At 42.0% G+C, this 121,896-nt stretch overlaps 2 protein-coding genes, 1 long non-coding RNA gene and 2 other non-coding genes across 17 annotated transcripts; 2 read left to right on the plus strand and 3 right to left on the minus strand.

The window, feature by feature from the left end:
* The first annotated feature begins 6,127 nt into the window (after positions 1-6,127).
* TRNAG-GCC (transfer RNA glycine (anticodon GCC)) lies at positions 6,128-6,200 on the plus strand. Its single transcript has one exon. It is a non-coding gene; the product is annotated as a tRNA-Gly (tRNA).
* A 10,372-nt stretch (positions 6,201-16,572) lies between these two features.
* TRNAE-UUC (transfer RNA glutamic acid (anticodon UUC)) lies at positions 16,573-16,644 on the minus strand. The gene has a single exon. It is a non-coding gene; the product is annotated as a tRNA-Glu (tRNA).
* Positions 16,645-36,866: 20,222 nt separating this feature from the next.
* On the minus strand, positions 36,867-75,835 carry NUFIP1 (nuclear FMR1 interacting protein 1). Of its 4 annotated transcripts, none has more exons than XM_086328892.1 (11): positions 75,394-75,835; positions 74,311-74,393; positions 72,626-72,724; positions 71,980-72,042; positions 71,251-71,327; positions 55,451-55,543; positions 48,726-48,919; positions 41,801-41,917; positions 39,661-39,764; positions 38,494-38,726; positions 36,867-37,163 (listed from the first exon to the last, which is right to left on the minus strand). In XM_086328892.1, the coding sequence occupies exons 1-11, from the start codon at positions 75,794-75,796 to the stop codon at positions 37,157-37,159; spliced, it is 1,473 nt and encodes a 490-aa protein (XP_086185018.1). In that variant the 5' UTR covers positions 75,797-75,835; the 3' UTR covers positions 36,867-37,156. The 4 variants fall into 4 exon arrangements, with proteins under 4 accessions (XP_086185018.1, XP_086185016.1, XP_086185017.1 ...); XM_086328890.1 differs by having other exon boundaries at positions 71,251-71,342; XM_086328891.1 differs by lacking the exon at positions 39,661-39,764.
* A 63-nt stretch (positions 75,836-75,898) lies between these two features.
* GPALPP1 (GPALPP motifs containing 1) lies at positions 75,899-119,702 on the plus strand. 9 transcript variants are annotated; one of them, XR_015137866.1, is made up of 10 exons: positions 75,899-76,106; positions 83,139-83,271; positions 84,500-84,607; positions 87,972-88,077; positions 91,731-91,865; positions 92,777-92,941; positions 97,333-97,431; positions 104,161-104,379; positions 109,914-110,000; positions 119,172-119,702. XR_015137866.1 is itself a non-coding variant. In XM_086328893.1 (9 exons), exons 1-8 carry the CDS (start codon positions 75,899-75,901, stop codon positions 104,377-104,379), a joined length of 1,173 nt encoding a protein of 390 aa, XP_086185019.1. In that variant the 3' UTR covers positions 105,003-109,035. The 9 variants fall into 9 exon arrangements, 5 of the variants coding, with proteins under 5 accessions (XP_086185019.1, XP_086185020.1, XP_086185021.1 ...); XR_015137868.1 differs by having other exon boundaries at positions 91,734-91,865; XR_015137864.1 differs by lacking the exon at positions 119,172-119,702 and adding an exon at positions 114,964-116,732.
* Positions 87,682-99,781, minus strand: LOC147361406 (uncharacterized). Of its 2 annotated transcripts, none has more exons than XR_015137870.1 (3): positions 99,642-99,781; positions 88,237-88,329; positions 87,682-87,819 (listed from the first exon to the last, which is right to left on the minus strand). It is a non-coding gene; the product is annotated as an uncharacterized LOC147361406 (long non-coding RNA). The 2 variants fall into 2 exon arrangements; XR_015137871.1 differs by lacking the exon at positions 99,642-99,781 and adding an exon at positions 89,002-89,139.
* Positions 119,703-121,896: the final 2,194 nt, after the last annotated feature.

Consider the following 121,896-nt stretch of genomic DNA (forward strand, 5'->3'; position numbering starts at 1 on the left):
GAAGGAGGCGGGGACAGGGCACGGTCCTGGGGTGGGATGGGGCGGGGCACCCACCAGGACTTCCGGGCTCTGGGTGGGCGGGGACCTGCTTAGCTGCGGGCCCCCTGAAGCAGGTCTCCTGCCGAGACCACCTCACTCTTAGGACGCAAACACACCCATCAGAGCAGGTCCTACAGGAGCTCAGGTCCCCAGGTCACAGCCAAGCGTTTTGTGAGTTACCATTTAATGCCCCCATCTTGCACCAGCGGGCCTAATTCCATCAGCCCTTTCTAGGTGCCAATACAGTTCGGGTACTGACTTCCCAGGTGGCGCCAGTGGTAAAGAATTTACCTGCCAGTACAGGCGATGCCAGAGATGTGGGTTCCATCCCTGGGGGGGGGAAGATCCGCTGGAGAAGGAAATGGCAACCCACTCTAGTATTCTTGCCTGGGGAATCCCATGGACAGAGGAACCTGGTGGGTTACAGTCTATGGAGTCGTGAAGATCTAACACGACTGAGAATGTGTGCAAATGGCAAACGACAAATCAGATAAACACTCAAACCCAAGTAAAGAGTTGTGCTCACTGAGCACCTCCTTGCTTTCTGCTACCTGGGCACTAAACTGGAGCTCACACAGCTCTCCCTGCAGCTGAACCAATAAAGTCTCGGCCTTGCTGAATGCCCTTGGTCAGCCAGCGGTGCCTCGTCTCCAGATAGAGAGTTCATCAGAGCAAACACCAAAGCGGAAAGAATTCAAACCCCAAATGCATGAATTTTAACCCAGAACACAATGGAGCCCTCCCTAGGAAGTTTTCAGATGCCTGAATCTAAGGAAGGGGAGGAGACTGTAGAAAGGGTCAGGGGAGGCAGGGTGGGCATCGCAGGGACCAGTGATCCGACTCTGTCCCTGTAATGGAAACAAGGACAGACTTTATTTTCTTGGGCTCCAAAGTCACTGTGGATGGTGACTGCAACTGCGAAATTAAAAGACTCTTGCTTCTTGGAAGAAAAGCTGTGACAAACCTAGACAGCATATTAAAAAGCAGAGACATCACTTTGCTGACATACATCTGTATAGTCAAAGCTATAGTTTTCCAGTAGGCATGTAGGGATATGAGAGTTGGACCATAAAGAAGACTGAGCACTAAAGAATTGATGCTTTTGAACTGTGGTGTTGGAGAAGACTCTTGAGAGTCCCTGGGACAGCAAGGAGATCAAACCAGTCAATCCTAAAGAAAATCAATCCTGGATATTCTTTGGAAGGACTGATGCTGAAGCTGAAGTTCCAATACTTTGGCCACCTAATGGGAAGAACCAACTCACTGGAAAAGACTCTGATGCTGGGAAAGATTGAGAGCAAGAGGAGAAGGGGGTGACAGTGGATGAGATGGTTGGATGCCATCACCAACTCAATGGACATGAGTTTTAGCAAACTCCAGGAGATGGTGAAGGACAGGGAAACCTGGTGTGCTGCAGATCACGGAGTCACAAAGAGTCGGACATAACTTAGTGACTGAATAACAACTCCCCCCTGGGTCTCCCAGTAAAGGAGAAAGGCCATCCCCAAGGATTAAATTGCAAGAAACTTCTGAGGAAAGACAGGACCAGTCAGGTACTTCTGTAGCAGCTTGGGGGTTTTATCTATTTTCTATGCCTGGCTTCTACATACATATACATTTAAATGCTTTTAAAGTTCCAGACATGGGAACCCCCTGGCAGTCCAGTGGTTAGGACTTCACATGCCCGCTGCAGGGGCCACAGGTTCCATCCTGGTTGGGTAACTAAGATCCTGCATGCAGCGCAGGGAAGCCAAAAAAAAAAAAAAAGGAAGTTCCAGACATTAAACTAGTTTGAAAATTACCACTCTAGAGATGGAAAAAGGGGATGGAGAGCAGGAGAGAAGGTAGGAGGAAGATTTTGGAGTGCTTAGTGGGTGCCTTTGTATTCGTTTATTTGCTTATTCTTTCACTGACCTTATCACACAGGCACTGCATTTTCTATCGGTTTTCAGATAAAGAATTGTAAGTTGAAGAAAATACAGAATTTCCCCCAGATATCACACATTGGCAATAAAATCAGTTCCAAGTCTATGTCAAGTTGAAGCTGTGCACCAGGGCTGTTTGATTCGCTGCCCAGCTTTACTCCTCTATAAAACTAGCTGTTTGCCTATGATTACAGATGACAAAATAAAGAAAGCTTATGCAGTTGCCCAAGCCTTGAGAAGAAATTTGAAATATCCGTGCCCCAAATTGAAGCAATCACTGTGACCAAACCTTCAGTGCCAGATTTATTCTACATTCTAAAAGCTCTCTGCTGAGCGGCAGGGGGGACTCTGTTGCTTGTCATCGGGGCCCCAGGTACTTTCTGTTTTCGATCCCAGCGCTTTGGGAAAGTTTAGGCTGCTCCATGTTTACCATCACAGAGCGGGAGCCTTGTGGAATTGCTAGGGAGCGGAGCCAGCTCTCTGGGTACAGGCAGTCGTGCAGGGCATCCTTGCCAGAAAAGGAATGCGAGCTCCGGCTGCCAGTGGGAAGGACTGGGGAAGAGCTCCATTCAGAGCTGTGTGCTGGGCAACCGCTAAGTGCATGGAACCAGTTTCTGTGCTGAAAAAGTGTCATGGAAGCAGCCAAGGTTCTCTGACCAGACCTGCTGGCTTTTTAAAAATATAGGCCAGTTGGGGATCTTGCCAGAAAAGGTTGGGTCTAGCTTCAGCTTCCAGGGCGAACAGAACCAGTGAAGGAAGAGCACCCCGTGGGCACCACATCCAGTCACTGAGATCATTTTATCCACCAGTGGCTTGTGGCTCAAGCAGAAGTTGGAGAATGAATCCATGACACCAACTGAAAAAAGAATCTTACATTGGCTGCACACTTGATCCCTCAGAACATCTCCAGGAATTGTTGAACTTGTTTGACCTAACTCAGCCCTGGGTGGAACAAGCTAGCAGCTGGTGGTGAGAAAAGGACAGAAGACCTTGTGTGTCTACACTGGAATTCAACAGCAATGCCAGAGACGCGTGTCTGCACCCAGTCATCTAAATGTAAACAACCCAACCAAAACCAAACCAAACCCAAAACCCACACAACCAACTCTAGCATTACCCCTCCCCCCAAAACACTCACATACCCCCCTCCCATAATATTCCATCCCATAATACCAGGGCTTCCCTGGTAGCTCAGATGGTAAAGAAACTGCCCTTAATGAAGAAGGCCCAGGTTCCATCCCTGGGTCGGGAAGGTTCCTTGGAGAAGGAAATGGCAAACCACTCCAATATTCTTACCTAGAGAATCCCATGGACAGAGAAGCCTGGATGGCTACAGTCCATGGGGTCGCAGAGAGTCAGATATGACTAGAGACTAACACTTTTCCCAAAATTTTCACAGAAATTCAACTCCTGCCCCTCTGTCCTGTAGTGGTGGTGGAACAGTGGGACCCTAACTCGTTTCTTCTAGTCTCCCTGCATCCTGTGTACCCCTTACTCCCAAGCCAGTTACCCTCCACTTACCAGCATCTAACTTTACCTTTATGTCATATTCCTAGGGATGGTGGCAAAAGTTACTATAATGAAGCTACACTCCTTAGGCTTCTAATGTTTCTCGTTCTCACTTAATTTTTTTTAACTTTCTATTTTGAAATAATTGCATACACACAGGAAGCTGCAGAACATTTGAATGTTAACAGTTGTTTACCTGAGATGAGAGCTATAGTCACACGCGCTACGTTCCCCTTCCTCTAGGTCTCTGCTCTTTGGGGTCTCAGCCTGAGGACAAGAGTCCTTGGAGACTGGAGAGTTACGAACTTTTGGGGTCTAACTTTCTTGGAAGCCGAATGACTTTCTACATATACATGTCAATGTTTTGTTCCCTCAAAAGATCATGTTTAAGGGACTTCCCTGGTGATCCAGTAGCTAAGACTCTAAGCTACCAGTACAGGGGGCCTGGGTTCTATCCCTGGTTGGGGAACTAGAACGCACAGGCCACAGCTAAGAGTTCGCCTGCCGCAATGAAAGATCCTGCGTGCCACAACAAAGACGGAAGATCCAGAGCGGGAATCACGGCTTAGATCCACAACTAACGCCTGGCACAACTGAATAAATAATTTTTTTTTAATCCATTAAAAAAAAAGAGCATGTTTAAAAGATAGAGAGCTCACTCTAAATATCCAAGTTATTATGCTTTCGTGATTATTGAGCCTAATAGAAATGAATTCAATTTTCTCTTTTTGCTATTTTAATTTGTTCTATCTGACATTGGCCTCTCCCTACCTTGTGAAATTACCCATTTTTTTCTGCTAACCCTCAAATAAGAATTCCAATTTTTGCGATTCTTGATATAGAATTTCATTTTGATAAGTATCTCAGGGATTTCTACACGCAATGGATCAAAAATCCACCTGAAAATAATTTTTTTTAAGCCACTCTGATTTTCATTTGCAAAAGAGCAGTAAGGAAAGGGAGCACTCTGTCAGGAGGAAAGTTACCAGATGGAGAAGACTAATGAGATCTAGGTTTGTGCTTTAAAATCTTTCAGTGCTTGCAAAAAGCTGTCAGTGAATGGTTCAATCCTGGTTTCCTAAAAGAATGTCAAGTGCGACCCCATGGACGTATCCTGCCAAGTTCCTCTGTCCAAGGAATTTTCCAGGCAAGAAAACTGGAGTGGATTGCCATTTCCTACTTCAGGGGATCTTCCCCACCCACAGAGCGAACCCTTCCCCACCCACAGAACTCTTGCATCGCCTGCTTGGCAGGCCCAGGGAAGGCACTTGCAGCTAAAATGGCATTTCCCGCATAAGACCCTGGGCATTCAGATTTCGTTTTCTGATGAGAAGGTGGACCACCCACGTCAGCCTGGATGAGAGCCCGAAGGGGTCCTTAGTGGGCTTGAAGCCTTGTCCCTCAATGCCAGCATTGCCCACTGCAGGGGCAGCCCAGGACCCCCGTCTAAAGGGTAAGAGCACCAAGTAGAGACCCACAAAGTGTTGGATGGCTCTGAAATGCCCTTGTGCTGGGGGTTGGTGAGAGCTTACCATGGGGTATCTCATGGCACTCAACCCAGACTCCCAAACTGTATGGTATTACTTTGGGGAAAAGCTCCTGACTACGAAAGCAATCATATATGCATTTCAAAAACAATTTGGGGAATTGAAATAAATAAAAGGAAAAAAATTAAATGTAACTGTGCCATCCAGAAATAGCCTCTGTTAATGTTTGGTATTTCCTTCCTGTTTTTAGGTATGTGTGTATTGCCTTCTAGACAAAGTTGGACTCAAAGTATACATAGAGTTTGGGATTCTGCTTCTTTCCATGTCATTAGATAATATTGGCTGTAAATAATCAGCTGTACAATATTGCACCAGATGGGCATACCATTTGTTCATTCATTCTATTACAGGACTTTTTTTTATTGTTTCAAGTATTTTTTTTAATGATAGATGATGCTATAAGGAAAAAAAAAGCATCCTTGTTCACCAGTCTGTATCTTTGCTCTTCTCTGATTCTTCCCTGGATGTAGATTTCTAAAAGTATGAAAGTGAAAAGTGAAAGTGAAAGTGAAGTCATGTCCAACTCTTTGCGACCCCATAGACTGTAGCCTACCAGGCTCCTCCCTCCATGGGATTCTCCAGGTAAGAGTACTGGAGTGCGTTGCCATTTCCTTCTCCAGGGGATCTTCTAAAAGTATAATAAGCAGATAAAAGGAAGAAACATATTTATGACTCTTGATGTGTATTGCATGCTAAAAAGTTTTCCATGAAATCTGTACCAACTCAACTTTCCAGCATGTCCCACAATCACACACAAAACATGTACAAGAAACACCATGCCAACATTACAGTGCCCACTTTATAAAATAGTAGTTCAGGGTCTTTGATTCTTCACATCATGTAACAAGATCAGAAGGGATTAGAAATTCTGCAGGCTTTATTTATTTTAATTTAAAAAGGCTTCCCACATGGCACCAGTGGTAAAGAATCTGCCTGCCAATGCAGGCAATGCAAGAGACATGGGTTCAATCTCTGGGTGAGGAAGATCCCCTGGAGAAGGAAGTGGCAACCCACTCCAGGATTCTTGCCTAGAGAATCCCATGGATGGAGGAGCCTGATGGGCTACAGTCCATGGGGTCACAAAGAATAAAAAAGGGTGGGGGGACTTCCCTGGTGGTCGAGTGGTTAAGACTCTGTGCTGCCAACGCAGGGGGCATGGGTTTGAACCCTGGTCAGGGAACAAAGATCCCACAAGCCACTTGGTGCAGTCAGAAAAAAAGAAGGCTGACAAACACCCCAGAGCCCCTGGAAGCATACATAGTACCTTTGCTCAAATTGGAAAATTCACACCTTTCTCAAGACCCTTTACTGCCATCTGCCAGAAAGCTACCAGAGTTTACGATGACTGCAGTGGGACTGGAGGCCCTGTGAGCTGTGCGGGGCTCCCTTGGTGCTCTTGAGCAATGTGTCCCTGCAGGCTAGAGGTTGATGTACAAAAGTGTACATATCTCCAGATACACGACAGCATCTCTCACTTCTTCCCCAGCACACACACACACGCTCCACCACACCGCTGCTTGCAACAGCCAGGCACCATTCATTAGAAAGCCTCCTAGCCTCCTGTTTGCCTGACCACGATAATTGCCCCCCGAGGTGTCTGCTTTCATAGGTGTTCCAACCTGACTTGCCTGAGCTGTTTCTTCCATTCAGACGTCCCCGCAGTGCCTCAAATTTGTGAGAGGAGACAAATCTCATTCTCTCTGCCCCACTTCTCGGTCTCTCCTGGGATGCTTATCATCTTAGGGTTGTCAGCAAATCACCCCTGCCCTTCACACCTCACCGCTGAGCTGTTGCCAAATTCTGATTATTCCTGCTTCACTCCCCTTAATGCGCCACTCTCTTCAATGCCCCTGAATCCATTAACTCCAATCCCAGGACATTAATGAGCCCCGGTGATGGAAAATTACTCCAGCTTCTGATAACTGGCAGCTTCACTGTGCCCACCTCAGACTCAATGAACACACTGATGCTTATGAAATCTCCTGCCTTCCTCTGAACCCTCCCTGCAGCCCCAAACTTCTGTACTGAGCCTAGAATGGAAAACAGCACCGAACAGAGTTACCCAGAGGCAAGAAATAAATGATGGAGCTCTCTGCCTTTGGCAAATAGACGTTCGAAGTGTCAACTTAAAAAAAAAAAAATAGTCACAACCCGGAAGCTGACAGTTATGTTCTTTTCGGTGAGAATTTTTAGGACTTCAAGCCTGGGAGACAGCATCTCAAGTGATCCTGGGAGAACTAGTCTGGGGATGGGGTTGGGGGTGGGAGGAGTCAGATTATACACAAGTTTGCAGCCAGGGGCAGGTAGTCTGAACATCGGAAGATTATTATTAATGAAGGAAAACCAGATATCTCAAGGAATTTAGCGCTTTTCTGTGTATGGGACGGCACAAAAATCTTGGCTTACTGCAATCATCCTGCAATTTGATTTTTCACATCCTTACTTCATCGCTCATGGTAGGGAGTGGCAGCAGTGCAGTGGCTGCCAGATAACAGACATTGTTCTTCCTAGGCTCAGAAATCCACATTTGGAGGGCCGGTATCCCTAATGACTGTGACATCCTTGTTTATTGATATGGCAGGAAATACTCCATTTCACTTAAGTTTATACGTGAGTGAGTCAGGGTCAAAGGCAATGATGCCACCAGACTGCTCTAGGTGTTGGGCAAACATAGCTCAAACCCACTGAAGGGAGGGGGTGGGGTCCCTTGATAATAGCCAGGTGAGCACCCCAGCTCCACTGTCAGACACTGCAGGCTCCAGACAGAACCCTAACAGACCTCCATTTTCTGCACGAGAATGCAGTTTTGCTTTTGAGCTTCCAGTGGAAATTCTAATGCAGGTGACACCCCTCAGACTCACTGTGGTTCTGATGAGACAGAAACGCCCAGCATCAGACACTCCCCAAGGGGGCATTGTTTTCATTTTAAGATCAGAGCATGAGGTGAGGCGGCCAGACAAACAATGTATGCCTCAGAGAAAACCTGCTACTCCCCAAAGCCCCTCCTCACCTCTTGGTGTGGAATTTCCCCTCATGTTAGTTGCTCAGTCGTGTCCAACTCTGCAACCCTGTGGACTGCAGCCCACCAGGCTCCTCTGTCCATGGAATTCTCCAGCCAAGAATACTGGAGTGGGTTGCCATGCCCTTTCTTCTCCGGGGGATCTTCCCAACCCAGGGATTGAACCCAGGTCTTCCACATTGCAGGCAGTTTCTTTACCTTCTGAGCATAGGAAAATTACCCTTAGGAAATTGTGAAAAAAGATAGAGAAAGCAGAGTTATCATGAGCTGGTGCCCTGATCACTTACCTACATTTTGGCAAACAGTTTATGGCCATAACCAATCCTGTCTCCTCCATTTCCATTGAGGAGAAAACTAGGAAAAAAATGGTTCATAGTAAAGAATTTGGCCTTGCCCAAAGAGATTTCTGAAAGGAAATCAGCCCTGAATATTCATGGCAGGAGTGATGCTGAAGCTCCAATACTTTGGCCACCTGATTCGAAGAGTCAAACTCACTGGAAAAGACCCTGATGCTAGGAAAGATTGACTCAGTGGACATGAGTTTGAGCAAACTCCAGGACATAGTGAAGGACAGGGAAGCCTGGAGTGCCACAGTCCATGGGGTTGCCAAGAGTTGGACCCAACTGAACGACTGAATAACAACAAAAGAGATACCTGACCTTTGCCCTTGACTTCTGGAAAGCAATCTTTGTCTCGAGGTGGAGCTAGTGGTAAAGAAGCTGCCTGCCACTGCAGGAGATGTAAAAGATGCGTGTTCAATCCCAGAGGTTGGAAGATCCCCTGGAGAAAGAAATGGCAATCCACTCCAGCATTCTTGCCTTGAGAATCCCATGGACAGAGGAGCCTGGCAGGCTACAGTCCATAGAGTCGCAAAGAGTCGGACATGACTGAAGCGACTTAGGACGGAGGGACCTGATAAGAGGGTCTTTGTTTAGGGCAAGGGCGGGCCACACCTGATGGCTTTAGGGAGTTGGCCGAGCCAGAAAGCCCAACCATGGGATTTAGGACGGGGGCTTTGGGTCACATGTTATCAAGGAGCCTAGAGAGTGAGTTTAACCACATGGGAGATCAACCCATCCATCATGTCTATATAATGAAGCCCCAACAAAAACTGAGGTGAGCACCCCTGATTGGCAATATTCCATGCATAGAGTCACACATCAGTACTTGGGGGAGGACGCAGTCCATCCTGACTCCATGGGGAGAGAGGACACCAGAAAGCTGGCCCAGACTGCCCTGTCTCTCCCGTTGGCTGATTTCAGTCTGTCCCCTTTTCCTGTAACACAGCACAACTGTGAGTGCTGCAGCTTTCCCTGAGTTCCGTGGGTCCTTCTAGCACATCATCAAACCTGAGAGTGGTTTTGGCAAGGCCCCAAACCTGACGACAGTGTCCACAGTGAGGGTAGTCTTGACGACTGTGCCTCCAAACTTTGCAGTTTGGCTCACAGGCAAATGGGCTGAAAACAAAGTATAATGCGATCCAGGTTGGTCCACAAGGACACTTTATGACAAAGTTGCCCGGTTCTGAAAATGAGGTGATATAAGCCATTTCAAAGACCTGTTAAACATTTCTCATCTTTCCATAAAGGTATGGTTGATGTTGACCACAAACAGAGAAACTGGCCAGAAGATTCTCGAAGCCCCTCAAATCCAGAAAGTCTCATCCTGGGGGGTGGAACCCACTCTGTGTGTAAGCCTCCAGAAGTTTCCCATCACATTTAGAATTAAACCCAGACTTCTAACCCTGTTCATGTGTTTGTGTGTTTGGAAGCTTCCACAACTAACATGTAAATCTAAATGGGTGCTGGGCCATAATTAGTTCAGTCGCTCAGTCTTGTCTGACTCTTTGCAACCCCATGAATTGCAGCACGCCAGGCCTCCCTGTCCATCACCAACTCCCGGAGTTCATTCAAACTCACATCCATCAAGTCGGTGATGCCATCCAGCCATCTCATCCTCTGTCGTCCCCTTTTCCTCCTGCCCCCAATCCTTCCCAGCATCAGAGTCTTTTCCAATGAGTCAACTCTTTGCATGAGGTGGCCAAAGTACTGGGCCATAATAGATGCCCACAAATATTTGCTGAATAAATGAGTAGCTCAAGTAAAAGGAATTAAAAGTGCTCATTTTGCCAACAGAATTTTATCTCTGGCTTAATTCTTTTCTGTTTTCTTCTTTAATTGATATATAATTCATATACCATAAAAACCAGCCTTTACATTTGTGGGTTTTAGTGTATCCACAAAGTTATACAGCCATCACCAGTGTTTAATTTCTCTGGCTTAATTTTTTATCGTAGCTTTGTCTCTGTCTCTTTTTTTAATTAACTCATTTTTGGCCATGTGGCAGGTGGTATCCTAACTCCCTGAGCAGGGATCGAACCCATGTCTCCTGCGTTGGAAGTACAGAATCTTAACCACTGGACCGCCAGGAAAGTCCCTCTCTGGCTTAATTTTAGTCCCTGTTTGTCCTTCCTCTCCACCATGTGGTTCTAATGAAAGTGTTCGTCACTCAGTCGTGTCCTAATCTTTGCGACCCTGTGGACTAGGCCATCAGGCTCCTCCGTCATGGCAAGGATACTGGAGTGGATAGCCATTCCCTTCTCCAGGGGATCTTCCCGATCCAGGGATCGAACCAGAATCTTCTGCATTTCAGGCAGATTCTTTACCCTTTGAGCCACCTGGGAAGGCTGCCAATCACAATACCCTATGCACATCAATCATCAGGAGGATACACAGCCCAGGGAAGGCCACACTCCTCCCCAGCACTTTCCAACAAAAACTAAGAAAACCAAGAGCTTCCCTCTTAGTTGGAGGAGCTGTGAGAAATGAATATGGAGCTGGTGGTGCCCAGATCCCTGCCATGTGGAAATAGCTGGTCCCTAATAGGTGGAATAAATCTGACACCCAGAGAGACAGAGAGAGGGAACACTGGTTCTTGTTGTCCCTGAGGCCAACCACACCACCCCACTTCCCACAGTTTGGTTACATAACCCAATCATTCTCTCTTCGGCCAGTGGTATTCTGTAACTTGGAACCTAAGATGTTCCTTGAGACAATACAGTTCTTGTCTGGCTCACACATTCCCTCTACACATGTTTATTAAGTATTTACTGCTTGCAGGGCACTGGTCTTGGAGCATGCGCTCTAGAGGGGTGCGTGGCCAGGGCTTTGAGAGATAAACATGCAGAGCAAAGCATCTCCCCCACTGCCAGTGAAGCAGCAGAGACTTAGGGAAAAAATGACATCTAAGCTAAGACCTGAAGTCAGAAAGGAATTAATATCAGAAGAGAGATACATAAGATGCTAAGGGGAATGAGAACACATTCCCATCAGGAGTCTCCCAGCAGGAGAGGTAAGGGGTGCTCCGCAAGGGGCAGGACATTAGAATTAAGCCTTAAAGGATGGATAAGATGCAGATATTTAGGGAAAAGGCACAAGAACATCTCAGCAGAGGAAATGTTGAGCAAAAGCCAGATACAGTGTTCACTGAGAAGTTAACTGGAAACTGGGATGCACGGAGAGAAGTGGTAGGATTTAGGTTGTAAAGGTAGGTTGGGAGCACACAGCAGGTCAAAGCCCCAATGTGCAGAGGAGCAGCACCCTCAGCACTGTGCTGCAATGCACAGTAGGATGTGAGATAGAAAAGTTGGATGAGATAGGGGGTCAAAGAAACCAACTTGGTGCTTATTTAACAGCGCAGGGAACAAGACGATCTGCCCAGCACAGTGGCAGGAGAAATAGATAAGAACATACCTTGGCATCACTGAAGAGGTAGAAAAGATGAGACTTAACATTGTGATTAGAAGTAGAGAAAGAGGAACTAAACACGATAACGATGACTGATGATGGTGGTGATGGTAACCAGTGGTCATTGGCCCCAAACTGGACCGAGCCCTTTATATGCATTATCTCGTCTAATCTTCACAACCCTATAAAATAGATCTGATTATTACCCCCAATTTTACCATCTAGGAAACTGAGGAACAGAGAGATGATGTCATTTGCACAGAAAATCTGAATTAACACTTTTTTTTTTTTTTTAATGGAATCCAGGCAGAAAAGATTCAGGAAGGAGGATAGAGTCATTGCTGCATAGAATGAGGGTAAGCTGCCTATATAGATGAAGCTGAGCCCCAAACTTCAGCTTGAATGTGTCCCTGCCAGACAGCAGTAGTTTTACCTACATTTTCTTCATGAGTACAACACAGTACAACATGCCAAGGTTTCTTAAATCAGGATAGATTATCTTGACTGCTCCTCCGTCCACCATGCCTGTCACTCTGTGACAAGAGGAAATTAGATTCATCTGATCAGCTTTGTTTTTCACAAAACTGTGCGGGATGATTACCCAGTTCCCTGTGGTCTTCTAGGTGTTTGCAAATTGATTTTTTGATCATTTGTTCCGGTGATTTTCCAAGTATTCAGTGTTTTTCCAATTTTACAACGTGGGTAAGTTAAAATTCACATTTGCCTTCCTTTTCCTGCATTAATATGAAGTGTTAATGTTGCAATCCGTTAGGACATTTGTTATGTGTAACATATATTTCTGAGGGAACATTCATACAAATCTATGTGACTCTATGTGACTCTATGTATGTGAGTAGGCATAAAGTGATATCTGTGCAGACTCCCCCCAAATTTATGACCATATACTGAGAACCTACAACTAATTCAAATGTCCCAAAGATCATCACTCTCTAGAAATGTTTATATGGTGAATTGAAAAAATTTAATAACTCAAAACTTCAAACAGAAAGATGTTACAACTGTGTTGTTGCAGCTGTACCAAAAGCAAGATACAACCAAATTCTTCAAATTTATCTTCTCTGCACCCAGTGGTGCAAGAGGGAGTGGTGTCTGTCTAGGACACCATGAAAGATTCAATTTAGGGAGATACATAATCTAAAAATCCAAACTCAGGACTTCCCTGCTGGAGCAGGGGTTAAGAATCTGCCTGCCAATGCAGAGGACATAGGTTCGATCCACAGTCAGGGAATATCCCACATGCCAGTGCCGGGAGCCGGCATATTGCATATTGAGTGCAGCACTTTCCACAGCATCATCTTTCAGGATCTGGAATAGCTCAACTAGAATTCTATCACTGCTCAACTAGAATTCTATCACTGCCGGGAGCCAGCTTGAGGAGCTCCACCCATGACAAAGGTCATGAGGAAGGAGGCTCGGCATACGCAAAGGCGGGATCGAGCCTCAGAAGTCCCCCTGGAAATTCTCGAGCATCTACCCCCAAAACCAGAGTCTGCCTACTTTCTGCTTTGTGCTTTCACCTACACCTCTGACTTTACGGGGGGCTGTCCCCCAATACCTCTCTCTGAAAAAAGAGTTAGCTTACAGCTCCAGTTAATAATTCCTGGGTGTGACAGTGTTTCAACCTACAAACTCCTTTGGAAATCCTCTAGCCTGCCTGAATAGGTTTTTCCGGCCACATGTGATTGCTCAGAGCCTCCCAACTGTGAGAGGCATGAGAGGTTCTAAACTGTCTAAATACAGAGTCCTTTGAGCAGTTAAAAGATTGATTAGAAATTGTATTGGTGAAGGGTTTTTCACTTGTTGGGCCAATATTTGCTGCTAAGTCTCCATATCCCTTACCTGCTGTGTCCCTGGCAGTGTATTGATTAATATAATTGGTGTAAGTAGTAGCTTTAATGTTTGTAACCTTGGACCCTTGAGTTAATTCTTTTCTTGATTGAGCCCACCACACCTTTGCCCTATAGGAATGCAACTTTATCTAATGCTTTTGGAGGGTGGCTCCTGACTTTGGAATAATCACCTTTAGAGAAAAATAAGTTTCTTAAAAAGTTAACAGGCCTCCTGGCCAGAAGATGATGTAAATCACCTGAACTTTTGCATATGATAAGTTTGACAGTCTGGCTTCGATTAGGATCAGGAACTGCTGTCCTTGCATGACTCTACCCCTTCCCCCATTATCCTCTATGCTTAACTTAAGGTATAAAAACTACTTTGGAAAATAAAGTGCGAGCCTTGTTCACCGAAACTTGGTCTCCCCATGTCGCGCTCTCTCTTACTCTGGCTGAGTCTCCATCTGGAGCGCGGAACCCACCATGCTTACTAATTATGCCTGGGCTTCTAAGATACGACCGGGGAGGCCTCAGTGTCTCCTCTCCTTCGGGAGAACGGAAGGATGCCTGCAGCCTACCTAAGTGGTGCAAACTTCTTGTCTTGAAGTTTTATTGGTCTCCCGTGTAAACCAAGCTACTCAGCCTCTTTTCTCCACTGAATTTTCCTACTGAGCTATCCTCATTCTATTACTCTTTATATCCTTAATTAACGTTTAATTAAGCAGTTGTTTCCTGATCCTCGCCTACGCCGTCTCTCCTTCAAATACCCTGGATCAGCCGGGGCGGACCCTGGCATACCAGGAAACAACTGAGCCCCTGCGCCGCAAATATCTGAGCCCATGAGCCACAACTTCTGAGCCCTCACGCTGCACCTACTGAAGCCCGCACATGTAGAGCCCCTTCTCTGCGACAAGAGAAGCTATTGCAATGAGAAGTCCGCCCACCTCAACTGGAGAAACCTTGTGCGCGTCAGGGAAGACCCAGTGCAGCCATAAGTAAATAAATATTTTGTTTTTTAATCAATAAATATTTTAAAGATAAATTAAAAACCAAACCTGGGGAATTCGAAGCATAAGATCCAGGACCCAGTGCTTCATGGGTAAAATGAAAGGCTCCATTAAATGATTGCAAAGGGCATTTGTAGCTCACAATAGTCTATGAATATAAAGACTAATAAGGAAGATGATTAATGAAAACTATGGCAAAATATTTTGCAAAAAATACAAAGTTATAAAAATGGCAAATAAAACTCAAGCAAATATTTCCCCACAAAGTTAAGCTGTTTTCATTTAATTAAGTACATGTTTATAGAGGCATCTACTATGCTCTGTGTCTCTTAAGTATCATATTCATCCAAAGGATGCTTTTGTCAAATCTGTGAGGCCACAGATCTATTTTATGGAAAATGAATGATTCATGGGATGAGTGGATTTAACAGTCTTCATGTGAATGGAATTCACTTGCCATAAGAAAGCAAGTTTTAAGACAAACAGAAACCACAGCTCCTCCTTGGCAGCCATCCTCCCTCCCCTTGCTCATTTTAGATTGAGGAGCCCTGGAGACGGCATTATTCCTTGTTGCTTTTCTAGAACCTCAACAAAACATTAGTCCCTTTATTAAACTCTGTTAAGAATGTCATCAGTTTCCTACTGGGCCCCTGGTTGATACAGACATAATAATATTATCTGATAACAAAATAAGGATTAAATTGAAAAAAGTATATAAAACATTTATCCAAGTTCATGGAACGTGCTCAATAAATAGTTGTTACTGTTACAGGGTTTTATATTTTCCTATCTGTTCTGTCCTACTCGATTTAATAAATGCAGCTCACCTGCTGATGATCAATTTCTCCTCCAGGCTTTTTATTAGAAATTTTGAATAAGCATATATTTAGCCTAGTATGTTTCTCATTGAAAGTGGTATTTTTGTGTCCCCTTAAAATCCCAAAGGACTTTAAAAAGAGAGCAAATCTCAAACAAAGTTATGTGGATGCCAAGTCTTTTTCACAGTCGTTTCTCAGGGTTAATGGTAGTCTAAGAACAAATTGGGGAAGCTTCAAAGAGTTCAACACCAGTGGGACAGAAGTGTGGCTTCTAAATGCCTGGAGGTTTTTCCTAGCAGCAAATGTTTGGAGAAGCAAGCAAGATAAACGATTACAGCAGAAGATGCACTTATTTGGGTAACAGTTGGAAACTGTCTTGTCACACATCAGTACTAACATTTCTAACTCTAGAGAGCTTATTGAGTGTATCATGAATTCCTGAAGTTTTTTACAACAGAATGTGTCAAACAGGGCGTGAGAAGAAAGTGTTATTTTTTGCCATTGCCTCACTCCTCAATATGTGTAATAATATAATTTTCTATTTTCCTTCCTCCCCTTCTCCCCCCCACGATAACTGCTTCAGTGAGCTTTTGAATCACAAAACACAGTAGACTGTACTCTGAACTACTGTGCCCTCAATAATGTGACTTTTCTGAAAATCCTGCTGTCCTTCTCAAAGGAATGGCTTTAGGCAACTTAAAAGCCTATAATGTCTTACAATGTGTCTTGTCTTTTTTTTTTTCCAAAGAAGAGCACTTTTTGATCATGTGTTCCATATTCACGGTACAAGGAGAAATTACGCAGGAAAACCAACTGAAAGATCTATCTTAGCATAGGACCGGCTGACTCCCTGCTCCTCGGATTTAAAGACTTATTTCAAAAGCAAACTTGGCACTCTTTCGAGTTACTTCCTTTCCGTTTGCTCCTGCCGGTCGACCGGCTTTGAGTGGGCTGTACGACCATTCACTCTAGGGTAGACCTCGATTCTCTTCAGCTTCAATTTCCTCTGGGTGGTCTGAAATGGGGTTATAGCTCTTTCTAAAAACACCAGTGTTCCCCTAGGTTAGGGGTGTTTGAATTATTTTCGTTTTCTGTCCAAAAAGGTGGTGGCGTTCCCACACCGGGAGTCGAACCCGGGCCGCCTGGGTGAAAACCAGGAATCCTAACCGCTAGACCATGTGGGAGACGACGAGTATTGGTGCAAACCTAGACAAATTGAGTCTTCAGTCTCAGCTTCCTCCCGCCCCGCCCCTTCCGACATCCGCTGGCAGATCTGTTTCTGCGCATGCGGAGCTGCTTTACGGCCGGCGCCCCAGCCCTCGGCGCTCGGATCTCTTCTGTGCACGTTCGCGTCCTTTATGATCTCATCCGGTCTCCTGATTCTAGACACCGCGTCTTCGCCTGTGTAGATTCTAGATTGATGAGTCATTATTCATAATTCCTCAGGAGAAGCCGGCAGAGTACCAGAAGGCTGGCACTGCTTTGGGTGAAGACGTAAAATCGCTTCCACAGAGGCCGGCGTGTGCTGGACGCCGGGGCCCCTGCGAGGCAGCCGTCCGGAGCGCCGCCGACGCGCCTTGGTGCCGCCCGCCCTCTGGCCCTGCTCGCCGAGCTCCGGGCATGCCCGCGCGCCCGGGGAAGCGCCGGAGCTGCGTCCCCTGGCCCGCCGAGCCCGAGTGTCCCCGGCACCCGGGGGTCTGCCCTTCTCCCCTCCGCGCCGTGCAGGGCCGCACTCAGGCCCCATCCCGTCCCAGAAATTTCCCCTCTCAAGATACAGGACACGGGGCTGCCTGGAACATTCCAGGTCTATTTGTGCCGTTGAAAGTGCAAGGTGGTGGCTTGTGAACGTAGTTTTTAAAACCGGAGAAAGTCCCTCGTTGCAAGCAGGCATGAAGGATGGAGGGTCCCCGCGGTCTCCCCGCCGGGTCTCGGCAGCATCTCGCCGTGTGCAGTTTTTCTTCCTCCATCAGCCTCGGGATGAGGAAGCCCGCGTGGGAGAGCTGCGGTCCTGGTGTTCTCGAGGCGGCTTCAACTACCCAGAAGTTGTTTGCACGAGCGCCCGACACTTTTGGAGCCCAACTTAAAGCTGGTTCTGGTTCTCATTTACTTCCTCCTCATCCCCCACCTGCCAAAGGGTCTTAGAAGGTTTTCGCTCTCCCCTTCATTGAGGCTGCCCAAGGCTTCCCTTGTGACATTCGTCAGAGGGGAAATAGAAATGATTCTTAGATTTATTAACACGGAGGATGCTCCCTCAGAGGGAGTCAACATCCAACACCACGGAAATGCAATGAGGCGCCGAAGGAAAGTCACAACCTACTGGCTGCAAACCTACTGTGTGTGTTCAGTTCAGTTCAGTTCAGTCGCTCAGTCGTGTCCGACTCTTTGCACGTTCAAGTCTGTTTGCTCGTTCATAGTATTCCTATGTGGCAGGTCTCGTGCACGTCTTGGGGGTTCTTCCTGTACCATTTTTTGTATCTTTGAACAATTTCACTTGTTTGTTTTGCAATCAGTGAGACAGCTGCCTTCCTCTGGCGGACATCTGTTTCGGAACAGTAAAGAAAAATCTCCAAAACAAACCTCATCAACTACCGAACATCCCGCATCTGTGGTTCTCAATCTGAGGTTTGAGAGTTCACATGTACCTTTCAATTTTGTATTTCCACGTGGTAATTCTTTTGGAAAAGTATCTTACCAGTTTTAAAGATAAAAGTTCCCCTAGTAATCCATAAGACAGTCACCATCCTTAGGATATAACCAAACCGTAAATTTCTCTGGCCTCTTAAACTATCCTCAATCTGAAATTTGTTCAGTTTTCCCCTAGTCATTGGATGAGAACTTGAGTAGTTACCAAAATCCCTATGGTCACTTTATTTTTATTTACTATTTTTATATTTATTTATATGTCTGTCTCCCACATGTGAGATCTAGTTCCCTGACCAGGGAGCCAACCTTGGCCCTGGCTGGGGTAGAGCAGCAATCTTAGCCCTGGACTAACAGGGAGGTTCCCCTATGGTCACTTTAAACAATAAAGCACAGTTCAGGACAATATACTATTTAGCAACTCTCCTCATTCTAGATAGTTCTTTCCCACCACCCCAGCTTGGGCAGGACTTCAGGTTAGGAACAGTGATGAACTGGATTAGGCTCCTGCCAGCTCACAAGATCTTATTTTAGCTTCTCTTTCTAACCCTGTATTCCTGACATCACATTGGTAGATGGCCATGGTGGTGGAGAATATTTACACCAAAGAAATAGGTGGATGCTCCAAGGCAGGGCTTATTACCTTGGAGAGCTGCTGTACTGATTTAAGAATAGTGAGCTGGTTAAATGGACTCTGGGCTTAGGATCTGTTTGTCCAGGAAAGAGGGTGTGTTCTGTTTCTCATTTCTTTCTTCGGCCTTCCCCCCATCAGTGCTTCAAGGCCCTCCAAGATTGGAGTGTGTAGAGAGCATGAGAAAGGGAGATTGAAACTTCCTACTGGCCTGCTGCCACCAAAAGTCAGCTTCTTGCTTTCTGGGCCTGAACTCTTTTTCGCTCTTTTAGGGCTCTTAGGGCTCTTTAGGTTTTAGGGCTCTTTTCTCAGTGGTTCTCTATGAGTTCACCGGAGGCTTCCTTGCGTGGACGCCTAGGACGGTGTCTCCCAGAAGGCTGGCAGTGGCCGCCCAGTGTAGGTCTTACACCTGTGACACCAGGAGCACCACTGCCTTTGTTTAACTGCAGATTCCCGACCCCACCCAGAACTCCCGAATGAGAGCTTCTAGGAGCAGGGCCTGGGAGTCTGAATTTTAACAAGCACACCACCCCCGCTCCTCCCAAATGACTCAGATGCCACTAGAGCTTGAGAAACCCTTACATGACCTCAAGTTCCCTTCAACCTCTAAAAGGCCATGACCTCTGAAGCACAATTTCCATCATTTCCTTTTCCTGCTGAAAAACCTGGGGGGAGAAAAAATGACCCCTAGTTGTCATTTTTGTTGTTTAGTTGCTAAGTCATGTCCAACTGTTTGGGACCCTATGGACTGTAACCTGCCAGGCTGCTCTGTCCATGGGATTTCTCAGGCAGGAACACTGGAGTGGGTTGTCGTTTGTCTTCAGGAGATCTTCCCAGCCTTGGGGTCGAACTCGAGTCTCCTGCATTGGCAGGCAGATTCTTTACCACTCAACCACCAGGGAAGGCCCAGTCCCCTGTTGAGTAAAATCTATAAATTCCCTGCCCAAACCTTCCCAGCTTTCTATAACCCAGCCCTCACATAACCTGCTAATATTATCCTCTCATGCCTGCTCTTCAGCAATCACGTGCCGGTCACCCTGCTTTCTCTGTCCCACTTGCCCCTCGTGATGTCCTGCCCTGATCTCTTTGTTCCATTTCACTCTGCACCTTCCCTACTCGTCTTCCCACATCTGACCCCAACTCCAAGGCCAGCTCAACCCCCATAAAGCCACCTCAGGGCTGTGGGTTCATTTCCTCTGAATCTCAAAGCACAGGCCTCTAAAAACTGGTGACATAGGCTTATGCCTAGCCACCCTTATTATTTAAGTTATTTAATAGGAAAGCCCATGAATAAAAATCAGATTCCATAATCCCCCTGGGAACCCAGTCCCGCAGTTCCTCCTTTTGCCAAGAGTCCTTCCTTTTATCTAACTTAAATACTTCCTGCTGTACTTCTGTGTGAAAGCTGCCTCCTTTTAACCAACAGTATGAACAAAATGTTCCTGGGAGAAGGGAAAAAACACACATTTTTGAAGTTTAGCCAGACCAGTAAGTGAGCTGAATTTCTTTAGTTCCACACACACACACACACACACAAAAAAAAGCCTCCTTGTTGACAGAAGGAACCGCTATTCCTGTTCCCATGCATCTAAGGCTGACTCTCACTGGGCAGCTCTCCCATTTCATCCACCATTTGATACATTTGATCCTGGAAAAAAGCCCCAAATACATTCTACTTGCCGGGCATCTAGATTAACCAAAGCAGAGAGTGCAATTCAGGTCCCCTGCCTGCCAGTCATTTAGGAGCTCAGATGGTTTCCATTTCAGCGGGCCCAGGAGTCACCCTTTATAAGGGCATCGAAAATAAATGCCAATTAAGTTCCACTCTCCCAAGGAGAGCTCTGGCGGGCACAGACCCAGCCTAGGGCATTAAGTTAACCTCAAAGCTCTTTTGGGTAACAGCACCTGCCCATGCTGACCAATTGGGGTGAGTTAATCTTCATGGCCTAACACTTGGTTCAGTTTCTAAAAGTGGACTTGAACTCAGGAGGCCACTGGGATAACAGAGCTTCCTCGGGGCTTTTTTTAGGTTATATAACCCTGCCCTTCACCTCCACCCCAAGTCTAGTTATCTCCTACTCATGCTAGGACTCAGGACAAGTACCCTTGAGCCCCCGAAACTGGGTTAGGTCTTGTTCTGTGGGCCCACCCCCTCAGTCTGTGGGCTGGATGAATTTCCCCGCCTCTCTCTCCAGGGCAGATGTTAAGCTCCTGATGGCACAGTCTGGGTCTCACTCTGTTGTCTCCCCAGATTCTTGGCACAGCGCTTGGCAAGAAGAAGCTCCCTCAGACAGGTAAATACCTGTAATACAGGTATTTACAGGTAATACAGGTAAATACCTCCACAGCGTGGTATCCTTCCTGCCACATCAGCCACACTCAGCAAATGTTTAAGTGGTCACCTACCTGATTCATTCATTCATTTAGTAATCAACCCATCACTCAATCCCAGGGGAATAGTCTTGGTTTCAACCCAGCACCCAAGGGGCAAAGCAACTGACTACAAGTTCTGCTGTGCTATGCTAAGTCGCTTCAGTCATATCTAACTCTTTGCAACCCCTGGCCGGCTATGAACTGTAGCCCACCAGGCTCCTCTGTCCATGGAATTCTCCAGGCAAGAATACTGGAGTGGGCTGCCATGCCCTCCTCCAGGAGATCTTCCCAACTCAGGGATCGAACCTGCGTCTCTTACATATCCTGCATTGGCCAGCGGGTTCTTTACCACTAGCACCATCTGGGAAACCCAAAGTTATTTTTTATATATATATTTATTTATTTATTCAGATACCGATTAAATTCTCACTTATGATAACTACTAATCTAAAGGTCACATGGCAATGATTAGAATGAAATAAGCCTTCCACATTCACAATCCAAACAAAATATACTGGTTAAGTATAATAAAGGCTGGTGTAACAGCATCTCGTATGACAGTACTCCTTACCTAGATCTAGATTGACTCCTGGAACACCTTAAAACTTAGTTATCTACCATGCAAGATTGGTATGCTATGAGCTTTTATCCAGTTCATGGTACCAAACTATAAATAAATTCCATTCAATTAATATAAATGGATTCTGAAAAAAAAAAGTCTATTATTGGAAACTTCCAAATACATGGTCCAAGTCAGTCACTGCTGTTTTATTCTATTTTTATTTTATTTATTTATTTATTTATTTTGGCCACACTGCAGAGCAGGTGGGATCGTAGTTCCCCGATCCGGGATCCAACCCGAGCCCCTGAACTAGAAATGCAGATTCGTAACCACTGGAGCACTGTGGAGCCCCAGCCATGGCTGCTTTACAAGTGGCAATTCGTGGACCAGAGCTCTCTACTGAGATATTTACCCAACTTACCTGGATCCAAATTCTGGCTTCTAAAAGAACGGTCAGGGGGGCCATAATTTGTAAACACCAAATCTTAAAAGTATAAAACTGCTGTTAATTTTGTAAATTCGGAGCCTTTGCTCTTGATTCTCTCTATCTCCTCTGAAATCCTCCCTTGGGTACAAAAATTCATCACTTCTGTGGAACTCAGTTAAGGACCAGGAAGGATACAAATAATAAAACCACTTCTCATTTACATCATGCTTCACAGGTTATAAAATCAGCTCATAGACAATGAACTCATGTGGCTCACAAGTTAAGGGTGAGATATAATCAAACATCTGTGGTGTTCTAGCTTAAAAGATATCGGTCATTATCAGGGTGTGGGTCAGACATGGGAATTTACACAAGCTTGGTGACAAGGCCATAAAACCGTATATAATCTAATAAAGTTGCAATGGGTTTATCTGCTTGGATCATCTGAATATGTTTCCTCCTGCCTCCACCTAATGTACGCCGCAAAATAGGCCCATGCTGCCAAGTAATAATACAGGAGTTCCAAGTCAGCTGTCCTTGGCTGCTCCCTTCCCTGACCTAGAGAAAAATATTAAGTTCAAGGTAATGCTGGAGACTCCTGAGGCAACTGCCCAGATGTCCCCAGGAAATGAATCGTCCCCTCCTCCCCCCACCTAGCCACTAGTCAAACAGGCTTTTAAAATCCCTGTGCTAGTTCTCTCTCCTCCGCTCAAAACTCAGCATTCAGAAAACTAAGATCATGGCATCCGGTCCCATAACTTTATGGCAAATAGATGGGGAAACGATGGAAACAGTGACAGACTTTATTTTCTTGGGCTCCAAAATCACTACAGATGGTGACTGCAGCCATGAAATTAAAAGACGCTTGCTCCTTAGAAGAAAAGCTATGACCAACCTAGACAGCATATTAAAAAGCAGAGACATTACTTTGCTAACAAAGGTCTGTATAATCAAAGCTATGGTTTTTCCAGTAGTCATGTATGGATGTGAAAGTTGGACCATAAAGAAGGCCGAGTGCCAAATAATTGATGCTTTTGAACTGTGGTGTTGGAGAAGACCTTTCAAGAGTCCCCTTGGACTGCAAGGAGATCAAACCAGTCAATCCTAAAGGAAATCAATCCTGGATATTCATTGGAAGATTGATGCTGAAGCTGAAGCTCCAGTACTTTGGCCACCTGATACAAAGAGCTGACTCATTAGAAAAGACCCTGATGCTGTGAAAGACTGAAGGCAAGAGGAAAAAGGGATGACAGAGGATGAGAATGGTTGGTTGGCATCAATGACTCCAATGGACATCAGTTTGAGCAAGCTCCAGGAGATGGTGAAGGACGGGGAAGCCTGGTGTGATGCAGTCTATGGGGTTGCAGAGTTGAACACTACTGAGAGATTGAACAACAAAACCCCTCTGTGATGCTGGGGCATCACTCTGGAACCAGGCTACCCTCTCCAGCAGGCTCCCTGTTTGGCTCTGCCAATAGGGGGCGCTAGAGGGAGACTGCTTCCAGTTTCTGAGGGTGACCATGGAAGAAGTCAAAGTGTTAGTTGCTCAATGGTGTCCCACTCTCTCAACCCCATGGACTGTAGCCTACCAGGCTCCTCTGTCCATGGAATTTCCCAGGCAAGGATGGGTAGCCGATCTACTGGAGTGGGTTGCCATTCCCTTCTCCAGGGGATCCTCCCAACCCAGGGATGGAACCTGGGTCTCCCACACTGCAGGCAGATTCTTTACCGTCTGAGCCACCAGGTAAGCCCCATGACCACACTGTAATTCATCCTAGCAGCAACTGCTGGTTTCAGTAGCAGCAGTTGCTTCCAACATTTCCAGAACCAACACAACACCACCTCCCTTCCTCGCTCAGAGATACCAGCACTGATTGGCCAGCATGCCCTCAGCAGAGGTGGGAGTGTCAGGAATTTCCTATAATTCTTACCTCTACGGCACCTATGTCCTGTCTTTGCCTTTTTTCTTTCCTAATACCTGGCTAACCATTTTTTTTTTTATATTAAGTTTACTACTAAAGCTCAGACAGTAAAGCATCTGCCTGCAATGCGGGAGACCTGGGTTGGGAAGATCCCCTGGAGAAGGGAATGGCAACCCACTCCAGTAGAATGGCTATCCATCATTGCCTGGGAAATCTCATGGACAGAGGAGCCTGGTAGGCTACAATCCATGGGGTCGCAAAGAGTCAGACACGACTGAGAGACTTCACTTTCTTTCTCACTTTCACTACTAAAATACCTGCTGTGGTTTCTGTCTCCTGATGGACTCTGATGTGTGTGCTCAGTCACTTCAGTCATGTCCAACTCTTTGTGACCCCATGGACTGTAGCCCGCCAGGCTCCTCTGTCCATAGAACTTTGCAGGCAAGAATACTGGAGTAGGTCACCATTTCCTACTCCAGGGGATCTTCCCGAACCAGGGATCAAACCCACGTCTCTTGTATCTCTTGCACTGGCAGCAGATTCTTTACCACTGTGCCACTTGGGAAGCCTGGTGGACTCTGATACAGTCCAATAAAGGAACTCATTCAGTCTGATTTATGTCAACACTTCTTTAAGAACACAAATGCTGGTTGCTATCTTCCAAGAGGTCCTTATTTATCTGTTAATTCGTGCTCCTTCAAGGCCAGGGACTGGCCCTCAACTTGAAAGAATCAGAACTACGTCAGAAAATAAAAGCAAATCAGTTCCTTTTATCACTTCCATGGGGAAAAGGACCTCTGAGCCAGCATGACCACAAGTTAGCCTGGCCAGGTTTCATGGGTGCCGGAAGCCCCAAACTCCTGGGTTGGAGAGAAAGGGCTTTCTGCTCATGGCAACACTACAACCAAGTGTCAGCATTCCCATTATTTTTTCAAGCCCCAGTTCTCACGAGGCACTGACAACAGGACTAGGCAACGCCTGTACAAGCAGTGGGTTGAGTCAGAGGGACAATGAGTTTAGGGAACCTAGATATTTTTATAATGTGCAGTAAGCACGTCTGCCCCATGCTTTAGAGAAACATCTCTTTTCAAGGCTGGCTGCTATTGAAAGATCCTTGAAAAAGGAAGCACAAGAGGCCCTAGGAGAATGGTCTCCCAACATTTACTGAAGCTTGCATGTGAGCACAGAGCAAGGACAATCAGCTGGGTAACTGAACTGCTTATGTTTCCACACCAGTGATCTATCAGGACCTAGAATAGTCGAGTCTTTGGACCAGGGCTCCCCTTTCTTCTTTAGTGCCATTCAGCCTCTCTGAATCTAGATTTTTCTAAGTTGTTGCTATTCAGTTGCCCAATCATGTCCAACTCTTTGCCACCTCATGGACTACAGCACGCCAGGCCTCCCTGTCCCTAACTGTCTCCTGAAGTTTGCCCAAGTTCATGTCCATTGCATCAGTGATGCCATCCAGCCATCTCATCCTCTGACGCCCTCTTCTCCTGCCCTCAATTTTTCCCAGCATCAGGGACTTTTCCAGTGAGTCAGCTGGTCGCATCAGATGACCAAAAAACTGGAGTTTCAGCTTCTAAATTAAATTTTCTAAATTACAGGATATCAATCTCTTTTCTCATTAGCATGGAAGTAATTTGAATAAATGTTAGTCAAGTCTTTTCTGACCAGTAACTAAACCATCCTGTCCCTAGAAAGTGATTACACTGTCCAAATGTTACCCATTATATGATTTAACTATATAGAGGGGACAGTCATTATTTGTAAGTAAAGTAGCCCTCACTTATCCCTGGGGGTTATGTTCCAAGATCCCCAGTGGACACCAGAAAGCATGGATAGTACCCAACCTTATAAATACTGTTTTTTCCTATATACACATACCCATGATAAAGTTTAATTTATAAATTAGGGACAGTAAGAGATTAGCATCAGTAACTAAATAATAAAATATAACAATCTTAACAACATACTGTAATAAGTTACATGAACTTGGCCTCTCTCACAGTATCATATTGTCCTATACTTGCCCTCCTTCTTGTGGTGATGTGAGGGTCCTGTCCTAGGCAGGACAGAGTAGGACGGTGTGGGACTTCATGCTGCTCAGAGTAGCACACAACTTAAAACATATGAATTGTTTATTTCTAGAATTTTCATTTAATATTTTTGGACTGCAGTTGACCACAGGTAACCAAAACCACAGAAAGTGGAAAAGGAGGGACTACTGTAGCTGGAAACCACCCATCCTCAAAGACCACCTTAGAGATTTAGTTTGAGCATGAAGTTGCTTTCTGTTTCTGTTTCTGTTAAAAAATTCTGCTGTTTATCCTTAATATAGAGCTAAGGAAATCCATCTTCTGTCTATAGATATCTTTCCAGTACACTTTGGCTTTTAGAATCTTGTTGTTTAGTCGCTCAGTCATGTCCTACTCTTTTTGCGACCCCATAGACTGTAGCCCCCCAGGCTCCTTGGTCCATGGGATTCTCCAGGCAAGAATATTGGAGTGGTTGCCATTTCCTTAGAGGAAAGTAATGCCCTAGATAGTAATAGACTAAGATTCTTGACCTCCTAGATCAATGTCAAGTGTGAGATCATAGCTGATGCCTGACATATATAGGAAGCATTTGATAAATAGTAGTTGTACCGTCATGACTCTGGCAAGTATCAGAAACTCAGCACATTGTGCAAAATAAAGAATTTGTTAAAACAGGGTATCTTCTAGAAACCCAAGGCAGGAATGCAGCCTACCCTGGAATGCCCACCCTGCCTTTGCCTCTCTGTATAATGTAACCATTCATTGTCATTCATTCAGCTCCTACACACCACGCATAGTGTTTGCAGCTGGAACACAATAGGAAACACAAATGGATTTTTAAAAAATTTTTACAGTGTAAGTCCCAGAGCTTACAGTCTAGTGGAGAGGTACAAATCAATCACACAAGTAAATATAAAACCACAACCTTGGCAATGCTGAGAAAGGCAGGTACATGGTGTGAGTATGTGAAAAAGGAGGACTTGACCTACTTGGGGAGGCCAGGGAAGGCTTTCCTGAGGAAGTGAGGGCTGAGCAGAGATCCAAGTCAAAGCAAGCAATAATAAGATGATAGGAGAAAGGGAAGAACTTTCCAGGCATGGAGAGGAGTAAAGGCCTCCTGGCAGGAGGAAGCATGGCTGGAGAGCAGAGAGATCAGGTGCCGAAGGTCACAATAAAACCAAGGTCAAAAATGGGGAATTTAGCCCAGAGCTACACATTCCATTCTACTACCAAGCCATCCTAGCCAACAAACATCACCTTCTTTCCACTCAGAACTTTCCACAGAGGGAGTTCCCTGGCAGTTCAGTGGTTATGACTCTGTGCTTCCACTGCAGGGGGTGTGGGTTCGATCCCTGGTGGGGGAACTAAGATTCCACAGCCTGGCCAAAAACCAAACAAAAACCACAAAATTTTTCATGGAGACAAAGTTTCATCAGTTAATACTCACACAAAGGATAAAAATGACCAAGTAGAACACAAACTGAGAACCTTGCCATAGAACTCAATTTGTTGTTTCCTTGTTGAGTTTGACCAGTCGGGGACTGGGGAGCCCTGGGGAGTAGTCTGTCAGTGGTACTCAAAGTGTGGTCCCTGGGCCACTAGCAGCAGCAGCTCCTGGGAACTTATTAGAACTGCAAATCCTCAGGACCCACCAACGGGTTTCCCTGGTGGCTCAGATGGCAAAGAAACTGCCTGCAATGAGGGAGACCCGAGTCTGATCCCCAGGTTGGTATTATCCCTTGGAGAAGGGAATGGAAACCCACTCCGATATTCTTGCCTGGAGAATCCCATGGACAGAGGAGCCTGGCAGACTACAGTCCATGGGGTTGTAAAGAGTCGGACATGACTGAGCAACTCACGCACACACAGGACCCACCAAAGACCTGTGAGTCAGAAACTTGGGAGGTGGATCCAGCAATCTGTATTGGAACAAGCAAGACATCCTGCAGGGGCTTCTAAAACACAGAATGGTCTGCATGAGATATTTTCAAACCTGTCCAATCATCCAAATCATCTGAGGAACTTCTTAAAATATTCCTAGGCTACATTCCCATATCTACAAAACCCAAAATCTCAGGGTGGGAACCTGTATTCAGGTGATCAGCCTGATGTGGGAGCCACTGGTCGACATCAAAGTCATTCAGCATCTGACATGGTGAGCAATTAATCTTCATATGCCACTTTTCCTTGCTAGGTGATTAAGGGCAGTAAGTATCACAAACTCTACAAGCCAAACTCAGTACGTAATTTGATTCATATCTTCTATCTTCTCAGCTCTTTGATTTTAAAACAGTACCTTTCAGAGAGCTTCTTCTGATGCTTTTTGATGAATGTCTCCTTGTCTGTCTCATCATCATACCCACCAAAAACCACATGAGATCTAATAGGCGCTTACCAAATTCAAACATTGTTACCTTAGTTGTGGTCAAAAAACTATTTCTTGAAAACGTCCCCAACATTCCAAAATATTCAAAAGAAAAGTGCCCAGCCTAGTAACACAAGTATGGATCTAAATCAGTTTTTTCTTTTTCCTGCTTCTGTAAGGAAATAGATTTCTTTCACAGTGATTTGGCAGTGTTTTAAACATACAAATAAATAGGGGAAGAATTGAGACGATGTCTAAAAACAAAAACTAAAAAAAATATTTCCAGAGTTGAAACCATAAATGTAATCCTAGATTTATTTTCAAGCAACAGAATTTTTAAGAATTTTCCTATCTTTAAATTCTTCCATATCCTGGGATTTATGCAGTTCATCTGCCAATAACATTGACTGGTCTATTGTAGGTAATTTTACATGTCTCAGAAACTCTCAAACAAGATAATGATATATGACTTCAGTTCAGTTGCTCAGTCTTGTCCAACTCTTTGCGACCCCATGAATCGCAGCACGCCAGGCCTCCCTGTCCATCACCAACTCCCGGAGTTCACCCAAACTCATGTCCATCAAGTCAGTGATGCCATCCAGCCATCTCATCCTCTGTCATCTCCTCCTCCTCCTGCCCCCAATCCCTCCCAGCATCAGGGTCTTTTCCAGTGAGTCAACTCTTAACATGAGGTGACTTACTTCACTCAAGATATAAGGCCATAGGCCAGTGAAAAGGGACAAAAAAAAATGAGTGGTCACTAACGTTAAAAAAAAAAGGCCTCAATTATTAGTTATCTTCAGATAGTTTAATGGTTAGGGGAAGCAATCTTTGATTGTGTAAAACCAGAATTTGTGAAGTGGCTGCTGCTATCATTCCAATAAAACAAGGAAGTGGGACTTGCCCAGTCCAGTGGTTAAGACTCCATGCTTCCACTGCAAGGGGTGCAGGTTTGATCCCTGGTCAGGGAACTAAGATCCTGCATGCCATGCAGCCAAAGAAACCCCCCAAAAACAAGGAAAAATTTCAGTAGTTTTAAGAAATTGGAGAAAAGTGCATAGGAAGGAAAAAAAGGGAGCCTTGATTAAATAACTGTGCCTTTGAAGATATTATTTCAAATAAAGCCTGTAGTTTGGCTTTACAAATTAAAGCACAAAAATAAGCAGAAAAACATGCGGATACTGAACTGCAAATATTGAACCCAGGAAATGATGGTATTCCCTCCTAATAACCAGAAATCAAGTTGCCAGAAACTGGAATGTGGAAACCTTCATACAAGGGTTGCAAGATCCTGAAGCGAAGATGTCATAGTTTTTCCAGGATTTGTACAGACTTAGGTAAGTCAGCCGGATACAGAGGACCAATTGAAGAGACTTGCTTTTTTTTTATTATTATTTATTTCTGGCTGTGCTGGGTCTTCGTTGCTGCACAGGAATTCTCTAGTTGCGAGGAGTGGGACCTACTCTCTAGCTGTGGTGTGGAGGCTTCTCACTGTGGTGGCTTCTCTTGTTCCAGAGGACAAGCTCTAGGCGATCGGGCTTGAGTAGTTGCAACACACAGGCTCAGCAGTTGTGGCTCCCAGGCTCGAGAGCACAGGCTCAGTAGTTGGAGTGCAGGGGCTCAGTTACTCTGTGGCAGGTGGGGTCTTGCCAGACTAGAGATAGAACCCGTGTCCCCTGCACTGGCAGGCAGATTCGTATCCAGTGTACCACCAGGGAAGTCCCACTTGATCTCTTTATGAGATGACCCAGCAAGTGTCCCAAACATTAGCCACACCAGTGCGTGTTTCACAGGACACACTGCACTGCACACACAGTCTCTAGGCGTACAGCTCTAAAGAACAGAACTTCGAGTTGGGGTCTTTTGTCTGTGCATCAGAGTATCTGTCTTCTTTATTATTCCGTTTAACCATACTTACTGATTTTCCCCTCTTCCAATTTTGAGAAACAAAGAATCCTTCGTTTGCTAGGTCACTCCCAAGCTGCCTCCAGGTCTGCTAACAAGAGACTGTTCAGGAGCAAGTCCGCCCTCCAGAGCTCAGCCTCCATTAGAAGTGGCTTCTCTTCTGGCGATCTCTCGGTCCATTTCAGGCTTATACATCAAGCAGTCACCAGACAAAGGAAGTGAATAAGGCAACTTTCAAATGCTAATTCAGAGTGTGGGCTGTGAAAATTAGAAAACCCTCAGAAGAAAGACTGCCCTGGCCTGTCCATCAGTGGGGGTCTTGCCTCCCCTCTCCCTGAGGACTCACTGACCCTAGCACCCAGCAGTGGGGCAGAGCTCCACCATCTTCACACTTAAATTCAAACACACTGTCCTCCTCAGAATTTAATTCTCATTTTGTAATGGAAAAGAGGAAGGTGTTAGTAAATACAAGAAATAGGTTGAGCTTTTAAATACATCCAAAATATATTTTCCACTTCTCATACACAAAATGAGGCACAATATGAAATATACAGGATGATTTCAACTATGTTATCATAGCTTATCTGATTGTAAGGAGTTAATTTATAAATGATAGTTTTGTTTTTTTTTCAAATCCCTATCTTCTAGGGATGTATACTAAAATATACAGGGATAAAATAGTAAGATTCTTGAGCATAAGCTTCATATTAGCCTCCAGTGGGGTGGGGTGAGGTAAGGTGGGCTGGCATGGCTAAGGCGTAACTGAACATGACCGGCCACGGACAGATGAAGTGCTGACGCTGCAGGGCGGGTGGGAAGAAGGGCATCACTACATCACTCTCTTTCTATACGTCACATACTTTTACGTGTGCTTGAAATTTTCCAAAAGAAAATGCTTTTTAAAAAAGCCACAGGGACTTCCCTGGCTGTTCCATGGTTAAAACTCCATGCTTCCAATGCAGAGGGTGAGGGTTTGATCCTTGGTCCAGGAACTAAGATCCCACGTGCCACATGGTGAAACAAGTAAAAATTACTTAAAAAAAAAAAAACAAAGCCACAAAAAGGAGAGAGAGAAAAAAATAAAACAAAGATACTTACCCAAAAAACTGCAGAGTGAAAAAAGAGACTCAGGTAAAAGTCTTTATTAAAACAATCAACTACTCTCTCCCTATGTTCCAAATTCCTTGAAATGATCATTTTTAAAAACAACTGAATACTTACAACAGGGAAGAAATATAAGATAAAGGACGGCATCAGGAAACCAGTGGCTTGAGAAACTCCTAAATTCCTCAAAGTGGTTCTCAAAATGCACCCCCCTCCAAAAAAAAACTCACCAGCGCTACCTGAAACCTGCCATACGTGCAAATTCTCAGGCCACATCCCAGCTCTTCTTAATTATAACCTTTGGGGGCAGAGCCCTGCAATCTGGTTTTAACGAGGCCCCCAACTGATTCTGATGAACCAAAGTCTGAGAACCACTATAAAGCTGACCAGGAAACTTGGAAGGAAAGTTATGACCAACCTAGATAGCATATTCAAAAGCAGAGATATTACTTTGCCAACAAAGGTCCGTCTAGTCAAGGCTATGGTTTTTCCTGTGGTCATGTATGGATGTGAGAGTTGGACTGTGAGGAAAGCTGAGCGCTGAAGAATTGGTGCTTTTGAACTGTGGTGTTGGAGAAGACTCTTGAGAGTCCGTTGGACTGCAAGGAGATCCAACCAGTCCGTCCTAAAGGAGACCAGTCCTGGGTATTCATTGGAAGGACTATATTGAGGCTGAAACTCCAATACTTTGGCCACCTCATGCGAAGAGTTGACTCACTGGAAAAGACCCTGATGCTGGGAGGGATTGGGAGCAGGAGGAGAAGGGGACAACAGAGGACGAAATGGCTGGATGGCATCACCGACTCGATGCACGAGTTTGGCTAAACTCTGGGAGTTGGTGATGGATAAGGAGGCCTGGCATACTGCAATTCATGGGGTCACAAAGAGTCGGACACGACTGAGCGGCTGCACTGAACTGAATAAACCTGACCAGGTTGACAAGAAACAAAAGGAAGGCCTCCGCCCAAACCAGCCCCAGAGACAACCACAGGAAAGGTAAAGTTAGTCCAGAGGCACTCTAAGCCAAGTCAACAAACGACAGAAAGCCGGGGACTAGCTGCAACAGTTAAGTCCTAAACCTGCCCACCTCCAAAACCAAGCAGTTGGTGGGAGTGGCAGATAAGAGTTCTGCCCCGGAGAAAAGCTCCATCCTCAGATTAAAACTCTTGGTATTTTGGCAAAGAGGTAGGAGTGACGCCAAGAGCCTAGATTTTTTTGCCCACTCCCCCTCTATTCTAAAAAATCTGTGTGAACAAAGCTTCCTTTTCTCAGTCAAGGTAAACATCTTTTGGAGCAAAGAAGGCTTTATACAAATCTGGGAAAAATCCATGCCAACCCATTAATCAAGAGACTCTCTTTCATATGTAAAAGTGATTCTTTCAACAATTAGCAGTAAGATAATTGTTCAGTAAACTGAACAAACAGAACAACTGACAATCAGTGGGGAAGCAAATAATTCAAGGAATAGAAAATAACATGAAAATCCTCACTGGTATCCTTAGAAATATAAGGGTACTACACTTATGAAAAAAGCAACCAGAATAAGAAAGCAATCTTGAATATTTGAAAACAAATTACTAAATATTAAAAACTAAACAGAAAAGCTAAATGATTGTAGCATATCACAGCATATCATCAAGTAATTAAATGTTGAATCCTCATTTCAATTCAAAAAAATGAATTGGGAATTCCCTGAAGAGGGAATTAGTGATTTGGAAGATAACATTTGGGCGGGGGTGGGGGGGGGGGGGGCGCGGGCCACACCACGCACAGCATGCAGGCTCCCTGACCATGGAATGAATGAACCCTTGCCCCTGCGGTAGAAGCTTGGAGTCTTAACCACTGGACTACAGAGCAAGTCCTTGGAAGATAACATCTAGAGAAATCTTTCAGAATAGAACAAAAAGACCAAGACAAATTATATAAGTCCAGTGAAAAGATCAGGTCACGAAATTCCATATTCACTGGTTAAGTCCAGAAAAACAAAAGAAAAAATGGAAAGAAAATAAATCATTTTAGAAATTGTCCTTAGTCCAAGAATGGTACAATTCTTCAGAGTGAAAGGACCGTAAGGTAAGTAGAATGAATGACATATACTATATCCCACATACCTGGGCATTATTGGTGAAATTTTAGTACTCCAAGCATAAAAAGAAAACCCAAGGTTTTTCATGAAGGTGAAAAATAAGTTTTTGCCAATAAAGATAGAATCGGACTGCTGTCTGCCTTTTAAGAAGCAATACTGGATACTAGCGATCATGTGTTCAATTTTGAACCTAATACCCTAAACTCAGAGAAGGCGATGGCACCCCACTCCAGAACTCTCGCCTGGAAAATCCCATGGACGGAGGAGCCTGGTAGGCTGCAGTCCATGGAGTCACTAAGAGTCAGACACGACTGAGCGACTTCACTTTCACTTTTCACTTTCATGCATTGGAGAAGGAAATGGCAACCCATTCCAGTGTTCTTGCCTGGAGACTCCCAGGGACAGGGGAGCCTGGTGGGCTGCCGTCTATGGGATCACACAGAGTTGGACATGACTGAAGCGACTTAGCAATACCCTAAACTAGTTTTTTTTTTTTAATTGAAATGAGGATACAGCATTTAATTATTTGATGATATGCTGCAATAAACCAAAACAACTAACCCTGGGATAAAGGGAAAGGCAGTGAGAAGGAAACAGTGAACTAACAGTTTTCTAAGTAATGATACATAATGTCAAGACACAAACACATACACACAAAGATAACAGAGATGAATCTAAAAATACTCACAGGATTGCACCAGGAGGAGAGGATCCAGGTGGGGAAGTGAAAGAACGCTAAGGTAACTGACTTAATTAGGAGGTGAGTGCAAAACATGGCTGCTGGTTAATAAGTATAGAGAAAAAAGGTAACCCCTAAAGAAACAGCGATATGTTGAATTAATTTCAAAGCACTAGGAGAAAAAACAACAATCGATCAAGCCAATAAAATGGTGAAATAAAAACAGGCACAATATTCAGAAAATACAATGGCAGAAACAGTCCAAACATTTCAACTGTTTCAATTAATATGAATGGATTAAATTTCCCAGAGACTCTTAGATTGAACTCCCCTAAACCTGTTTTGAAAATAGAAGCCAATGGAGAAAGTATTAAGGACAAAAAAGAATATCTCATAGTTGTAAAAAGCACAACTCACCAAGAGTCACATAATGCTTTTACATCTCTGAAATCAATTCATTAAATGGACATCAAGAATGTAGAAGGTCTGACAATTAACAAGGTAAATCCAAAAAAGAACAGGCAAGGCACCCTTCTCCCCTCAAAACTCAAGAATATTTACAAATATTGACCATGCATTCCATAAAGCAGAAACCATACAGGTTACACTCTACCTGCTTGGGAATTGTAAACATACTTAAGCAATTCCTGGGTTAAATATAAAGTGAACTGAATCTGAAATTACCCCCTAGAAATAAACACAGCTTAACAGTCACCACAGCTTAACACTGTTGGACACAGCCAGGGCAGTACTCAGTGGGGCATTTTCAGTCTTTACCACATTTATTAGAAAACAAGAAAGACTGAAAATAAAACGTGGCACAATTTACCTTAGAGCAGTGATTGTCAAAGCCCCTGGAGACACGATGGTTCTTCGAAAATAGACTAGGAGTCTGTGAATTCATTTATATATTTGAAACCTATGGAAATTACATGCTAACCTGAGATAAAACTGCAGACTAGTCAAAATTTGAATATCAAATCAGTTTGTAATATTGGTTACTTCTCTGTCCTGTTGAGATGAACTGGGTTAAGAGTAACATCTTTGAATAATGCAAGGTTTTATTCATTTTTCTTTTACTCCATTAAAGTATTATATGAACTGAATTAATGAATGAACTAGTTGGTAATTTTCCAAAATACAGGGCTCTTTGGAGAAAGAGAGTAAAATAGAATAAAAAGGTCTGTATGGTTGTTACCAGAATGGGAAACATTGACGTCAATATGACTGTTAATCTCAGGTCTGTGATGTCACAGTGTTAGGTACCAGATGTTCCAGGATTCGGGATGGGATCTTATATACGTAGAGGAGCAAAAGGGGCAGAGGTCTGCGATCAGCTCTCTTGTCCTACTTCTTGAAGTCAAGATTCGTGGATTTCAATAATCATGATGTCAAATAAAATTAATTTTCCAACTACAAGACACTAAATTTTAAAAATCTAGCTCCTTTGGCTGAATGTCAAGAGAGGAGCTCTAAGGAATGCATTTGAGTCAGTTCTGATGAGATGGATGAACCCAGAGCCAATCATACAGAGAGAAATCAGCCATAAAGAGAAACACAGGTATCATGGATCAATGCATCTATGTGGAATCTAGAAAGGTGGTGCTGACGGACCTGCTTGCACGGCAGCACTGGACACAGACACAGCGAACAGACACGGACCCGGGTGGCAGAGGAGGGAGAGGCTGGGACGGACGGAGAGAGGAGCATGGAAACACACGCGACCACGTGCGAAACAGCCAGCCAGTGGGGATCTGCTGTTGTATGACTCGGGGAACTCAAACCCGGGCTCTGGGACAACCTGGAGGGGTGCGACGGGGTGGGAGGCGGGAGGGAGCCTTAGGAAAGAGGGGACATATGTGTACCTGTGACTAACTCATGTGGATAATAGGGCAGAAACCAACACAATATTGTGAAGGAATTATTCTTCAATTAAAAATAAATACATTAAAAAAAAGAGTAGAGCTCTAGCACTAGCTAGCACAAACGACTAGAACATAAAAGACTGGAACCTCTGGCATTACAGGAGATAAAAAAACCTTAGTAGCTGTTATTTATTTAAAACATATTTTAAGGTTCAATTATTACCTTTATAAGCAAATTTTAATTCTTTAAAACTCATGTGATATTTTACAAATTACTGTTTATGCTGTAAAAAATTAACTGAACCTCATCAAGTACTATACTTTACATACTTTTTCACAGGAAAAAAATTTTAAAACGTCCAATTCTGAACCATACCAAAAAGAAGTACTTCTACTGAACTGAACATAAACAGAAGCCATATCTGTAATATTTCAAATGATCAATACCTGAGCTGCCAATAGGTGAATGTCAACATGTCCTTTGAAATAAACAGCAGAAATTTAAATTTCAAGATGTTCTCATCGTATTAATTCGCTCTGGTTTATTTTAAAATACCCTCCTTTTGCAGGGGTTAAAGAATGACTTTCCTCTCCCATTTATTAAAAACAAAATGACTGTATTTCTCTCCTCAACCTACAGTTCTCCTCAGCTTAATTTAAAAAATTTTTAAGTTTTTTTCCTTACCAGTAAACCAGCATCTTCAATTCTTATCTGGCCCAAGAGTAGACTTCCTTATACAACAGCAATAAATACAAAGTAGAATTCTGCCAGCAAATATTACATATGATCCCAACAATACAGACAGTCTTAAAAATCAATTAGCTATTTATTTATATAGCGTCAAAGACTTGAAAATCCTACACAATAGCCCATGAGGCTTACCATTTAATTACTAAATCCAGTTGAAAAAAGAAGACTTTTCACCCACAAACTTGAGGTTGTTACTATCCTACATGCTTCAGATGTGTGTGCTAAAACACCGGGTACCTATTCATCTTTAGTGTTCACAGTAGTAGTATTAAGTCCAAAAAAGTCTTTTTTGATGATGTACCGAACACACTGCAAAATCACATTTCTTTCATGTCGAATGTCCGGAGCTAACAGCTAAAAAATAATAAAGAAAAAGATTAGCTTTTAAATAAAATACATACAAGAAACACCATCTAAGATATTCTATGTGCCTTCTCTATATGAAGAACACGGAATAATAAAGATTTGTATTATATTTACTGATTATTTCACTAAAAAACAATGTAAGAATATCTCCTTTTAACCAAAACTATCAAGATTTAAACACTAGTATCCAAGGTCCTCTCCAGGAGTATCAAGAAAGTGATGGGAAAACTAGGTTTAGAAGCTTACAATTCTTTACATCTAAAAACCGTGTTAAACAGGATCCTCCCAAACCCAAATCTATAAACAGTATAGAAACTGGTATGAAGCTATAGTAAATACAGTAACAATGAAACTAGCAGTAAATAATCCCAACATTCCTGGTCTTTCAGGACTTCCCACTTTTGTGCTTACTGTAATTGAAAGGAAACTGAAAATCCCTGGTATCTAGAATACATAACCAAGGAATCACATGTGATTTGCCAAAAAGAATAATGTAACTACTCATCTTATTTCTGATGTCAATGTAGTTCAGAAACACCCACAGAGGAACTTTCAGTAAACAGATGATTTAATATACCACTTACAAGGAAAACATTTTAAAAATGCAGTTTCCTTTACATAGCACCAAAATTTACGAAATAGTACATTTCAGATCGATTTTATTAAGAAGCAACTGTGCCTGTATGCACCATGCGGGTCTGCAGTCACAGAGCCCTCGAGCTGTAGCACAGGCGCCTCCCTAACCAGGCAGAAACCCAACTCTGCGCAGAGCGTCACCAGGCAGTTTCACAACCCCACTAGAGATTCCAGGGTATCTCCATCACTCTTAGACATGAAAGGCTCAGATCTTTGAACAGCTTAATGTCCATTACCCAGAATCAAAAGAGGCACTACTTCTTTATAATTTAAAGAAAAATTGTAAGCTTTTGAGCACATCACACTGAGAATAAAGTCAACAAAACACAAAACAAACACACAATACCCTTTTTCTCCCTTTTAGCCTGCACTGTATTTAGTTGTGCTTTCAATGAAAATTTGAAAAAAGGTCAGTACACTTCGATACACTTTACCAACTACCTAAGCCTGGGTTCCTTTATTTTAAGCAGTTTTGAAAACTGTAATTATTCCACATTTACTGAGTATCAGCTATATTCCAAAGGCAGTTTCAGAACTAAGATACATACATAACTCTTCGAGGAGCATATGTCTCTGGTAACCTTAAAACACACACGGATGGACACACACACACACACACACACACACACACACAAGCCCAGCAGCTCTATTCTCAGGACACGAGAACACAAAGACCACTTACCATTTCCAGGAGATATGGATGGTGTGTTCTTGGTTCAAATAATGTTCGATACTTGAGATCATTCTTTTTCCTCTTAGGATTTGTGTTTTTAAAACTTCTCTTTTGGCTCTCACACTTGGCTTCTGAGGAATTTTTAACAGTTGCTTTAACATCTTGACTTGGTTTCTTAGGAGTATTGCTATGAAGAACCTGGTCTTCTGCCAGAATGTCTGCTTCAGTCCTGATGGGAGCTTCTACATGTGATGAAAAATAAACACAAAAATAACGAATTAAAAAACAGGTAAAACTTCCAAAAATAACCAATAAAAATACCCCCCACAATAATCTTCCCCAGCCAAACAGTTACTTACTTAAAACTGAGCATGTACAGTGTATTACAAAATTTTTCAAATTGGGAACTATGACTGCCAATAACTGAGGAGATTACTGTGAAGAGCTATGGAAAATGATCCCTATGAAAGAAGTAATACCAGATGGAAACTTGGATCTACACATAGGAGTGAAGAGGGCCAGAGACAGTCAATATGTGGATAAATACAAACGACCTTTTTCATTTGAAAAAATTTTGTAAAGATAATTGACAACTGAAAGCAAAAATGCATAACAACAATGTCTGTGGGGCTTATCAGCATCTGCAGAACTAAAACCTGAGAGCACAGCACAAAGGGAGGGAAGAGGAAAACCTAAGCATACTGCTGTAAAATTCTTAAATTACAGCAACACCTCGTTTTACTGTGCTTTGATTTAATGGTCTTCAGAGACAAAGCATTTTGTACAAATTGAAGGTCTGTGGCAACACTGACCAAGTCTGTTAGCACCATTTCTCCAACACTGTTTGTTCATGTCTCTGCATCATATTCTGATGATTTTTGCTCAATGTCTCAAACTTTCACTGTTATTATATGTTATGGGCATATGTAATCTCTGATCTTTGATACTACTATTATAACTGTTTGGGGTCACCATGAACCATGTCCATATAAGATAGTCAACTTATCAATGTTATGTTCTGCCTGCTCCCCCTACCTGCCATGCTCCTCTCTCTCTCCTCCTCCTCAGGCCTCCCTATTCCCTGAGACATCATACTGAAAATAGTACACGGTTAATAACCATACTAATGGTTGATAACCACAGGCTTCCTCAGTGGGTCAGCTGTAAAGAATCCACCTGAAATGCAGGAGCTCCAGGAGACGTGGGTTCGATCCCTGGGTCAGGAGGATCCCCTTGAGTAGCAAATAGCAACCCACTCCAATTTTCTTGCCTGTGAGATCCTATGGAGAGAGAAGCCCAGCAGGCTATAGTCCATGGGGTCACAAAAGTAGGACGTGACTTAGAGACTAAAACAAAAACAACAGAGATGCTATTTCATGGTTCAGAGAAGGCTCACTTTATTCCCTTGTTTCACTTATTGCAAAGTCCTGCTGTGTCAATATCCTATCCCAATCTATAGCCCAGTAACACTGCAAGCTAGAAATCTGCGAGTGACCTGGATGGCTTAATAAAAGCAAATTCAAATTACATAAAATAATTCCTAAGGCTTAGGAATGTGAAGCAAGGACTTTTTCCTGAAGGCAAGACATTTTAGACAATCAGTCAAACTGAATTCATACAAAGTCAAAAGAATAGCTATGCACCACCTATTGCCACACAAAGAAAGATGTAACGGAAGGCAATACAGTTGGCTCCTTTAGACCTAAGCTTTACGTCAGCTTTGCCACATACTAGTTTTGCCAGTGTGTCCTCTTGAAGCTTCAGTGTCTATAAAATAAAGGGCTGAAAACTTGATCCCTTCCAGTTTCCTCTCTGCCTCCTCAAAGTGGCAGTCTCAAAATGAAGACATGAGTATAAAACTATTAAATATCTTATCTTAGGAATGAGAGAGGAAAGCATTTGTATGGCTTGTTTTTATGGGATTCAGTAATCTGGTAATAGTTTTCTTTGCTATCACCTGTCATAAATACACAAGATAAGCAGGAAACGTAATATGTGTTTAAAGAATAACTTCATCTTCATATCAGTGTACTAGAAACAAGAGTAAGGAACTAAATACTATTTTTCTTAAAATTCAAAAAAAAAAAAAAAGAAGAAGAGGCAACCATCTGTAAAGGACTCCTCTGATAAACCCAAAGCAGATTATATTTCAAAATTCAAGCAGCCTTTAACCAGTTAACATGGTAAAGCTTGGCCTTTCAAAAAGAGGAAAAAAAAAACCTGTATGTTATAGATACCCAGATCTAAACCTTAACTTTCATATTAAAGCCCAACTCTTTCTTCTTCAGCATTTTCCAACTACATAAACATTGATTTTCTCTAGCTTAGTCAACATTAAAAGTCCTGCCATCTTCATCCCATTACATTTAAACCTCCCTTTCATCCTACATTTTCACTTTGAAGACCCTCTATTCCTGTCTTCAGTAGAGCCCCTACTGTGATGACGCATGTGAGACACACACTCAGAATTCTCTCGTGGCTGGTGAAGCCCAGATGTAACAACCATGCAGAGCCAGGGTCAGAGGCGCGACAGGACACACAGTTATTCACCAAACAAACGCTGGGTTACTGGTGTGAACCTTGGCTCGAGTTGCCCATACTGCCAAGCCTACTCGTAGCCCTGTTAGGAGGCCCTAGAAGAGATGCCAGACGTTGAGTTGGTTTATCACCGTTGCTTTTTTGGGGGGGAGGGGGAGTTTGTCATCACCTTTTAAGGTTAAAACATGTATCCTGAATAACATTAACTTCTCAGAAACACTATCAAAAGGATTCCATGTCTCCCAACCTTTAAAATACACAGGCTAATGCAACACAAGCACATACGATTCCTGTGTTCTCCGAATGAGACAGCTTAGGTAAATGTGCTCTATAAGGAGCGATGCCCCATATACAGGTAAGGAATTTTACCATCCTCTTTGTCATAAAGGACCCCTCTCCAGCTTCAAAAGGTGCGAAACGTGTTAAGACAAGGGTTCTTGAGAGTGGGAAGGAGTATTAACTTCCTTTGCTTTATCTTTTAGAATTTTCTCTGATTTCACTAGTGGATATCTCTTCCCCTTCCTCTTCTTTCATTATGTTATTTTTCCCCCTTTCTCCTAGAGGAGCAACACAGTTCTCCATCTCTCCCACGTCCCTTCATCCCATGTTAACTTCGGAATCAAATGAGAAAGGAATTTGAGGCTCAACTTAAGAATGTGCATGACACATCTCGTCCTCAGATACATACACGTGAAAGGATGCTACTGATGCACAGTGTACATCAGAGGCAACAGTGGAGTGATCCACACCCACTGTTACCACCCGGAGCCAGGCTCACCTTCCGGCTCACTCTCTGACCCCGAGAGGCCGCCGTAGCTGCTCATCAGGGAGCACAGCGCTGGGGTCACTTCCTTGGGTATGACAGCACTCTGCGGTTTCTCCTCTTTGTCAGACTCTGAAACAGGAAGCACTGAGAATGAAACTGTACATCAAAAATATCTACCAGCATAAAAATGAAAGCTGACAGCCCCCCACCCCCTCATGTTAGTGAAAAGAAAGCACTTTCTGATCATGTCCTCAATCTTCCTGAAAACGAAACCCAGGAGACTTGAAAATTTTCCCCTTGGTTTAAATCTTCACAGTCAGAGAAGCTATCTGCCCCAAAGAGAAAACAGAGGGGCAAATGGAAGCTACATGCAACTCAAGTCTCTTACCATGCTTCACTGGTTATGGAACTTGAGTCTTCTCTAAACGAATTACACAGTCTTTGTTATTATTTTATCTCATGATATTAATTCATTTTATTACAGTACCAGGAAAGCCATAAATGTATTTTTAACATCACTGGACTAGGATCATAGACTCTGAAAATTAGATTTGGAGTAAATAAAATATAAATGGCCACTCTTTTCAAGACTGGTTTAGAGGGTACAAGTAGTATTTCAACCTTTCTACAGTTAAAGGCATAAACATAACGCCTCACTGAATCTGCCCTAAATTTTTATTGTTGAGAACTTCTAAGAACTTAAGTAAACAAGCCAAGCACAAGAATTTAGCGAGTACTAAGAGCCTGCCAAAGGTGAAGTGTTTGATCAGAGCCCAGCAAGTTTAGTTGTAGCCCCAGGACACCACCTATTGCGTTTATTTTTGGCACCTCTGAAAGTGTATTACATTTATTCTGAACAAGTCAGTAGTGCCTGACGGAAGAATGAAGACAATAACTTGCTTGTGTAATGAACCAGCTCAACCCCACAACCAATAGAAAATGTTTCAAGACAGTACTGAACATTCACCAAGTCGGTCCAAGGGAAACCGAAGCACGCCCGCAGGAAAAAGGAAGTGAGCATGGAACGACCACCTTCCGGTCGATGAAGTGAGAGCCCCTCTCCACCAATCCACACTGCCCAGCACCCACTCCAAAAACTGCTCCTCGTCAATTCTGAGCTAACTTCTTATCTTTTCTCCTGAATTAATAAAGGGGAATTGAAAATACGCAGTTTTATTTATAAATGACTAGTGGATAAAACAGAATCTGCAACAATATTAGTGTGGAGACTGTTCATCTCATTGTTTAAATGATGATATGCCAAAATGCAGACGCACCAGAAAGTACAATACAGATGACTAAATAACGCTCTTTAAAAGCATGAGCTCATTTCACGCTTTTGAAGTGTCACCTTCATTATTAATTACAGGTGGTAATACCAAAATTCAAGAGAATCTGAACTGGATGATCCCTCAGGTAACAGAACAATACAACAGCCAGGTCAAATTTAAATCCTGGCTACCTGACTCTAAATCCCAAGTATTAACTACTGGGCTAGAATATCTCCTACAGATATATAAAGTCCTCTGAAAATTAAGTCATCCTACCAAACTCTCTCTACGGTCAAGAATAATGCCAAGAAATGTCTTTCAGCTACAGCCCATTTCTCTGTTCCCTTTCACAGCAAAACCCCAACTATTTATATAATTCACCAGGGAAGTCGCTTGGGCCTGAAATTTCCTACAGCTATCTGACCCTCTAGAATCTACTTCAATCTGTCTTTCAGGCCCACCACACCAGTGAACTTTTTCTTCCAAGGTCACCGGATTCTTCTGTGTTGCCACGTCTAAAGGTCAGTTGCTGGTGTTCATCTTACTTAACCTAGTGACAACATCTGACAGTGCGACCGACCCTTGAACAACGCAGGCTTGAAGCTCACAGGTCCACTTACACACAGCTATTTTTCAATACGAAATACTACTGAAACCAACCTGCAATTAGCTGAATCCATGGATTCAGGGCTGTGGATGCAGAAGAACCACATTACACGAAAGGCAAACTACAGGTTAGACCCGAGTTTTCAAGCACGTGGGGGGCTGGCGCTCCTAACCCCTGAAATTGTTCAAGGTCGACGGGAGACCTTCATGTGACTTCCAGAACCCTTTCACTTGGCTCTCCTTTCCCAGAATTTAGTCTCCCTACTAAATTCTCTTCATTGACCAACTTCAAAATTCTTGAGTTGTCCCTGGGTCCAATCCTCAGCAAGCTTTCCCTCTGTGCCTCTTTCTCCTCTTATGATTTCACTTTATCTCAAATCTTAAAGTACTATTTGGAGGCCAATAAATCACAACTGTATACCTTCAGTTTTCCCCTAAAGCCCAGAATAAACTAACTGTTCAACATCTCTACTTAGGTATCAAACAGGCATCTCAAAGGTTAGCATGCCCCAAAACAAAACAAAAAACACTTGATTTCTCCTCCAAACATGCCTACCAGTTGGCCTCCATCTCAGTAAATGCCAGCTCTTTTCAATGGTTACAGCAAAACCTAGCAATCACCCTGACTCTTCACTTTCTCACATACCATATCCAATCCAGCAACAAATACTGTCAGCTCTGTTTTGAACATATATCCAGAATCACACAGATTACACTTCACTCCTACAACCGCAATCCAAGTCAACATTTCTTACCCAGACAGTTCTAGCATCCTACTAAAAGAACAGCCTGATATGATCTGCCCACCTCTGCAGTCCATTCGCCACTTTAACACATCACATCACCTCTCTGCTCAACCTCAGAGTAAAGTCCCAAGTCCTTTCCTGACTTAGACAAGACCCTATTTGAGCTGATCCTTCACCACCTTCTTCCTGCCTTACTCCACTCCAACCCTGTTGTTCCCCAAGTACACAAAGCATGCTCTCCCCATGGGGTGTTTGCAATTGTTGCTTTCTCTGCTTGGAAAACTCTCAAGTCTCAGCTCCTAATTTCACTCAGAATTCTTAGTATCCCCTTATCAGAGATGCCTTCGCTAATTATACTAAATAGCACACTCCTTTCTCCAGCTGCCATTCTCAGTCCTTTCCCCTGGCGTTACTCGTCCTCATGAAGGATATCAACCCATATTTATTTACTGTAGCTTCCCCAAAAAGAACATAAGGTACAGGAGAGAAGGGGTTTGGCTTTGTTCAGTATACTATATCCTCCAAGCCTAGAACAGTACATAAATGCTCAACAAATATTTGAAGAACAAACTGTTGCATGAATGAGTTAAATAAGGACAAGTTCAAAACAGGTAACTAGAACAGAATGACATAACTGTGCCAAGGTGGGGCCAAAACAGAAACCTGGCTTCATCTGCATTCAGAGACTATTTCTTTTTTTCAATAAAATGATTCTATTTTTCTTAAAAAAATCACATATATGTATCTAAGAAAAATACTGAGGGATATAAAATGTGAGCAGTGGCTGTCTCCATAAGTTAAGGAAGTATATTGCTTTTTATCTTACGCTTTTCCTTTTTTCCCCCCATTTTTTGCATCATTTTTATAATCAGAAAATGAATTATAAAGAAAACACAGGAAAATGAAACCTGGAGGCAAGTATTTCCCCCCAATTCAAGAAGTGGACTGCACAGCTTTAATTGGCCTACATATCAACCCTTCTTCCTGCCTTCCTTTTTCTCTAGACTTTGTATTTTAAATCCATTTTAGATTTACACAGGCGTTGCAAAGCTAGTGCCAAGGTTTTCCATAAACCCTAGCTTCCCTAATACTAACATCTTACATAACCACAGTGCATTTACCACAGCTAACAAATGAACGCTGGGACAGTACTACCACCTGAACCACAGACTGTGCCGTAATTTCACCCGTTTTTCCACTACTGTCCTTTTTCTGTTCTAGGAGTCAATCCACCATAGCACATCACGTTCAGTCTCCGGACTCCTTGATCTGTGTCCTCTTCCAATCTGTGACAATTCTTCAGTATTTCCTTGCCTTTCACGAACTTGACTGTTTTTAAAGACTACTGGTCAATTACTGCAGAATATCCCATAGGTGGGTCTGATGTTTTCTGATGATTAGACCGAGGTTATGGATTCTAGGTAGTGTCCTTCTCGTCATGTATCAGGGGGTACACATCAACCCGACTCATTACTGGTGACGTCAGCCGTGACCACTTGGGGGTCCCCACCATAAAGTTACTATTCTTCTCCTTTCTCACTCTATTTCTAGAAACAGGTCACTAAGTCCAGCCCACATTCAAGGGGAAGGAAATGAGGCTCTATCTCTTGGAATAAGGAATAGCAAAGAATTTTAGACAGATGTTAAAACCACAGCCTGGGTGGCTGGTGTACTCAGCACTAGGAGTGCCCTACAGCTCACTATTGCTAACTGCCTTCCTAAGGGCAACAGCTAGGAGCTCACACAAATGAACAGCTCTTTTCCCATTTCATTACCTTCAGTTATGTTCTGGGGACACACCACATGTGACTCTGGCTCATGTGAAACGAAGCTTCTCTAAACAAGGGAAAACTCATAACTGGAGAGTTGAGACACTGAGAACGCTTAGGGTATGTGAAACAAGGGCACACGTGGTTCCCTGGAGCTATACTTGGGAGTGGACAGTTGAAAGACCAGTGCTCGGAAACTTAGATTTGTAAAGCGTAAAAGTCCAGAAGAAATCCCAAGTAAAGGATAACAGGAGTTTAATGGAACCTTTCCTATAAAATCCAGCAACCATAATTTGATTGTTGGTATTCTGATTTCCTCAAGGAACATCACAAGTTTATAGCTTACTCTTAGGATTTTTGTATTCATGCCTTTCATGTTCCTCTCTGACCTTCACAAAAGTAAGGGTTTCACCATTAAGCCACAACAAAATGACTTGATATCTCTCACTCAACTGCTCCTAGGAACCTGACTGAATGCTTTTTATTATTAGGAGGAAAGGCATTTAACTACTGTCTCTCAGGTCTAAAGTGTCTCTCGAAGATCTAGATACAGGCTTAAATACAGGCACGTGTAAAACGGTCATCTTTCCGTTAGTGCTTCACCAGACTAGCACACACTGAAACACTTCTTTAAAAAATGGGAAAACAGAATTGCCCAACCAGAGCTAACAATACGAAGGCAAAGACTATTCAACATTACAGAACCCTTCAAATGTTCATTTAGAAAGTTGCATAAAGCAAAGAATTATGTAATTTTCAAGTTAGTTAATGTTTATAACAGTAATCTTCGTATTTGTGTTTCAAGTATTTTAATGACGTGGAAGTTTCTATTTAGGCACAGATTGTATTTCATCATCAAGGTCACAAGCTGTAAGCCTGAATAACTATGTGGGCACTCTCCAACACTTTTTGAAGGAAAAAAAAAAATCAGTACCCAAGAGTAAACTGAGCCCTGGCCCCAAATGCCTTCTGCCTTTTCCTCGCTATCAGCAAGGATAAGAAGATGCTTTTTCTTTCACATCTCAACTCTAGTAGACCCATACAACACGGATTTGCTTTTTGGGGCCAGATTCAGACTTCACATTTGGAGGTAGTGCCGTATACTAGGAGTAAGACCCCTAACTCTGACTCTGTCACTAACTAGCAGCGTGACGAAGGTACACGACTCTAAGTGCCTCGGTTCAAAAACGGAAGCAGCAACTGCATGTATGTGAAAGGTTGTTATGAAGCAAAGAGCTACTATACACAAAGCACTTAGAGCACAGTTAAGTACCTTACTTAATAAGTGTTGCTGCTGCTGCTGCTGCTGCTAAGTCGCTTCAGTCATGTCCGACTCTGTGCAACACCATAGACAGCAGCCCACCGGCTCTGCCGTCCCTGGGATTCTCCAGGCAAGAACACTGGAGTGGGTTGCCATTTCCTTCTCCAATGCATGAAAGTGAAAAGTGAAAAATGAAAGTGAAGTCGCTCAGTCGTGTCCGACTCTTAGTGACCCCATGGACTGCAGCCTACGAGGCTCCTCTGTCCATGGGATTTTCCAGGCAAGAGTACTGGAGTGGGGTGCCATTGCCTTCTCCTTAGTTGGTGTTAAAACATTTATTATTACTATTCCTACTGAATTTTATCTTGTCATTCTTAGCCCAACATCTCTTTATGCCAAGATCTTTTTCCATCCTGATTTAGTCAGTGAAGCAGTTGCCACGTCCCCGCCCATTTCTTCCCATCATTTACGTTCAATAATCTGCTGTGTGATTATCGCAGAAGCCACCTTCCCCCAAGCTGAGCAGGGCCTGCTGGCAAACCTACCACAATCACTCATCAGTCCACTCACTGGTAACACGCCTTTGCAGAAGAAGCACTAGCAACTAGATAAAGCCTCACACCTTGTTACTAGAAGGAAAGATGGTAAAATATTTACACTGATGTTTTCATTTTTCAGAAGAGAAATGAAGCCTTAGAGGCTGAATGATATCTTTCTGTGACAGCAACATTTCTGTCCTTTAATTTTTCAACTTGTAAGCAAGAGTAAACATATGTCCTAAATTCTAGAGGGAACTCAAGAATAAATAATAAACATATAAATATATTCTATGCTGTGAGGAAGAACAGTATTATTTAATATACTGAATTAATGTTATTTACCCAAAGAGACCAAGTTCATGCTGAGCAGCATAAATACTGGCTTCCCTTGGAATTACTGCTTTCTAGGTGGGAAAATTCATCTAATGGTGTAAATTTGAATTCACAGCATCAATACATTCAAAACAGTCTTAAGATATTTCCAAGATTATATGATACTATGCAAATTACCCAACAAATATAATCTTTCTCCCACATTCTGCCTGCTTCATGCATTCATTTCCAAGATTCATAAAAAGTTTCTTAAAGTGAGGTTTTAAATAAGACACTCCTATTAGGAACAAAAGCATCATTCTACTTTTTTACATTTTTGCCATTAAACTTTCCATGCACAAGGATGTGAAGAATCAACTTCTGCATCATTGTCTATACTCTTAAAAATACGGTGTTTTCCTATTTAGCTTACCAGAATCAGTGTTTACCAAAACACCCAGGGGGTCTGAATTTGCCTCAAGTGGACTTTTAGGCTTCAAATCACCCAAGTGATGCCCTGACCCAGCAGCTGTTCTCTGCTCAGCATGGCCATTTTTCCATTTGTGATGTTTGCCAGGACTTTGGATTTTTGCCATCTGCGACTGTCTGGTCATCCCCTTCATCTTGCTGCAATAAGAAAAATGAAATTCTTAATATAAAAGGCACTGACCTTTCAAGAAAAATTTGAAAAAGATTACTGAATGCAAAAGAAACTTAGCTGTCAAATCAATCACTTGTCACGCACTAAAGAGATCAGAAAAAAATACACTCAATGGCTTCCAAAGGCAGAGCGTTAACTGAGCATACACAATACATCATACTTTATCAATTCCAAATTGCATGTTTCCTTCCCATAATTTAATCCCTCTAAATTGGGCTCTGCTGTACAATCAACAGCAAGTGAGTTTAATTGGCAGCGTTCTTTCATTCCTATTATACATAAGATAAAATGTTCCTCGGGGCTTCCCAGGTGGCCCTAGCGGTAAAGAACCTGCCTGCCAGTGCGGGTGTGGGTTCCAGCCCTGGGTCGGGAAGGTCCCCTGGAGGAGGGCATGGCAACCCACTCCAGTATTCTTGTCTGGAGAATCCCATGGACAGAGGAGCCCGGCAGCCTACAGGCCACAGGGTTGCAAAGAGCTGGAAAGACTGAAGTGACTTAGCGCACAAAATATTCCTCAGACTTTACAAAGTGTGTAAACTCTTATCTACTTAATTTTAAGGAGCCTTGAAGTTTCTGACAATTTTATAAACATGCTACCTTGTTTCTTGTTTGAGCTTCATGATAACTCCTTGAAATAGATTAGACAGGTATTGGGGTGGCAAAAAGGTTCTGGTTTTCCCATAACATCTTACGGAAAAACCCAAACAAACATTTTGGCCAACTCAAGTATTATTCTCTTCATGTTACAGGGGGATAAACTTAAAAGATCATAGACCAAGCACAATTTCACAGCTAGCTCAAATCAAGTGCCCTCTCAAACCACCTTAATTACTACACTTAAGAGGAAAACAAATAATTATGTGAGCACATGCTTATGTAAACTATGCACAGGAAAAAGAAAAAAGATCTTTTGAGAAAAGGTTCACTACATATACTCTCAATGGACAATAATACAAGGTAAGAAAATAATACTAAGGCATAGAATAATAAACTTAAAGGTAGTGATGAAAAGAAAATCTTAAAAGCAACCAGAGATAAAAGGTATTTACACAGATGAACAAAGTAATGGTAACAGCAGATTTCTCTTGGAAACCATGCCACTAAGAAAACAGTGGGGCAACATCTTTAAAGTACTGCAAATATCAAAAACACCATTAACCTCGAACTGCATATCTAGCAAAATTATCTTTCAAATAAGAAGGTAAAATAAAGATCTCTTCAGACACATAAAGCTGAAAGAAGTCATCTTCAGCACGCCCTCACTATAAGAAATGTTAAAGGAAGTCTTTTAGGCAAAAGAAAAATAGTATCAGATAGAAAGATGATCTACACTCAAGAATGAAGGCTACGAGAAATGGTTAACTACACAGGCACTCTAGCCATCAGCTAACCAAACCCTGGCTGTTACTCTGTCAAGATCAGCAGATATCCCCCAACTGACCCCAGATACGTGTGCTATTGAGACTAACATATGAGAGGAAAAAACAAAAAACAAGACACCTATTAAGAGCAAAAAGGCAAACCACAAGTTGCAAGACTGTATCTGCACCACCTATACTCTATATAAAAAATGACTTGTATCTAAGTAAGTAACGCCTACAAATCAAGAAAAGCAACTCTATTAAAAAACAGTCAAAGACTTGAACTGGCACTTCACAAGAGAATTATCAAAATGACCAATAAGCATATAAAAAGATGCCCAACATCATTAGTCATGAGGGAAATGGCATGACATGAGGAAAAGGTATAACGTGTAACAACACCCCATATTGAACAGGACACAGAGAAATTAGATGCAGAGTCAGTAGGCATATAAATCAGGACAACCATTTCAGAAAACTGCTTGTGTCTATCATAACTACACACACAGTAAGCAAGTACTTATGTCCACAAAAGACACTTAAAAGAATGTTCATAGGAGCTTTACTCATAACAGCCCAAAGTGGAAACCACCCAAGCGTCCAATAGCAGAATGAATATATTGGCATGGCCAAAAGTTTGTTCCATTTTTTTTCCGAACCATCTTACAGGAAAACCAGAATTAACTTTTTGGCCAACCCAGATATATTCTCACAACTGAGTTCTATACAGCAGAATGGATTAAGAATGGATTTACAGCTGTATACAACAATATGGCTGAATAGCACAAAATAACGTTCAGCCATAGAAACTACACCAAAGAAGATATACTACAGGGTTCCACTTCCCTGTGGCTCAACTGCTAAAGAATCCTCCTGCAGTGCGGGAGGCCTGGGTTCAATCTCTGGGTTGGGAAGATCCCCTGAAGAAGAAAGGTTACCCACTCCAGTATTCTGGCCTGGAGAATTCCAAGGGGGTCGCAAAGAGTTGGACACAACTGAGTGAATTCCACTTTCACTTTCATACAAGTTTCCAAGAACAGGTAAAATAAATCTATGATGACAGAAATCAAAAGAGGTTACCTTTGTGAGGAGGCATAAAACTAGGTGGGAAGGCCTAAGAGAGAAAAGCTCTGTGAGGTAAATATATTCTATACATTATTAATCTATGTGGAAGTTACACGGGTATGTAGGTATGTATGCATGGAGAAATTCATCGAGTTGTACAATACAAAACAAAATGTGAAAAGTTCTATGAAGGTGAGGTACTGGGGAAATGGGACGTCTCATACACTGCTACTGAGAGAGTAAACTAGGATAGCTTCTATGACAGATATTTGGCAGTTAGCTATCAATATTATGAATACATGTCTTTGACTCAGCAAATCCACCTCTAGGAACCCACCCTCAGAAATATCTGCACGTGTAAAATATATGTACAGAGCAATAAGGGCAACTTTTTATTAGTAAAAGATTGAAAACGAATGTCTGTCAATAGAGAACTGGTTTAAAGGGAAAAAAAAAGACGACCTTGTGGGGATATTCCTACACTTCCTATACACCCTCAGAGAATGAGGAGTCTTGTTTATATATTAATACAGGACTATTTATCATTTGGCTAAAAAAAGCAAGATGGAGGACCATATCGAAAAAGGAAAAGAATAAAAAAGACTATTATCTATGTGCTGTATACAAATGAGATATCTCTAGAAAGATAAAATGGGTTGCCTCTGGGAAGGAGAACTGCTCAGCTAGGGTACAAAGACAGAAAAGACCTGTTAATATAAATCATTCTGAAAACCACATGAGTATAGGGTATTATTATACTCATACTATACTATGCATCGGATCAGATCAGATCAGTCGCTCAGTCGTGTCCAACTCTTTGCGACCCCATGAATCGCAGCACACCAGGCCTCCCTGTCCATCACCAACTCCCGGAGTTCACTCAGACTCACGTCCATCGAGTCAGTGATGCCATCCAGCCATCTCATCCTCTGTTGTCCCCTTCTCCTCCTGCCCCCAATCCCTCCCAGCATCAGAGTCTTTTCCAATGAGTCAACTCTTCGCATGAGGTGGCCAAAGTACTGAAGTTTCAGCTTTAGCATCATTCCTTCCAAAGAACCTGGAATGTTAGGTCCATGAATCAAGGCAAATTGGAAGTGGTCAAACAGGAGATGGCAAGAGTGAACATTGACATTCTAGGAATCAGCGAACTAAAATGGACTGCAATGGGTGAATTTAACTCAGATGACCATTATATCTACTACTGCGGGCAGGAATCCCTTAAAAGAAATGGAGTAGCCATCATGGTCAACAAGAGTCCAAAATGCAGTACTTGGATGCAATCTCAAAAATGACAGAATGATCTCTGTTCGTTTCCAAAGCAAACCATTCAATATCACAGTAATCCAAGTCTATGCCCCAACCAGTAACGCTGAAGAAGCTGAGGTTGAACGGTTCTATGAAGACCTACAAGACCTTTTAGAACTAACACCCAAAAAAGATGTCCTTTTCATTACAGGGGACTAGATTGCAAAAGTAGGAAGTCAAGGAACACCTGGAGTAACAGGCAAATTTGGCCTTGGAATATGGAATGAAGCAGGGCAAAGGCTAATAGAGTTTTGCCAAGACAACGCACTGGTCATAGCAAACACCCTCGTCCAACAACAAAAGAGAAGACTCTATACATGGACATCACCAGATGGTCAACACCGAAATCAGACTGATTATATTCTATGCAGCCAAAGATGGACAAGCTCTATATAGTCAGCAAAAACAAGACTGGGAGCTGACTGTGGCTCAGATCATGAACTCCTTATTGCCAAATTCAGACTGAAATTGAAGAAAGTAGGGAAAACCACTAGACCATTCAGGTATGACCTAAATCAAATCCCTCATGATTATACTGTGGAAGTGAGAAATAGATTTAAGGGCCTAGATCTGATAGACAGAGTGCCTGATGAACTATGGACTGAGGTTCGTGACATTGTACAGGAGACAGGGATCAAGACCATCCCCATGGAAAAGAAATGCAAAAAAGCAAAATGGCTGTCTGGGGAGGCCTTACAAATAGCTGTGAAAAGAAGAGAAGTGAAAAGCAAAGGAGAAAAGGAAAGATATAAGCATCTGAATGCAGAGTTCCAAAGAATATCAAGGAAAGATAAGAAAGCCTTCTTCAGCGATCAATGCAAAGAAATAGAGGAAAATAACAGAATGGGAAAGACTAGAGATCTCTTCAAGAAAATTAGAGAAACCAAGGGAACATTTCATGCAAAGATGGGCTCGATAAAGGACAGAAATGGTATGGACCTAACAGAAGCAGAAGATATTAAGAAGAGGTGGCAAGAATACACAGAAGAACTGTACAAAAAAGATCTTCATGACCAAGATAATCACAATGCTGTGATCACTCACCTAGAGCCAGACATCCTGGAATGTGAAGTCAAGTGGGCCTTAGAAAGCATCACTACGAACAAAGCTAGTGGAGGTGATGGAATTCTAGTTGAGCTATTCCAAATCCTGAAAGATGATGCTGTGAAAGTGCTGCACTCAATATGCCAGCAAATTTGGAAAACTCAGCAGTGGCCACAGGACTGGAAAAGGTCAGTTTTCATTCCAATCCCAAAGAAAGGCAATGCCAAAGAACGCTCAAACTACTGCACAATTGCACTCATCTCGCACGCTAGTAAAGTAATGCTCAAAATTCTCCAAGCCCGGCTTCAGCAATACGTGAACTGTGAACTTCCTGATGTTCAAGCTGGTTTTAGAAAAGGCAGAGGAACCAGAGATCAAATTGCCAACATCTGCTGGATCATGGAAAAGCAAGAGAGTTCCAGAAAAACATCTATTTCTGCTTTATTGACTATGCCAAAGCCTTTGACTGTGTGGATCACAATAAACTGTGGAAAATTCTGAAAGAGATGGGAATACCAGACCACCTGACCTGCCTCTTGAGAAACCTATATGCAGGTCAGGAAGCAACAGTTAGAACTGGACATGGAACAAGAGACTGGTTCCAAATAAGAAAAGGAGTACGTCAAGGCTGTATATTGTCACCCAGCTTATTTAACTTATATGCAGAGTACATCATGAGAAACGCTGGGCTGGAAGAAGCGCAAGCTGGAATCAAGATTGCCAGGAGAAATATCAATAACCTCAGATATGCAGATGACACCACCCTTATGGCAGAAAGTGAAGAGGAACTCAAAAGCCTCTTGATGAAAGTGAAAGAGGAAAGTGAAAAAGTTGGCTTAAAGCTCAACATTCAGAAAATTAAGATCATGGCATCTGGTCCCATCACTTCATGGGGAATAGATGGGGAAACAGTGGAAACAGTGTCAGACTTTATTTTTTTGGGCTCCAAACTCACTGCAGATGGTGATTGCAGCCATGAAATTAAAAGACACTTACTCCTTGGAAGGAAAGTTATGATCAACCTAGATAGCATATTCAAAAGCAGAGACATTACTTTGTCAACAAAGGTCCGTCTAGTCAAGGCTATGGTTTTTCCAGTGGTCATGTATGGATGTGAAAGTTGGACTGTGAAGAAAGCTGAGTGCCGAAGAATTGATGCTTTGGAACTGTGGTGTTGGAGAAGACTCTTGAGAGTCCCATGGACTGCAAGGAGATCCAACCAGTCCATTCTAAAGGAGATCATCAGTCCTAGGTGTTTTTTGGAAAGAATGATGCTAAAGCTGAAACTCCAGTACTTTGGCCATCTCATGTGAAGAGCTGACTCATTGGAAAAGACTCTGATGCTGGGAGGGATTGGGGGCAGGAGGAGAAGGGGACGACAGAGGATGAGATGGCTGGATGGCATCACCGACTCTATGGACATGAGTTTGGGTGAACTCTAGGAGTTGGTGATGGACAGGGAGGCCTGGTGTGCTGTAATTCATGGGATCGCAAAGACTCAGACATGACTGAGCGATTGAACTGAACTGATACCTACGAGTATAGGTATATTATTTTAAATTATAATTTTAAAAATTCAGCAAAAAAGTTACAAAAGCAAAAATTTCAGAATTGAAAATATAGAGGTTTTAGGATTTGGGTGTGTCCTCTTTTTATTATTTGTAAGAATGTACATTCATTTAAAATGAGCATTGAGAATGCATGCAATTTTCAGGAACTCACCCATACTGTGTCGTCGTCAACACTGCTCCTCTCTTTTCCTTTTCAAGTTTTAACTTTTTCTTCCTTTCAATATTGGCTAGAGTTGGGTAGTTTCTAGAAAACAATAAGAATCCATTATAAAAGGGCTTTTAGAGTACAGTTTTAATTATGTAGTCAAGCAATTGCTGCATTTAACAGTTTTGGTTTAAGTAAAAATGACTAACACAGTAAATTAATATAAACTTTTAATTCCTTCTAGATATTTTTAAGGGTAACAAAAGTAGACTACAACAATGCTACTCTAGATTTTTTCAAGGGTAAAAAATAGTAGGTCTACAGTGATGTAGACCAGTGGCCAGTCCATCTGCTACCAGGTAAGGAACTTACAACAGAATGCCAGTCAAATATATAATGTGCTGAAATGGATATAATTCACATATTTGGCACATATCCATAAATACCGTAAGAAAAAAATGTATTTTCTTAGACATGTACTTACGCAAACACAATTAGTAGGTATATGCAAAGTTACTAAGATAAGGAAGAGACACTTCTTAAAAAATGAACAGTCTACCAGGAAGGACAAGAAAAGCATGGTTATTTCTAAAGAACAACTATAACAAGGTACAAAATAAAATAAGCACCCCCTTGGGAGCATAAAGATTGGAGGGTGGGGAGGAAAGATCATTATCTAGATGAAGAAATCCACAAAGAAAGGAACACGAAAGACACTGGCCTTAAATGGTGTCAACAGACACAAATCCAATGGGAGAGTATCAGTGCTCTAAGCAGAGCAGACAACGCAGACAAACCAAGGTTTCAAAGTGAGAGAGATATCCAGGGAGTGGCAAGTGGTTCATTTTGGATGAAACAGATACAGGCAATCAGACCAGAAAGGGAGGCTGGGGCCCAAATGTGCCTTGAATGCCAGACTAGAAAGCCTATTTTTGATTCAGGGGTGATGGGGAGCCACTGAAAGTTATGAACAGGGAGAGAGATGAACAAGGCAGTGAGTGCGATTAAATCTGACAGCAGCGTGCAAGATGAATTGCTCCGACAAAGCTTTCTTTGTTCCTTGGCACAGCTGTGTGGAAATGGAGGCACCAAACCTTGGTGGCGAGAGGAACAGCTCCTAGGAGGGTGAACACAGACAGCTTTCCTACCACTCGGCCTGGCTGCTCATCAGAATGAATTCTGAGAAACATCAACACACCGTGTTCTGCCATTATTTCGAGGATTCTGTTTCCACCCTTCTTTTTACAACATCTGCATCACTGACGTGCACAGCTCAGACAACATGAAGCTCATGGGCTGGGCACATTGGAGGATAAGAATGGAAATGACATTGAGTAAGCGGTGAAGTAATTAGAAAAAAAAAGCAATGGATTTCAGCGAGGACAGGACAAAGCAATCTACCCAGCCAAGAAAAATAAACTTCATAAATAAAACATGATTAATGTACAAGCTATAAATAAACATAAGAGGAAAAGACCAAGGTCACAGGAGATAAAAATCTGACAGCCAGTCAGCACCGCATGACTCCACTTTCAGAAAGCAAATACAAGGACTCCAGCGCAGGTACGAGTGTGAAGTCCTCCTCTCACCACACTCAAAAGTGATCAGAAACTCTCAGGGAGATACAGCCAGCTTTGTACTGCTGAACTGAAAAGGAATGTTGAGGAAAAATCAAACTTGGAAGGGATTCAGAAGGGACTCACAGATGATTAACAGGATGAAAAATAAAAACCTCCAAAGAAAGATGAAAGGAACTGGAACAACTTGCAGCCTTTAAAAGGAGAAGTGACAAAAACACCGCAATCTTACAGAGAAGACGGCCGACAGCTGTTCGCCATCTGAAGACAAACTCCACACAAGCAGCGATGATGAGGGAAAAGGTGATGACTTTCACAGGCCCCACAGCGTCTACACACGTAACACACAGCTGCTCAACACTTCTCACATCTCTGAAATTCACTTATTCTTACTGCTTGTATTTCCATAACACTTCTCTTCTGAGTACTGCAGACCAACCCTGACTTCACATCTTGGGCTATATGCTAAACCCAAGGACTTGGCCCTACAGTGCTGCGCGAATAAGCAAGCAGACGGTGTGAAGCGCTTCTCAGTGATAAGGAATATACAGAATTTGTTACAGCAAATGGATTTTAGGTGAGATACAAGAAAGAACCCCATAAATGAGACATCAAGAATGTTGTGGCAATGCCTTTGCTGGAAGTCTTTTATAACAGCTCACTTTTTCTTTCTGGCTGATTAAAGTTATCACTTCCCTAAAGGTAGTGGCTGTTTCTAACCCTCCCAAAGTTTTAAGATTCTGTTTTTCAGTGCTTAAATAAAACTTTCTTCCCCAAAATTATGCCACTCTTCTGTACACAAGAGACTAAAAACTACAGAAAACAAGGGTACTAGAAAGCAAATTTTTCCCCAAAACGGGAATCTAGGAACATAAGACCTAGTTATATATACGATCATCAGGAAGCTCCTTCCAGCAACATACTACTGAGATACAAGATTAAGGAAAAGTCTGATCTTGGACACAGACACAGCTCAGGTTTCTAAAGTACACAAACACACAGCAAACTGTTGGAAAAAATATCACGAACGGTCTTACACTGACTGTACAGTTACATCATGATAAAGCTTAGTTCAATATCTCCCGGTAAAGAACGGATGTTATGAAGTTATAAAGACTGTGAGAAGTGATATTTTCACAGTTGGTTTCTCTATTTTTATCACTTTTCTCCCTACTTCCATCTTTCCCCAACACCCCAAAATGAACTGACCCTGAAACTACAACACTATTTTTCTTTCTTTCACTTCTTAACTCCTCTTTGCCTTCCCTTTGCCTAAGCCACAAGCCTCCAGTGACAGCTCTTAAGCCCCAGAGTCAATAAATGGGCAACAGGGAACCAATCATTATCTTCACACATCTCATTCTGGTTACATCTTACCCTTTCCTTCTCAAACCTCCACCCACTCACTGGCTTTTCCCTTAAGCCTGTTTTCTAGAAAAACAAAATCCCTCTGGACTCTCACTGAACCACAGCTGCTTCAACCAGACTACATTTTTATTTCAAAGTCTTTTCAAACTTCAAAAAGATGTAGCATTCTTCAGGAGCACACCCCCGCTGCTGGAATTCTGCAAGAACTGGGGGCGCAACTGTTAAGCGTTTCCTCAGAGCCAGTTAACTGCTTCAAATAAATAACACAGAACTACTCCACCTAGTGGACACCCCATCTGCTGTGAAGTGGGTTTCAGTCTTCAAAAGCCAGATTTGGAAAATGAACCTCTCTCACTCAATTTTCCCTAATGCCAAATCATACAGCGTTTGTACCCCCAGAAGATGGGAATGAAGAAAGAGTCACTTTGAGTTTTTTTGGCTGCGATTTCTTTTTTTGCAGATTATTAGTGGAAAGCCTTAAGGTTTTTAATTGAACAGAACTCCGTATGTTGGTCAGAACTACACATTTAAAAAGAATAAATAACACCTTAAAACATATTGAGGTGGGGAGAGGGGTGGCATGACTCCTCTTACAAAAAGTCTTACAAAACGATCTGATTGCTCTGCCTTCCAAAGACACCAGGTATCCCTTGACTGACGTGTTAGCCCCACGTGACAAAAATGAAGACTTCTGGTGCCTGTGGTCTCCTGGCCATTTATAGACATTCTTACATCTCCTACTAGAGTGAGGATCTTAAGGGCAAGAGTCTACTCCTGTTTTTCAGTAACTTTGGTCATATATAAAACAATCTTTGCCTTTTCTAATACTGAATGCTATGCTGTGCTAAGTCACCTCAGTTGTGTCCAACTCTTTGCAACTCTATGGACTACAACCCACCAGGCTCCTTTGTCCATGGGATTCTCCAGGCAAGAATACTAGAGTGGGTTGCCATGCCCTCCTCCAGGGGATCTTTCTGACCCAGGGATCAAACCTGTCTCTCTCACGTCTCCTGCATTGGCAGGTGGACTCTTTACCACCAGCACCACTTCAGTTCAGTTGCTCAGTCGTGTCCAACTCTTTGCGACCCCATGAACCACAGCACACCAGGCCTCCCTGTCCAGCACCAACTCCCGGAGTTCACTCAAACTCACGTCCATTGAGTCAGTGAGGCCATCCAACCATCTCATCCTCTGTCGTCCCTTTCTCCTCCCACCCTCAATCTTTCCCAGCATCAGGGGCTTTATTCAAAAGAGTCAGCTCTTCGCATCAGGTGGCCAAAGTATTGGAGTTTCAGCTTCAACATCAGTCCTTCCAATGAACACCCAGGACTGATATCCTTTAGGATGGACTGGTTGGATCTCCTTGCAGTCCAACGGACTCTCAAGAGTCTTCTCCAACACCACAGTTCAAAAGCATCAATTCTTTGGCGCTCAGCTTTGTTTACAGTCCAACTCTCACATCCATACATGACCACTGGAATAACCACAGCCTTGACGAGACGGACTTTTGTTGACAAAGTAATGTCTCTGCTTTTCAATATGCTGTCTAGGTTGATCATAACTTTCCTTCCAAGGAGTAAGTGTCATTTAATTTCATGGCTGCAATCACCACCGGCAGTGATTTTGGAGCCCCAGAAAATAAAGTCAGCCACTGTTTCCACTGTTTCCCTATCTATTTGCCATGAAGTGATGGGACCGGATGCCATGATCTTAGTTTTCTTGGGAAGCCCCAAATACTGAAGATTTACCTCTAATTTCAAACTAAACTCTTGTCAGGAAGTTACTCAAAGCTATAATGTATATTAACATAAATTCAAAGGCGGCTGAGATTTCTTGATTATATTAGCAAACCAAACTGGTCTTCCACCAGGGACTTTATATAAGCATACACTACCTAAGCTAGTTCACGTGTTACTATTCCGTAAGTTTCTCGAGCCAGTGAATTTTTTCCTCTAAAGCACTTGCTGCACAAAAACCACAGGTGGCAGAGCTCAGCTTCACATGAGGAGCTACTGCAGAAAGGAACGCATCCAAACACACATCAGTCTGGTTTGTCTCAGTGACAACTTGTCCTGTGAGATGAGGATTTACTGTTCAAAACCACAGTGGCTTAAGTACCACTAATTATATTAATTCCAATTAGCATTACTAATCAGATCAACACTGCCCAGTTTCTTTAGCAATGATATACAATTTATAACATAAATTAAAAATATGAATCTCGGTACAACTTCTCCAACCACTTACTCTGAAGTATCAAAACAGAATTACAGCCACAATAAAAATATTTTCAAATCTCATTTACATATATCAACATTTATGTTCTTATTGTTCGGTTGCTAAGTCCTGTCCACCTCTTACCAGCATACCAGGCTTCTTTCCAGGCCTTGACTATCTCCCAGAATTTGCTAAGATTCACGTCCACCGAGTCGATAATGCTACCTAACCATCTCATCCTCTGCTGCCCTTTTCTCCTTCTGCCTTACAATCTTTCCCAGCATTAACATCTATAACCATCCCTTGTATCTATGCCACCAAGGGATATAAACAGTCACATAAAGTGTGGGTATTAACATTTCTAAAGATTGTAATTTTTTTTTAAAGACTCATAAGCCTAGAGAAGCCACCCCACATCCGAGGTCAGGGGCAGAAGCCAGAAGGACCCCATGCCCGAAGGGCGGTGGCCAAGAGGAGTTACCCCACGTCCGAGGTCAGGAGCAGCAGCCGAGAGTGCCAGACTGCAACCACGCAGGAACAGCCGAGAGGAACAACCCCGGGTCTGAGGTCAGGGGCGGTGGCCGGGAGGATCTACCCACGCCCGAGGCCAGGGGAGGAGTTACCCAGACCTGTGGCTGCCAGGGTGCAGGAGGGCTTAGAGGAGCTATCCCACATTGAAGGTCAGGAAGGGCAGGGGTGAGGAGATACCCCTCGTCCAAGGTAAGGAGCAATGGCTGTGCTTTGCTGGAGCAGCCCTGAAGAGACACCCCACGCCCAAGGTAAGAGAAACCCAAATAAGACGGTAGGTGTTGCAAGAGGGCATCAGAGGGCAAACACACTGAAACCATACTCACAGAAAACTAGTCAATCTAATCACACTAGGACCACAGCCTTGGCTAACTCAATGAAACTAAGCCATGCCCATGGGGCAACCCAAGATAGGCGGGTCATGGTGGAGAGATCTGACAGAATGTGGCCCACTGGAGAAGGGAATGGCAAACCACTTCAGTATTCTTGCCTTGAGAACCCCATGAACAGTATGAAAAGGCAAAATGACAGGATACTGAAAGAGAAACTCCCCAGGTCAGTAGGTGCCCAATATGCTACTGGAGATCAGTGGAGAAATGACTCCAGAAAGAATGAAGGGATGGAGCCAAAGCAAAAACAATACCCAGCTGTGGATGTGACTGGTGATAGAATCAAGGTTCGATGCTATAAAAAGCAATATTTCATAGGAACCTGGAATGTCAGGTCCGTGAATCAAGGCAAATTGGAAGTGGTCAAACAAGAGATGGCAAGAGTGAATGTCGACATTCTAGGAATTAGCGAACTGAAATGGACTGGAATGGGTGAATTTAACTCAGATGACCATTATATCTACTACTGCGGGCAGGAATCCCTCAGAAGAAATGGAGTGGCCATCATGGTCAACAGAAGAGTCCGAAATGCAGTACTTGGATGCAATCTCAAAAACGACAGAATGATCTCTGTTCGTTTCCAAAGCAAACCATTCAATATCACAGTAATCCAAGTCTATGCCCCAACCAGTAACACTGAAGAAGCTGAAGTTGAGCGGTTCTATGAAGACCTATAAAACCTTTTAGAACTAACACCCAAAAAAGATGTCCTTTTCATGATAGGGGACTGGAATGCAAAAGTAGGAAGTCAAGAAACACCTGGAATAACAGGAAAATTTGGCCTTGGAATAGGAATGAAGCAGGGCAAAGACTGATAAAGTTTTGCCAAGAAAATGCACTGGTCATAACAAACACCCTCTTCCAACAACACAAGAGAAGACTCTATACATGGACATCACCAGATGGTCAACACTGAAATCAGATTGATTATATTCTATGCAGCCAAAGATGGACAAGCTCTATACAGTCAGCAAAAACAAGACCAGGAGCTGACTGTGGCTCAGACCATGAACTCCTTATTGCCAAATTCAGACTTAAATTGAAGAAAGTAGGGAAAACCACTAGATCATTCAGGTATGACTTAAATCAAATCCCTTATGATTATACAGTGGGAGTGAGAAATAGATTTAAGGGCCTAGATCTGATAGATAGAGTGCCTGATGAACTATGGAATGAGGTTTGTGACACTGTACAGGAGACAGGGATCAAGACCATTCCCATGGAAAAGAAATGCAAAAAAGCAAAATGGCTGTCTGGAGAGGGCTTACAAATATCTGTGAAAAGAAGAGAAGTGAAAAGCAAAGGAGAAAAGGAAAGATATAAACATCCGAATGCAGAGTTCCAAAGAATAGCAAGAAGAGATAAGAAAGCCTTCTTCAGCGATCAATGCAAAGAAATAGAGGAAAACAACAGAATGGGAAAGACTAGGGATCTCTTCAAGAAAATCAGAGATACCAAAGGAACATTTCATGCAAAGATGAGCTCGATAAAGGACAGAAATGGTATGGACCTAACAGAAGCAGAAGATATTAAGAAGAGATGGCAAGAATACACAGAAGAACTGTACAAAAAAGATCTTCATGACCAAGATAATCACGATGCTGTGATCACTGACCTAGAGCCAGACATCCTGGAATGTAAAGTCAAGTGGGCCTTAGAAAGCATCACTACGAACAAAGCTAGTGGAGGTGATGGAATTCCAGTTGAGCTATTTCAAATCCTCAAAGATGATGCTGTGAAAGTGCTGCACTCAATATGCCAGCAAATTTGGAAAACTCAGCAGTGGCCACAGGACTGCAAAAGGTCAGTTTTCATTCCAATCCCAAAGAAAGGCAATGCCAAAGAATGCTCAAACTACAACACAATTGCACTCATATCACACGTTAGTCAAGTAATGCTCAAAATTCTCCAAGCCAGGCTTCAGCAATATGTGAACTGTGAACTTCCTGATGTTCAAGCTGGTTTTAGAAAAGGCAGAGGAACCAAAGATCAAATTGCCAACATCCTCTGGATCATAGAAAAAGCAAGAGAGTTCCAGAAAAACATCTATTTCTGCTTTATTGACTATGCCAAAGCCTTTGACTATGTGGATCACAATAAACTGTGGAAAATTCTGAAAGAGATGGGAATACCAGACCACCTGACCTGCCTCTTGAGAAACCTATATGCAGGTCAGGAAGCAACAGTTAGAACTGGACATGGAACAAGAGACTGATTCCAAATAAGAAAAGGAGTACGTCAAGGCTGTATATTGTCACCCTGCTTATTTAACTTCTATGCAGAGTACATCATGAGAAACGCTGGACTGGAAGAAACACAAGCTGGAATCAAGATTGCCGGGAGAAATATCAATAAACTCAGATATGCAGATGACACCACCCTTATGGCAGAAAGTGAAGAGGAACTCAAAAGCTTCTTGATGAAAGTGAAAGTGGAGACTGAAAAAGTTGGCTTAAAGCTCAACTTTCAGAAAACAAAGATCATGGCGTCCGGTCCCATCACTTCATGGGAAATAGATGGGGTAACAGTGGAAACAGTGTCAGACTTTATTTTTCTGGGCTCCAAAATCACTGCAGATGGTGATTGCAGCCATGAAATTAAAAGACGCTTACTCCTTGGAAGGAAAGTTATGACCAACCTAGATAGCATATTCAAAAGCAGAGACATTACTTTGCCAACAAAGGTCCATCTAGTCAGGCTATGGTTTTTCCAGTGGTCACGTATGGATGTGAGAGTTGGACTGTGAAGAAGGCTGAGTGCCGAAGAATTGATGCTTTTGAACTGTGGTGTTGGAGAAGACTCTTGAGAGTTCCTTGGACTGCAAGGAGATCCAACCAGTCCATTCTGAAGGAGATCAGCCCTGGTATTTCTTTGGAAGGAATGATGCTAAAGCTGAAACTCCAGTACTTTGGCCATTTCATGCGAAGAGTTGACTCACTGGAAAGACCCTGATGCTGGGAGGGATTGGGGGCAGGAGGAGAAGGGGACGACAGAGGATGAGATGGCTGGATGGCATCACTGACTCGATGGATGTGAGTCTGAGTGAACTCCGGGAGTTGGTGATGGACAGGGAGGCCTGGCGTGCTGCGATTCATGGGGTCGCAAAGAGTCGGACACGACTGAGCAACTGATCTGATCTGATCTGATCTGAAGCAAATAGTTCATCAACAGGACCAGAATAAGGGGCATCTACACCAAATAAGCAGAGGGGATACCATATTCAAAGAAGGGCAAGATATTACTCTAAACAGATGAGGAAAAATATTTGCCCAAATTTAGGCTGGCAGGATTTCAGCTGGACTAAAGCAGTGAGCAGAACTTCAAGCTGGAAAAGGTAAGATATTTCTAGAAGCAGCAGCATGATCAAAACTGAAGCTGAAAGTTCAAAGAACCTGTTTGGGATATGATAAAAGGAAAAAAAAAGTCTGGCTGGGACAAAGAGTTCATATAAGCAAGCAATGTGCAGTAATCAGAAAAGATAAGACGTATGAAGCCCACCTTATACTACTCTGTCAGTTCCAAGGCATTCTGTTTTCAATGGCATTTGAGTTGGCTAAAATAAAATCAGGTTAACAAATTTATTTTTAAATTTTATTCTACATAGTCACCTATATAACTAAGAAATACATGCATATTAGCATCTAATTTTGCATGGAAAAAAACAGCAAATGCAAAGAGAATAAACTAACCTTGTTGGTCAAGTCAATTCCTTAAGTGTGATAACACTGCTGAATGTTCACCTGCAGAGCACACTTAAGCTGTGTGGTTTTCTTCAACAACACTGAGCAACTGAGGCAGAGCTGAGATTTTTGCCAGTGGGTGTGATGAAGGGCAACAGAATGAGGGAGCTGAGCTGCTGAGAGGAGTGGAAGTGATTTCAACTTGGCAGGAGGCCAAGATGGAAGAGGGGTAAGAGATGAGAGGTCTCAACTCGTCCAGGACCGGTGCTGTTCACAGAGGTAGAAGGGATAGGGAGAGAGCTGCACAGAACAGAAGTTAGGCCCAAAGAGGAGCGAGCCCAACTTTAGGACTTCTGGGGCAGAACGTCCGGAAGATCAGATCCATGGTGCGACCGTGAAAGTAAGCGGCAGAAACTGCATGGAGATGAAGGACCCTGGAAACTGGAAGGTAAAAAGATGCCGGATGAACTCTACGGTAAACTGTGAGTCTCAAAAAGTCAGTGGAATTCAAAGTATACACACTTCCGGTGGAACCACAACCCCAGTGGCCACGACAATGGCAATCCCTCTTGTTAAGAATCACGCGGAAGGGTGTGAGAGCTGCAGAAAGCTGTAGAGACAGATGGCGGGAAACCCCAAGAAGGGCCAAGGAGCAATCGTCTGGATCCGCGTCAAGGCGGCCCTACAGGTTGCAAAACCAGTCACTCTGGGGGCTTGTTTTATTTGACCTTTCCACAGCAATCTGCACTGTCTCCACATTTCCTATCTTGAAATCCTCCCCTCTCCTGGCTTTCAAGACAGGTCACATTCTGAGTTTTCTTCTACTTCTCTGGCTCTTGCTCAGCAGGCTTGGCTTTACTCCCTGTCAGACTATCTGCCCTCTCTCTGTAGGTGGAGTAGAAAGGGAAGATAACTTGACAGAGAGTAAAACCAACCAGTTTTCATATACACTGAGAAAACTGGACCCACTTTTCAATTTCTACTCTGTAGCTGTTTGACTCTCCCACAGTCCTCCACTCCACCCTCCTTTTCAGCCTTTAAGAAGGAGGCCCTCATCTAGTCTGGAAGGGTGGGATGTTCCTTGACAAAGCGAGGTTGAATTGAACCTGGACCTGATTGGGAACTTAGTTCCTAAAGTCTTCAGAATTCATGGCTTCGTGATTTTCAAACGTCTCTCTAGCCAGTCTGGTCTGAGTCACAGTGCCTACACAGCATCTTCAAATACATGTCTTGGAATGTCCTCATACTCAGTGATATCTCAGAGCAACACCCCCGCACCCCATCCTCTTCCAGGGTCCCTGTCCCAGTCACAGGCACCACCTCACCCCAGGAACTTGGATGTATCCTCCAAGCCTCTTTCCTCAACCTCACAATCATTCAATTGCCAAACAGTGCCTATCTTCATCTCCCAAGTGTTCTCTATTCACCTCCTTCTCTCTGTCCCTACAACTACCATCTCTCAAAGGCTGCTATCGTCTCTTACCGATGCCCATGCCAACCTGTCTGAACGCTAGTCGCTACCCCACCCTTACTTCTTCCCAACTAGGTCTAAGTTCAGCTCAACCTCCCTTCGTCAAGGAACACCCCACTCCTCCAGACTAGATGAGGCCCTTCCTCTTATGCGCTGAGGAGGAAGGTGGAGTGGAGAATTTTGGGAGAGTAATACAGCTACAGACAGGGGAGAAGTTTAATAATAGGTACAACTTTCTCAGTTTTACGTGATTTAATTTAAACAACTGCTAGAGATAAAAGAACCAAAGATGGCAAATCAGTGACTCATTTCAGACCTTCCCTATTGTCTTAAGTGAACTCCAAACTTGAGAGAGTAAACAGCTTACACAGTTAACTTTTTAGTTGCTTTCTGTGTAGTGTAGTGTGTTGGTCGCTCAGTCGTGTCAGACTCTCTGCAACCCCATGGACTGTAACCCACCAGGCTCCTCTGTCCATGGGATTTTCCAGGCAAGAATACTGGAGTAGGTTGCCATTTCCTTCTCCAGGGGATCTTCCCAACCTAGGAATCGAACCTGGGTCTCCAGAACTGCAAGCAGATTCTTTACTCTCTGAGCCACCAGGGAAGCCGGTAATTGCTTCATAATCATTGCCAACTAGTAACTATCATCATTCTCCTCAAAAGAATTAAACATCTATCAGCACAACACTGGCTAGCACCACTGAGCTGCAACAACTTCCTACTGACCAAAGTCAGAGGAAAGTCAGTGGGAGAAAGTCAGTGGGGAAAAACTTTTGCAGGTAGGACACTTCTGATCCATCTAACAGGATATCATCAATACCATCATCACCAGGGCCTCAAATACTAAGTATCAGGAAGTGGAGCTAACTCTTCCTGTTTGATTATTCCTCTGTGGAAAATAATTTCTTAGCATGTATGTGCTGCTGAAGTGAGCACTCCTCCATGCAAAATAATGAGAAAAAGATACAACCAACAGATAAAGAACAAACAAAAAAACCAGTGAAGTGGAATCACGAGGAGAAAAACATTATACCTGTAAAGAAGCCACCTAGAGGAAATAAGACACTTTACATGCACTGCTTCTAATTCTTCACTAAGTCAAATCAAGGCATGGTCCTGACTCCTTTGATTTCTAAGTCTGACTATGCCATGGCTAAGGCTTCTTATCAATGCCAAGACGGGTTCCTCTCATGGTAAGCTGAAGTTAGTTGCTCAGTCGAGTCCGAGTCTTTGTGAACCCATGGCTGTAGCCCACCAGGCCCCTCTGTCTATAGAATTCTCCAGACCAGAAACCTGGAGGGGGCAGCTTTTCCCATCTACAGGGGATCTTCCTAACCTAGGGACTGAACCTGGGTCTCCTGCATTACAGGAAGATTCTTCACCATCTGAGCCACCAGATTCTTCCCATACAGTACCTTTTAACAATCATTCAGTCCACAAATACTTATTTTCTACATACTCAATTCCAGGTACTGTACAAAGGGTAGCAGAACCAAAGGTGTTAACTTATATGCAGAGTGCATCATGAGATATGCTGGGCTGGAAGAAGCACAAGCTGGAATCAAGATTGCCGGGAGAAATATCAATAAACTCAGATATGCAGATGACACCACCCTTATGGCAGAAAGTGAAGAGGAACTCAAAAGCCTCTTGATGAAAGTGAAAGAGGAGAGTGAAAAAGTTGGCTTAAAGCTCAACATTCAGAAAACGAAGCTCATGGCATCTGGTCCCATCACATCATGGGAAATAGATGGGGAAACAGTGGAAACAGTGTCAGACTTTACTTTTTTGGGCTCCAAACTCACTGCAGATGGTGATTGCAGCCATGAAATTAAAAGACGCTTACTCCTTGGAAGGAAAGTTATGACCAACCTAGATAGCATATTCAAAAGCAGAGACATTACTTTGCCAACAAAGGTTCGTCTAGTCAAGGCTATGGTTTTTCCTGTGGTCACGTATGGATGTGAGAGTTGGACTGTGAAGAAAGCTGAGTGCCGAAGAATTGATGCTTTGGAACTGTGGTGTTGGAGAAGACTCTTGAGAGTCCCTTGGACTGCAAGGAGATCCAACCAGTCCATTCTGAAGGAGATCAGCCCTGGGATTTCTTTGGAAGGAATGATGCTAAAGCTGAAACTCCAGTACTTTGGCCACCTCATGCGAAGAGTTGACTCACTGGAAAAGACTCTGATGCTGGGAGGGGTTGGGGGCAGGAGGAGAAGGGGACGACAGAGGATGAGATGGCTGGATGGCATCACTGACTTGATGGATGTGAGTCTGAGTGAACTCCGGGAGTTGGTGACGGACAGGGAGGCCTGGCGTGCTGCGATTCATGGGGTCGCAAAGAGTCGGACACGACTGAGCGACTGAACTGAACTGACTGAAGACTAGGGCCACTTATAATGCAAAAAAATGCTGTTTTGTTTCTATTAATGAGCTATGTATTCATACAGAAAGTAGTGAACAATACTTAACGGTAGGTGGGTCCATGGACTGGCAGTCTAGCCATACACCTAGGTCAGGGTATAAATCAACTATGCCCCTAAGCAAAATACTTAGGTTAGCTGACTACCTCTTCTTACCAAGACTTTCTCAATCAAGGGAGTAAAGTATAGATTTACATTCTGGTACTAGCTCCTTATCTCATTACAGACTGGTGCTCCAACAGCACTGAGCTAAGAGGAAATGAAGAGTAAGAAGAGAATGACAAATGAAGTGACACATAAGCAAGTCTTACAAGGTAAATAAGATTCTGCCAGGAGATAATGAGGAAAAAAGCATTTTAGTACATCCTACTCCTGGTGGCCAAGGTTCTTACATTTGTTGGCCAAAAATGCTCTTGAAATTCTATTAAATCCATTGAGTCCATGCTGACTGGATGGATCCAGGTTTACTTCCTCTAGTTGTCCAGACTCATCCAACTCTGTGTACAATATTAATAACTGATATCTATACACGCATTTACTGAAAGCTATTTGTTCTCAGTTAGTTCTAAATCTTTTTGCTGGTTTTCCTCAGAATTGCCTGTAAAGCTTTAAAGGGCAGTAACTCACTTTTTCACATAAGAGTGTAACACCTGACATAGCACTATGTATGCATACGTACAGTGGATTTAAGTTGAAAACTTAAAGCTGAACTAAGAACAAGCTTAATCAGCTGGTCAAAAGTTTTTAAGTATTTTGACCTTTGAGAATAACTCTTCCTAACTAGGGCTTCCCTGGTGGCTCGGTGGTAAAGAGTGCAGGGGATGCAGGAGACGCAGGTTTGATCCCTGGGTTGGGAAGATCCCTGGAGAAGGAAATGGCAACTCATTCCAGTATTCTTGCCTGGAGAATCCCACAGACAGAGGAGCCTGGCAGGCTACAGTCCACGGGGTCACAAAAGAGTTGCACATGACTTAGCAACTAAACAGCAGTAAACAACAACCTTCTATCTCAAGCTCTCATTTTTTAATTCCAGAAAAACAGCTATTGACCTAAAAGTGCAGCTGATCATCCCCTAATAGTTCTGATTTGGTCTTGTGCTTCAGGATTAGGTATCCTGGTCCTTCCTGAGAAAACAACATAATAGCGTCTTCGTGGGATTTTTCACTGGTAGATTCCAGTTGGAGTTGGTGGTTAAGTCACTTCAGTCATGTCCAGCCCTTTGCGACCCCATAAACCACAGCCCGCCAGTCTCCTCTGTCCATGGGATTCTCCAGGCAAGAATACTGGAATGGGTTGCCATTTCTGATTAGATATCTACTATGCTTTCCTCCCTGGTAAGTATAAAACTACAGGTCATCATGGTAGGCTCAAATTTCTTAGACTTTAATTACAGGAAAACATTTCTTGTCTTTGCCTTTTTTTTTTTTTTTTTTTTAGGCCATGCCATGTGGCATGCCAGATCTTAGTTCGCCAACCAGGGATTGAACCCATGACGCCTGCATTGGGATCGTGGAGTCTTAACTACTGGACTGCCAGGGAAGTCCCCTGTCTTTTTATAGGTAAGGACAGGCACTTGGATTATCCTGTCACTATACTCCCTCTGCCTAGCATACTGCAAGCATTCAACAACTTTTTAAAAAACAATAAAAACAATAAACATAGCAAAATATTATGCTTTTTTTTTTTAACATAGCACCACCCATCACTGCCTTGTATTGAACATCAAACTGAGGGGGCACATAGTGGCCCCCCTCAAAGAGCAAACTCCCATTATGACATCAGTTATTCATCAAGAGTTCCTATTAGGTCTACCAAAAGCTACATTTAATAATAGCCTCATATAATACAGTTGACAGTTCCATTCCCTAGCAGCAAGATTATAAGGGAATGCAATGAATCAAAACTACAATAATAAAAATTGTATGATTATCATACATCAAGTAACAATACTCTCAAAGTCACTGTAAGCCAATTCTAAAGAACAACAACAAAAGTTAGGACTGGCCATTTTGAGCTGAACATCTGCAATGTTATAAAAGACCAAATTTCCTTTTTCAAATTGTTCCTTAGGGCCAGATGGTCTTTATTTTGAAGTCCTCAGCCCTGCCAGGGTAAAAGAAAGATGCTGCACAAGTTCTGAACTCTTTACTCACTTTCTTCTTTCTTCCCTCCATCTTGCAATCTCCTCTGGAGTGTCTAACTTGATTTTCTTCATACCAGGAGCATGCATCTGAGGGGAAAAGGCCTGCTGAATATCAGGAAGCATACTGTATGCTTTTGACTAGATCTCAAGAACTACAGGGGATAATGAAGACGCTGTACCTAACAATACATTTACTAGCAGAGACAATTTTAAAACTAAGCAAGCAGGTTTTATCCATCCTTATTATGACTTTTCCTTTAAAGAAAAGAGAGTAATTTTTTTCATGTCTTTAGTGCTACTGATTAAAAAGAAAAGCAAGCCATGATATAATCTTGGTTATAAAGCAAATGTCATCAATTTCTTGAGTAATATTAGATATTCATATGACTGACCGACTATAATTGAGGGAGTTAGCTAGAGAAATGATGAGTACACAGAACAATCTGAAACAGCACAGTTTAGTAAAACAAGCAAAGAATTTGCAGCTAAGAAACCCAAGTGCAAGAATAAGTTCTGAGGCCCTGGGCAAATCATTTTATAAATCTGTGAAACAGGGCCAAGGCTTATCTAGTCCACAGTGGATGCTGAGGACAAAACTGAATAATGGATGATAAAAATGCCTTATCAAGTACAAAGGCTCATGAATGTTGCTTATTATTAGGCTATGTAGATAAAGTGCTATGAAGATAACAGATCAACGAAGTAAAAAGAGCGTGTATCAAAAAGAAAAACAACTTACATTCCTCCAATGGAACTGGACAATCTTCTCATGTGCACTAAAAGAGCAATCTACCTCAGGGCACTGTAAGGAGTTTTTTAAAAAAAAAGACTCAATTCAACATTTCCCATAAAAAATGTACCCTTCTACTATACATACAGACATATTCTGGCATTATTACCTAGTATCCTGTCTATGTGGTGTTATCCATGAATACGTACAACAATCAGTTCAATTCAGTTCAGTCAACAGCAAGACAAAACTCACTCCAAAACCAAGTTGCGCTCTAAAAGTATATAGTACAATAATACATAGCACTCACTTCTCCATTTGAGTGAACGCAGGACATCAGCAATGTTGTAAAATGTTCTTATTTCCTAAAGTTGAGCGTGACTCCTACAAACTGAAGAGCACTTACCCAACCAAGAACTTCTAGCTTTTTTACTTCTCAACAGCTGCCAGACCCCCCTTCTCTTCTGCTGCCATCTCACCAACTCCTGAAGTGGAGGCCTCCCACCCTCAAACTGCAAATCCCAGGGCTACTGTCTCAACTTGTCTTCAAACAACATTTCTATGATAACTCTAAACTTTTACAGGAAGAAAGCTCAGAATTTCTACCAAATATACCCATTTTGTGAAATAAAATCAGGATAACCAAGAAACCTACTTTTGTATGTTCGGACATGTGTGTATCATACTTCTCTTGATTTTTAAAACCACGATCACAGGTATCACAAAAATAGTGAAAAACGGGTTCCTTTCTTTTCTGCAAATAAAAATGAAAGAGGCATTAGGCTTTGGGTGAGAACTCAATCAGCAGTAAAAATATGCAGGTTTTGATTTTTCACACACTCTTAGTGGAAGAAACTTCTGAATATATTTCTAATGAAGGGGTGATTCTGTTTAACACATTCATGAGAAAAAGCCTGGTTTGTTAATAAAAATTTTAAGACTTCCCTGGAGGTCCAGCAGTTAAGATTCTGTGCTTCCAATGCAGTGGGCAAGGTCTGATGCCTGTTCAGGGCTACCCAGGTGGCTTAGTGGTAGAGAATCTGCCTGACAATACAGGAGAGGCAAGAGATGAAGGTTTGATCCCTGAGTCAGGAACATCCACAGGAGGAGGAAATGGCAACCCACTCCTTGTTTTTTGCCTAGGAAATCCCATGGACAGAGGTGCCTGGTGGGCTACAGTCCATGGGGTGACAAAAAGTCAGACATGACTGAGTGACTGAGCAGGCACACAGGGAACTAAGATCCCACATGCCAGAAGGCATGGCCAAAAAAAAAAATTTAAATCTGAACAGAGTTAATATAAACCATGAATAGATTTCAAATTGGTAATTAAAATGCAGTAGAGTATATGTCCAAATAACCTAAAAATAAACATTCAGGGTAAAAACAGCATTTCTTCCTTTAGGATAAATAAAACAATGTGTGTGTGTATATATAAAACTACTAAATGAGAAAAAATAACTAGGCAAATATTAGTTATTTTCTTATTCCCAATTTACTATTTTTATGTTTAAACATAAAACAAAAAAGATTATTACAATGATAAGACTATATAGGAAGTAAACTCCCATTGTTCAATGTTGAGATTATGTTATTAAATATATTACATATTCACAGTATTTTGTAAATATCAGCAACACAGTTTTGATACCAAAATGAAGGGTAGTAATTTCATGATATGGATCTTATTCAATTTATTATAATGACATTATTTATACATCTTAAAAGTCAAAAGACCAGATTGTTAAGCTACATCAGAATAAAGGAAGTCTATTTTAAGGCTCAGTTTCTGAATATAATCAAGGGTTGAAAATACACAAAAACTTTTCATTTCATCCTTCCCCTCCCAAGCTGCTAGTGGAGTCGGGCACGACTGAGTGACTTCACTTTCACTTTTCACTTTCATGCATTGGAGAAGGAGATGGCAACCCACTCCAGTGTTCTTGCCTGGAGAATCCCAGGGACAGAGGAGCCTAGTGGGCTGCCGTCTATGGGGTCACACAGAGCCGGACACGACTGAAGCGACTTAGCAGCAGCATATATTTTTTACTTCATTGAAGTTCAATCACAGTTACATTTATCTGTAACCATAATTCCCCATATTACTCCTAATACTATATGTAAATGGATTGACTGTTTTCTTTTGTACAATTTCTCCACTTTTTCACAAGAAGATTTTGCTTGAGTTTTTACTTACAGCCAAGACCCTTAAAGATACTTTCACAGCAAAGCTATGGTGTGTCAATGATGAAGGCAAAACAGAAACAGTTATGAAAGATGAGATATGAAGCAGTGACATAGGGACCAAAGTGTCACATTTAAGAACATCTTTAAAACTACCTTTTTTTTCTGTTTTCTTCTGGGAGAGACGCTGAAGTCATTGACCCTTGCATCATGCTTTCGTGGAAAATAAGTATGTTTAACTGGAAAACAAAAAGAGATTCATAAATGTTAAAAACTATACGATTATTTAATATTTTGCTAGAGCACGTCATAAATACTTGAGTTAAAACAGTGGCAGTCACCATTTCTAGAATCCTCCTGCAATGCAGGAGACCCAGGTTCGATCCCTGGGTCAGGAAGATCCCCTGGCGAAGGGAATGGCAACCAACTCCAGAATTCTCGCCTGGAGAATTCCAGGGACAGAGGACCCTGTCAGGCTACAATCCATGAGGTCATAAAGAGTCCGACACCACTGAGCGACTTTCACTTTCACCCTTTCTAGGAAGAATAGTGATTCACACAGTTCCTGCCTCAAGGCTCTGCACTCACAAGTCCCTCTGCCTGCATGGCTAACCCCCAGACATATGCACTGCAAGAGACTCGGGTTCCATCCCTGTGTCGGGATCCCCTGGAGAAGGAAACGGCAACCCAGTCCAGTATTCACGCCTGGGAAATCCCATGGACAGATGAGCCTGGTGGGCTACAGTCCATGGCGCTGCAAAGAGTCAGACATGACTTAGCTACCAAACAACAACTGATCCCTCACCTCCCTTAAGTCTCTGCTCCAATGTCACCTTACTCATGACTGACACTGAAATTTAACTCTGCACTGCTTGTGACTCTGCTTTCTCTCTCCACAGCACTTACTGCCTTCTAATACGCACTGCTTTATTTTGTTTATTGTCTCTGTCATCTTACACCAGGCGATGTCAAGGCCTAAGATAAGGATTTCTGAATGTTTTGCTCACTGCTGTACCCTTACGTCCTGATTCATAGTTGGAATTCACCAAATAATTGCTGAACTAAATGAACAAGTCAGGAAAACCTAACTGTGGAACAAACTGTGAGACATTAATGACCGGACTCCAAGAGTGCAAGGCAGTATCAGAAGAGAAGAGGGGAACAAGGGTGGAAAAGGAGGAGGAAGTAGGGATGGAAAAGAAAGATAAGGGGTGGTACGGAGAGGCGTTAACAACCTACCTGGAGTGCTGTGGGGCTGCTGATGCCAAGGAAAACCACCAGGAGACTGTGTCCAGTACCGTGACGCTGAAGCCTGGAAATTCCAGGAAGGCTGGCCATTGGGTTGAGGCTGAGAATCGAGGGGGGACTGGGCGTCAAAGGGGGGCTGCGCCCCGGGAAGAATGTGGGCGTCGAAGGGGGGAGGTGCCCCGGGGAAAGTGCGGGCGTCCTCGTGGGGCTGTGCCTCTAAGGCAGGCTCGGACCCTGCTGCGGGAAGCGACGAAGGCGGCGGCGGCGGCATCGCCCACAGCATCCAGTTGTTCGGTCGCGAGGCTCGGTCACGTAGAGGCCCCAGCGTGGGGGTCAGCTCGGGAGCTGGGAACCACGCGGCGGGAGGAACGGCACCACCAGCCGGCTCGCCCATCGCCACCCGCCTGGTAGTCAACCCTGCGTGCGAGTGCGCAGCAAGCCTTAGGCGTCACTTCCGTTATCGCCAATAGCAAGGATCAGCCAATCACAAGCTGATATGTCATCGGCCGGCGCCGGAAGAGTTTCCCTCGCGTTCGGCAGCTCGCTGGCTGCCCGTCGTGGAGTTCTGACTCGGCTTGGAGACACTTGTGTGCGTGTGCAGTGTCTGACCCCGCGGATGGCGAGGGATCTGATTGGGCCGGCCCTGCCGCCCGGCTTCAAGGCCGGCGGGTCGGCGGAGGACGAGGAGCGGGACTCCAGCCCCGGTAAGCGGCGGCGACTTACCCGCCCGCCAGGCCCTCCCTCATCCTTTGGCCCTAACTTCAACGTCAGCTCAGCGAAGCCTTTCCAAACTGTCACGCCCCCTCTCTACCTTTGGGGGTTTGTGTTTGTTTGTTTGTTTGTTTTCCCTACTTAAATACAACAGGTATTTAATACACTTTCGAAACAACGTGTTGATATAGCTGTCTCCACCCATTACTCAGTAGTCTTCTAGTCTTAACACATAACTGGTACCTCGTATTTGCCAAAAAAAAAAAAAAAAAGATTCTCAGATCCTTCCCTGAGCATCCATCTCCTTTCGTGTTTTTTCTAATGTGTAGCCTGGGGCTGACCAAAGTTAGAAAACAGTAAAGCTGAAAGAATAACCCTCCTATTCCTGAATCTAATTTGCACTCTTGACAACCCAGAGGCCATGTTTCCACCTAGAGGTTTCTTTCCAGATCTTGTTTTCGCTATGGTTTTTAAAAAGTTAGGTGTTAAAAAAAAAAAAAGTTAGGTGTTTATTTTAGCAAGGAAAGTTCCCTTCAACGATGATTGAAGAAAAGTGGGGTTAAGGTTTGAGATGGACCAGATTAATTTTATTTGACTACTCTGGAAAACTGAATGTTGAGAAATGTCCCCTGAGATCATGTTTTAAAACTGGGTGCAGATGTTTTCTTGAGACAAGTCCCAAAATCCAGATACTGCTTTGTGGAAGCTGAGTGGAACCTGAGCCTTTCTTACTCTGACTTTATTCTCTTCATCTTCACTGACCTTCATACCACTCATCTCAGCTACATTTGCAGTCACACACTGGGCCTTATTCCATTCCTGAAAACTTTTGAGGAGAGGGAGGAAGGCACCTCGTAGCTTGTGGGATCTTATTTCCACGACCAGGAATTGAACCCAGGCCCTCCACAGTGAGACCACGGATTCGGAGTGCTAACCACTGGACCACCAGGGATCTTCCACATCTCTGAAAAATTCAGTCTCATTCTCAGCCCTCGTTCATACATCATTCTTCCTTGGTTACTCTCATTGTTCAGTCGCTAAGTTGTGTCCGACTCTTTGCAACCCCATGGACTGCAGCATGCCAGGCTCCCCTGTCCTCTGCTATCTCCTAGAGTTTGCTCAAATTCATGTCCATTGAGTCAGTGATTCTATCTAACCATCTCATTCTCTACCGCCCTTTTCTTTTGCCTTCAATCTTTCCCAGCTTCAGGGTCTTTTCCAGTGAGTCAGCTCTTTGCATCAGGTGGCCAAAGGATTGGAGCTTCAGCTTCAGCATCGATCCTTCCAGTGAATATTCAGGGTTGATTTCCTTTAGAATTAACTGGTTTGATCACCTTGCTGTCTGCGGGACTCTTAAGAGTCTTCTCCAGCACTGCGGTTCGAAAGCATCAGTTTTTCAGTGCTCAGGCTTTTTATGGTCCAGCTCTTAGTCCACAAATGGCTACTGGAAGAACCATAGCTTTGACTGTACAGACCTTTGTCAGCAAAGTGATATCTCTGCTTTTTAATATGCTTAGTTACTCTCATCACATTGTTTTTTGTTTTTTGGTTTTAGTCTCATTGAGCCTCTCTGCCTCAGTCCTGATGGGCCTTCTTCCTTTTACTGTTTCTGTCCCTGCTTAACTTAGCCTCTGTGGTCCATCCATTCGTCCCTTCTCTTGTCAGTGTCTTCCACTGCCTTTTCCCATCCAGTAATTCTGTAAATCCATCTGACAAAACTTCCACCCTGGCTCAGTCCAGATGTTCACCTCTAGGGAACCACACCCGGGCTTCCACATGCTGCTAAATGAAACCTCACCCCTCCACAGGGTAATGCTGCTGCAAACCATAACCTCCTCCCTGGCTGGGTCCTCAGCTCTGCCCTGCCATCCTGTGATGTTTTCCCACACAGCTCTCCGCCCCAGTGATCAACTTTAACTTTTTAAAGCCTACTCTTCTTCTTTAGCCTCTCTCTCCATCACAGAAAAAGTAGATACCATCTTTAAAAAACTTCCTCACTTTTCTGGTACTATGCCTAAAAACTCTCCTGCATCTCTGCCTGGCTCTTTCAGCTTCTCTTTGATTGTAGTGGAAGAGGGGAACTACCTCCTTCCAAGGCTAATCATTCCATTTTTACTCAAAACCCCTTCCCTCACTTCTCCTGGAGGTTCTTTGCCTTTGACGTTTAACTGGAACGTTCAGATTGTTCCCATCTTCATGAAGACTACTCCACATCCCCCTGTAGCTGCTGCTGTCTCTCTGACCAACTCTGGACCTTCACCATTTTCTTCTTAACCCACTGCATCCTGGCTTCTGTTCTTCCCAGTCCACTGAGACTGCTCTCACCAATTTCACTGTGAAAATAGACAATCCACCAGTTGTCTCTCAGCACCTTTTTTTTAAATAGCTTTTTCTGTTTATTTATTTATTTTTGGATGCACTGGGTCGTCATTGCAGCTTGCAGGCTTTCTCTAGTTGTGACAAGCCGGGCCTACTCTAGTTGCGGTGCATGGGCTTCTCACTGCGGTGGCTTCTCTCATTGTTGAGCACCGGCTCTAGGGTACATGACTTCAGTAGTTGCTGCACATGGACTCAGTCGTTGTGGTTCATGGCCTCTAGAGTACGGGCTCAGTAGCTCTGGTGAACAGGCTTAGTTACTCGGTGGCATGTGGGGTCTTCCCAGACCATCGGCAGGCAGATTCTTAACCACTGAACCACTCAGGAAGTCCTTCTCAGGAACTTGTTGCTAAATTCAAGGCACTCTTTTCAGTCCTGACCTTGCTTGACCTCACAGCAGCATCCCCTACCCCACTCCCACTTCCATGATCCCGCCTTCTCTCCTCTCTTGGCTCCAGCCACTCTGAGCACATTTCTGGATGCGTCAGACCCTTCGGCTTGCAGTGCATTGTGGGTGCTTTTCCCTCTGCGTGGACCACGTTTGCCCCAACCCACACTCCCTTTCCCCAGCTAACTCAGTCTCGTCCTTTGACCTCAGCCCACCCATCGCTCTTTCTAGGCAGCTTTCTCTGATGTCACTACCTACTCCCATCAAAAGACACTTGGACGCTCCTTCTTGATATTTCCGTGACTTAAGCCTGTCACAGGATCAACAAGCTTTTTCTGGACCAGACGGTAAATATTTTAGACTTTGTTCATCAACAGGCAAAATCAAGATTATTGTGAAAGTGTGTATGAAACAAAAGAGAAAACAAATTTCCACGAATTTTTTTAAGTCTTCATTGGATTTATTACAGTATAGCTTCTGTTTTATGTTTTGGTTTTTTGGCTGAGAGGCACATGGGATCTTCGCTCCCTTACCAGGGATTGAACCCCCTTCATCGGAAGGTGCAGTCTTAAGCTTGGGACCACTAGGCAAGTCCCTAAATTTTTATTGTTGAAATTGAAAACATAATATAATTCTTTTGTAGTATAAATGTACTAGTGAGAAGAATGGAATTGCTTTAGAGGGAATAACATTTTGCTTAATTGGGGTTCACAGTCCGTGTTTCCTGTTATAATCAATCGCTGATCTGTAAAGAGGTTTGATGTGCTGTATACTGAGTACTTCTTTTTGTGTCTGCATAATTCTGTCTGATATATATTACAAGGGGAACATAATGGAATATGTAAGGCATAATCTGTATTCTTACGGAAGTTGTAATCTATTGGTAAAATTACCACTGCAGTGGGAGAGCTGCCTTCATCACATGCATCACTGCTCTAGGTGTAAGATGGAATTGTTCATTACAGGCACCTAAAACAGTATTTTGAGACACGTTCTATGGTTCTGAAGAATGATACCTATAAAAAAGTGAAGCCAGGCATATCCTCAGTTTTATTAGAAAATCTGTAATGGGGCTTATATTGTACCAACTTATGTTTTCAATATTCTTTTTTTTAGATATTACCATTTCTTAGTATTATTTTATTGTGTAATAATTATTTATTTTGACACAACCCAAAGGGAAAATAAATAATTATATTCTGAATGTTACTTTTTCCTGGCATCATTTTAAAAAAAAATAAGGCCTTACATTCTTCTCAGAGGAGTTTTGTCTTCATCTGTTTATTCCCATCTTTAAACATATATCCCACGTGTTTCTTTAAAAATTCAAGGCAGATTTATCCCTTAGTTATAATACAGCACATGTTTAACCCATTTAACCTTTTAATCATTTGAACTTTACAAAAGAGTATTAAAACCTCATCTTGATTGGAACCAACCCAAAATTAGCCAAATCGACAAATACATTGATAACACCCATATATAAGAAAAGAAAGGAGCAAAAGAGAAAAAAAAGTAAGGAAAAAAGAAAAAAACTTCCCTCCTTAATATTTAGAAACAAGAAGATGGAAAGAACCAATCATGGGAATGAAATGTAATCTCTTAATCTCTTTCAAGGGATTCCCCTGTGGCTCAGACTGTAAAGTGTCTGCCTGCAGTGGGGGGGACCTGGATTCGATCCCTGGGGCAGGAAGACCCCCTGGAGAAGGAAATGGCAGCCCACTCCAGGACTCTTGCCTGGAAAATCCCGTGGATGGAGGAGCCTGGTAGGCTACAGTCCGCAGGGTCACACAGAGTTCAGACACAACTAAGCGACTTCACTGTAACTTTTAACTTTAATCTCTTTCATGTTAAACTATGACCCCCTAGAATTTTGAAGAAAGGATTATTTGTGGAAGGTGGTGTTCTCCCCTTCTTGCTATATTCTAAAAGGTGCTTTCTCTGGGATTAGTACTACATACAGAGATAAACCAGAAATCAGTAAAGGCATTATTCATCACAATCAGAAGTCATATGTAATCTCCATTTATGGTTGAGGAACATTTACATACTAAGACATTAACTGTTCTGCAATCTTAAACAGCAGTGGGAGACACGAGTTCTGTCCCTTAATTCTTAATGTTTTCTGCCTTTTGCTGCTTGATCTTTGCTAGGCATGCTGTGTTACAAGTTTAGCTTTTTTTTTTTTTCCTAAAAGTCCTTCCTTTATTTAGTGATATATAGAAGAAAATGGAAGAAGTTGGAAAACATCCAATTTGTTAAGATAGGGACTTCCCTGGCAGTCCAGCGGTTAAGACTCCATACTTCCCACCACTGGGGGCACAAGTTCAATCCTGGGTGGGAAAACTGAGATCTCACATGCAGCGCAGCACAGCCAAAAATCAGTCAATCTTATTTAAAAGAAAAAAAGGGAGGGCGTGGCATGGGAAGGTTAAATAACATTCAAATCACACAGCTAATAAGCAGCTGAGCTGGAATTGATGGCTAGAGTCTGACCCCAAAGCGTGCAGTGTAACTAACACCTTTATACTCTCAGGTTCTGTCTTGTCACTTTGCTTACTTTGCTTTAGCTACACAGGCCTTTTTGTCCCTCAAGCACTTCAGGCTTGTTCTTTCCATAGGACCTTCGCAGCAGTGATTCCCCCAGATTGTTCTCCCCTCAGATTGTTCCATGGCCACTGTCATCATTTAAGTCTCCGTACAAATGTCTTCTGAGGGGGTCCTTCCCTGACCTCTGTCTTTAAAATTGCCCTCCCACATGTTCACAGTCAGCTTTTTAATTTATTTTCTAAGTTATGTCTCTAGAAGTATTTACTCAATAAATATTTGTTGAACATTGACCCTTTGTTGAATGTTGTTTGGTGTAGTGGTTAGGAGGGTCATATCAGAACTCCTCTGGGTCGGGAAGTGATCGCCTGGGCTGGGTGCTGGAGTTTCCCCGAACTGTGGAGTCTGTTGCAGCCAAGCCACACTTAAAAAAAAAAAAAAAAAGAACTCCTCTGTTTAGTTGTGTAAAATTGGACGAGACACTATCTCTTTACCTCAGTTTCCTTGTCTGCAAGATAGAATTCATACTACTGTCCTAATAAGGTTGTTGGCAGAATTAAATAGGTAAATGCACAGAAGTCTCTCTTAAGTTTTTGTTAATATTGAGTGAATAACATACCTGGAAAGCTTTTTGGAAAATCATATTTCCAAGTCTTCCGCCAGGCCAACTGAGTCAAAATCTCTGGGGCAAGTGCCCAGGAATCTCTTTTTAAAAAAAATATTTTGGTGAATTTATTAAACATCCAGGCTTGAGAACTACAGCAGTAGAGTTTTGGCATCACTGCTCAGAATCGACAGAGACAATTTTATGTTGGGTAACGTCATGCAATAATAATTTTTGCTGAGCCATAAAGTAAGAGCAGTGGCTCAGTTAGTGGGCCCAGAAGACCATTATCCCTCCCTCAGCATCCCCACCCCAGTGCAGCTTCATTCTCCTCTCTGAGTCTCTGTCAGGAAAGATAGAGTGTGTCTGCCCTTATCTCTGCTTGGAAATCATCTTGAACAGAAAACTAACTGAGAAGTATGATAATGCTAGTAAAGATATTTTTTAAAGTGGTGATTCTTAGTCAGAAACCAGAATGAAGAATTTTTATTTTTAACGTATTAAAGTATGAAATGGCAGATTTGTTGTTTGGTTAGCTCTGTGATGTATTATCTACCATATGCTGTCTGTTAGTTAAAAAAAAAAAACATGAAACCATTTGGCAGTTGCACCAACCAAAATTACAACCAATGCAAAAAATGTAAGATATCAGGGAAATTACATGCTGTTGCTGTAAGTTCAGGTTTTAAAGTTTTGTGACTCTCGTAGTTAACGCTGTATAAGACATGATCTCTGCCTTCCTGGAGTTGGAAAGACTAAACTGCTATACGCAGAACAAGAGCAAAGGAGATTAAAGTCCGTAATAAATGACAGCCCGCCAGTGCTGTGAATTTCAGAAAGTAAAGTGTGAAATGGCAGCTCAGGCAGCAGTCCGCAGCCTTTCTGGCACCAGGGACCCGTTTTGGGGAAGACAGTTTCTCCACAGATGGGGTAGGGGGTGCTCTTGGAGTGATTTCAAGCACATTGCATTTATTCTGCACTTTATTATTATTACATGTACCCCACCCCAGATCATCAGACATTCCATCCTGAAGGTTGACGACCCCTGAGCTAAGAGATTCACTGAAACAGTTGTGACTACTTATGACAAACACAAGACATCTTTTACAGTTGCAGGACCGGCTCTGCCTCCTAATTATAAAAGCAGTAGTTCAGAATCATCAGACAGCGACGAGGACAGTAGTTCTTTGTCCGAAGAAGGAAATCAAGAATCTGAAGAAGACGACACTGGTCCACCGGCACGGTCAGTCCGTTTTTACATTAAATGGTAAACCAAGCTCCAAATCTGGTACTTATTGGTTAGAGTAGATAGCTGGTAAGGGGCTTCCCTTGTGGCTCAGATGGTTAAGAATCTGCCTGCAGTACAGGAGGCCCAGGTTCAATCCCAGGGTCGGGAACATACCCTGGAGAAGGAAATGGCAACCCATTCCGGTATTCTTGCCTGGAGAATCCCATGAACAGAGGAGCCTGGTGGGCTACCGTCCATGGAGTCGAAAAGAGTCAGACACGACTGAGCGACTAACACTTTATTTTCTCAAGGAGCTATCATAACCTGCATTTATACAGCACAAGAAAAAATCACTTCATATTTCATTTCCTCATGAACTATACCTTTTATAGAAAAATGTATCTTAGTAGTATATAGCTCCGGAGATATCTAGAATTTCAATAAACATCTTATATAAAGGATTTTTCCATAAGGTATTATTGAAGTGATTAAATATTCTGAATAAACCATACATCTTCTTTTAAAATTTATGTGTGCAGTGTGTGCTTTTTGTTTAAGTAAATGAAGAATTCCCTCTGACCTAGCCTTCCTCACCAGTGGCCCATGTAGATAAGAAATCAAATCTTTATTATTGGATAGCAAGGGTTTTTTTTTAATGCATTTTAATGACTAAGGGACAAAAATAGCAACCCTTACAAAAGTGAATTTAAAAGCCAATGTCATAAATTCTAAGCTTAAAAATATCTCACAAGTAGAATATTTGAAACTTCACTGATCAGTCTTTATCAACACAGAAAATACAGAAAATTGATACGTTACTGCTGTGTAAAGAAGTAACCAGTCTCTATTTTAGACCTCAAGTGAATTCCCGAAAAAGATTAGTATAAGATCTGTGGTAGCTTTTCTTTTTTACTTGGCAAGATAAATTTATTGTTTCAGAGTTTATACAACTAAGTTGAAGTTGCTGCTGCTGCTACTGCTAAGTCTTTTCAGTCGTGTCCAACTCTGTGCGACCCCATAGACGGCAGCCCACCAGGCTCCTCCGTCCATGGGATTTTCCAGGCAAGAACACTGGAGTGGGTTGCCATTGCCTTCTCCAAAGTTGAAGTTAATATGTTTTGAAGTTAATAAATGAAGTTATTAAATGTTAATAAATGAAGTTAATAAAATTTTAATTTAAAAAATTAAAATTTCCCTATGAAAAAGTTTCTGACATACATGCATAAAATTACACTGTTTTCAGAAAACTAAGGAGAAATCAAGATGACGATGATGATGATGATGATGATGAAGGGTTTTTTGGACCAGCTCTTCCTCCTGGATTTAAAAAGCAAGATGATTCTCCTCCACGGTAAGAATGTGTACCCTTTCAGGACAGTCTTTTCTCAAGTCTGTTAATTCATTAAAGAGTTGTCTGAAATTGTTTGTTTGTTTGTTGTGTTTTTTAATTTTATTTTTTTGGCTGCGTTGGGTCTTATTAGTTGTGATATGTGTGATCTAGTTCCCTGACACAGGATCGAGCCTGGGCCACCTGCATTGTGAGCTCAGAGTCTTAACCACTGGACCACCAGAGAAGTCCCTGAAATTGTTTTTTAACTTACATGTTTATATAACATTTGAAATAAATTTGAAATGAAAAAAAATTTTAAATCCACATAAGAAAAGTAATTATTTACATGTTTATGACACTTAACAATTCATGAAAAACACTCACATCTCTTATTTGATACTCACAACAGCGTTTTGTGATAGGCTGGGTGAAACATAACCCTTTCCCCCCCCTTTTTTTTTTGACAAAGTTTCACATATAGCCAATGAGTAGAATCCTGGTATTTGATCTTTTTTTTTCTTTCTTTCTTTTTTTGGCTACACCACTTGACATATGAGATCCTGGTTCCCCAACCAGGGATATAAGTCAGACATCTTAATTATTTATTGAAAGAACAGGCAAATCCCTATGTACCAAATTACACAGTTAACCTAACCTCAAATGTGTTATCCATGGATTAAGATAGCAGCACACCCCTTACAGAATTGTCATGGTGCTTGAGATGTCGTATCTGTATACATATATAAACGTTTGATTCTTCTGTAGTGCCTTGCACAGAATAAACATATAGTAAATATTGTCTTCTCAAAATTAAAAAAATTTTAAATGCTGAATATTAAATTGCACATCAAATTGTTTATAATTCTTAACACTATATCCCAGTGTGCAAGAACAAGTAGGAAAGGCTGTTGTACATTTTATATTCAGAGGTTGTAATCACAATTGTCAGCTTCTAATTTTCATATAACTTTCTGAAAGTAATTGCCTCTGACTACAACTCAAAAAAACACTTCTTGTTATGAATATAAAACAGTTTTTGTAATGGTGTCTGCAAATAAAAGGGAGCTTATTATTAAAAAAAAGAAATAAGAGGGCTGGGCAATCCATGGCTGCTTTTGTATGGCCCCCAAGCTAAGAATGATCATTAGGTGCCATTAAAATGCAAAGACAAATATGTGGCAGAGACCGAATGTGGCCCTCAGAGCCTAACATTTTCTGCCTGGCTTTTTATGGGAAACTTTCTGACTGCTGGGATGTAATATTCCTTTCAAGAAAACAGTTATTAGAGGCATAGCAGTTTCTTGAGAATTGTATCTTGACGATAATATATGTTTGAAATAAACAGATGGTAGTATATATTGGAAGCAAAACCTTCCATAAGCCTGTAGCATGCCATGGTTATGTTCCTTTACTATATTTTAAGATTGTATGTATTAGTAATTTTATCCTCACAAAATTCCCCGAGGCCAGAGAGTTGAGCTGTACTTGAATTTGTAGATCTGCTAAAAACTCAGAAAACACTCTTACAGTACTTCCTTATATAAATGACAACTGATTTGATCTCTCAATACCACACTTCCGCATTTTTCATATGTACAGTTGTTTCGGTTCATAGCAGTTTTATGAACCAAGACAAGAGGTAACTACGTGGCCGAGATCAGAACCCAGACCCTGAGACTCTAGTGCTGTTTTTGCCCTGCTGGGAAACCTGTGTGTAAGATTCTGATTGAACATAGTGCCATCTGGAAAATTCAGCTTAGGACATCACTGCCCTCTTGGTTGGTTCCACTAACACAGGGACATCTCTGGAAAAGAGCAAAGATAGAATGGAGAAACTTAACAGTATAAAAGAGAGTAGAAAATATCATTCCTCTTTTTGTTTTTTCTGCACAAAAAGTAGCACTTTCTCTTTCGAAGACCCAGAATTTCAGCAGGTTTTCTCTTTTGAACAGTGTTAGTTGCCGCAGACTGTGGCAATAGGGCAACTTGAAAGAAAATGAACTCTAACATCACATAGACCGGGTTCAAACTCCAGCTCTGGGGACTTCCCTGGCAGTCCAGTGGTTAAGCCTCCATGCTTCCAATGCAGGGGATACAGGTTTGATTCCTGGTTGGGGAACTAAGATCCCATATGCCATGCAGCGTGGCCAAAAAGAGAACAAAACAAACAACGCAAAAGCTCCAGTCTGCCGCTTACGAGTTTGTGTTGTCCTTGGGCATCATTTTGCTTAGGTAGAAAATGGAGCAACTTATACCAACCAGGACTTTTTTAGGGAAACGGAAAAACGCACTCTCTGGTTGAAATGAGGTTAGCATACCACCTTTTCCTTTCTCTCTGGGTCTCAGAGGAACTCTTTTCTTTGTAACACATTTCCACATCATAATGGGGTTGTTAGTGAGGAGGAAATGTTGGTTTTTATACTGCCTTGACACATGTAACCATAAATAAATTACTAACAGCTGTTATATGCATTCGCTACATATGTCCTTAAGACTCCATTTGTACTTAAGTAGTTCTGACTGTAATTAAAATGCCACTAAGGTATTTTTCAGTGGACAGTGACTATCAAAACTGAAAGCCAAGGCACAAGATAAAAAGATCTTCACAGACTTTAGTCCATAATACATAATAAGGATTCTTTTTTTTTTGGTCATTATTTTTATTTACCGTACTTCTTTTAGGAAGTGGGTTTACACCACTGCCACAAAGGTTGAGAATTACTGGTTTAGCATCTAATCATTAACTAATAAATAGAAAATTAAAGTGTAGAAATTAAGTTTTTTTATGATACTCGGTGAAAAAATGCTAGGTTTGTTGTTCAATGCCTCAGTCGTGTCCGACTCGTTGCAACCCCGGAGACTGCAGCACGCCAGGCCTCTCTGTCCATCACCAGTCCCGGAGCTTGCTCAGACTCGCGTCCATCAAGTCCAGTGGTGATGCCGTCTAACCATCTCGTCCTCTGTCTCTCTTTTCCTCCTGCCTTCTGCCTTTCCCAGCATCAGGGTCTTTTCCAATGAGTTGGCTCTTCGCATCAGGTGACCAAAGTATTGGAGCTTCAGCATCAGTCCTTCCAGTGAATATTCAGGGTTGATTTCCTTTAGGATGGACTCATTGGATCTCCTTGCAGTCCAGGGGACTCCCGAGAGTCTTCTCCAACACCACAGTTCAGAAACATCAGTTTGTCAGCTCTCAGCCTTCTTTATGGTTCAACTCTCACATCCATACATGAATACTAAGTTACAGAGTAAAAATAATACATCGAATAAGATTCTCATTTTCCACATTTGTTATTATTACCTGGCTTTTTATTCTTTGTGTGAGCTTTTACTGAAAAGTAAAAGCCAACTGAAAGCTGACTTTTTAAAGGTGCGTTTTCTTTTTCAGGCCTATGATAGGTCCTGCACTACCGCCCGGTTTTCTTAAATCTACACAGAAAAGTGACGAAGGCAGAAGTGATCCAGGACAAGTGTCATCAGATTTCAACTCTGAGGTTTGGGGATTTTTCTATTAAAGAACAAGATGTAAGAAACTCAAGACTTTACATAGTAGTAACTATAGTCATTTGACTCAAATGTAATGTAAGATGTGTCATAGTCATACTAGTTTAGGACTGTAGCATAGGTAGATGAAATCAAAAGCCATCTCAGACCTGAGATTCTGTTAGGAAAATGACGAGGCAGTCACGTGTTGACAGGGTGTGGTCTATTCATGCTTCTCATCCTTAAAGGGAAGCTTTTGCGTCCTAGAAAGTAGAATACAGTAAACAGTTTAAGGAATCGCTGTGATTTGATGCAAAAGAGAGCAAGCTGAGAAATGTTTAAATAGTGAAATAATTATTATAAAATATTGAAATTAACTTTGTCCCACCCAGTTCTGGTACCATTATTTAACAGCGTCACTCGTGGGTACATGATGTTTTGAAAAGAAAGAGCCAGTGATTCTGAAATCAAGGAGGAAATCTGTTTTCTTATTAGAGGGCTGCTGCTGCTAAGTCGCTTCAGTCATGTCCGACTTTGTGCAACCCCATAGACGGCAGCCCACCAGGCTCCCCCGTCCCTGGGATTCTCCAGGCAAGAACACTGGAGTGGGTTGCCATTTCCTTCTCCAATGCATGAAAGTGAAAAGTGAAAATGAAGTCACTCAGTCATGTCTGACTCTTAGCGACCCCATGGACTGCAGCCCACCAGGCTCCTCTGTCCATGGGATTTTCCAGTCAGGAGTACTGGAGTGGGGTGCCATTGCCTTTTCCATATTAGAAGGCTAGTCCTTAACAATGGCTGAGATTTAAAGAATATAATTTATAATGCATTTTCTCCATATATGGATACTATTTTCAGCTTCTCCAAAGCCTTATGAAATAATTACGATCTGTATCTTAGAGATGGCTAAAGGCCAGAGAAATTGGGTAACTTACTCCAAATAGCACAGTTTCTGCTTAGCAAAGCCGAAACTCAGAGCCCAATTCTTAGGACTTTAAATCACTGTTCAGTCTGCTCTTCTGCAGTGCCATCCTATATGTGAATTCATAGACTCCTGTGCATCTCCACTGAGAATTCATCAGTTCCACAGAGGTTGTTACTGAAGGAAATGTAATTCAGTGGTTAAGCTCATGAGCTCCAGCATTTACTCATTCTTTCAATGAATGATATAGAATACCTACAGATGATTGTAGAACACATAAGTGTGTCAGGCATTAGTCACAGAAATCGATCTGACAAGGTCTGTTCCCACCTTCCAAAATGCCCAGAATCCAGCCACTTCGGCTGCCACCCTGCCCCAAGCCATCACCCTGTTTGACCTGTGTTATTGTTGGTCTCCTTGTCTTAGCCCTCGATGCTCTGCTGCCTCTTCTCAACACAGCAGCTAGAGTGGCCCAGAGAAAGTCAGATCGCATCAGTCACACTCAGAACTAATTTGCTGCTCCCCTCTCTGTATAAAAGTCAGAGTCCTTACAGGGCCCTGTACAGTCTGGCTCCCATTAACTCCCTGGTTTCCTCTTACTTTGATCTGACCACAGTGGGCTTCTTGCACCTTAAATATGCCAGTCAGGCTCCTACCCCTGAGCCTTGATACCTGCTGTCCACATCTTCCCCAGATATTTATGTGGCTGGCTTGCCACCAGCTAGAGCACTTTTAGCTGCTAATAGCAGAAAGTCCAACTTACAATGAAGCTTAGTCTCAACCTTCCTAGTTAGCAGATGGGTTGTTTGTATAACTTCCTGAATGATCTAGAATCTGTATTCCCAAATTAAGGAAAATGTGTTTCATACCCAAGACGAGGTCTAGAGATAGGAACACTCCACGGCTGGTTAACTTAGCCTCACAAGACCACCCAGGACCCCAGTTTTGAATGTCTCCTCTGTCACTTGCAGCATGTTAATTCCTCTTAGGCTGACCCCTTCCTTATACCAGGAAGCCTGCCAGAGTCCTTAGATTGACACGCAGGTGGCAATGTCCAGACAGAGGAATGAACCCTGTCTTGTATCCCCTTCTTAGGGGGAGGAAAACCTCTCCAGGTTTCCCATAGACCTCTCCTCATATTTCTGTGGCCCACACTGAATCATATGCCTATGCTCAAGCCAATCAGTTGGGCAGTGAGACCAAAGTGATTGGCTTAGAATTATCAGTTTTCCCCAGGAATTAGAGAAGGTTTTAGTTTCCCGAAGAAAGCATGATTCCAACCATCATGAACAAACACTGGGTTGTCTTAGCAATAGTTATTGGTTGGAGCTGTTACAGTTCCTACATATTTCAGGCCTCTACCTTTATAAAACTATCTCTTATTGGAAGAAAGTGTAAATATTATTAGCTTATCCCATCATCCTAAATGTCAACACTCTATTGATACTATGTTTCTTGTAATTTTTAAAGTTTATTATACATCTGCTCGTTTTATATCACCAAGTATTAAGTTTGTAGGGGGCTATAAATATGTTTAAGATAATGTCTTTGCCATCAAAGAGCTTACTGTTGTTGAGAAAAGCTAAAACATTTAAAGTTAAATCTTTAGCAGTTGAAATAAAGGAAATAATAGTCTGCTGTAGTATAAGTAGAAAAAATACTGGCTTTGATCTTAGAATATTTAAGTCTTAGGTACAAGTTTTACAACCTCAGACAAGTTGTTTAATCTTTCCAAGTATATTTCTCTAAACCTAGGTTTCCTCAGAAAGAAAATAGGAATAATGATGCTATTTCCCAGTTTTATTATGAGGTTCAAATGAGACAAAATCCAGTTATTGAGAGAGTGTGTGGCTTAGAGTCAGCCATAAGACAAGGTATAATTATCCAGTTATTTGTACTGAGAACAATTGCTATAGAAGTTTAGAGAAGAAACCACAGAGAGTTAACATTGAGTGGTTAACAGGGAAAGTGTAAACAACACAAATTAACTCGCCTGGTCCTGGTAGTTGAAAAAATAAGAGGAAGAAACTACCGGTCCCAGCGGGAGTACAAACATCTTACTGTGATTCATCTTGTTGTTTATCTTACCCTCTCTCCTTCTCGAGGTCAAGGACTATTTTAAACCCTAGTGTATATAGCATCTAACACAAAGTCTTACATGAAAACCCTTTGTTAAAATGATTTACCAAAAACAATTTGAATTCCATTTTTGCAATAATATTGTGTCTCTGGAGTACTTTGGGCACCAGATGCACCCGTTTGGGCCAGCATTTTGGAAGGCACTGCACAGCACTTCTGTTTCAGTGGACCATACTAAATCATGGAGGCGAATATAGCTTCCAAGAACGTCATATTCATGTGTTTCTTCTTCCAAAGAGCTCTTTCTGTACCAGGAAAGAGAATGGCTTCAACTCTGTCTTCTCTGACCACTTCCTTGGAGTATTTCAGAGGAATTGTGAGGCCACATCTGTGTCCATCAGGAATAGAGCTGAGTGAGTTAATGAGCTCTGCCGTGGACACAGGGGCTGAGGTGGGACAGATCCCACGCCCTGGGTTTGTGGTCTCTGTTGGGTGCGCTTGACGAAGGCACAGGAAAGGTGCTCAGTGATTAGCCAGTGACACGGTGTTTGCTCCTTCGTTCTGTTTCCAGGTTATCGGTCTCAGTTAAATTTTGAGTAATTTAGGATCATTTTCTGTAATGTGTCACTCCACTCTTGGTTTAAAGGTCCTGTCTTGTTTCAGAAGGAAACGGATAGCAGTGAGGAGGAAGACATTGTCGGGCCGATGCCTGCCAAAGGACCAGTTAACTCCAGTGTAACAGCAGAGTTTGAAAAGAGGGCCCAGAGAATGAAAGAAAAACTGACCAAAGGAGATGACGTAAGTTTCAAATACACAGAACACTTTACTCTGAGAAATCGACCACATAGATCAAAAATCTCAATTTTGATAACAGACATTTAAAAAATGTCCTTCTGCATGTGTATGTATATAAAAATTTGGTCTCTAGGGTAACTCAGAAGCTATAAAAGGAGAAAACTGACAGATTTGCACAATTAAAAATGACAGTATGGCAAAAGATAACATTAAGTCCAAAGAACAATAAATTAGATGAAAGTATAACATATTTGACAAGAAAAATCATCCATCTATTAAATCATTTTCTCTTCAGTTCAGTTCAGTTGCTCAGTTGTGTCTGACTCTGCGACCCCATGGACTGCAGCATGCCAGGTTTCCCTGTTCATCACCAACTCCCAGAGCTTACTCAAACTCACGTCCTTTGAGTCGGTGATGCCGACTCGATCCAACCATCTCATCCTCTGTCGTCCCCTTCTCCTTCTGCTTCTGCCTTCAGTCTTTCCCAGCATCAGAGTCTTTTCTAAGGAGTCAGTTCTTTACATCACATGGCCATAGTTTTAAAGGAGCTTCAGCTTCAACATCAGTCCTTCCAATGAATATTCAGGACTGATCTCCTTTAGGATGGACTGGTTGGATCTCCTTGCAGTCCAAGGGACTCTCAAGAGTCTTTCTCCAACACGACAGTTCAAAAGCATCAATTCTTCAGCACTCAGCTTTCTTTATAGTCCAACTCTCAACATCCATACATGACTACTGGAAAAACCATAGCTTTGACTAGACGGGCCTTTGTCTTTCTCCTAATGTCTTTTTCTCTTAACATCTGCCTCAGCTGAGAAGCATAGTCACTTAGGTAGTATTCTATACATGTATGCACACATGTCCACACTTTCCAGGATACTTTTTTTTTGTTTAACTTTTTATTTCTCTTAAAGGGTTCATCTAAACCAATTACGAGAGAATCTTGGATGACTGAACTTCCTCCAGAAATGAAAGACTTTGGTCTCGGGCCCAGAACTTTTAAGAGAAGAGCTGATGGCAAATCTGGAGACCGATCAGTCTGGACCGACACGCCAGCCGACAGGGAAAGGAAAGCTAAGGTGAGAGGGCTTGTGTGTTCCTGTATTTCTGTCCACGTTGGCTCTATTTTGAAAAAAATAGAAGGCAGAATTATTCCAGGGTACTGTTTCTTAGCTTATGATTCCCAAGGGAAAAGATTTCCCCTGAAGGAAAGTTATAAGAAAAGAAAGCGACACCAGTTGCTTCCTGTGTATTCATTTATACTGTTTCCCAACAAATTGTCTCATTAAACCTCAAGAGAACCTGGAGACATAAGTTTATTAACCTCATTTTATGAAAGGAGATACTGTGCCCTATGAGGTCATTTTTTCTGGAATTAAATGCTGGTAAGTGATGAACAGTAATTCCGTTCTAGACCTTTCTGATTCCAAATCCCCCAGTCTTTATACGTCAAAATGTCTCCATGAAAGTTTCTTTTAAAATATCTTGGAAAAAACCAAAGCACAGATTAACCTAGTGAGTTAAGTGATAGTAGTGAGTGTCTCTGAAAGTAGCAGTAGCTCCAGTGCACTAAACTAACTTCACATTACTGTCAAGACAGGCAAAAAGCCCTTTCCTTAATACATTGAATAATTTACCAAAAAAAGAAAAAGGAAAAACTATGCATAAAATACATCATTATTATTAGATTTTCTTTTCTTGGATTTCTACACGTATTATGAAATATTCCATTGTTAAGAATCCAGCCAGTACTAACTCCTTAAATTCACTTCATCAGAAATTCCAATTTCCTTGAGTTGTAAGTGCTGTCTTAAATGCTTGACTAATTGGCGCCTTATGATTATAACTTACCAGTTTTAAATTAAACAGTTCCTTACTTAATTCATGCCCCTAACTCTGTTTGTCTTGTTCATTAGTACCTGGAATTATGAAGATTTCTATTTTCATTCTATAACCAAAAATTGAATGTCTCCTCTGGCAAGCATCATGTTTGGTCACAAGTGACAGAGAAAGCTCCTTAAGACACTTTGATTTTCATGAAGAATTGGTTGTGAAATAGTGTTGTTCTTAAAATGTGGGTGATGTGTGGAAATCACCTCATTTTAGCAGAATATGTGGCAAAACCATACGTTCTCTTTTACCCTGAAGACTCAAGGAAATCCGAGAGTTATAATGGACAGGTGAGGTGAACCACCACACCTGGGGGGAGAGGCAACGGAAGATGGGGGGTAGAAGTGAGCCACACCCCACAGCCCCACTGCTGGGCACGTGCCCTGAGGAAACCGCCATTGAGAAAGACATCAGTGTTCACTGCAGCACTGTTTACAATAGCTAGGACATGGAGGTAACCTAGATGTCCATCGACAGATGAATGAATAAAGAATTCATGGTATTAATACATATACATAATGGAATATTACTCAGCCATAGAAAGGAATGCATTTGAGTCAGTTCTAATGAAGTAGATGAACCTAGAGCCTGTTACACAGAGTGAAGTAAGTCAGAAAGAGAAAAATTAATACTGTATATTAACACATACATACCAAATCTAGAAAGATGGTCCTGATGAACCTATTTGCAGGGCAGCAGTGGAGACACAGACAGAACAGACTTGTGGACACAGCGGGGGAAGGGAAGGGTGAGACAGATTGAGAGCATAGTTTGGAAGCACACATTACCACGTGTCAAATAGGGAGCCAGTCGGGATTCGCTGTATGACTCAGGGAGCTCACACCGGGGCTCTGTGACAACCTGGAGAGGTGGAGGGGATATATATATACCTACGGTTGATTCGTGTTGCCATATGACAGAAGCCAACACAGTATTGTAAACCGATTATCCTCCAATTAATAAATAAATTTTAAAAAAGATGTGAGCCACACACTGTGAATGACTAGTGTTGGAATGCCTGGCTGCTCTTTCTTAACTGGTCTTTTATAAAAATAACTTACTGGCATTTTTATAATTTCACCTTTAAAATTGTCTCCAAAAAGACAACTTAATACCCTTGCTTACATGGATTTTTTTTTAATATTTTTTAAATATTTATTTATTTGGCTTACTCAGGTCTTACTTGCCGCATGGAGAATCTTCCATTGTGGCGCGTGGAATCTTTGATTGCAGCACACAGACTCTCCAGTTGTAGCGTGCAGGCTCAGCTGCCCCGTGGCCTGTGGCATCTCAATTCCCTGACCTGGGATTGAACCTGTGTCCCCTGCATTGCAAGGCGGATTCTTGACCACCGGGAAAATCCCTTACATGGACTTTTTATTTGTGCTTTTTTCAGACCTCCTGTTCCTCATTGTGTGTGAGTACATGTCTAGCCTACAGCTAGATATGCAAGAAGTCTTCCTCAAAGGAAAATAACACAGAAAAATGGAACGAAGAGAAAGTAACCAGTACAATTTGAACTTAAGATTTTAGGTCCTGTGACTGAGTTCTTTAGATCTAGTCATTCTTTTTACGGTTGAAAATGTTTTGTTGTATATTTACAACAGACTAACAAAGGGATTATTAATACCCCTTAGATCTTATGTGGTTCTATATCACAGCATGTAGTACTGCAGACTTATATTTGTGGTAGAATTTATCACAGAAAGTATCACAGAGCTGTCCTTTATAACGTGAAGTTGCTCAGTCATGTCCGACTCTGCTACCCCATGGGCCTACCATGCTCCTCTGTCCGTGGAACTTTCCAGGCAAGAGTACTGGAGTGGGTTGCCATTTCCTTCTCAAAAGGATCTCGACCCAGGGATCAAACCTCAGTCTCCCACATTGTAGGCAGACGCCTTACCGTCTGAGCCACCAGGGAAATCCTTTATAAAGGTCATGACTAATTTTTTATTTTTGTAATGGATCTTCGTCAAGTTTCCTTTTTTACTCTCTCTCCAAATATCCTTTTTGTATGTTTTTTCCATCATTTCCCTCCTTTTTTAAAAAATTTATTGTATCATCTTACTTGTTATATTTGATTCCCCAGCATTCATCTCCCTACCACTAATGCCAACATGGCCTAAATGAAGTAAGATTAGAAAGAAATGAAAGTGTTATGCATAAACTAATTGAATAAGATCTGTTATAATCTCACCTCCCAGTCTTGACTAGATTTACTCTTAGAAGGTCAGGTCTTCACCTCCATCTTATCAGAACATCATTTTTCTCTTAATATTACAAGTAAAGAATCTGTTTCTGGGAAAATTGTTATGGAAAAATGAGAAATGAGCTACTCCTACGTTTTTTAACATACTTTATTGAGTACAGTGTTGTTTTAGTCCATTATTTAGATAAAAATTGGGCTCAGATGGTAAAGCGTCTGCCTACAATGTGAGAGACCTGGGTTTGATCCCTGGGTTGGGAAGATCCCCTGGAGAAGGAAATGGCAACCCACTCCAGTACTTTTGCCTGGAAAATTCCATGGACTGAGGAGCCTGGTAGGCTACAGTCCATGGGGTCGCAAAGAGTCGGACACGACTGAGCGACTTCACTTCACCTGACTAAGCAAATAGCAACAGTATAAAAACATGCTTTGAGAAAAATAGTTTTCAGTTGTTTTTGTCTGAGCCTTATTCATTCCTGGTTGGGGCTGTATTTTGCTGAATATTTTTTTTTTCTAACCAGAATTTATTGGAAATTTACCTAAGTATTTCATCAGTGTGTGTGCTATAGTAAATGGTATATCTTTTTAAATTTCAAATTCTAATTGTTCCTTGCTGGTATGTTTTGTTTGTTGGCCTGGTATCCTACAGCTTTGCCGTACATCTGTGTGTGCTCAGTCGTGTCCAACTCTTTGCAACCCCATGGTCAGTAGCCCATTGGGCTCCTCTGTCCATGGGATTTTCCAGGCAAGAATACTAGAGTGGGTTGCCCTTTCCTTCTCCAGGGAATCTTCCTGACCCAGGGATCAAATCCACACTTCTCTGTCTCCAGCATCAGCAGGCGGATTCTTTACCACTGAGCCGCCTGGGAAGCCCCAGCTTTGCTATACTTGCTTATTAATGCTAAGAGTTGTTTAATAGATTGTGGAGTTTTCTACATTGACACTCATATGTCTTCTGTGAATAAAGATAGTTTTATTTTTATTTTTCTATACCCCTTTTGTTTCTTTCTCTTAATTTTTTTCCCTCAAAAGTGCTTTTCCTGGTTTTGAAAACAGTAATGTAAGATTTCTTCTTAAGCCTTATTTTCTCATCTGCATTTTATTACCGTTTGTCAGACTCATCTCTGAGTTTGATAAAATCCAGTTAGTTGATTGGATGGAGGTTTTGTGGGCTTTTTTTCTTGTTTTCAGGAAAATGTTAGAGTAGGAGACTAACAGATCCCTTACCAAGAATATTACCATTTCTAGTGGGAAGAGAATCAACAGGCCTGGCTTTGTCTAGTCTCCTGTTAATCTGAATTAAAATGATAGTATTTCTTGTTCATTTTTTCCTGATAATGTGGTTCCGTAATGTGTTATCTGTTCATTCCTCAGGAGATGCAAGAAGCAAGAAAGTCATTCAGTAAGAAGGATGAAGAATATATACCATCAGGAAGGGATAAGAGATTGGCTGAGCAAGTATCCTCATACAATGTAAGTCAGAGAATAAAATGCATGACCTTGCTTTTTTTTTTTTTTTTTACATCTTTTAATGCTCGTCTCATTTTTTCTCTTTTTCTTGTTTCTCTTTCTTTTATGTTTTTCTTTTCATCTCAGTCTTTTTCTATACATCTGTTCTGAAAAATACTCTTGTATGTACATATATGTATACAAACATATATGTATAATCCTCATGTTGTGGGCTTTTTTAATGCATCTCATAATATTTTCAGGTTTTCGGGGTTTTTTTAGTTTTGTGTTTTTTTTTTTTTTTAATTAATTTATTTTAATTGGAGGCTAATTACTTTACAATATTGTATTAGTTTTGCCATACACTGACATGAATCCACCATGGGTGTACATGTGTTCCCCATCCTGAACCCCCCTCTCATCTCCCTCCCCATCCCATCCCTCTAGGTCATCCCAGTGCACCAGCCCCAAGCACCCTGTCTCATGCATTGAACCTATACTGGCGATTCATTACACAGATGATAATATACATGTTTCAATGCCATTCTCCCAAATCATCCCACCCCAGTTCATTTTTTACTTGAATCGTATATCAGAAATTCAATTCCTGGAGATGGGTAGCACATGATCAGAAAGTAAAGAGCCCTATTAACTCCTAGAGATCCCAATTCAAACATTTCTAAATATAAGCCAATTTGGAATATTTGATGTAAAGATGTAAATAAAAGTATGAAACTTTAAAATACAGTTCAATTTAAATTTGAAAACAGGATTCATTGGGCAAACTATTATTTTTGTAATTGTCTCTTACTCATTAAAAAAAAAAAAAACAGCAAAAAAAACCTGGTATTTCACTCAAAGAATAAATAAACCACTGAACCCTTCAGCTCCTGAAAGGTATTTAGGTGTTCAGGAAAACTACCTTCTATTCCCAGTGCATTAGTTTATAAAAAGTTCTATAAGCATTAAAAATATAGTTAGCAAAGTTTTCACAGACTTGAGAGTGCTTCACTCACAACAGCCTTAAAAAGACTTCTGTAGGAATCTTCATAGGAGCTTTATTCATAACAGCTAATTTCTTTGATAAGCCCAGGTATCTATCAGTAAGCAGGGGGCCAAGGGGGAGTATATATATGATGAAATACTACTTGGCAATAAACAGGAACAAATTACAAATACATGCAACATTGTGGATTAATCTCAAAGTCATTATGCTGAGTGCAGGAAGTCGTACCCAAGATTTCATACACATGTACCACTGTATAATTCCATTTATATGAAGCTCCACAATAAGCAAAATGTGTCTGTGGTGGGAAAAAATCAGAATAGTCGTTGTTGGAGCAGGAGTGTGGAGATGGACAAGAAAGGAACATGCAGAGCTTCTGCAGTGATGGAAGTACATCCCACATATTGCTAGGAGTTCAAGTTGCAAAGCTCAGTGGATGCAGTGTTAAGATTTGCACATTTCATTCTATGTAAATTACTTTAAAAGAAAACAGTGTAAACAAATATAGAACATGTAATGATGTCTGCAATTTACTTTAAAATGCTTCCAAAAAATTAGGGTTTGAGTTTTATGGTGAAATTTTGGTTATTTATGAGACCTTCTTTTCAAAATATTAATGTTGTTTTCAGACTGAACCACCTCCTAGTATTGATAAATTGAACAATCTTAAAAAATATGACCATGAAGGCAAAAGAGTTGGACACGACTGAGCGACTAAGCACAGGAAGGCAAAAGAAAAACCAAACAATTAGAATCTTAGCATGAATTTTCTAAAGCTTCTGAGAAACTATCACATTCAAAATTAATTGCCCTTGTTTTTTACAAATTAGTATAAAACATACACGTTTTGTTAAATTATTAAATTTGGTAAATCAACAAACTGGTCGTTTAGCAAATTGATCTCACATGAGTTGGCTTTTGGTGTGATTTTCTGTGAACTAACTGCTTCTAGATGTTTTTATTACTCACTTATAAGTTCGGTCCTCTGTGTCAGTCACAGAATGCAAATGTGCTAAACCAGGTAGACGGCACACCTGAAACAAACTGATACAACAGCTCATTTCTTTTATCATAACAACAGTCCACTTGAATTGTGTGGATTGACTATAATAGTCTACTGGTTTAACGTATTCCTCTGTCTTTCTTGGTGTTCAGTTTACTACTTCAGGGGGTCAGTCAGTGGAAACTGACCATTTTTCTTTGTCCACTGGTGCTCACTTTTTGTTACCTTCTGCAGTTTGGCCCATCAGCGTAGACCGTTTTCCTCAGCACCAGCTCTAGGAAGTGCAAGCAGGACTTCTACCGCTTCTCACAGTTTCTCCAAACTCTGCTCTCTGTTTCCTCCAGCTCTTTCTTAAATCTTCAGCCTTTCCCATCCAACTCTTGATAGCCTGTCTGCCTTCATCCTTATTGTCTCATTAGTGAATTATTATCTCATTAGTGGAAGAAGGGAGGGAAAATGTGGAGAAATTGCACTAAAAGGTTAAATTTTACAGTATAAATGTTTTACATTTATATGTACACATATAATTATATTCTCCATTATAGTTCTCCATCCCAGATTAACCCTACTCCTGTGCTTTCCATTCTCTTTCCCCCTCTGTTAATACCAAACTACCAGACAGAACCATCTGTTTTACGGGACACCTGTGTGAGAACCTGGGTGGATCTTCACAGCACAGGTTCCTGAGATCCATGGTGGCAGCTTTGATTCACTGCATCTGTCATGGGGCTCAGGAAGCTGTTTTTCTTTTCAACCAGTCAAGGGTGGAGAGAGATGGCCTTCCAAGTGTTTTTACTCAGTATTTACTGAGTATTGTCCCCTCAGAAAACTTCTCCTGGACATGTCATTATAAGTTTCAATAGTTTGCAGAGATACAATTTATAGCTTGTTTTATTATTCTTTTCAGTGTTTCAGATGGAATCTAAATGCCTTAGCAACTTATTATCTATTATTATCCTTTAAAAATATGTATGAACAAGCTCTTCCTTAACAGTTGGAAATTTTATTTCATCCTTTTTTCTCCTTGAATACATAATTTCATTTCTATTACGCCACAAATTTTATCTTAATGGAATCCACTTTTACGCTTGAAAGTCTTTTATGATTATATTTGAAAAGTCATATTTCACTTCAGCAAATCTATGCACATAAATTGAAACCAAAAGGTTTTAATTTCCTGTATCTAAAGTCTAAATGTTTACACTTTTCTTCCTTTTGGATTAAGTTGTAAAATCAGTTGATAAAAACAATATAAACATATCTCAGATTTTGATAATTATTAAATGTCAAAAGTAAAATGTAAACCTTATATCTTAATGAAAGACCTTTTCTCCAGTTACTTTCTGGTCTTTCGATGAATGTTACTGCTAGAATAAGACAGATTTCAGCATCAAATATGTTCTTTATTTAGTTCATTTGTATAGTTAAGAGTCATATGGTTAAGAGTTAGGAAACCATGTTCACATACAGCAGTGGGTAAGAAAGGAACATGGTTCATTATCATGATGTCATTCAGTTCTTTAAACAGTTTCTATTTATGTACTTAAACCTCAGAATGATCTATTAACAAAAAATTACTATTATTAATGATATCCCAACTTTCACTCTGTCTCAACTTTGATTTTTTCTTTCACATCAGTCTCTTTTTTTTCTTTTGCAATTAGAACAGCTTGACATTTAGTAACTTCTCAGCTGAGGGCTGTTTCCATGTTTCCAAAGGGTACAAGCTGGCAGCATTGCCCCCTACTGGCTACTGAAGGGCGGGATGAACAGGGACAGGAAGGACTGTAGTGCCCCGACTCCAGCCCCCTGAACAGCGTGTATTTCTCAGTCTCACTTTCCAAATCCGCATAATGGCAATAATAACATTTAATTTATATTGATTATAAATTTAGATGTTGTCCAGATTACAACATAGTAAATGCTCAGTAAATTGAATACTTAACATTTATTGACTGATTCTTATGTACCCCGATATGGTACTAAATCCTTTGTATTCTTTAGATGACCTAACTCCTACCTCATCCAAATATTTGGACATTACTGCTACTAGGGTTTATTATTTTACAGCTGAGAAACGTAGGCATAAATTACTTGCCTGTGATCAGCAAGTGTTGAAAATGTCAGCACCATCATTGCTACTCTGGTTTCTCCAAATTCAGCGCTTATGTTCTTAACTGTTTCTCCATGCCCTGTGTATTGATAGGTTATTTTTTCTTAGCAATATTTGATTCTTTTTACCTCCACTTTCATTAAAAATAAAGATTTAGAAAGCACTTAACTTGCAAATCAATTTGTTTCCTAAAGATGTATGAAATGATCAGTGTATGAAATGAGAGGGATTGAGAAGTTGGAAATAGTGCTAATTTAAATAAATTCTTAACTATTACAGCATCCAGCTAGAGCTAAGTTTATAGGAAATAACCACATAACCTAGTTGACAAAGTCAGATCTCATTGTCACATCAGACAGGTGAGGCTGGCTTTCTGTGAAAAAGTCTGACTTCATTTCTCTGTTCAAATAAATATGATTATGATCATTTCTATGACACTTCTGAATTGTACCGTAGGTGGGTAGGTGCCATGAATTTGTCTTCTAATGAAATAAGATGCTGCCGCCTTCAACATTTCTTACCAGTTATTTTGCTTTCACTGAGCTCTCTTCATGTCTTTGCTCTCAAATATGTTCTCTGACAGGAGACAGGGTGTGGAAGAGATGTGGTTGTTAAGCAAAACTTACCGTCTTTCATTGTCCCATTCTGCAGTGTATCTGAATTCAGAAACATTCCAACAGCAGCAGAAATACCATTCCAAAAGGATATTACACTCTTTAAGAGAAATTATGTTTGAGACACAGAATAATAGCTCAAAGCCTCCTGGGTTTACCGTTCCTTGATTACAAGTTTCGTTCATACCAGTATTGCAGGTTTTTTTATTTGATGCTCTGGAGCCTTGCTCCCCAAGACAGTGTTCTCTAATAAGATTCTGAAAGGCCTCTTCTTCATTAAATGGAAAAGGGCTGTAATAAAAGGGTAGATATCCTCACAAGATGCATTATCAGGCGAGTCCATTTTAAGTGAGGCTACATGAAGAAGCTGAGAATCACGGGTAGAGAACGTTGAAATTCCCTGTGCCTTCGATACCCCTTGGAATCCACTCTGTGTGGCCCCCAGGGATGGATACACACACAGCTGGTCTGTACTGCCTGCACCTACTCCCACATCTCACACCCTGCTCACACTCACACTGACACACACACACACACACAGCAGTTGGATGGCTGCTGGTCTGTACTGCCTGCACGTACTCCCGCATCTCACGCCCTGCTCTCTCTCACACACACACACACACACACACACACACACACACACACACACACACAGCAGTTGGATGGCTGCTGGTCTGTACTGCCCTCATGTACTCCTGCATCTCATGCCCTGCTCCTCCAAACCAGGGCTATTCTGTCTTATCCTTTAATACTGAAAGGTCTGTGATGAATCTCTAATTTATAAAAACCAGTTGCCTCTGCTCGAACCTCATCCTCCTAGGTATATTTGAAAATGTGAAACTAATATCATACTATAAATCAGCTATACTTCGATTTTTTAAAAAAAGAAAATGTGAGCACCTTCCCCAGCTGAAAAGAAAGAGAATGAGGGCAATAAGGAAAGCTGAAAGGGACAGAAATCCTCTTGGCACACAGTCTATGCCAGGACCATGCAGACGTGACCTGCACCAGCCTTGGATTTTGTCTCCTCTGTGCCGTTGTTTTTCTGCTTTGAGTGTGCTTTCGCTTCAGCCTGGCGGTGCCTGTCTTTTCCATTCCACCTACAAAGGCTTCGTGGACCAGCGCGTCCATGAAGCTTTAATCAGGCTCCCAAGAGAGAAAGTAATTGCTCCTTTCTCTCCCATTAACACTGACTCATCATACGATGCTTTGCATGATGGTTATTTAAACATTAGTTTCATGTCCATCTTGTTCTTTTTTGATCACGTGGCATGAGTTCATAGATACCTTTATTTTGGTTGAATTGAATTTGCCTCTGATACATATTTTCTTCAGAGATGCTGTCTCAGATTTAGAAAAACCATTGAGGGACTTCCCTGGTGGTCCAGGGGTTAAGAATCCACCTGCCAATGCAGGGGACATGGGTTCCGTCCGTGGCCCAGGAAGATGCTGCAAGCCGCAGAGCAGCTAAGCCTGTGCACCGCAGCTGCTGAACCCATGTTCTAGAGCCCGAGAGCCGCAACTCCTGAAGCCCACGTGCTACAACTCCTGAAGCCTGTGCTGGAGCCTGTGCTCTGCAGCAGGAGAGGCCACTTCAGAAGCCCTCACACTGCAAGTCGGGAGTAGCCCCCTGCTCGCCAGAACTAGAGAAAGTCCTCGTGCAGTGAAGAAGACCCGGCACAGCCAAAATAAATAAAATTTTTTTAAGTATTAAAAAAAAGAAGGGGACTTCCCTGGTGGTCCCAGGGCTAAGACTCTGTGCTCCCAATGCAGGGGGCCTGGCTTCAGTCCCTGATCAGGGAACTAGATCCCACATGCCGCAACTAATACCCAGCACAGCCAAATAAATAAAAGTAATAAAAATTTTTTTAAAAAAGAAGAAAAACAGTTGGGGTTTGTAAATAGCCTCCCTTAATGTTCACCATTACCACTTCATTCCTTTGTTTCCTGATTATTATATTCTGCCAGTGACGTATCCCAACTAAGATTTTTATTTCTGCTGTCTTGCTCTCCCCAGGAATCAAAAAGGTCAGAATCTCTTATGGACATTCATCATAAAAAATTAAAGAATAAGGCTGCTGAAGATAAAAATAAGCCCCAAGAGAGAATACCATTTGACCGTGATACAGATCTCAAAGTTCATCGGTTTGATGAAGCTCAGAAAAAAGCCTTGATAAAGAAATCTAGAGAACTAAACAGCAGGTTTTCACATGGCAAAGGCAATATGTTTTTATAAGTAAGTATCTCTCAGTAAGGCATATTTTCATATTGATAAATTTTGAACTTTTTTTCTAAATAGTTACCTATAACTGTAAAAATTGATTTCCTTTTATAATAAAGTAGATTATAAACCTGCAGATTTTTTTTTTCTAAATAAGTGTGAATTTTGAAAATTCAGCCTTGTGGAATAAAAAATATGTTATCCTGGGAAAGTAGACTTGTCCTGATAATAACCTAACGGGGCATTACTATTCAGAATGCTAAAATAAAAGCTTTTCATTTGTCAGAAGCAGCAATGAAAAGTGTGATTTGAAGCTTGAGTAAATATGCATGCTTTATTAAAGAATGAGGTTTCTTAGCAATTTTCTTATGTTATTAAATAAGATCACAGAAGATGTTCATTGCTTTTGAGAAATTCTGTGCAAGTTAAGGTTCAAAGCCATTACATCACTCGTACATAGCCCAAACTGACAAGGGTTCATAATTGTGATTGCATAAAAGCTAAGGTTGCTTCGTAAAATCTTTGTGATTTTTAATTGGATGAAACCTACATCAGTATTAAAGTGTGGCTTTAAGGGAAAATACTGTTCAGATGAGAATTATTTTCCAACTTACTGAATTTTCTTATTCTTACTTCAGGGGGATTTCCCTGTGCAATGAAGAAGAGTTGAAGAATACTCTTTTTTTCTGTCTGTCCAACTTTATTCCTTTCTTTTGAGTTTCTTAATATTAGAGGATGACTTTAGTCTAAAAAAACCAAAAAGATTTACCTTGTTCTGTGCATCCTTTAAAGTCACGTGAAAACATAAAATTGGTGTGTCTTTTTAGAGGAGAATTTTATTTATGTGTCTTTGGCTTCTGAGGACGTGTGGGCTTTTCTTCAAATAATCATTTTTAGGATCCTTCCACCCACCCTCACAAGTGCTCCATAAGATCTGCTCAGGCCGATCCAGGGCGTCTCTCCCACAGCCCGAACCCACCATCAGATGTCACCAGCCTGCCCTGAGAGACTGAGTGGGATCCTCCCAGTGAATCCATGAGTTTGAAGCTATTTTGGTTTCCCTCTAAACTGCAGTCAGTGAACAGACAACATTTACTTGAAAACAGAGGGTGTGAAGGTTTTTTCTATTTTGTTAGCAGTTTGCTTGTTTGGGCTATCAGAGCTTTTTCTTTGTGGTTTGGGTTTTTTGGTTGGTTGGTGTCACAAAGAGGGACCTGTGCATTATTTCGTGTGCTAAGGAAAAACCATTTTGATTTTTCCAACCTTAGTAAGTAATCCTAGAGGATGCCTTCAGAGGTCACACCATTAACCTTTAATGGTGTGAAGTCTGAGACCCGGGCTCTGTGTTCTTCACCAAAGCTTTGTAAGTCTTTAAACTGCTTTGGGATGATCTGACTTGGCCCATTTTTATATGTAACATGTTTTAGCTAATTCATTGTGGACAGATCTCTGCAATCAACCATGAATAACTTTTTTTAAAAAAATCAAACTCATATTCCCCAGATATAAAAATGGAAAGTAATCAAAGCCACCATGATGGAGGATGGTAAGTCTGTGATGCTTCAAGCATTGCCTCTGAAGATGTTAAACAGAAAATTCTCAACAGTTAGGCCTAAATTCAAATTCTGGAAGTTACACTTTCTTACAGATTAATCCCAATTGTTCTGCTAGTTCTGTGTTCTAGTTTTGATGCACATGGTTTTAATGGGGAAAGATTCTGAGTCCTAGTTCATTTAGGCTTCATGAAAATTGAGTATAAAACTGAGTGTTCAGTCAGATTATGGGCCAGATTCTTCTTCTTAGACTTCTTAGACTATACAAATACAATGATATCTTCCATAAGAGTAACCCACTCAAGAATGTTCCTGTTTAAAAGATGAATTTTTTTCTCCTGAGCAAATTGGAAAGGTTCCTAGTCTAAGCAGAATTGAACAGAGCTGCCTTTTGATTGAAGATGTCATTTTTAGTGGGTGATATTTTCTGAACACAAAACTTTGTAGAAGAGTATCTATTACTTTCACTGATTTTGTTATAATGTTTTTTCTTCTGATGAGATGTTTTCTAGTTCCTCATCCTCATGTAAATTCCTAATATATATATATTTTTTGAGAAGCTTTTGGCATTTTTAAGATAAAAATGTGGTCTTTGAATACTTATTTTTGCTTTGCTTTCCTCACTGTAAAATAGAGAGAGATATTCCTATAGTATGTATTTATTGTTTCTCCCATAATGCTTGGAATGTCTGTAACCTCACCAACAGGGAGAAAATACTGATACTTTCCATGAGTGACCACATCACTGGTTCAGTTCAGTTCAGTCGCTCAGTCATGTCCGACTCTTCGCGACCCCATGAGTCGCAGCATGCCAGGCCTCCCTGTCCATCACCAACTCCCGGAGTTCACTCAGACTCACGTCCATCGAGTCAGTGATGCCATCCAGCCATCTCATCCTCTGTCATCCCCTTCTCCTCCTGCCCCCAATCCCTCCCAGCATCAGAGTCTTTTCCAATGAGTCAACTGTTCGCGTGAGGTGGCCAAAGTACTGGAGTTTCAGCTTCAGCATCATTCCTTCCAAAGAAATCCCAGGGCTGATCTCCTTCAGAATGGACCGGTTGGATCTCCTTGCAGTTCAAGGGACTCTCAAGAGTCTTCTCCAACACCACAGTTCAAAAGCATCAATTCTTCGGTGCTCAGCCTTCTTCACAGTCCAACTCTCACATCCATACATGACCACAGGAAAAACCATAGCCTTGACTAGATGAACCTTTGTTGGCAAAGTAATGTCTCTGCTTTTGAATATGCTATCTAGGTTGGACATAACTTTCCTTCCAAGGAGTAAGCGTCTTTTAATTTCATGGCTGCAGTCACCATCTGCTGTGATTTTGGAGCCCAAAAAAGTAAAGTCTGACACTGTTTCCACTGTTTCCCCATCTATTTCCCATAAAGTGATGGGACCGGATGCCATGATCTTGGTTTTCTGAATGTTGAGCTTTAAGCCAACTTTTCACTCTCCTCTTTCACTTTCATCAAGAGGCTTTTGAGTTCCTCTTCACTTTCTGCCATAAGGGTGGTGTCATCTGCATATCTGAGGTTACTGATATTTCTCCCGGCAATCTTGATTCCAGCTTGTGTTTCTTCCAGTCCAGCGTTTCTCATGATGTACTCTGCATATAAGTTAAACAAGCAGGGTGATAATATACAGCCTTGATGTACTCCTTTTCCTATTTGGAACCAGTCTGTTGTTCCATGTCCAGTTCTGTTGCTTCCTGACCTGCATACAGATTTCTCCAGAGGTCTAATGCTATTTCACACCGCCCTGAGGACAGTTTTACAAAATGTGAGGCCAAACCAGAGTTTTCTGGCCCTGTGGAGACACTAAACCCAATATAACAACACTGACAATAAAAACAAAACAGCTGTTTGCACAGGATGAAAAGTGGTCTTCATTTCATCTCCTCCCCTCTTCAAAGCTGCCCAAGGCCTGAAAAATCAAGTCTGTGCTCCACCTGGCAGAAAATTGGGATTGTTGACATTTTCTAAGAACTTTTAATTTTCTTTACTTCTTGGCCCAATTTTGTAGAACTGTGACCTCTTTTGAAACCTAAAAATAAGAAAAAAGAACAACTCAAGTTCAAAGAGTGAAGCAGACACTTTTAACATTTTTTACTGTTTGGTGAAGGTGACGTTTTAAGTTCATTGTCCCTGAAATTATACGATTTTTGTTCCACTCTCTAAATTGTCATCTCAGATTTTGATGCTTCAAATAATACCAACATTACCGGTAAATCAATGGCTCTAGCAAGTGGGGGAATTGGCAGAAGAAACAAAAGGTGAGAGGTGGTAGCTACACCCATAATAAAGCTGTCTCATCAGATAACATTTTTTTTTTGTATCGGGAAAAATATCATAAATTAATCTCTATGCCCAAAGAAAAAGAAAAGCTACAGTTTTACTAAGAAGTTTTTATCTTGTTTGGGTGTAGCAGCTTCTTGACATTTGTCACTTGAACGTTTTATGGTTCTTTGAAGTAATGATATTTTTTAGAAATAAGGTTGATCTTTACATGGTACCAAGGCCTACATGCTCCATGCTCCAGAAGAGATAATCAGTCATTATATATAAATTAATTGATCCTGAAACATCTTGGTACTTTCTGTCTCTTATATAAGGTGGATAATGTTAACATTATTGCTTAGAAACATATGATCATGGGAGATAGTTTTTAGACTATTTACAGGAGCCCATATCACTTCACTTCCCTGTTTTCCGTGGCAGTGATAGGTATTATTAGGGAAAGGAAAATTCTCTCTTGAGTTGTATACCTAAAAGGAAGAATCAACATGGGGAAAGTCGCTAGAGAGAGTCACCCATAAAACAGCAACGCCAGGTCTTCTACTTGAGAATGTTAATTTTTTGTTGTTGTTGTTTGACTTCTGAAACCATCATGTAAGTTTGGTCTACAGCTTCAGAAGGTCATGCATTTCCTGTTCTTGGAGAGGTATATTTTTTTTGCAGCTTAAATATTTACCCTGACTATAGTGTGTGCAAAATTAAAAAGCTATACACTGTCTTTCAATCTTTTCATTTTGATTTTATGATTAAAAGACTTTTTAGAAAAGAATTTCTGAGGTGTTATTTTTTATGTATAAATAAAGATGCATCTATATCTGAAGTTGTGGCCTTTTATTTTTGCTTTATTTATTTTAATGTTAATTAGCTTATCTGAAGCAAGCAATGTTTTTAAAGAGAATGTCCTGTAAAGATTTATTCTAACCAGTCAGATCATTGTGGGGGTAAAGTCTTTCAACCCAACTCACTTGCCAGATTTTCATTATCCCAATATAACTGCAAATATTAAGTATTTGGGACTTCCCTGGTGGTTCAGTGGTTAAGACTCATACTCCCAATGCAAGGGGCATTGGTTTGAGCCCTGATTGGGGAAATAATATTCCTCATGCCACATAGCTTAGCCTTAAATAAAAAATTAACTATTTATTTAAAAACATAAGATAGACAATTTGGAAATGCTCTTAAGAGCACCATGGCACAAGAAGGGCTGACACTAGCTTTTTAACCAAAATTTCATTGTTCTACATATTGAAAGATTATATGACAGTGGTGGGTTTTTCCTGGGTTGGTTGATTATGAGATTCTTTGGGTTTTGCTTTTTGTTTTGAGGGAGTTTTTTGCTTTGTTTTGTTTGGCTTTTCTAGTTTTCAGATTGTTCCAGAAAGCATATATTCTTTTATAGTCGCAGGGAGAAATGAGTTTTTTGTTTTTAAGTTCTAATTTTGTATTACACAGTGTCAGAAACTAAACGACTAGGGAGACAGGACTCAGGATTTCTCTCTTCCTTAACTGGGGAAGTGACCAAAGGAGACACTTGGCAATACAAAAGCTAAGCATTAAATGATAGGAATCTGGACATAGAGTATCAAAGAAAGAGAGCCTTTGAATTTTCAGATCATTTTCCTATAGTAAATATTTCTTGAGGAAATACTGCACTTGTTCATTCAGTAAACATTTGTTAAATACCCGGGTGTATTCTAGGTGCTAAGAACACAGTGGTGAACCAGACATTCGTAGCCCTTGTCCATGAAAGGAGGTTCTGTGCTAGTCACTACGGAGTGTTCACAGGTACGTAACCCAGATTCCCTGCCTCATGATAAGTGGGAGAGCAGAAGATGTCATTTAAAAAATAAGTGCACATGATATCGACTTAAAAAAAAAAGCATAACATGAGAGTTTTGAGTTAAGTTTTATTTGGGGCAAAATGAGGACTATAGCCCGGGAGACAGTATTTCAGATAGCTCTGAGAAACTGCTCCAATAAGGTAGGGGGGAAGGTCAGTATGTAGGTGATTTTGATGATGGGGGAGCACATATTTTTGCAGCAGGTTTCTGCAAGTCTCATGAAGGTTACTTCCAGTCATGAGCAGCAGTGGAGGATGAAGGAAAAAACCATGAAGTATTTTTGTGCTTTTCTAGATATGAGGAGATAAAAGAATTGGGTTCATAAAACCAGCTCCTAAAAATAACTATCTGAAGACCTGTTCTGGCAGTTTTTCCCAGAGCACAGAGGGCCTCATTTCTGCTCTTCACCCTGAGCTTCCAGGGGGTGTTGAAGGTCAGCAGCTGCAGCAGCACCTGATCTAATCTTTGTAGAGGTAGATGACAGGTGCCGACTGCTAACAACTGCTGTGTGGTAGATAGGAAAGTAAAGAGAGTAAATCCTAGATGTTATCTTCACAAGGAGAATCCTTGTTTTCATGTTATTGTGCCTATATGAGAAGATGGGTGTTAGCTGATCATATTGTGTCATTTCACAATACGTAAATCAAAGCATCGTGCTGTCCACCATAAACACATACGGTGACGTATGTCAACTACTCAATAAAACTGGGTGGGGGAGTCACATACTGTAGTAAGTGTTCTAAAGACAGGGTGTGGGACACTCCCAACAGGTAACTGAGGATGAAAATCCTACCTGAGTAAAGAGAGAAGGGAAGTCTGAAGAGATGTTATTGAAGCTGAAACCTAAAAAAATGACAAGCTCAGTTCAGTTCAGTTGCTCAGTTGTGTCCGACTCTCTGTGACCCCATGGACCACAGCACACCAGGCCTCCCTGTCCATCACCAACTCCTGGAGTTTACCCAAACTCCTGTCCATCGAGTCAATGATGCCGTCCAACCATCTTATCCTCTGTCGTTCCCTTCTCCTCCTGCCTTCAATCTTTCCCAGCATCAGGGTCGTTTCAAGCTAGCAGTTCAAAAAATGACCTGTTACTAAATCAAGTCTGGCTGCTCATCAGTCAAAAATAAATACTCAGGAAAGTTGCTTTGACTCAGAATGCTGGTGATCTGAGCAGACAGTGGAATCAGTGCCCTCTAAAACCACCTCTGAATATTCTACTCAGTCATGAAAGTTTTTAAAAGGAAAAAGGGAAGTAACCTCAGTTGATGATTTAGACTGGGAGTCAGGGTTGTTGCCATCCCCCACTGCGTACAGACTGTGTGCAGGCTTGTCGATGTTATCTTGTTCACCCAGTTGGTTCGTGAGATTACTGAAGGGGAAGCTAGGGAAGAGAGCAGGTCATCTTGTTAATTACTTAGTTTTCATTTCTACTACTTTGACCTATGGGAAGAACAGGTTAGGCAGAGTATTGTGTGATCAAAAGATTTGAAAGATGTGCTAGGGGCAGAGATGAGCAGAGCATAGGGGTGCCTGGTTTAAGGTTAGTGACAAGACAAAAGAGGCCTCCTGCAGAGAGTTCTTTCCTATCTAAAGCTGCTTACAGCCTGACCACACGTTCCAAAACCCTGAAGCATTAGTTCCGTGGTGTTTGAAGAATCGCACCAGCATGGTGGTGTACAGTGAGAAATATAATCAGGATTGGTCCCTGAATCAGTAGATACTAGGAAGTCCAGGGAACTGCACTTACCCCGGTTTTAGAAGCTAAATGGAGCCTTACAGAAGACAGTGGCTCTTGGTCATGTCATAAACATCACATAGGAATTGGCCTGATGGATCCTGACACCAAAGGTCTACCTTACTGGCCTTCGAGAATTCTCTATAAACATGTCTGTGTTCATGCCTTAGACCCTTGCGCTGTATGGTGAGTTTAAGACCTTGCTCTGTATGGTCTAAGAAAACCTGTATGAAACTTCGCTAATAATGGTCATCAGTTATCAGAATATTAGTCCATTGAACTCCTGTCTATATTACCAAATTGCCATTATTTAAATAGAGCTGTCTGGGATTTTTGTTTTTGTTTTCTCAGAATTTGTTATAAATTATTGTTCCTTTCCTCCTCTTAGGCCTAATTATTGAGGATTATATGCATCCTTTTTAAGAGCTAAATAGCACCAGATTAATTCAACAGATATCAGTTGATAGCAATTAATCTTTAGAATTCCAGGACATGACAGAATGTTTTCATTTAAGCACTGGAGAATACAGTTAGATCTGTGCCTTAATTTGTAATCCTTGAACCATCTCCATCAGAGTCACCTAGGGAGCTTGTTTAAATGCAGATTCCCAAAGCCACCTCTACTGAAGGGGAACCTGAGGTTAAAGTCAGAAGTCTCCATTTTTAACAATTATCTCTAATGAGTCTTTGTCAAGTTTGAGAATCACTGCACTTATTATGTATGTCCCTGTAAACCTTCCCCTCTCCCTGATACAGTCACTTTCCTATATTAAATATTCTTTAAAACATAATCATTTTATGTTACATGGCTATAATCACCAGTACTGATAATACTTGCATTATGAAGAGTGGAATATCATTTCGACTGAGTAAATTGATGCTTAAACATTTTCATTCTTCAAATATCTTTACCAGCCAGCTGCTGCAGGGTTTAAGATTATACTATCAATGGGAATTCAGTTTCATTAGATTTTGTGTAATCTTGGGCACCTTTGAAAATGAGAAAGTCCCTGGGAGCAATAGTTAGGTTATAAGAACTCTGTCCTTGGCTGCCTAGGGGGCCCAGGAGATCACTGAACACCCTGGCAGTACAGAACGTTGAGAGGGTAAGTGGGCTCAGCAGGATGCTAAGGATGAAATTCAGAGTGGGTGCCTTGTGACTATTTTCCTCAGGGGAATTAGTGAATGTTATTGAAGTACTTTGAGGTCTTAGGTAACTGCTTTGGCAACTTAAGTATTATTTTAACTAAGCTAGCCAGGTTACATTTAGCTATCAATTTCTGCTTTGCTAATAAAAGAGAGCTATAGATAAAAGAATGGCAACCAGCAAAGGTACGTGATTACTTTAAGCCTGAAAAATGTCAAGAACCTATGCTAGAATATTGGAAAGCATTCTGAAGCTCATTTTCAAGTCTCTCTAATCACCTCCTTTCCACTGTGCGGCCTTTTATAGAACTTCCATTCCGTTTCCTCAGGATGGGTTGATGTTGGCCGATCAGGTCATATGATCAGGTATTCAGTACTAAAATTTTCCCTTTATATAATCAGCCCTCTGAGATAAAAATTAGCTTGTTCCTTTTATCACTGGACACAAAAGCAGAAATGGAGCTGCCAATGTATATAACTTAAGATGATTTTTATCTTTTTGAGTAATGGCTGAAAGCAACGTGTCTTGCTCCCCTGAGAGTACATAATACTTTAATACCTCAGCCACACACAACACGCTCTAAGAAAGCAATTCATTAACCTAAGCTTGCTACTTCTGACAGCAGGTTCTATGAAACTGGCCCAAAAAATCAATCTAGAAATTGTGGCCATTTTTCAGTCTTCATGTTAACTAGATATTTTATGGTCTTTTAGTCCTTTTTTCTTTCCAACAGCCTTATACACTGGTAATAAAAATTGTCATAGTTGGAAAATGAGACTCTTAGAGTTAAAAATGTTTGCCAGTCAAACGTGTTTGTCAATAAAGACAAGCGTTGACAAATGTGTTTGTCAACCCCATCAGCTTGTGTTAGTTGACCCACTCGTTATACGGTGGTGCTTCTAAGATAATAATGTGAAAAGATGGGTTCAGAGAATTTCCTTTTACCAGCTAATCATAAAGAGCTTTTTTTTAAAAAAAAAAATCACATTTATATTCTTGTTAATTAGTGCGTATCAATACCCAGAAGGACTGCATCTTCAGTTCAGCATTTATCAGAACTGAGTAATACCTGCGTTTAGGGGAATGAGGAGTGGTAGTTGAACAAGCATGATGTGGACCAGTTTAGACAACAAAAACCTCTGGGTCCGTGTGTTTGAAGCTTCAGCGTTCATCAGAATCCCCTGAGAGCTCATTAAAAATATAGACGCCCTAGCATCATTGCCGGAGATTTTGGTTGGAGCTCAGGCATCTATTTTTGACAAGCTTCCCAAGCAGTTCTAACGCACTTCAAAGACTGGTTTGGTCCAAAGATGGCACATTAAGATTTCTAGAATCAAAAACGTCAGCTTGCTGTCGTGCTGTGGCCACTGAGCCTCTTGACTCAAAGGACAGACAACAGGACTTCCCTGGTGGTCCAGTGGTTAAGAATCCATCTTGCGATGTGGGGAATGCAAGTTTGATCCCTGGTCAGGGAACTAGGATCCCACAGGCTGTGGAGTAACTAAGCCAAATAAATGAGTAGTGATGATGATGAGGAGAGAGGTAGAAGGCAGGACTCATTTCCCAGCCTCCCCTGCTGCTGGAGCACAAGTGTGTGTGTGTGTGTGTCTTGGGCTCTGCCAATTAGGGGCACCCACGTAGGATCCGGACTCCAAGAAGAGAAAAGTCAAAAGTAAAAAGGCACGTGTTCCCAGAATGATCTTATGCTGGTGGGGGCTAGATAGCCTGACATGTTGGAGGCCTGTGATGTGGTATGAAGCGGTGGAGACACTGGAGCGTCGCAGTGAGATTGGACATATCCCTGGTTATATAGCGTCTGGACCTACATAAACTGGCCAGATATGTTATTTTGTTTGCAACTAAGAGCTCTGAGTAACACAAGGGCATTATGCTCTGCTAGTTAAGAGCATAAATTTTGGAAATAACAACTTGAAATCAAATCCTGGCCTTGTAACTTGAGAAAGTTTAACTGTAAACTTGAGAAAGTTTCTTAAACTATCTCAGCTGTAATTTGTCTTAAAATAGGGGACACTGATAACTCCAATACTTCAGCCACCTGATGTGAAGAACTGACTCATTGGAAAAGACCCTGATGCTGGGAAAGATTGAAGGCAGGAGGAGAAGGGGACAACAGAGGATGAGATGGTTGGATGGCATCACCGATTCAATGGACATGGGTTTGAGCAAGCTCCAGGAGTTGGTGATGGGCAGGGAAGCCTGGCGTGCTGCAGTCCATGGAGTCGCAAAGAGTTGGACGCAACTGAGCGACTGAACTCAACTGCACTGATAACCTCACAGGTGTCGCTAGTGTAAAGAACCCTCTGCCAATGCAGGATACATAAGAGACATGGGTTCAATCCCTAGGTCGGGAAGATCTCCTGGAGGAGGGCATGGCAATGCACTCCAGTATTCTTGCCTGGAGAATCCCCAAGGACAGAGGAGCCTGGTGGGCTACAGTCTATAGGGTTGCAGAGTTGGACACGACTGAAGCGACTTAGCACACACACGCACACCTCACAGAGTGTTATGAGAATTACATGAGAAGACAGATCTAAACAATTAGCACAAAATCCAACGATAAATGATGGTTATCATTATTCCTGGATAATAGCCCTAGTCATTCCTTAGGACCTCAGAAAATTCCTACATTTATCAGGAGTCTTGGCAGCAAGTGAGAGAAACTTTAATTCAAACTGGCTTAGGCAAAAAATAAATAAACAATTTATTCACTCATGTAATGAAAAGTTCAGAAGGTAGCTGGGCTTGAGGTACGACTGGATGTGGACACCCAGGTCACGTCAGCAGGATTCTGTCCCTGTCCCTCAGCCTGCTTCCCTTGCGTGGACTTCATCTTTAGGTGGGCTGAGGTGTTGACACAGATAGCACCCCCTCTAAACTGGCAACCTCAGTTCAGTTCCGTCGCTCAGTCATGTCCAACTCTTTGCGACCCCATGGACCGCAGCACGCCAGGCTTCCCTGTCCATCACCTGCCAGCTTAGCAATGAATAAAAAAAAATCCTCTTTCCTACTAGTTCCAGCCAATAATTCCCAAGGACTGATGCTAATTGGCTCTAGGGATCAATTTTGGTCACTTGTTTACCCCTGAATCAATCATATATTGTCAGGAGGTCAGTCACCCAGTAGCCCAGGCTGGTGCACATTTCCACCTATGAAACCAAAGGGTGAGTTAAACCTGATCTAAACCACAGAGGCTGAGAACTTCTGAGAACGTGTGAGGGTAGTTCCCTAAAAGAAAGTGAAAGTGCTATAACTGGCGATGAGATAACCCATGCCACAGAGCACAGTATCCATATTGATTCATTTCCTTGTACAGTGGCAACCAACACAACCTTGTATAGCAATTATACTCCAGTTTTTTAAAAAAACTGATGCTTGCAATAGCCATCTTATTTTTTATTCTCACTAATTCATTAATAAGAAGATCAATTTTCTGTTTACCAAAATGGGATATCACTCATCTACCCATCTATTCACCTGTGTTCACCATCGTGAATCCCTCTTCATTAGGTGTCTGTTTTTTTCAGTTCCCGTGGTTATGAGTTTTTTGTGGGGGCTAAAGAGTAAGAGCAAGCACACACTGACCTGCTTCAGAGATGACTTAGCCTGGGTAGGTTCTGCCCAGTCAGTCAGCACTGCTTATCCCCTCTTTACTGGCATCCGTGAAATCTGGCATCAAGAAGTACATTTAGCACAAAGAAGATAAGAAATATATGGCTGTCACAGTTTATTCACCACATTCTGCTGCTGCATATAAACCCCAGTACAATTCCAAATGATTGATCTAGCCCTTCCATTTACAAACAAGGCAAGAAAAAAGATGAGAAGGCAATGAAAAAATGTGAGGAATTGCCACCCTCAACCCAAGTGAGAAAGCTTGCCTGACGTTGCCAATTTATCATGTACCTTGATAGAAGGCATCCAATATCTGAGGCAGCCCTTGAAAGAGGTTAGCCAAAGCTGGGGCCCCAGACTTCCAAATCACCAAACTAGAGGAAAGCAGGAAGGGAAATAGGAGTTGCTCAGATTTCTCTCTTGAGCATCTGGAGAGCTGTGTCTGGAGTGTCACCTCAGAGTGTGACCTTATTTAGAAGAAGGGTCTTTGTGGATACAATTACATGAAGGATCTCAAGATGAGATCAGATGGTCCCTACATCCAATGACCAGTGTCCTTAGAAGAGAAAGAGTGATTTAAGACAGCAAGACACATTGAGAGGAAGGTTACAAGAAGATGGAGACAGAGACTGAAGTTATGTTGCCACAAGCCAAGGAGCTCTACAAGCTGCTAGAAGCTGGAAGAGGCCAGGAAAAACTGTCCCCTGGAGCCTTCTGACTCCTTGATTTTAGACTTCTGGCCTATGCAATTTGGGGAGACGAATTCTAAGTTGCCAAGTCTGGTAGTTTTTTGGCAGCAGCAACTAGGAAACTAATATAACAAGATAGGGGGCTTCGCTGGTGGTCCAGTGGTTAAGAATCCACCTTGCAGTGCAGGGGACATGGGTTTGATCCCTGGTTGGGGAACTAAGATCCAACCTGCTGGGTATGTTGGATCAACTAACCCCATGTGCCACAACTAAAGAGTCATGTGAAGCAATGAAAGATCCCACGAGCCACAGCTAAGACCTGACACAGCTAAATAAATTTTTTTAAAAAAAAAAAGGAGAAACAAATTTGCCTTCACATCCTCAAGCCCAAGGTGAAGCCTAGTGTTAGCAGCTTCTCAGCAGCCCTCATTGGTTGAGGGCCTGGTGGTCAGTTGATTTGTCAGTTGCACTAAAGATGCTGGCCTCTGATATTGATGGCTCCCTAAGAGAAATTGGAGGGACTGTTAGAAAAGAAAATGAATTCTGGGCAGGTAAAAATTTGAAAAAATGAAAAACACCACAGTTAATAAAAGGCCTGATATGAAATAGTCAAATATGGATTTTTAAAAAAATAAGTGTTGTCAAATGAAGGTAGTTCGTTAATAAATTGCTGTTTAAAATTAGCAAGTGGATATGTTGCCATAGTGCTGCTGGCCTCCCATACATGGCAGTTAGATCATGTGTAAATGTGTCATTCTAAAGAGACAAAAGGTGGAGTATTTTTCCTTACATGGGTAACTATTTCCAAATAGTTTTGTTTGTACTGCCTCACAAGCAGTTAAGCTTCAGTGTGGGCAGTAATGACGTTAATTTAGGCGATAATAATACAGATTATAGTTATTAGAATATGAGCTTTGAGTTCTCAGTTATAAGGCAGAAAAGGGTTCAGGACTCATTCAGACCAACTCAGTGCGTAGTTATAGCCCCCAAAGCTAGTAGAGTATTGGATCATATAAGAGAGAAAAGAAATACAAGGGAAATAGTTGTACTGCTCCCTGTTCTAGTTTCTATAACTCAAGGAAAGACATAATAGAGAAGCAGGAAGTCTACAGAAGAATTGTATTGATGAAGTCCTGTGAACAAATATTTTTTGAGCTCCCACAATGTTGGAGCCCCTGTTCTTAGGATGCAAAAATGATTAAGACGTGGTCCTCAACTTCACAGCCTAAAGAGAGAGAGAGACAGAAATAGCCATGATAACGCAGCTCGCCAAATACAAGACAGAGATACACGGAGAACACCAGGAGATCACAGAGGCCAGCTGGACCCACAGGGCGGAGCTGAGAGCAAAGCAGACAGAGGGCAACACGGGCGCTCAGGCAGTGATGGTGCTGCTGCGTGTGTTCAGGAGCGAGAGGGCCCGGTCTGAAAGGCAAGACAGTGGAGGGGAGACGTGCGGAACTAAGGGGAAATGATCTCGCTGAAAGGCTGGAGCTGGAGGATGGTGGGGACTTGCCTGGTGGTCCAGTGACTCAGGCCTCACACTCCCAATGCTGGGAGTTTGATCCCTGGTCCGGGAACTAGGTCCCACATGCTGCAGCTAGGACCCAGCACAGCCAAATAAATTAATAAAAGGATGATGAACAGGGATTAGCCGGGGATGAAGAGGAAGAGAAATCCACACCCTCTGAAAGTGGGGAGGAGGAAACGAGGGTGGTTATGGGTATCAGTAGGTTTTAGGTAAAGTTCAGAAGGATAAGGAAGATTATTCCTGGCATACTCAATTTGCTGAAATTGAAGTTTGTGTTTTTTTAACCTTGGGCTGTGTTGAGAATGTGATGAACACTCTGGACATTTTATCTCTTAAAAATGCACATTACCCAGATTCTTACCTAGAATTTATTTTCCCAGCCTTCGAATTCCAACCATGAGCTCTGGAGAGAGAAGCTGCACTCCACCCAGAAGAGACCGGTCATTTGCTGAGAGGAAGGGGTCAGGGGCTTGCAGATTTGGAATCAACCCTGAGGGCAAGGGAGATACCCCTACTCAGAAACCAGCAAAAGATGAGTTGTAGCCTTGATCCAGGTTGGGATCAAGTTAAGAGAAGTGGAATCCCAGGAGGAAACACAAGCGATGAATACACATTTCAGGGCTTCCCTGGTGGTCTAATGGTTAAGAATCTGCCTGTCCATTGAAACATGTAAAATATCATGTATGAAACGAGATGCCAGTCCAGATTCAATGCACGATACTGGATGCTTGGGGCTGGTGCACTGGGACGACCCAGAGGGATGGTATGGGGAGGGAGGAGGGAGGAGGGTTCAGGATGGGGAACACATGTATACCTGTGGTGGATTCATTTTGGTATTTGGCAAAACTAATACAATTATGTAAAGTTTAAAAATAAAATAAAATTAATTTTAAAAAATTAAAAAAAAAAAAGAATCTGCCTGTCAATGCAGGGGATGTGGGTTCGATCCCTGGTCCTGGAAGATCCCACATGCCGAGGAACAACTAAGCCCCTGTGCCGCAACTACGGAAGCCCGCGCGCTCAGAGCCTGTGCTCCACAACCAGAGAAACCTCCGCAATGAGACCCAAGCAACACAACCTCCCCGCCACAACTAGAGCAAGCCCTTGTGCAGCAATGAAGACCCCGTGCAGCCAAAAATAAATTAAAAAAATCTTGAAAAACACATTCCAGACTGAGTGGGAAGGAAGAGAGGCCATGAGGAGACTGACAAGCTGGAGGGGGTGCTCTGTGAGCTGGAAAGGAAGCCAGCACGCACTCCCCTGCCAGAAGTGGGCACACCGTCAGCTCTTTGGAGTTGCTCTAAATTGCCCTGATTCCCCTCTCGGCCCATTTGTGATTCCACTGAACGTCTGCACCGCCTGCTTCTCCCTCCACATACAAACTTGCTCAAGCCTCTCCCATAATTGAAAGCAAAACAACAGCAATGAGGATTTCCTGGAGGTCTACTGGTTAAGACTCCGCCTTCCAGTGCTGTGGGAGTGGGTTCAATCCCTGGTTGGGGTGGGGGAGGTGAGACTAAGATCCCATATGCTGTGGGTTGCAGACAAAAAGTTAAAAAAACAACAACAAATGAATTCTTCCTTCAAGGACAAGGTCTCAAATAGAATTCAAGCTCACCTGTCATAGAAAGTTTTGAAACAGACACAAATGCGTAGAAAGCTTTTCAAATCACCTGGGTGGGTGAATAGATTACTCAATAAAAGATGTCTAGATTCCTGGGTAGACATGTGGGAGAAAAGATAAGTTGGACCTTTCGCACTGTAGATCAAAACGAATCCCAGAAATATCAAATATTTATATGTAAAAAAATGAAACCTTAAACACACCAGAAGAAAATGTGAGATGATTTATTTTGGTAGTCTCAGAATGGGCAAAGATTGCTTAAGGATAACATAACATCCAGAAGCCCTAAAATAAAACATTGATAAATTGGACTATATTAAAGAAAATTTCTGCATAGAAGACTCAGTCAGAAGACAAATGAATCTTTGCAACTCACATCACAAAAGCCTTATTTTAGCATTTGAATAACTGATAAAAGTCCATAAGAAAAGTTCAAACAAGAAAAAATTATCAGCGAGCAAAGGATATGAACCCATGAGTTCAAAACCTATCCATAACCTACAGGTTACGCTTCATCTAAGCCTAAGAAACAAAATAGTTCTTAAATGCATGAAAAGAAATTCAACCTTACTCATAAAAAAGAAATGCAAATTAAAACTACAATGAGAAATCATTTTTCAACTAATTGATTCAGATCAGATCAGTCGCTCAGTTGTGTCCGACTCTTTGTGACCCCATGAATCCCAGCACGCCAGGCCTCCCTGTCCATAACCAACTCCCAGAGTTCACTGAGACTCATGTCCATCGAGTCAGTGATGCCATCCAGCCATCTCATCCTCTGTTGTCCCCTTCTCCTCCTGCCCCCAATTGCTCCCAGCATCAGAATCTTTTCCAATGAGTCAACTCTTCACATGAGGTGGCCAAAGTACTGGAGTTTCAGCTTTAGCATCATTCCTTCCAAAGAAATCCCAGGGCTGATCTCCTTCAGAATGGACTGGTTGGATCTCCTTGCAGTCCAAGGGACTCTCAAGAGTCTTCTCCAACATCACAGTTCAAAAGCATCAATTCTTCGGCGCTCAGCCTTCTTCACAGTCCAACTCTCACATCCATAAATGATCACAGGAAAAACCATAGCCTTGACTAGACATACCTTTGTTGGCAAAGTAATGTCTCTGCTTTTGAATATGCTATCTAGGTTGGTCATAACTTCCCTTCCAAGGAGTAAGCGTCTTTTAATTTCATGGCTGCAGTCACCATCTGCAGTGATTTTGGAGCCCAGAAAAATAAAGTCTGACACTGTTTCCACTGTTTCCCCATCTATTTCCCATGAAGTGGTGGGACTGGATGCCATGATCTTCATTTTCTGAATGTTGAGCTTTAAGCCAACTTTTTCACTCTCCACTTTCACTTTCATCAAGAGGCTTTTGAGTTCCTCTTCACTTTCTGCCATAAGGGTGGTGTCATCTGCATATCTGAGGTTATTGATATTTCTCCCGGCAATCTTGATTCCAGCTTGTGCTTCTTCCAGTCCAGCGTTTCTC

Source organism: Bos grunniens, chromosome 12 (assembly GCF_055505025.1).
Source record: "Bos grunniens cultivar Pamir isolate PY7600 chromosome 12, Bosgru_T2T1.0, whole genome shotgun sequence".
Lineage (NCBI taxonomy): Eukaryota > Metazoa > Chordata > Mammalia > Artiodactyla > Bovidae > Bos > Bos grunniens.

What these genes read in the sequence shown, in the direction of transcription:
- GPALPP1 (XM_086328893.1), top strand. Translation starts at nt 75,899, where the DNA reads ATGTCATCGGCCGGCGCCGGAAGAGTTTCCCTCGCGTTCGGCAGCTCG. An exon ending in CAAGATGATTCTCCTCCACG is followed by an intron (nt 84,608 to 87,971) that starts GTAAGAATGTGT and finishes TTTCTTTTTCAG; the next exon opens with GCCTATGATAGGTCCTGCAC. An exon ending in CATCAGATTTCAACTCTGAG is followed by an intron (nt 88,078 to 91,730) that starts GTTTGGGGATTT and finishes GTCTTGTTTCAG; the next exon opens with AAGGAAACGGATAGCAGTGA.
- NUFIP1 (XM_086328889.1), bottom strand. Translation starts at nt 75,796, where the DNA reads ATGGGCGAGCCGGCTGGTGGTGCCGTTCCTCCCGCCGCGTGGTTCCCA. An exon ending in TTGACGACGACACAGTATGG is followed by an intron (nt 48,920 to 55,450) that starts GTGAGTTCCTGA and finishes TTCTTATTGCAG; the next exon opens with CAAGATGAAGGGGATGACCA. An exon ending in ATCCATATCTCCTGGAAATG is followed by an intron (nt 37,164 to 38,493) that starts GTAAGTGGTCTT and finishes ATTATTTTTTAG; the next exon opens with CTGTTAGCTCCGGACATTCG.